We start from the raw sequence: 121,896 nt of genomic DNA on the forward strand, positions 1-121,896 counted from the left end.
TTCTGTTAACAATTTATATCTTAAAAATTTTTGTATTATCAATACTAACCCTTTCCGGCTTTCCAGTTTTAGGGGGTATGGCTTAATTCTTAGCGGATTCGATCCTGGCTTTACATCAAGTCTCACAGGTTCTGCTTTTTGGATTTACCGGGAACTTCCCAGTCCAGACGATTGGAATTACAGCATTATACTTTGACTGGTATGATCTTCTGCTTTCGGTAACCATCCTGTAACAACAAAGCCACTGCTTCGATACGTTTAGTTTCTGGAATTAAAATTTTAATCTCTCCATTTTTTAATTTAATTTCTGCCTCTAAGTTCTCCAGTAGATCTCCCCTTAACAGGAGTTTAGGAGAATTTGGCACATACAAAAACTGCTGAGTGACCCATTGCTTTCCTAATTTCATTGTTAAAGATTTAAAGAAGGGTCTAGTTTCTCGTTCACTTGTTGCACCAACACCACCAATTTCTTCAAAACTTAACTCTCCCTCTAAGGTATTTAAAACTGAAAAGGTGACTCTAGCGTCAATTCATATTCAATTTTCTGTTCTCCCAGTTTAGCTGTAACCAGAGCTTCTGCTGGGAGACTCCCCTCCGTTCCCGTCAGCTACGTTCACTTAAAAAGAACAAATCTACCTATGGCACTTCATTCCATTTACTCTCTCTCCTACAAAACAACAGTAATTGCAATATAGTATTTTAACTCAAAGTTCTGTTTGTTTCCCATTTTTCCTGCAATTCACCCCAGTGTGCCAATAAACATCCCAACGGTGATGTTTTTGGTATCTTTTCATCAGCAGTTCTATTTCCTGCACTCTTATTCTTAAACAATTTTGCTAATGCCATTATACTTATATACATTCAAATCCCAAATACCAAACAAACGCAAATGACAGTTGTCCCAAATAATACACAAAGTCCAACCCAGCAATAGCTTTCGCTTACGACTTAGGGGCAGACGCCTAGGCTTCCACTGCAAACGGGTACCCTCCAAGCCCCAACCCTGCGAAGCTTTCGCCGCGCCTCACGGGCAGGCTTTCCAAACAAATTCCAAAGAAGCAGCGCCTTACCTTTTTTCCAGGGAACGCTGCGAGGAGCTTTGTGAGTCGAGGGCGATGGTTCTCCCCGAGAATACCTCGGCGCCGGCCGGAGTTTGATCGACACTCGATCTCGTCCAGTCTCACTCGCGAGGTCCCGTCTGGGTCGCCAAAACCGTTACCGAAATCCGGAATAGAACTCCTTAACACCAACGTGAAGTTAAGAAGCGGGCACTTCGTTTATCGCAGCGCTGGGGACACGGGGGATCGCTCCTCCAAAGGCATGTCCCACTTAGTATCAACATCCGTCAGTTTTTACAGACTTTTTCTGTCAGGTCATTGTTACATAAGCTCTTTCCATAAAAAGGCATACTATGCTCGTTCTTAAATTTAACCTTTCTAAGGATTGGTCCTTTGATTATATAACCTTATCAATATTCTTATTTAAAAACAATCATTGGTCAGTTACACTTAGCTCTACTGACTGGAATCTTCGATACTCAAATCAAGATGGGAAGGGTAAGGGGGTTTCCAAGCAGCAAACTGGCGTCCACGACGGTTTCCTTCGTTTCTTGAAACGGAACATAGAAAAACCTGTAACTTCCTGGTGAGGTTTCTAGGGTTAGCTATTTCCAACCTTAACAATATTAAGGTTCCGATAGTCACACGTAACGCAGTTCCTAAAGTTTCTATGGCTACGTTTCAAACGTAACAATCCTATACGTTACGCTTCACAATTTTACTTCTTAATCAAACCTAACTCTTCTATGTGATTAAATTTTGATTTCTTTACCAGAATATTTGCAACAGCTGGAGCCCAGCAGGAACGGGGGGGGCATGGCCCGACCCCCCCCAGCGCCTCACCTCCTCCTCCCCTGGGCTCCCTCACGGCCCCTCGCCCCGTGCAAAGGGAGCGCAAACGCAGCCCGGAGGGCAACGGGGCCGGCTGGCCGGTGTCCGTTCGGTCAGTCGTGCGCCTAACGAGTCCTGCCAGCAAGTCCACTCCGGGGCTCGGGGCCCCCCCCGACGCTCCCCCTGCCCCTGGGACACCTCTGATAGCATATTTCCATACATTCTGTATGGCACGTCTAAATATTTTTGGATGGTTTTAATATTTTGTACCAGCCGTGGAAACTGGTTTGCTGCTAGGTGACTGTAAAAGTGAGATTTAGTAAATAATTATTAGAAATCTTACACTAACACGATGATTGAAACAATAGACAAAAGTATAGCCAAGCAACTAACTAGCAGAGGTAGGTACTCCTAAGTTTTGCAGTTCTTTGCTCTTATGACTAGATGAGAACAATGCTGAAACTGACCGCATGCGATTGAAACTGCGTTAAGCTTCAAGATCAAAGAACCAAGGACAAGAATAAAGACTTCAAGGACAGCCAGCAAGAACTTCAAATGGGCCGGTGGTCGCAAAAGCAGCCCTTCGTCTCAAATGGATCCTTCATTGCGCGTGATCGGATGTAGGCAGTGCTATGATAATCAGTTGCCATCATTTTTATGTATACGTATACTAATCTGATTCATATGCAATTAGTTAGTCTATATGACCTGTTTGTGCTAAAGCTGTGGCACGCACGCTAGGTGGAACTATCCCCCGTGCATCCAGCGCTGCAATGAAGAATGCCTGCTTTCTAAAACTCCAAAACGAGCCTTCGAGAGTTTCTTGGACCGGCTTTTCAGTATCAGAGGTACAAGGGAGGAAAGGAAAAAAAAAAAAAGCAGCGGTGTGGGAAAGAGAGGGGGCCAGGGGAGGGGCAGGGAGGGACCAGAACGCAGAAGAGGGGAGAGAGAGACAGGGCCCCGAGGGCCCGGGGCTCACCACAGCTCTCTTTCTTGGCGCTGCCAGCAGACTTTGCCAGTTCAGACGCTTCTTTCGGCTCCTCTCCCACTCCCCTCCTCTTCCGTAACTCCGGCTGCACGGCCGTCCTCCCCCTAGGAGAAGACGCGTCTCACAGGTCTTGCAAGACGAGGCTTCCTGGGCACGGAGCCTCGCTCGCTCGCCCGCACGCCACGTGGCTGTACCGCACCGTCGGTGCTGCACACGGACCCTGCGGTGCAGCCTGGCGGTCTGACCTGCTGTGGGCTACGAAGAGGGATCCTTCCACACGCGGAGAGGCAGGCTCTCTCTTGCCTGCAGCGGGAGGCAGCTGCCGGCCGGGCAGCCGGCCGGCCTTCCGTTTCTTCTTCTCTACCTTTCTCTGGCCTCTCCAGCTTCAGCCGCAGCAGCTCCTGCCCACAGCTGGTAAGCGCCCTGCCTGTCCCTTTGTGCTCCCACGCCGCGTGGAGAGGGAGGCCAGGCAGAGGCAGCCCATGCACGCTTTCCTTTCCGGCGGCGTTTCCTTAGCGGGAGGAAGCAACGAGCGCGGCGGCACCTCCCGCCGGCGCCGCATTGCCGTTACCGTCGGACGGCACGTGCGGGACGGGGGCAGCCCCGCGCGCTCGCAGCCTCCGAGCTGCAGTACCGAACATTGGTCGCAGGGTGGCAGCGGCGAGCGCTTGGCACGAGGCGCCAGCGCGGCTCCCCAGCGGCAGTACCGAACATTGGTCACGAGGTGGCGAAAGACAGCGGCGGCGAAAGGCGCCGCCAGCGCGCATGCGCGGATCCCGAGCTGCTGTGCCGGGTTCTGGTTGCCAGGCAACAGCAGGAGGGCGGCAAAACGCGCCACCGCGCATGCGCGGCTCCCGAAAGCCAGGACCGCCTTCTGGTTGCTAGGCAACAGCACGAGCGCCGTAAACCGCGTCACCGCGCATGCGCGCATGCACAGGCGTCGTCTCGCGCTACGGTTGCTAGGCAACAGCGGCGAGCGCCGTAAAAGGCGCACGGCGCATGCGCGGTTTCCGACCTGCCTTACAGCATCCTCGTTGCTAGGCAACAGCACGAGCGCCGTAAACCGCCCCACCGCGCATGCGCGGTTGCCGAGGCGTCGTGTCGCGCTACGGTTGCTAGGCAACAGCGGCGAGCGCCGTAAAAGGCGCACCGCGCATGCGCGGTTTCCGACCTGCCTTACAGCGTCTTGGTTGCTAGGCAACAGCACGAGCGCCGTAAACCGCGCCACCGCGCATGCGCGGCTGCCGAGGCGTCGTGTCGCGCTACGGTTGCTAGGCAACAGCGGCGAGCGCCGTAAAAGGCGCACCGCGCATGCGCGGTTTCCGAGCTGCCGTACAGCATCCTCGTTGCTAGGCAACAGCACGAGCGCCGTAAACCGCGCCACCGCGCATGCGCGGCTGCCGAGGCGTCGTGTCGCGCTACGGTTGCTAGGCAACAGCGGCGAGCGCCGTAAAAGGCGCACCGCGCATGCGCGGTTTCCGACCTGCCTTACAGCATCCTCGTTGCTAGGCAACAGCACGAGCGCCGTAAACCGCGCCACCGCGCATGCGCGGCTGCCGAGGCGTCGTGTCGCGCTACGGTTGCTAGGCAACAGCGGCGAGCGCCGTAAAAGGCGCACCGCGCATGCGCGGTTTCCGACCTGCCTTACAGCATCCTCGTTGCTAGGCAACAGCACGAGCGCCGTAAACCGCGCCACCGCGCATGCGCGCATGCACAGGCGTCGTGTCGCGCTACGGTTGCTAGGCAACAGCGGCGAGCGCCGTAAAAGGCGCACCGCGCATGCGCGGTTTCCGACCTGCCTTACAGCATCCTCGTTGCTAGGCAACAGCACGAGCGCCGTAAACCGCGCCACCGCGCATGCGCGCATGCACAGGCGTCGTGTCGCGCTACGGTTGCTAGGCAACAGCGGCGAGCGCCGTAAAAGGCGCACCGCGCATGCGCGGTTTCCGACCTGCTTTTTACAGCATCCTCGTTGCTAGGCAACAGCACGAGCGCCGTAAACCGCGCCACCGCGCATGCGCGGCTGCCGAGGCGTCCTGTCGCGCTACGGTTGCTAGGCAACAGCGGCGAGCGCCGTAAAAGGCGCACCGCGCATGCGCGGTTTCCGAGCTGCCGTACAGCATCCTCGTTGCTAGGCAACAGCACGAGCGCCGTAAACCGCGCCACCGCGCATGCGCGGCTGCCGAGGCGTCGTGTCGCGCTACGGTTGCTAGGCAACAGCGGCGAGCGCCGTAAAAGGCGCACCGCGCATGCGCGGTTTCCGACCTGCCTTACAGCATCCTCGTTGCTAGGCAACAGCACGAGCGCCGTAAACCGCCCCACCGCGCATGCGCGGCTGCCGAGGCGTCCTGTCGCGCTACGGTTGCTAGGCAACAGCGGCGAGCGCCGTAAAAGGCGCACCGCGCATGCGCGGTTTCCGACCTGCTTTTTACAGCATCCTCGTTGCTAGGCAACAGCACGAGCGCCGTAAACCGCGCCACCGCGCATGCGCGGCTGCCGAGGCGTCCTGTCGCGCTACGGTTGCTAGGCAACAGCGGCGAGCGCCGTAAAAGGCGCACCGCGCATGCGCGGTTTCCGACCTGCTTTTTACAGCATCCTCGTTGCTAGGCAACAGCACGAGCGCCGTAAACCGCGCCACCGCGCATGCGCGGCTGCACAGGCGTCGTGTCGCGCTACGGTTGCTAGGCAACAGCGGCGAGCGCCGTAAAAGGAGCACCGCGCATGCGCGCCTCCCCGCTGCCGTACAGCATCTCGGTTGCTAGGCAACAGCACGGGCGCCGTGAAGCCCGGCACCGCGCATGCGCGGTTGCAGAGGCGTCGTGTCGCGCTATGGCTGCTAGGCAACAGCGGCGAGCGCCGTAAAAGGAGCACCGCGCATGCGCGCCTCCCCACCTGCTTTACAGCCTCTCCCTTACCCGGCAACAGCGGGGGCCCAGCCACACGCGCCACCGCGCATGCGCGCCTCCCGAACGCCAGTTCCCACCTTTGCTCGCCGGGCAGCAGCACCCCCGCAACGATCCTCTTCTGAGCATCAGCTGGATGAGACACCACTGACAGCTCAGCCCAGTAGAGACCAGCCACAGGCGGCAACTACTTACTGGGGGCACAGGGCTTACGTTTCCCTGCCCTTTCCCCACTCGCAGCCCGGGCAGTCCTCTTCATTGCCTCCGTTCCAAAAAGCACCCGAGTGGCTGGAGCCTTTACAGCAGTCAAGCACAAACAACAGACAATGCGGGCGGTCGCTTCTGTCCCTGCCCCCCCACCCCATTCTCTAGAGAGGAGAAGCAGCACAGGGAACCTGCAAACGGCAGGGGGGGTTGCCCTGGACCAAGCCCTAGGGACTGCTGTATCCGTCTGCACGTGGCATCAGGGTTGTGGGAGGGACAGCAGCCAGTTAACAGATGCTGGCGAGAGATTTAAAAAGAAAAAATAAATAATGCCTGGTTCAGGTGACAGCCTGAAGGCAGGCCACGAGAGACCCAAAGCTGCTTCGTGCCAGAGGGGCAGCTCTGTTCAGCAGGAAACGGCGCGTCCCAGCGGACCGGATGCGAGTGGCCGACCTGCAAGTGAGCGATACCCTGGTGATCCTGGGGCTCTGTTGGGGTGGGCGCACCTTTCCTCACATCCGTGCTATCACAACTCTGCTCTCCTAATCCTGCACGCACGCAAGGCTTCTTGGGCGGGGCTTGTCTCTTATCGAAGAGACGCTGCACGGTGTTACTTACCGCCCTGCCCTCCGGCGTGCAAAGTAATTAGACGGGAAGCAGGGAAAGCAAAAGAGGCGCGTCGGGATATTAGATGTCCTCAGCAGATGACCGTAGAGCCCTCGAGGTTCCACCTTTGCTCCCTACAGGAGCGTGGCTCCGCACTCCTTGCCGCTCCCGCCAGCAAGCATCACAATTGCCCTTTGCTGCCTGCAACGCGCAGTACCTGCACGGCCCGAGTACTGCTGCTTACGGAGCAAGAGGCGCTCGCTATAAAGCGGCAATGAACAACAAGGACGGCCCGTCAAGACGGCAGGAGGAACACAGAGAGCCTCCAGCATTAGCCAGGCAGGGCTTCCAACTCACCTCGTGTCGTGGTTTAACGCCAGCCGGCAACGAAGCCCCACGCGACCGCTCACTCGCTCCCCTGCCCCCAGTGGGACGGGGAGACAATCGGAAGGGCGGAAGTGGGAAAACTCGTGGCTTGAAACAAAAACAGTTGAATCATTAAAAAGAAACAACAACAACAACAACAACAACTTGTAAGGAAAAGAAGAAAAAAAATGACAGAGAATGGGGTGCAGGCGGCATGCCAGGGGTCTGGAGCCTGACGGGTGATGGGGGGGGGGGTGGGGGGGTGGAATACGGAGGAGGGAAAGGGGGGGGGGGCAGGAGATAGGAGAGCAGGGGATGCGGGGGGAAACAACTCCCATGGGTTAAAAACTCGCGTGGGTGAAGGGGGCGGGCCGGAGCAACAGGGGGGCATATGGGGCAGAAACGCACACGGAGGGAGGGTAGGGGAGGGTACAAAGGTGCACGGGGGGACACGGGTGGGGATGACCCACAGCAGGTAACTCACCTGGGATAACCCGCAACAGAGAATCCACACCAGATCATCCACACTGGGAGGACCCCCAGCAATGCCCCTCAAACTGCCTGTGCTTCATCCCCAATCTTCCCCAAACTGGGGAGTTTTCTGCTTTTTCAAAATACTCAGTTTGGGGTGTGTTTCAGTGCTTTTCCACAACATAAAAAGGGGTGATCTTTTGGTTGTGGTTTTGTGCGTGAAAATGGGGTGGGTTTTTTGCTTTCCAGCTGCACAAATCCAGGCGGATTTGGCTTTCCCAGGAGTCCCAAATTCCTTCGGTTTTTTCCGTTGCAGACCCAGAATCAGGGGCTTTGGGGTTGTCCTGGTTTCGGCTGGAATAAAGTTAATTTTCTTCTGAGTAGCTGGTACAGGGCCATTTTGGATTTAGGATGAGAATAATGTTGACAACACACCGACGCTTTAGTTGTTGCTAAGCAGTGTTTATACTAAGTCAAGGACCTTCCAGCTTCTCATACCGCCCTGCCAGCGGAGGCTTGGGGTGCACAAGAAGAGTCGCTGAGCTAAAGGAGGATTCCAGGTAAACAGGTCAGCTTGAAATACACCACCTCCTTTAAAAGTTAAGAGCGATTTGAACGCTTAAAATCAGCATTTAGGCTAATCGATACCATTTTGAACACCTTCTTAGCATACAAGTAAACACGCTTGCCGGTGTTGGAAAACGTCTCCTCCCTTCCTTACAGCACTGCTGCAGGGAGATAACCCTGGGAGGCTGCGGGACGAGGTCATACACAATCAGAATCTACGCTTACGGATCCACCGCAACAGCTACAGCCCTTGCGCTGCTGCTGCTGCTTTGCATCTGGCTTGTTTGGTGAATAAAGCTGAAAGTGAAGTGGAAAGCTTCGAAGAGTAAAATGAAAAATAAAGAATGAATCTCAATAATTCACTTTACACTAAAAAGGTGTGCCCACGTTTATATACATCCAATAAAAATACTTATACTATAAAAGTATTTGATTTTCCTTTTGCATTACCTTAACTTGCACAGCTCTGAATTCATACCATTAAATTATCTATCTCCAAAGTACACAGTTATAATTTGACTAGGGTTTTTGTGTGTGTTACGTAATGAGGAGGGACACCTGGCCAGCTGCGCTGCCCAAGAGAGGTGTTACTGAACTGCCAGGGAAACGCACCATTGAAAGCCAGACAGAAAGAAAGTACTTCAGAGCACTCCGTCAAAACATCAGGAAAAAAAACCCCATAACATTCAGTTGCCTCTCTTTTTAAACATTTAGAAAAATACCTAACTGCTTACATACACCTAATAAATTATATACTACAGCTATTTGGCAGTTACAGTTTAAACAATGCAAGTCAATTTGTAAAATCCCCAGTGCTGCAATACCTCAGACTACCAAAAAGGACCGGCAGATTTCCTAATGCTTTTGGCTATACTGAAGCATGCAGAGCAACACATTTTCATGTTATCTCGACTGTTACAACTGAGAAACCAAAGACCAGCGATGCCATCAACTTTAGGAAGACGGGCTGTGCTTGGGTCTTTGGAAGGAAATTGACTTTTTTTTTCTTTTTTTAGAGAGAGTGAAAAGTCTTGTTACTGATGACTTCTACTGTCAAGTCGATCACCTCTGAAGATCCACTCTGATGGGAAGTTCATAAAACAAAACTTCTTTTGAGTGAGAAAGACTTCCATTTTGGAAAATCTCTTTGCAACTGAAGTCAAAATGACACACTGTAGGTTAAAGGAAAAAATACATTACTGAAGCAGTAACTCATCAAAAACACTCAGGACTCACTGTCACTAGTTACAAGGTTGCTAGTGCTTCCTGGGAAAGCCTGGAAAACACACAGATGCCCCCAATTTGTCCTGTTTTGTCCACATCTCTTCTTTGACCTTGATTGCTTTTAGCACAGATGCTAATTATCTCAGTAAGGTTTTTGAGTACTCCTATAAGGTATTTTAAAAAACTCATTGACTGCAAAAGCATAAAGCTTTCATCATGCAAACAAAGTCTGTTTCTTCTGAACAGCTGAACACCTCCTGAACAGTTTCTTCCCTCTTTTAGTAAAAAACTATTTTCACTGTATCATTTACTAGCAAGTGCACGGAAACAGAAGATTATGCTTTCAGGAAGAGAAAATAAACGGAGGGAAGTAAACTTTGCATAGGTGTAACATGCTCCAGAACAGAACTTATTTTTAGTATTTGTGTTAAAATATTTCATGTAAAAAAAATGTAGAAGGAGAGTTCGCACACTCTTAATGTTCAAGTCCATACTGCAAGTACCTTTGGAAAAATGCAGACACACATCGTAGGCGTACCTTGTACTTGCAGACCACTACAGAATCTTTCCATCTGTCTCCTACCGTCATGGCAGAAGAAAGGGCAACCACGGCGAAATGGTGCCAGCTGACATCCAGCTGAGAGAAGAAAAAAAAACCATTAGCACAAAGCTAGGTAGGAATCCAAAGCTGCCTTTTTTTGTGAAGGCTTGTGAAGACAGTACGACTGAGCAGAGGAAAAAGTATTTTTGCATCATCTTCGGTACAGCTGTTGACACAGGCCACTAAAGCTTTTGCATTTTTCAGACAACCGTGCCTTTTTTTTTTTTTTTTTTTTTTGACTCATTGGTAACTTTAGTTTCACTAGAACTCACTTTCCTAGATACACGCAGGTGACAGACATAGAGACCTACACACATTTTCTCAAGCCTTAGTATAGCCAAGACTTCATCACCCTATACGTCCCAAGTTGAGTATTTTTGCTAAAGAGCACAGCAACACATCTGTCCTTGTGAACTGCCTCGTTGCAAAAAAGGAATGATTTTTTCCAGGCCGTTGCTCCAAACGGTCAAGATCTTTTAAAACCGCAGTCATGCCACCAAACCCACTCAGGGTCCCTCCTAGCTTTTGACTGCCCTGAGATTTAACAGGCACATGCTCCATTCCATCTTCCAACAGCAAAAATACGTTAACGCTCTCGGACCCAGAGCGCAACCCTACGGATGTCCACACACACACCCCTTGCCGTTTTGATGAGGAGCCACCGAGCATCCCTGCGAGCACAGCTGCACGCGCCAGATCGGTTTCACCTACGCCGCCAGTTACCGGTTTCGGTGAATGTAGTTTCTGACGCTTTAAACCGAAAACCGTATCTCGATGCTTCGCCACAGTAGAAACGACCCATCGCTAGAATGCTACAAAAACGCAGTAACACAAATTGCAAACCCACAGCAGCAACAGCTCCAGAAATATTTAGACCAGGAACAAGGGAGAAAAATAAAACAGCTTCATCTCACGCGCAGGGGAGCGGCAGGCAGAGAAAAGGGTCGGCATTCTGAGCCCTTACAGAAAACGGGCATTCTCCTTCCATTCCTCAGCCCGTCCGTTAAGGTCTCAATACCGCAATGCTACTACGGCAACGTCGAGAGTAGGGAACAACAGCCCTGCCGCTGGACTTGCCATTGACCCATGCTATTTACGTAGCAGGATGCGTACGCAGAGGGACGCGTTTTGCCACACGCAACCCTGAACTTCCTGAAAGTTTACGTTTACCAAAAAAAAGCCATTTGGAACATATTGCCAAACAACATTTGGCCATAAAGCTTTGATGCGTTTGACACACGCAAATTTTTGGTCACTTGCTATTTGCTTCCTGTTGCTGACGCTGTTCTTCCTTCAGAAATTCTACTTGTAGCCAAGTTATTCACTACCGGTTCAAGCATTTGCCTTCCTAGTATTACCAGCACATTCACAGAGGCAAGTAACTTAATTGCTCTTCTACGATTATCCAAATGACAATTACAGCCATGAAAGAGGAGGAGAGGTCAGGCAGCAGAAGAGCTCTGCAGGCTGGCACCAGTCAATAATGCACTCTTTAAAAACAAACAACAACAAAACAAAACCGTGACCCTGTATCTTTTTTTTTTTTTTTTTTTCTTTCAGAGCTCATCCCTGCCTCAGCATTTTGTCTCGTCAGAGCATGAAGCGCAGGTGACCCGTACCCTGACGACTTTTGCGTGTGATGAATGCCTGTTCAGAAATAGTCCAGATCCGCAGGACTGGTGTCATTTTTATGGTTTTAATCATCATAACTCAGATTTTATTTACTCACGCATTTGTGAGGAAACTAATTAACTTTTAGACACTGCCTCTCCTTTTTTTTGGGGGGCGGGGGGGGTGGAATGTGCTAGAGACTGAAAAAAATTACGATTCAGAGCTCCCAACCATGACAGAGTGGTGGAGAAAGCAATGAAAGCAAAGACCAACAGCAGCAACATTAACTGAAAGTTGGCTTTAATTCCGATCACGTACTTAAGCGACTCTCCAAGTCTACGCCTCGGTCTGATGAACGACTAGTCCTTCTTTGGAAGGACAAACTTTTTTACTTAAAAGGCCTAGACTGAAGACTCCGCTGAACGGAATGGGGATTGTGCCACGGGACAACACGCCATCACCACTCTTAATGGGGAAGAAAAAAAAAATACAAATAAAAATCAAGTTTAAGTACCAGTTTCCATCATGTTTCACCCATTACATTTCTACTGGCATCTAGGTGCTCAAAAGTGAACTACAGGGACACCACATATTCCTAAAAATTCAGTTATACATAAAAAAATAAAAGGCTATCTCCAACTTGCCCATAAAATCAGTATGAACAGAGAGAAGAGAAACACTCGACCCTAAAGAAGCTAACAGGCAGCTCTGAATTTACCAGACATGAATTTTCATTCTTTCACCTGAAACACAAACATATCAAAGGACCAGTTCAGGAACAGGGCACAATCTGTTAACAGCAATTTTTCCATCAGCCTTCTGCACTAGCAGCAAATTTGCCTTTTCTGTGGGTTTAACGTGGAGCATCTGTAGTGCCCTCGAACTCGCAAGTGTTTCTCTCCGCTCCCCCAGCCCGATACGTGCGATTACCTGAGCAGCAAGCGGAATTAACCACGCAGGATTTTCTTCGTGTGACGCGGAAGGTGACACTGGGAAAAGAGGAGACAAAGAAATGAACCTGCTTGTCACACCCAGCCAATGGTGAAAAGACAGGGGAGGATTCTGCCGGAAGGGCTCTGCACCCCAGGAGCTCCCACCGGCCGGTTTCTCTCCCCTTTGCCCGGTACCGAGGGGACGACGACACCTCGCCCACGCCCCCTCGCGGGGGGGCGCTGCCCCAGGAGAGCCGGGGGACCCCCACCTCGCTTCCGCCCGCGGGAACGGACCGGGCGAGACCCTCCACGCAGAGAGAGGAGCGTGGCGTGGATCGCATCCCCGAGGGAAGAGGCCGGGCTCCCCGCTGGCAGAAGGACAACTCACCTCCCTGCTGCTCGGAGCCGCTCGCTGCGGACAGCCCTGCCTGTGCCCGGCCGCTCTTCGGCCGTGCTGGGAGCGCGGTCCGGCCGACGGACGCTCCAGCTCATCGCGGCTCCTGCTCGTTACAGCCGCAGGTACTTTTGCCTCTGGCTAACGCACGCTCCAGACGGCGGACACCCCGCCTCGTTCCAGCTCCCGCTTGCTACAGTTCTGGCTCACTGAAGCCCCAGCTCCGCACTGAAGCTCCGGCTGATTTCAGCTGCTTCTCCTTACAAGCTCCAGCTATGTGCAACGGCCTGGGCTTTCCATAAGGTTGTATATCAACTGCTGTCAAAACCGGAGCATTAGGATTAAACATCAGAGTTACACGCCGTATAAATATGCGTTAGTTTGGGCGATTAATTAGTGAACAACTATTCTGAACAGCGCAGAAAGAAGAGCTGCACTCAAAGAGGGCACGTGGGGTCTGAAAAGCGCCTTTCCCCCCCCACAGACCATCGCAGATGTTGAGTTCGGCCGGCTGCGTGCCAGCCTCCCGAACTTCGGCGTCCGACACAACCAGACCCCCATCTCCGGGGAGGGTCCACGCACCCTGCCCACCCCCTGCTTCCCCCCGCAGCTCCCCACACCCTCCCACCCGCCTGCCAAACCAGCCAAGCCGGCTCCCGCTTTTGGCCCCCACGCCGGCTGACTCGGGGCCCATTTGGGAGCCAAAAAACCCGGCTGCCGAGCCTGTTCTCAAGGCCCAAAATGCAGGGCCGGACCTCTGTTTCTGGGCCCAAAGCCGCGCAGCAGCTCGGTCTGTTTCCGAGCCCCAAAATCAGCCAGGCGAGCCTGTTGTCAAGCCCCAGGAACAGAAAACTTGTTCTCCATTTCTGACCCTGCAGCGCCCACGGGCGACGCCGAGCGTAGCCACCCCACAGCCCTGCACCCCCGGGGCCCCACGCGCAGTTTTGGGGAGTGCTCGGGACCTGCGGAGGGCCCGGCCCCACGCCTCTGCGGGGCAGCCCCAGCACAGGCAGGGCGTCGCTTCACGATTGCCGTTTCAGGCTTTATTTCTCCGCCATGGCCGGCACGGCCAGGCCCCCACCCCAAACCCCCGAGCCGAAGCACCCCCGCGGGTAGCCGGGCCCAGCCACCCGGAAAACAAGAAAACCAAAGAGGGAACAAGACAGAGAACGCGGGGAAAGGCAAGGAGACGGACACAGAAACAGAGAGAGCGTGAGAGGGATAGGGAGCAGGACAGAGAGATGGAGCAAGAAAGGAAAAAGGGACGGGAGGCAGAACCAAGGGAAAGAGACACAAGGACGGGGAGCAGGACAAAGGGACGGAAGAGAAAAAAAAAACAGCGACGGGCTGCAGGACAGAGATGAAGGCATTAAATAGACACAGGGAGCACGACAGAAGGACAGAGAGAGACAAAAGGGACAAAGAGCAGGCCAGCATCGGAGGGGAGAAAACCAACTGCGATGGGCAGTGGGAGAGAGATACGGAAAAAGAAAAAAATACTGAGGAACAGAAAAAAGAAAGAAGAGACAGCTAGCTGGACAGGGGGACACAGTTAGAAAGGACGGGAGAGGGAACGGGGCAGAGAGAGACAGACAGAAAAGGTAGCGAAAGAAAGCAAGGCAGAGGGACAGCAAGGCGGGGCGGGGGGGAAGGGACACAGGGGTCTGGACAGAGATGGAGAAATAAGCAGCAGGGACAGAGGAAAAGAGACAGAAAGAGGGACAGGGAACATGGCAGAGAAGGACAAATCAGGACAGCGGCAGGACGGAGATAAAAAGCTGGGACGGTCCTCAGGACAGAGAGGAATACGAACACGAGCAGGGAGCGGGACAAAGGGATACAGCGAGAAACGACGGGACAGGAAGCAAGACAGAGCGACGGACAAGAACAATGACAACGAGAGAGAGAGAGAGAGAGAGTGACAGAGACCATGAGAAGCACAGGGGGTTGGGGAATTTAGAAAGAGAAGTATCAGGAGCCCTGCAGAGAGAGGGAGGATGAATAAAAAAGGGGCAGGAAGCAGCACAAAGGGTCAGAGAGAGTAAGAGATGAACAGGAAGGAGGACGGGGACAGTGAGATCCAGAATGACAAAAATAAACAGCAACAGCGAGCAAGACAAAGGGATAGAGAGAGAAAGAGAAAGTAGAAAGAACAGAGATAGGAAGGCAGGGACACAGAGCGGCACGTACAGGCGCAGAGAGGAAAAGAACGCCAGGGAACATGCCAGAGAAATTGGGAGGCGGGGAAAGAGGTGGATGCAGATCAGGACAAGGAGATGGAAAAGGAAAAAACAGCGACTGGCTGCAGGACAAAGACGGGGGGCGGCGGGGAGGGGGGAAGAGGGAGAGGGAGCAGGACAAGAACACAGAGAGAAAAAGGAAGGGGGGCAGTCGAACAAGAGAGAGAAAGGGGGAGAGGAAGAGGGAGCAGGACAAGAGAATAGACAGAAGAGGAGAGGTACAGGGAAGAAAAAAAAAAAAAAAAAAAAACAACACAAACACCACCCAAAAAACCCCAAACGTCAGAGCAGCATGGGAAAGCGAGGGGGCCAGGAGAGGGGGAGGGAGGGACCGGGACGCACAAGAGGAGCGACAGGGCCTCGAGGGCCCAGGACTCACCACAGCTCTCGCTCTTGGAGCTGCCAGGAGACCTTGCCAGCTCAGACGCTTCTTTCTCCTTCTCTCCTCCCTTCCTCTTCTGGAACTCCCGTCGCTTGGCTGTCCTCCACGTAACGGAACACGCGAGCGTCTCACAGCTCTTACGAGATGAGGCCTCCTAGACGCGTAGCCTCGCTCGCTCGCTACGTGGCCGTACCCCGCTGCTGGTCGTGCATACAGACCCTGGCGGTCTGACCTGCTGCGGACTACGAGGAGGGATGCTCCCACACCCGGAGAGGCAGGCTCTCTCTTGCCTGCAGCGGGAGGCAGCTGCCAGCCAGACGGCCTTCCGCTTCTTCTTCTTTACCTTTCTGTGGCCTCTCCAGCTTCCGCAGCTCCTGCCCACAGCCAGTAAGCGCTCCGCCTGTCCCTCCGCGCTCCCGCGCCGCGAGGAGAGGGAGGCCAGGCAGAGACAGCCCACGCAAGCCTGAGGCTGCTGCAGTCAACGGCATCCCCAGGGGACGAACGGACAACCGCACCCACAGCGTGGCCTCTGGGAGAAGGAAAGAGGCAGCAGGGACCGTTATTACCGCAGCTCGACCCTGGCCGGAGCCCCTCCTTCCGCAGGGGCTTCCGCAGACGCCGCTCGTTCCCCGCGCCGCTGCGAACGGCACCCCCGTTAAGGGAGACTCGAGACCACCGCAGGGCCAGCTTGCTGCCCTCGCGACAGGGCTCGGGGGCTGCCTGCGGCCACAGCACAGGCTTCAGGGGAGGGGCTGGAGCTGGGGGCAGCCGCACGGTGCGAGCAAGGCCGGGGGAGGCTCCGGGGGAGCTCTGGCGACTCGGGAAGGCGCCCGGTGGCCGCGCCTGGGGGGTGCCCGCCTCCGTCCCCTCTTCCCTTCTGTCGGCTCTCGGGGAACTCCCTGGGGCTGCCCTGGCCGCTTCGCAGCTTCCCGTCCCGCCAGCCCCGGGCGGCCAGCGGGCAGGAGGCAGCCCTCGCCCCCGCCAGAGGGGATCGCTCGCCTCACCCGCGGTCCCGGCGCTCGCCCGCTGCCGCCGAAACCCGCGCCCTGCGCGCCGCCACGCTGCTCCCGGGGACCGCGCATGCGCCGGCCGCCGACGGCGCGCCGGAGGAGCCAGAGCCGGCGCGCGAACGCCGGGCTGCAGTACCGCACTTTGGCCACAAGGCGACAGCAGCAGAGGCGGCGGCGGCGCTGCTGCGCACCTGTGCGGTGCCGGCGCTGCAGTTCCGCGCTTTGCGCGCCAAGCGCCCGCCGACACCGCGCGCGTGGGGCGGCAGCGGCGTTTCCTTACCGGGAGGAAACAGCGAGCGCGGCGGCCCCACCCCGCAGGCACAGCGGCATCGCATTGCCGCTACCGGCGGACGGCAGCGTGGACCGCAGCGGCACCTCCGTGCATGCGCGGCTCCGGTGCTGCAGTACCCAATTTTGGTCGCCGGGCGGCAGCATCACCCTAACGATCCTTTTCTGAGCATCAGCTGGATGAGAGATGACTGACATCTCAACCCCGTTTAGACCAGCCAAAGACAGTGACGGCTTACTGAGGGTACGATGGGCTGCCCAAGAGAGAGGCTGCTGAACTGCCAGGGAAACGCGCCATTGAAAGCGAGACAGAAATCAAGTACTTCAGAGCCCTCCGTCAAAATATTAGGAAAAAAACCCATAACATTCAGTTGCCTCTCTTTTTAAACATTTAGAAAAATATGTAACTGCTTACGTACACCTAATAAATTAGAGGCTACAGCTATTTGGCAGTTACAGTTTAAACAATGCAATTTGTAAATGATACAATTTTAATTTTTTTTTTTAAGTTCCATTTATGATAGAAAAATCACTGAGAAAAGAGATCCCTCATACAGTTTTACTTTGGGGGAAAAAAAGCCCTAGGGCTGCAATACCTCAGACTACCAAAAAGGACCGGCAGATTTGCTAGTGCTTTCAACTGTACTGAAGCACGCAGAGGAACACGTTTTCATGGTATCTCAGCTGTTACAACTGAGAACCCAAAGACCAGTGATGCCATCAACTTTAGGAAGACAGGCTGTGCTTGGGTCTTGGAAAGAAATTGACCTTTTTTTTTTTTTCCTAAAGAAAGTGAAAAATCTTGTTGCTGATGACTTCTACTGTCAAGTTGATCATCTATGAAGATCCACTCTGATGGAAAGTTCATAAAATGTAACTTCTTCAAATGAGAAAGATTTACATTTTGGAAAGTGTCTTTCCAACTGAAGTCAAAATTATACGCTGTAGGGCAGTGGTCCCTGGTACCTCAACTTAGCTTCCAGAGGGCTGGTGGTCTGAATCCATCCTCAACAAAAACCACATCTGCTAACCAGGATATTCCTGCAGTTGCCAGGTTCCTCTTCATCACATACAAAAAAACAGTGCCAGAAATAAGCATCATGTTGGTCAACACAGACCTCTTCCAGAACACTTTCCTCCTCAAAAGGAACATGGCTTTCCACGCACCTGCTCCGTACCAATTCCTGTGTCAGATGCTGCAGCCGTCATCACTTGTGGCACCTAAGATACCAAAAGACAGAAAGCGAGCATTGTACTTGCAAGAAATCACCAGCCCCACGCTCCTCCTTGATACTACCCAGCTCACCTCATCCAATTCCAAAGGTGGCCTGCATGGCACCTGCAAAACCAAAGAGAAACATTTAACTGAGTTGCCACTGATTCTCTGCTCTTAGATGCCGACCAGGCTGACAACCACCTCTCCTTCTCAGACTGCTCACTGGTGTGCAACTTCGCCCCTCTGAGCTTGCTTGCAGCACCTGAAAAAAACAAAGCAAAGACATATGCTGAGATACTGCCCAAAACTGCAACCTACGTGCACCAATTCCCATCTCCCATTCCTTTACCTTGGCCACTCGCCCATCCAGCCTCTGCCGTTCACAGGTTGCCACGTTGCGGCTTGGGTACCACATGTAAAACACGAGGGATACTTCTAACTTCACCAACAATACGACACCTGAAAAATAACTGCTGCTTCAGCCCACTAGTCATTGCTCACCTTGCCCAAGTCACCTCCAGTGCCAATATCCTGCTTCGCTCATTGCTTCACACCTTCAAAATAAAAAACCCAAAACCTATGTTAGTCATACAGCCACCAGTCACATCTTCCCCCCAACATGACGCGCCAACCCACCTTCTTACAGCGCTCCACTCACTTCTGCTCCATTGCCCTTTGGCACACAGCTTGTCCCTCTGCATCCGCAAAAGCAATATCAAACAAGTAACCCATATGCAGAGCAATAGCTTAACAAAGCCAGAGGCTTTGTTTCCATTTAGGAATGCCATCTAGATTCCCTGCCCAGCACACACTTGCATTTTGCATAAAGGACCCCAGACCCTCTCTCTGCCCAAACATGTCCTATCCTGAGCTGCCCTCTCCACTATGTTGAATTTAAAACCCCTCCCTGCAACCCGACACAAAGATAGCATCGGCCCCTCAAGATAGCTTTCAGAGGGCTGGGGGTCAGAATCCATCCTTGACAAAGACCACCTAAGCTAACTAGGATGTCGCTGCGATCCGGCCTGGTTCTTCATCATCTGCAAACAGAGTGCCATCAGGCAGTTTCATGCCAGTCAATGCTGATCTCTTCTGCAATGATGATCTCTTCTGCAATGATAGTCTCCTCAAAAGCACTGTGGTGTTCCACTCACTTGTTCCCAGTCTAATACTGGAAGATGTAGCCAGCATCACCTGTAGTACCTAGAAAACCAGACAGACATTGACCATTGTGCCTGGAAGCAGTTTGGTGTCACACCTTGCCTGACACACTCAGGGACAGACACCCTGCTATGCATATGATTTCACGGGTTGTTTTGCACCTTCAAAACACAGTGTTAACAGGTCACATAGGCACCAAGAGCAGAACTGTTCCCTCCGTTATTGCATGCTGAGTGCTCCGTCTGGCTCCCTGCTGTGCATCTGCAGCAACAAAATAAAAACAAAGTGAACCAGATGCTGACAAATACCCTAACAAACAGTAAACCATCCCCATTCTGACTGCTTCATTCCACTAACCTTGACCATCTGTGCTTTGTGCTCCAATCTGCCATGCTGAGTCAGTTACGTCAGCAAGTTCAAGAAAAACAGTACTACCCACAAGAAGTATACGCCCATTCCTCTTCTTTCCCCCACCCCGATAGCCACATCCCAGACTCACCCTTTCCCCCAGCAGGCTAACACAGCTCTGCTCTCTTCCCGCGCTGCATCTCCAGGGTCAGTAGCCACATCAGGTGCCCACTCGTGTAGTAGGTCCATCTGATGTCTCAGGAACCGTAACCATCAATGCCAGGCCTATCTCAGAAAATGCAGAGGCACACAGATGTTATATACTACTTTCCAAAAAAGAGCGCCCACCATGCAAAACAGACTAACAAATTCTTTTGACTGACTTACATACTTAGGCAACACAGTGACCCCAAAAGCACAAAATGCAAGCAATCAGCCTCACCCCCCATCACAGCCTGCAACACTATCTGTTCATCTTCGCTGTTGCGCCTTGCTTAACTGTCCTGCTTAGACTAGACCTATTACCTGAACTGCAAAGAATAAGTCAAACCGCTCACTGACACACAAAAATTACAGTTACTGCCGGATGACTCAAATAGAGACTGATAGAGCTCAAAAACTCAGCCCCACAAATGCCAAAAGAGGTACAGGTAGCGAACAACCGTGGCTGTTGTAACAACAGACTTTTCCTTTATGGATAAATAACTCTTAAATGACTACATGAACTGCAGCACGGAGAACCCCTCAGCAGACAGCATGCTCGAATGAGAGCACTGACATAAACAGGACTTGACACTGGGCTGCTGGAATCCACTCACATACAGAATGCTACTATTAGATAGTGCTATGCTAGAAAGTCTTAAGCCACAACTGGGTAGTAGTTCAGGAGACCTGACTGCAGACAGATGCTAAATATGACTTGATGGTCCCAAAATCTAATGGAGATGCCTCAGAGACAAATGCTTCATGAGAGCTGCTTCTTACCGAAATATAAGCTCGATGAGGAAAAGTCAAAGGTGATGCAGACAGAGCTATTAAAATCTCAGTACAGAAGTATGCATTACTCAACATGGCAGGATGGTTCTACCAGGTTGTTCCAACCCAAGCACCGGATTCTAATGCCTGTCCAGTGGTGTCCGCAATATCCCTCACAGCCTCAAATGTAATAGACAGCTCCCCCCATCTGGGACCATGTTTTGCACATCTGAGCCATGCCCTCCCACACACCTGCTGTGACTATGCCCCCCTGTGATAAAAATCAAATAGAACAATTAAGGACTCTGCTTCGTCACCTTGGCTCCAAAAGAAGCTTCCTTCCTCTGCTGACAGTCAACACTGATATCCTCATGCTGTTCCTTGAATGTGGGCTTGCCCTTGGGTGCCTGTACTGCCAAAGGAAGAGAAAATGATTATGCTCTGATAACCTGCTCCATCCTCCTGTTGTTCTCCAAGAAATCTAAAACAAAGCTACCATCCCGACCGCTACGTAACAGAAGAAGCTTGTGCAGGAGATGACTGAGCCCATCCCTGTAAATGGAAAACTCTGCTATGGCCCTGCTTTGCCTTTCGGCGAAGGCACCCACCGTGAGGGTGCCCTGAACCCCTTCATGCGTCGCTAGGAAAGTAAGATACACTTAGTTCAAAACATCTGGCAAATAAGATATGACCTGAAATCGTGTGTCCCCCACCTTATCCCAGAAACAGTCAGACAGCTAGCTTCCTCCCACACAAAACTCACCTCTGACAAATACACAAAACAGAACAACGTTACACCAACCAGAGCAAAATCCTTAACCTCTGACACACTCTGAAAGGGATTAGTGCACCCACATAATATATATTCACACAATCAACCCAGGTACCAGATTTCCTCAGGGTAAGCCCTGCAAAGACGAGAGGAAGCCTGACAGTACCTCCCTGGACGACCCAGCGCTCCAAGCACACCGCTCCCCTCTCTGCCGCTCCCATCAGGGGAAAACGCTGGTGAGGATATCTGGCAAAAAAGGAGGAAAGAGAGCCACGGGGACCTGGATGTCAAAAGACAACCTGACTTTACCTGCAGGAATAAACAAAAGAAACCCTGCCAAAAAAAACTTCTAACCAAAAAACAGAAAATATGAAAAACCCAGAAAGCTGAAAAAGACAGGATACTGTACCATGCAGCAACCGACACTGCTCGATGAATGAAGCCACGAGAATGAGAGGTCTGCTGCGAAAGCAGTACGAGATCCTCAGGCTCACTTACCTACGAAGCCCCTTAGGGAATTACAGTGGCAGTTGGCCAATGGAAAAAACATGGCGGCATGACATGGTGACTCAAAGATTTAAAATGGACACCTTACCACTACAAAAACCGGTGCTTAAAACACAATAGATAAACAAGAACAAGAGAACATAACTGCCATGACTCATACTAAAGCAAATCTCATTGGACACTTAAGGAAAAAGGCAAAACTGGAATAATAGAGAAAGCTTGCATGCACGGGACTGCAATAAAAGAAAGACCCCTGGCTGGAGATTGTTATGAGCATAAACAATACACATCCTCTTCTCCAAGAAATTCCAGGGAAGACAGTGACACAAACCTGTGCAGGAAATAAGTGCCTAGTCAATGCCTCTAAGTAACGACAACTCTGACATCGGGATGGACGGTGAAGGGATAGACGCAAAAATTACCAATTAATTCATTCCCTGATGTGAAAGGCATGGACGAGCGGAGACCTGAGTTCTGGTGGGTATATTTTAACGTACCTTAATGTACCTAACGCTTTCCAAGATGAGACTCATCTGACATTCAGCCCTGCATACTGAGATGCGGAGGCCCAGATGGTTTATGCTGCATCTCTTGCGACTTTATCACACGTCCTGTCAGCTGCAGAGAGACTAAAACAGAACAGACCTCATCGACACCCAAATCCAACTGCAAAACCACCTGAGAAAAACTGATGAACCGTCCTACCTTTCCCAACCATGCCCTGGTCCCAAAACCATAGAAAGCCCTTCTCTTCTCCTGAACTATTAGGGAAGGAACCCCATTCCCTCCTGACAGCTCCTTCCCTATATTTGCACCCCTGAACCCCCTGCATCAGCTGCTCCTCAGAAGCTCTCTTCTGAGCCATGCCCTACATCCTGTGGCACCTCCTATCTTCTGTCTTCCCACATGTCCTGGTTTCAGCTGGGATAGAGTTAATTGTCTTACTAGTCGCTGGTATAGTGCTATGTTTTTGAGTTAGGTATGAGAAGAACATTGATAACACACTGATGTTTTCAGGTGTTGCTAAGTAATGTTTAGTCTAAAGTCAAGGATTTTTCAGCTTCTGATGCCCAGCCAACAAGAAGGCTGGAGGGGCACAAGAAGTTGGGAGGGGACACAGCCAGGATGGCTGACCCAAACTGGCCAAAAGGATATTCCATAACATGTGACATCACACCCAGTGTATTAACTGGGGGGACCTGGCCTGGGGGCGGGGATTGCTGCTTGGGAACTAACTGGGCATCGGTCGGTGGGTGGTGAGCAATTGCATTGTGCATCACTTGTATATTCCAATCCTTTTATTGTTACTATTGTCATTTTATTAGTGTTATCATTATTAGTTTCTTCTTTTGTGTTCTATTAAACCATTCTTATCTCAACCCACAAGTTTTACTTCTTTTCCCGATTCTCTTCCCATCCCACTGGGGGGGGTGTGGGGGAAGTGAGTGAGCTGCTGCATGGTGCTTAGTTGCTGGCTGGGCTTAAACCACAACACCACAGACTCCAGGCTCTGCTACACGCCCACAAAATAAGTGAAGTCCTGACACTTACAACCTGCGAGGGGCCTGCCACAAGCTGCAAAGGTTCTAGGGACAGCATGGCGCTCTGCAGGCAACTGGGAAAGATGATGAGCCATCCCATACCCTGAAAGACACTATGCGTTACGTCCCTGCTGCTTTCTTGAGAAATGCTAAAACTCCATATACAGATGCATACAAGATGCTCACCCTAACCTCTGCTATATAATAATCTCACCATCAGTCCTATTAAGAGGAATGATATCAGCAACTTACACAGTACACAGCCAAACTGGTGGAAAAAAAAAAAAGGTTCCATCTTCAAAAAAGTTAGGAATTCCAGGAAAATGCAACGCACCTAGAATTAAAAAAAAAAAAAACAACCAACCAAAAACCACACTGTTATACCATCTTGCCACCCCTGAACACTCAAAAGAAAATTACGGACCTGGAAAAAAAAAAAAAAAGCTGCATACAAGCATACTTTCTACTATACATGCTGCTGAACCTTGACTGGTCCTGAAGCTCTTATCTCAGACAGACACCTCTGCTTCCCTAAATGTCAAAACACTTCTGCCCAAACAGCTGAGCCAACTCAGAAGCTGCAAAGGCGTGAAGGAATAGCAGAGCACTGACACCTCAGAAGCCCAGCAGTACCACGAGCTCCCCGAGGAGAGGCTGTGGCTCATATACCCGCGGGGCCCCTGCCCACCACCCTTCCCACAACCACCTGGAAAAGGCGAGCAGCAAACCACCACAAGGGATAACAGCAGACACAGGAGCAGCTGTGAGTTTTCTCACCTGCCTCCAATTTACAGCAAGCAAAGCCCTGAACAGAGAAAGCGACCCTTACTGGAAATGGCGATACCTGCTCTCGTACCACAGCTACATATATTGCATCAGCAATGTGACCGGGTAGGGAATCAAACTAAATTGTTCTGGGGCGCCGATCAAAAAGGATATATATCCTACTAAGCTATGTAAGAAAGTAGTTCATGAAATGCAGTAACAATACTATTATAAAAAATGACGTGCATTACTTTCCTATACAAAAGCCAAAATGCTCTGGGGTTATGCTTCATTTCTAGCAAGCCCGTGCATACCACCTAACTTCTACCAGAACTACCTTCTAGATAGGACTGAATCACAACGCAGAATTAGATCCCTTAAGAATTCCATCTCCAAAATATCTCTGGTTGCAAAATAAATTATTTACTGTGAATCGCCGATGATTCAGAGTCACCCTGACTGTGTCTCCAACTGACTCTCTTAACAGAACTAGATGAGTCCCGAAGGACAGAAAACAAAAAAAACATGGAAAAACAAGAAGTGTATCAGAAACCGTACGAAGCAGCCTGATTAACACCTAAGCAGCTAGAGCAAAAATAAATTGCAAAACACAACATAAACCACCACAGGAGATGTGTCGATAAAAACGGATGAAGGCTATCGTCTCCTCTGAAAACCCAAGAGGAGACCTAAGCTGACAATAGACATCTTTGGGGTACCAGATAACAAATAGAAACATAATGTAAGACAAAAAATAAAAAGACTGCTCTGGAGCACAAAGATGGCTTCGGAAAAGGTTCTGACAGAACAAGAGGCATTGTCACAGGGATTAGAGAGGTCCTGAAGGGGCCAGAGAGACCAAAGAAGTCGTGGGGGTGCAAGGAGCTCACAAAGGGAATTGAACAAAGTACAGATGTCCTCAGGGGACCAGTGACCAAATGGAGGTGCACCAAACAGATGAGAGGACAGAAAGACCAACAGATGTGGACTCAGGTTCTGAGGGGAAAAGAGAGGCGCAAAGTGCCCTCCTGAGCTAAAACAGGGCTCTAGGGCATAGGGGATGTCTTGTGAGAGCTTGGCAAAGAGACCAGAGGAGTCCCGCGGGGGCCTGAGAGACCAAAGCAGCCTCAGAGATAACAGTGAGGAGCTCTGAAGAGGATTTCAACAAAGTACAGATGTTGTTGTACAGGGGGCCCGGAGCTGGATGAAAGCATTCTAAATGGCAAAGAGTAAGATAAGAAAGAGCACTCTGAAGAGCACAAGAAAAAAAAATTTTACAGGGAGCTAAAGTGTTACAAGAGTGCTGTGGAGTACAAGAAGGGACTCAGAAGACATTGTTATAGAGAGTAGAGGAATTAAGAGGGGGCAGGGTAAGAAAAGAAGTCTTGGAAACACAGTGAGGGCCTTGGAGTCTCAGGAGGGCATCTAGACAAACTACAGGTGATTGAGCGAGAGAGGAACCGAACGGAGACACCCTCAATGGCAGAGAGAAAGATAAAGCTGAGCAACAAAGAAAAATGGAGGGTCTGATGGAACAAAAGAGATAGAAAGGGAGATAAAGTGCCATAAGATGCTGTGGAGATCGAGGAAAGTCTCAGGAGGCATCATGACCATGAGAAGAAGGGTGTTGAGCAGGGCTGATGGACAACAGAAGGCTTGGAGACAACAAGGAGGAACTCGGGTGATCGTCTGAGCAGAGTACAGATGGTCTCGGGTGGCTGGGGACTGAACATGGGAATCCTAGGTAGTGCAGAGGAACAAACGAGTTCTGTGGCTCAAAGACGGCCCCACCTAAAGTGCTACAAGACGGACGCTGAGGACAAAGGAGGTCTCGGGAGGCATCGTGACTGGGAGAAGAAATGTCGTGAGGGAGTCAGAGAGAGAGAAAAAGGATTGGGGACACAACAATTAAATCCAGAGGGGATGTGAACCAAGTAAACATGTCATCAGAGGGCCAGGGAATGAACAGAGTTACGGCTAGAGGGAAGAGAGGACAGAATGACTGGGCTGGGTCACAGATATGGACTCAGGAAAGTCCTCTGAAGGAACAAGAGGGATGTGAGGTCCTCTACAAAACTAAAAGTGTGCTAAGGGCAACCTTGAAGGCATCAATAGGCATTGTGACACCATTAGAGGGATCCTGATTGGGCCAAAGACACCAAAGAAGGCTCAGGGACACAAGGAGAAAATCTGGAGGGGATTTGAACAGAGTACAGATGTCCTCAGGAGGCCAGGGACCAAATGGAGGCACCCTAGATGGCAGAGAGGACTTTAAGAGCGCTCTGAGGCACAAACCAACCCAAGGATGTGTTTCTGAGGGAATGAGAGAGGATCAAAGTCTGCTACAGAGCTAAACCAGGGCTGTGGTACATAAAGAAGGTCTCAGGATGCATGGGAACTGGGAGCAGGGGAGACATGAATGCCTTGGAGGGATAAGAGAGATTGAAAGGGAGGTAAAGTGCTACCAAATGCTGTGGAGCACAAGGAAGGTCTTGGGAGGTATCCTAGATGGCATAGAGAAGAAAAAAAAAGCTCATTTGGGGGGAAGGGAGATCTTAGGAAAGGTGTAATTGCAACAAGATGAGCCCAAAGGGGTCTTACAGAGCTAGAAGTGTGCTGCAGGGAAAAATCTAAGACCTCAGGAGACACTGTGACAGTAGCAAAGGGCTTCTGAGAGGGACAGACAAAAGAAGGCTCGAGGCCATGATGAAGAAGTCCAGAAGGGATTTGAACAGACTACAGATGTCCTCAGGAGACCAGGGACTGAACAGAGGTATCCTAGCTAGCATAGAGGACAACATGAGCATTCTGGAGATGAATGATGACATCAGGAAAGGTTCTCAGGGAGGGAGAAGGGTGCAAAGTGTGCTACAGAGCCAAAAGAAGGCTGTGGGGCATGAGGATGGCAGGAGAAGGGTGCTGAGAGTGAAAGAGAAACAGAAGGCGGCTCTGGGACACAATGCAAAACTCAGGAAGGCGTCCCAGCAATGTACAGATGTCCGCAGGGGATGAGCGACTGAATGGAGACATCCTAGATAGCAGTGAATAAGGTAAGAGTGCTCTGACACGGAGAAAGCCTGAGGAAGGCTTCTATCTGAATAAGGGAGATACAAAGAGGGCTGCAGAGCTCAAAGGGTGCCACGGGGCACGATGCCGATGCCGGTCTTCAGCGGTGTCGTGACAGGAAGGAGAGGGCTCCGGGCATGGGGGGAACGTGGATATAGAGACAAACAGGATTGCTGACACAATGAGGTACTCTGGAACGGATCTGAACAGAGTACAATGTCCTCAGGAGACCGAACAGCGGCGTCTGACATGGCGGAGGGGAAGGTAAGAGTGCTCTGGGGCACAATCAAAGCCTGAGGAAGAGTTGTCTCTGAATAAGAAAGGTACAGTGTCTGCTGCAGAACTAAAGGATGGCCATGGAACACAAGGACGCTCGCAGGAAGCATCGTGACAGAAATAGAGGGGTGCTGAGGTGGCCAGAGAGACAGAAGAAGGTTCGAGGGCACAAAGGTACTCGGGAGAGGATTTGAACAGAGTACAGACGTCATGAGGGAGACACTGACCCACTGGAGGCAAGCGAGACAGAGGAGAGGACAAAAAGACTGCTCCGAGGAAGAGGAGATGTTCTGACAAACTGAGAGGGGTGCAAAAGACCCTCCAGAGATAAAAGCATGCTGAGGAGACCGCCTAAAGCCTCAGGATGAGCTGAGAGAAAAGGAAAAAATTCAGACACAAAGAAAATTTAAAAAGCAACAGGGTATATGACAAACAAGAAAGAATTAAAAAATAGGATAGAGAGCTTGATAAAAGTAGACATAGAAAGAAATTTAAAAAGCAAAAGGGTAGAAGGCAGAGGAGAAAAATTAAATAGGGGCAGAAAACTAGATAAAAGTAAACATAGAAAAAAATTCAAAAATTAAGGCATTAAAGGAGGAAAAAATTAAAAAACAGGGACAACTAAAACTGAGACATAAATAAAATTTCAAAATTTGGAGTACCCAACATACAAGAAAAAATGTAAAAATAGGGACCGGAACTAGTTAAAAGCAGACGTAGGAAAAAAATTAAAAAGCAACAAGATTAAGGAAATAAAGGAAAAAAAATTTAAAAAACAGGAACAGCAAACTAAAACAAAGACATAGAAACAAAGTTTAAGAAGTCACAGGGTACAGCACAGACCAGAATGAAATAAGAAATAAAGACAGTGAACTGGAGAAAACTAGATATAGGAAAAAAATTTCAAAGCAACATGACACAGGACAGACAGGAATTAATAAAAAAATAGGATTAGACATATTGATAAAAGTAGACACAGAAAGATAAAAGCAATGCAGACTAAAGAAATAAGAAAAAATTAAAGAATATTGACAGCAAATTAAAACAGAAACAGAAAAAAATTTTAAAAGCAATGGCACCAAGACAAGAAAAAAAAATTAAAAAAAAAGGATACAGTGAATGGGCTAAAAGTAGAAAAGTTTAATAGCAACAGCAATCGATGAAATAAGGACAAAAAATTTAAAAATAGCAATGGCAAACTAAAATGGAGACATAGAAAGAAAATTTAATAAGTGATGGCACTAAGGAAAGACAAGATATAATTTAGAAAAAACAGCAAAGGGAATAAAACTAGGCATAAAGAGAACATTTAAAAAGCCATAGGCATTAGGGAAATAAAGGGAAAGATTATAAAATAGGGACAGCAAACCAAAACAGAGATGTAGAAAGAAAATTTAAAAAGTGACAGCACTAAGGAAAAACAAGAAATAATTAAAGGAAAGCAAAATAATAACAGTGAATGGGATAAAAGTATACAGAATTTTAAAAGCGATGGAGATTAAGGAAATAAGGAAAAAATTTAAAATAGCAACAGTGAGCTAAAACAGATACATAGAAAAAAATTAAAAAGCAATGGCACTAAGGAAAAACAATGAAAAAATTTTAAAAATAATGACAGCAAATGAGATAAAAGTAGAAAATTTTAAAAGCCAAGGGATTAAGAGAGAAAAGAACTAAAAAATAGCAACAGTAAAATAAAACGAAGACGTAGAAAGAAAATTTAAAAGTGATGGCACTAAGGAAAAACAAGAAATAATTTTTAAAAGCCAGTGAAGGCACTAAAAGTAGCATAGAAAGAACAACTCAAATGCAATAGGCATTAGGGAAATAAGGGGGGGGGAAATAGCAACAGCGAACTAAAACTGAGACATAGAAAGAAAACTTTAAAAGCGTCGGCACTAAGGAAAGACAAGATATAATTTAAAAAAAAACAGCAAACAAGATAAAAGTAGGCATAGAAAGAACATTTAACAAGCGACGGGGATCAGGGAAATACATGAAAAAAAATTTAAAAATAGGCACAGCAAACTAAATAAACACAGACTTAGGAAATTTAAAAAGAGAAAGGGTACCAGACAGAAAATAAAAGATTAAAAAATAGGGAGAGCAAACTAGATAAAAGTAGACATAAAAGCAAAATTTTAAAAGCCACGGGATTAACAGAGGAAAGAACTAAAAAATACCAACAGCAAACTAAAACGCAGGCATGGACAGAAAATGTAAAAAGCAATGGCACTCAGGAAAGACAAGAAATAATTTTAAAGAGACATCGAAGGGAAATAAGTAGGCATGGAAACAACATTTTAAAAGTGATTGGCATTAAGGAAATAAGGGGAAAAATAAAAAATAGGGACAGCGAACTCAGAGATGCAGAAAAAATTTTAAAAGCAACAGCACTAAGGAATGACAATAATAAAGAGAAAAGAGCTAAATAACAACAGCGAACGGGATAAAAGTAGACAGAAAATTTAAAAAGCAGTGGGGATTAAGGAAATAAGGAAAATATTAAAAAATAGTGACAGCAAACTATACCATAGAAAGAAAATTTTAAAAAGCAACATCGCTAAGGAAGGACAAGAAATAATTTTTAAAAGACAGCAAAGGGAATAAAAGCAGGCATAGAAAGAACATTTTAGAAGCAACAGGGATTAGGGAAGTAAAGGAAAAAAAATTAAAAATAGAGACAGTGAACTAAAACAGTGGCATAGAAAGTAAATTTTTAAAGCGACATGGTACATGACAGGAAATAATTAAAATGAGGGATAGGGAGCTTGATAAAAGTAGACATAGAAGGAAAATTTAAAACGTGACAAGGTACAGGACAGACAGGAAAGAACTAAAAATAGGGACAGCAAACTAGATAAAAGTAGACATAGAAACAAAATTTGAAAAGCCAAGGGATTAAGAGAGGAAAGAATTAAAAAATAGTGACAGCAAACCATACATATGGAAACATAGACAGAAAATATAAAGGCAACAGCACTAAAGGAAGACAAGAAGTCATTAAAAAATAAAGACAGTGTACTGGATAAGAGTAGACATAGCAAGAACATTTCAAAAGTGACAGGGATTAAGAGCGGTATGGTGGTTTGACCCTGGCTGGATGCCAGGTGCCCACCAAGCCACCCTATCACTTCCCCTCCTCAACTGGACAGGGGAGAGAAAAACATAACGAAAGGCTCATGGTTCAAGGTAAGCACAGAGAGATTCCTCAGCAAATACCATCATGGGCAAAACCAGGCTTGACTCAGGGAAATTAATTTCTTGCCAATCAAAAGTCAGAGTAGGGTAATAAGAAATAAAACCAAATCTCAAAACACCTTCCCCTCACCCTTCCCTTCTTCCTGGGCTCAACTCCACTCCTGATTTTCTCTACCTCCTCCCCTCTGAGCAGCACAGGGGGACAGAGAATGGGGGTTGTGGTCATTTCATCACACATTGTCTCTGCTGCTCCTTTCTCCTCACCCTCTTCCCCTGCTCCAGCATGGGGTCCCTCCCATGGGAGACAGTCCTCCACAAACTGCTCCAGTGTGGGTCCCTTCCAGGGGCTGCAGTCCTTCAGGCACAGACTGCTCCAGTGTGGGTCCCCCCCACGCGGTCACAAGTCCTGCCAGCAAACCCGCTCCAGCATGGGTTCCTCTCTCCCCGGTCCGCAGGTCCTGCCAGGAGCCTGCTCCAGCACAGGCTTCCCATGAGGTCACAGCCTTCTTCAGGCATCCACCTGCTCTGGCGTGGGGTCCTCCACAGGCTGCAGGTGGATATCTGCTCCACCATGGACCTCCACGGGCTGCAGGGGGACAGCCTGCCTCGCCATGGTCTTCCCCACGGGCTGCAAGGGAATCTCTGCTCCGACGCCTCAAGCACCTCCTCCCCCTCCTTCTTCACTGACCTTGGTGTCTGCAGGGCTGTTTCTCTTACATGGTCTCACTCCTCTCTCTCCAGCTACAGATTCTGTGCCCCAGAAACTTTTTTCCTTCTTAAATATGTTATCTCAGAGGCGCTACCACCGTCGCTGATGGGCTCGGCCTTGTCCAGTGGTGGGCCCATCTTGGAGCCGTCTGGCACCGGCTCTGTCAGGCTGGACATAGGGGAAGCTTGTGGCATCTTCTCACAGAAGCCACCCCTGTAGACCCCTGCTACCAAAACCTTGCCACGCAAACCCAATACACTGGCATGGACCAAATGCACAAGGGATATGACTCGCTCTGTAGCTTGATTTGTGAAGCCTATCTTCCTACCTCTCTGGCCTGTGAGGCCTCTCCAAGCTATCATTCCCACAATATTTCTGATACTTAGAACTAAACCACCATAGTTCCCTACTAAATTAACCTCAGACCACCCTCTCCCCTCCATTCCCATTTAACTGTGAATCACACATCACCCGCTTCGGCCTGATCATCAATGAAACTTGCAGCCTCCCATCCAAATGTTTCCTAAGAGGCGAGATGCAGCCTATGTTCAACTGGGGACGGGGGAACTGTGACATTGACAGCTAGGTGTGTTATGCTGCATTTCTTAAGACTTCATTGTCCCTCTCTTCAGCTGCAGTATGACGAGAACCAAAGGCATCTCACTGTGACCCAGACTGGAGGGCAAAACCAACCTAAATATAACTGATGAAGCCATCTCCATTTCCCAGCCGTCCCACAGTACCAAGAAGTAAGAAACCCCTTGACTTTTCATGGGCTGTCAGAGATGGATTCACACTCCTTCCCAACAGTTCCTGTTGTTTCGCTGCTCCCTCCCCTCCCACAACCTGCTCTTTAGGAGCTGCTCTTCTGCGCCATACCCCTGTGCCCTGTCTCTCACAGACACACGCCATCTTCTCTCTTCACACACACCCCAGGTTCTGCTACATGACGATATAGTAGATTAATTCTACACAGTTGTAACCTAAAAGCAGCCCTCTATAGCTCCCCAAGGCTCTAGGGACAACAAAGTACCCTGCAAGCAACCCAGAAATGCGCTGAGCCATTCTGCGCCCTGAAAAAGGCGACTCCTCATGCACCAGCCACTTGCTTGGGATGCAAAGGAACTTCGGGTGCAGAAGTAGGGATCATGCTCATCCTGACCCCTACTATGTCCTCTTACTATCAGTCCTACAACATGCACTGGTTTTGGCTGGGGCAGAGTTAATGTTCTTCATAGTAGCTAGTATGGGGCTGTGTTTTGGATTTGTGCCGAAAACAGTGTAGATAACACAGAGATGTTTTTGTTATTGCTGAGCCGTGCTTACAGAGAGTCAAGGCCTTTTGTGCTCCTCATACCACCCCACCAGCGAGCAGGCTAGGGGTGGACAAGAAGCTGGGAGGGGACAGAGCTGGGACAGCTGACCCCAGCTGACCAAAGGGCTATTCCAGACCATACGACATCATGCTCAGCATGTAAAGGTGGGGGAAGAAGAAGGAAGCGGGGGAACGTTAGGAGTGATAGCATTTGTCTTCCCAAGTCACCGTTACATGTGATGGAGCCCTGCTTTCCTGGAGATGGCTGAACGCCTGCCTGCCGATGGGAAGTGGTGACTGAATTCCTTGTTTTGCTTTGCTTGTGCATGCAGCTTTTGCTTTACTTATTAAACTGTCTTTATCTCAACCCATGAGCTTTCTCACTTTTACTTTTCTGATTCTCTTCCCCATCCTGCCAGGGGGAGCGAGTGAGCGGCTGTGGTGCTTAGTTGCTGGCTGGGGTTAAACCATGACACAACAGAAGGTGATGTCTCCAGCTTTCATCATTTCTGACAGAGAAGGTGAGGAAGCAAGGTTCCTTCCACATCATACTTTAGAGTTCCATATAACCTGAACTACGTTTAACAAAACTGGAGCTGCAGACTTAAAAGCCATCTCCCACCCGAGAATACCCCATTTAGAGTTACTAACCTGAGTTACTGAGGAAGGACTGCATGCTATAGTCATGCTTTCTGCAATGCATGTTGCTCAGCTTCAACTCATCCTGTGGCTTTTATCTCAAATGGCGAACTTTGCTTCTCTGAGCTTAGAAGCACATCTTCCCAGACATCTGGCTAACTTGAGAACTGCTCTTCACCAAAGCAAATCCAGGCTACTAATCCCAAAGGAGACCACAAACAGAGTGAGCTCCATAGGTCGAGTGCTGCAGCTGATACATGCCCTAAGGCCTGCCCACCACTCTACCCACAATCCCCTGAGAAAGGGGACGGGTAAGCCAGCAGAAGGCATAAAAAGAGCCAGCTGGGGAGAAGCAAGTCTGTAACTTTGGCTTAGGTTTGCAGAGCATAGAGCACAGAAAAGAGAAAAGGATTGTTACTATAGAAGATCATAGAATGGTTTGGTTTGGAAGGGACCTTTACAGGTCATCTAGTCCAACCCCCCTGCACTGAGCAGGGACATCTTCAACTAGATCAGGTTGCTCAGAGCCCCGTCCAACCTGACCTTGAATGTTTCCAGGGAGAGGACATCTACCACCTCTTTGGGCAACCTGTTCCAGTGTTTCACCCCCCTCGTAGCAAAAAAATTTCTTCCTTACGTCCAGTCTGAATCTACCCTCTTTTACTTTAAAACCATTACCCCTTGTCCTATCACTATAGGCCCTGTTAAAAAGTCTGTCCCCATCTTTCTTATAAGTCCCCTTTAAGTATTGAAATGCCACAATAAGTTAGCCCTCTGCTCTGTTATTACAACAGAGGCAATGTGAGCAGGTAGGTAATTAAGCTACTTTAACAAGCACAAACCTTTGTTTTAAGCTGTAGAAATTACTTGAGGTCACTGTCAGTTAGATGCAGAGCAGCTGATGAAAGTCTGAAATGGTATCAGCAGAAGTACGCTGCTTTCATTTTCTTTCTAACTTGTTAGAAAGAGAATGCTATGCTATTGCCCTTCATTTCTAACTGGCCCTCGCAGGTTACCAAAATTCTATGGCTTTTACTCAGGTTAGCAGCCTGTTGCAAGCAGGGTCCCCCAGGAATCGATACTGGGTCCCACGCTGTTCAGTATCTTCATAAATGTCGCAGCTTCAGCCCAGCCAGTAACAAAGCACCACAAAGCCGCTCGCTTGCTCCTCCCCCCCAGCCACGGTGGGATGAGGAGAAAATATAAGGAAAGGCTCGTGGGTCAAGACAAGGACTGGGAGGGATCACTCACCACTTATGGTCACGGGCAAAAGACAGGCTCAACTTGGGGAAGAAACAAAATCAATTTAATTTACTACAAATCAAACCAAAACAAGGATAATGAGAAGTAAAACCAAACCTGAGAACACCTTCGCCCCAGCCCTCCCTCCTTCCCACCTCAACTCCACTCCCGGTTCTCTCCACCTCCTCCCCCCGGCGGCGCAGGGGAACAGGGGCGGGCTGGGGGCTGGGGTCCGTTCATCCCATCTTGTCTCTGCCTCTCCTTCCTTCTCGGGAGGAGGACTCCTCACTCGTCCCCTGCTCCGGCATGGGCTTCTCCACGGGGGACAGTTCTCCATGAAGTTCTCCAGCATGGGTCCTTCCCACAGGCTGCAGCCCTTCAGTCACAGACTGCTCCAGCACGGGCTTTCCTGTGGAGTCACAGCCATCTTGGGGGGCATTCAACTGCTCCGGCGTGGGCTCCTCCACAGGCTGCAGGTGGGCGTCTGCTCCCCTGCTCACCTCCACGGGCTGGGGGGACAGCCTGCCACCTCACCACGGGCTGCAGGGGCATCCCCTCCTCTGGCGCACCTCCTCCCCCTCCTTCTTCACCGGCCTCGGTATATGCACAGGAGTTTCTCTCGCATTCCAATTTCTTCCTCCACTGCAGATTCCCCCTCTTAAATCTATTCTCCCAGAGGTGCTACCACTGTCGCTGATGGGCTCGGCCTTGGCCAGAGGAAGGTCCAACTTGGAGCCAGGGAAGCTTCTAGCAGCTTCTCACAGGAGCCACCCCTGCAGCCCTCCCCCGCTACCAACAAACCCCACCACACAAACCCAAAACAATAAATGACCTGAGTGATGGGATTGAAAGCACGCTCACCTAGTTTGCTAATGATGCCAAACTGGCTGGTAAGGTGAACATGTCAGAAGGGAGTGCCATCATACAGAGAGACCTGGACAGGCTGGAAGAATGGGCTAGCAAGAACTGTATGAAGCTTAACAAAGACACGTGCAAGGTCCTGCACGTGGGTTGGAATCACCAAAGGGCCCAGTACAGGCTAGGAGGACCTGTATGACTGGGGAGCAGCCTTGCCAAAAGGGACCTGGGGTCCTGGTGGACAACAAGCTGAACATGAGTCAGCAGTGCGCTGCTGCAGCAACAAAGGCAAATAGGATCCTGAGCAGCATCTGCAAGGGCATTACTAGCAGAGATAGAGATGTAATCATCCTGCTCTACTCAGCCTTTTGTCAGGCCTCACCTGGAGTACTGTGTCCAGTTCTGGTCCCCACAATTCAAGATGGATGTGGAGAGACTGGAGAGGGTCCAAAGGAGGGCCACAAATATGATCAAAGGGCTGGAGAACCTGCCCCATAAGGAAAGATTGAAGGAGTTGGGTCTCTTCTCCCTGGAGAAGAGAAAGCTCGGGGGGACTGCATCACAGTATTCTGGTACGTAAAAGGCAGCTACAAAAAGGACAGAGGCTCTCTCTTCCCAGGGGGTCACATGAAGAAGACAAGGGGTGACATGCACAAGTTGCTCCGGAAGAGGTTTTACCTCAACATGAGAAAATATTTTTTTTACTGTAAGACCATTCACTGAAATGACCTCCTCAGGGATGTGGTAGAGTCCCCATTGCTAGAGGTTTTCAAAATGCACTTGGACAGGGTGCTAGATAATCTTGTCTAGCCTCTCTTTCCCGTGAAAGGTTGAACCAGATGATCTTTCGAGGTCCCTTCCAACCTGGGCTATTCTATCGTTCTTTGATTATACCAGGAACACATTCTATATAACACCAAATGAGATAGAAGAAACATGTCCTGGAAGAAGGGTTGGAAGGCACAAAAAAAAATGCATCAGAAACTGTAGTTTACACCTTTGGGAACATAAGAGGCTAGAGGACCAATAAGTAGAAGCAGATAATAAGAAGTGCCTCAGAAGGGGTGCTGAGTGGGCTAGAGGGGTCCAAAGGCGATCACAGAACCAGAAGAGGGCTGTGTGGCACACGCAAAGCTTCAGGAAAGCTCCCAAGCAGACTGGAGAGGTCCTAAGGGGTACTAGAGGGGCAAAACAGTCTCTAGGGCACAATGAGGACCTGGGGAAGTAATCTGAGCAGACTACAGATGACCTAGCAGAGGTGAGAGGGCCAACAGAGGGGTCCCACAGGGGGTTGTCACAGGTGAATTATTAAGAGAAGTCATTGTTGTGGGGGTAACCAAAAGGTTTTATTAAAGTGTGATTAAGCAATGATTAAATGCTAATCAAATGGTGATTAATCAATAATTAAGCAGTGGTCAAACACTCTACTACTTACTACACTTCTAATAATTAAGCTATAGCTTGTATACAGTGTGCTTTAGATCTAACATAAAATGTCACTTACCTCACTGTAGATAACAGATGCCAGGTAAGGGATCTCATGACCTCGAGGAGTAACCTTGAAAGGCAACCCCACTCAAAGGGTGATCACCACCGTGCAGCCTCCTGCCGTACAGGAGAGCTCAACGGGCCTTGGGGGGCCGCAGATATTTGTAGTGTAAAGTAATTGACTTGTAGTCAAATTTCCCTTTGGCGTACATGCAGGTGTGCAGCCATAGTAGTTTTAGTTTCGTCTAGTCCTAACTCAGGCTGGTACTGTTTGCTACTGGTAAGAAATCCCTTTAGTTCCTGAGAAGATGCGGCTTAGCACAATTTCTCAAGGTTTGCACAACACGGCAGTCAGGCTTATTTGCCAGTGATGCCTGAACTGAAGTACTGGTAACTCAGTCAGAGTGGGTGTTTTTGCTTTGTTGTTGTCCTTTTTGTGACAAGACTTGTAAGGCTTCATTTTCAGTAGCTTGTGAAGCAGCATCAAGTTCATTCTGATGGAGGAAGGCAGAAGGTCTTGATACAGTGCATAATTCTCTTTTAACAATGCATATGAGGTCAATGGGCCTGTATAATTAAAGTCACATCCAGTAATGTTTACAAAGTTACAAACACATACATTTGATTGATTGGATACATTATTGGTAAAATTTCCAATAATTAAGTTTTCACAAAGTGTTCTTACACAGACACATCCATTCCCTATATAAACTACCATAGAGTCAGTTGCTTCTTCAGGGTAGATTTCAAAATGACAGATACTTTGTTCTGAATCTAAGCAAATATCTTGGGCCTTTATAGTATTAGCTGAGACATGGACAGTCCTACCCTTTTTAGGGACCATGACAGGTTAAATATGACTTGTTGCTGTACTGTACATTTAATAGCATAAGGTCCAGTCATGAAAATTTGTGGAGATAGCCACATAACAGTTTTATTGGGGGTCTCAGAGGCAGTGAAATGCATTGTGGCAGCTAAGGTAGTATAGGGATAGGTATTAGGATAAATGTCAAGGCTAGTCTCTGTTTACCACTACTGGTCCACCACAGACACACTACCTCTCTCAGCAATTTGTCAGGGGTAAGTCCATTACACGTATTGGGTGCTGCCAACAGCATAGTTCTAATTTTTGTTTCTGGCTGATTCATCATTTTAACAGTCAGAAGGGTGTTTCTGTTTGTGTAATTTAACACATCACATCTAATACAGAAGTCTCTACCTTGTGGAATAAGAAAGTGCTATCTTCCTTTACCCCCTTCCAATTTTTTGCTCCATACTGTATTGTTTGCTAGTGATTGTTACTGTTAAATTTTGTGTCTAGTTTCCTGCTATTCCTGTACTTCCATTGATTTTAAACATGCATGATGCAGAATGTACTACAGTTACCGTACTGATTAGCACAAATAAAAGCAGTGAGGGCCTCCACCCCATGCATCAGGCTTGTCTAGGTGTAAACTAGATCTGGTTCATGCTGGCGATGATTACTCCCCTCAAGAAGAACGAACATTCCTCCAATGATCAATTTGATCTGCAAGGGAGGCATTCTGGTGTTGTCCTGGGTGTTGTTCCTGAGAGAAAAGATAATACAGGTCCCAGTGGGGAGGTTTCCAGACTGGTTACCTCTTCCAGTTAGTAGCTAGGATATATCCACCTAGCGCTAATGTGATATTTAGCTTCACTGAGCTATAGCGGGTGAATGGTTATAGCCCTGAGGAAGCCTATTGAAAGTAAATTGTATCCCATGCCAGGTAAAAGCAAATTTTCTTTTATCCTCCTCCTACAGTGGCACCATAAAGAACATATCTTTTATATCTAGTACTGCCATCCAGGGGTGAGCGGCAGCCTGGAGGGTGGTGGTTAATGTCGCAACGTTCTGGATGGCAGCTCTAAGAGGGATGGTGTTTGCATTTGACTTTCTATAGTCTTCTATGGTTAGGCACCACCTCCCATCTCATTGTTTTAACTAGCCACATCAGGGAATTATATGGGGAGTGCATTCGGGAGATAATGTGGCTTTTTCCTAGGTCAGCTATGACCTCTGCAATACCCATCTGGGCAGCAGCTGAGATAGGATACTGAGGAACATTAATTATTTTTGAGTCAGGCAGGGTGGGTGCAGCTCGCAGTAAGCGAACTATGCCAGTTAACTGATGCCTACGGGTAGCTGCTAATTTTGGCTCAGCTAACCAAGGACACTTCGGACGGCCAAAAGACCAAACACTACTGTCCAGCAATTTCCAGACTTGTCCTTGTAATACATCAAAGCCTAACACTTTCTTTCCCTGAAACTACTGCTAATTGGTGTCTTGATAGCCTTTTCTCCCCTAGCAATAACAAATTTACTTCAGCTACTACAGGGCACGTTTTACTTTTGCCGGTAAATCCAGCTGTTTTAACCCTTCATTGACCGGGCTTACCTTAAGTTCTTTGGGCATCCAAACTTGAGATTATTGAAATTTGACCTCCTGTGTCAATTAAACATTTTACTAGCTGTCTTTGGGGGCTGACAGGGCCATAAATGTGAGGGCCATCTGTGTTATCCCATCGATAAGCTTCAACCCTCCGACGGGCAGCTCAGGTTGCCATGTGGGACTCACTCGTTTTCTGGCTTCAAGATTTGCAGTTCCTCCCCAAGGAGTCTAAAAGAGTTATTTGCAGGGTCTTTGGGGGCAGATGGTTGTTTGGTTTGTTCCAGATTCCCCATGACCCCTTGTTTTTGAAAAGCCTGGATCAGACTTAGCCCCAGTCGGTTGGCCTTGTATAGCTACCAGAGGTATGCCTAGCACTAAGGCTTTCCACCACAGTTCATTACACCTTTTTGGGGGGTCCACTGCCTCACCAGGGAGTTTAGCAGATTAGCGAAAACACTGGAGGTTCTGGGCAATCTGTTTTACTTGCTGGATCTGTCTGCTTCAGCTCGGGATTGCCCTGCTGGCTTCAGTTTGTCCCACCCCATCTCTCAACCATGACTGACAGTGCCATGCATCAAGCTCTACCCAGGTCAGGATGCACCGAAGGTGGGGTTGGCCATCCTGACCCTCCTGAGCGTTATGTTCTATGTTTGGTCTTATTTTGTCCCTTTTTGCAATAAGGTGCGGTTTTAAAACAGCAGGGGCTCCCCTTAGAAGAGGGATAAGACGTCCGGCAAAACAACACGGCCGCTCGGAAGCGCAGTGCCCAAAGACTACGGTTTCCGGCATGCGTGGCAAACCAACATGGCCACCCGGCAGCCCAGTGACGGAAAACTACAACTCCCGGCAAGCCCAGCGAAACAAGAGGGCCTTACAGAAACTCTGTGACGGAAGAACTACAGGTCCCGGCACGCCCCGCGGAGGAAGACGGTCGTCCTGAACCTCGGTACGGGGAAACTATAGCTGCCGGAATGCCCCGCGATACCTCCGCCCGGAAGCCGAGAGCCGGACGACTTCACCTCCCAGCAAGCCGTGGGCCGCAGCCTTCTCTGAGCATTAACCCTATGAGGACGCCGTCCTCCCCCCGCGCCCAAACGAGACCCGGAAGTCTCCGCCGAGCCCAGACCTCAGCCCCGGGAACGCCAACGCTGGCCCAGGGCTCCACCGCGATCGGCCCCCGTCCGGCTCCGACACTGCCGCAGCCGGCGGACACGCTCACCCGCTACGCGTCCGGCACCGCCCCCCGCTCTGGCACGGTCCCGGCCCAGGGCAGCCCCCACCGCACACGCTCCGGAAACTGCTTAGGGCTGCCTTTTCCTAGGGATCCCCCCTCCCCGCGGTATGTCCATGACCTGACCCGGGTTGCTCCGCAGCACTGCTACGGCCCCTCGGCACCCTCCACCCCCACCCAGACCCACTCCGGCCGCTCCCGACACCCGGGCAGCCCCGCACGCCCGGGAGCGGCCTCCGCGCTGCCCCTGCGCGTCATCTTCCCTACCCCCCCAGGGCCCCGAGCCACCCTCCAAGCAGGCGCTGCTCCCCTCTCCTCGAGCATCATCCCGGTGGGATGCCCCTGCGTGTGCAGGGCCTGCAGCCCTGAGCACACCCTCCGCCAGTCCCTGCTCACCTTCTCCATGGTTCCAGGCAGAGTCTCAATCCTGGCCAGCGATGCTCAGAGGAGGAGGAGGAGGCGGCTCCGTTGTCCCAGACTTCCTGCAGCACAGGCCCAGCCAACAGCCCCTCTGTGAGCAGCGTAGCCTTCCAGCCTCAGCCGCAACCCCTCCCACCTGCCCCAACACCCACAGCTGTAGCCCATGGGGATTACAGGGTGTCCTGGTTTCAGCTGGTATAGAGTTAACTGTCTTCCTAGTAGCTGGTACAGTGCTATGTTTTGAGTTCAGTACGCAAAGAACGTTGATAACACTGACGTTTTCAGTTGTTGCTAAGTAGTGTTTAGACTAAAGTCAAGGATTTTTCAGCTTCTCATGCCCAGCCAGTGAGAAAGCTGGAGGGGCACAAGAAGTTGGCACAGGACACAGCCAGGGCACCCGACCCAAACTGGCCAACGGTGTATTCCATACCATGGGACGTCCCATCCAGTATAGGAACTGGGAGGTGGGGGCAGGGAATCGCCACTGGGGACTAGCTGGGTGTCGGTCGGCGGGTGGTGAGCAATTGCACTGCGCATCATTTGTACATTCCAATCCTTTCATTATTACTGTTGTCATTTTATTAGTGTTATCATTATCATTATTAGTTTCTTCTTTTCTGTTCTATTAAACCGTTTTTATCTCAATCCACGGGTTTTGCTTCTTTTTCCCGATTTTCTCCCCCATCCCACTGCTGGGGGGGGGGGAGTGAGTGAGCAGCTGCATGGTGCTTAGTTGCTGGCTGGGGTTAAACCACAACACAGGGCCACTGCCGTTAGCCCCACTGGGGACAGCTGGGGCTACCTAGGTAGCAGAGGTGTGCTCCAGCTCCTGAGAGCAACTCGCTGAACACAAAAAGGAAAGTCCTTGGACGCACACAAAGGAGAAAAAGATAGTATTAAAGGTGACAAGAGAACAAATGGAGAGCTCTGCTGAGCAACGAAAAGAAAAAAACACTAGGGGATGCTGGGGAAACAGAGGACTCTGGGGGCACAGAAAGGTAAAGGGGGTGGCCTGGGGCACACCAAAAGGAAAACAATGACCCTGGAGCACACCAAAAAGCACCTGGAAAACTCCTGGGACAGGGGAGAAAGCTAACCGGAAAACTTTGTGGCATACTGCAAGACAAAAGCCACGGCCCAGGGGCATGCAGAAAGGCAGGCAGAGGCCTTGGAGGCAACCCCAAATGCGAATTGAGGGCTTCAGAGGGCAAACCGAGCCGGGACTCTGGGGAACACCAAAAGGGCCATAAGGCATGCTGCAGGGATCAATGTGGCTGATGGGAAGCTGAGTGCAGGCACACTATGTCCCTGTGAAAACCCTATGTCTCAGCCCCACCAACGCAGGCCTCAGCCCCAGGCACGCTGGGGACATCTTGGGTTGCCACAGGCAAGCTCCGGAGCAGCCTGCAGACCTCACGCAGGCCTGGAGGGGCCCTGGCTACCCAATGGGAAATGCTACCAAGAGCCGAGTGTTCATGGCAATGCAAAGGAAATCCCGCACAACTGCATGAATGGCACTGGGGTTCTCCGGGAACCCCCAGGGACCTCAAAAGGGTCCAAGAGACCTAGGCACCAGCCCCCACTGCTTCGGACCCAGTGGATAACCTCTTTCTCTCGGGAACTGCCTTCTGGCACTTTCAAGTCTAAAGGGACTGCAGGAACCACAACCAAGAGTGCAAAGAATAAAGCAATTGTTTAGTATTTAATGCACATAAAAAAAACACCTGGGAGTAAGTCCACCGTGAGACTCAGTGCCAATACATTCCCCTCTTCTCTTGCAACACCCTAAGAGTCATTACCAGACCAGCATTCATTAGCCCAGTGGGCAAGGGTCCACTCCTGCTGCTGCCCTTGAAGCAGCACGTCACTAAGCAGCTGCCAGCCTCCCTCTGCTTTCTCCTTCAGGGATAGGATTCAGATCTTATGTTTGAGAGGAAAAATCTTGCTCTCGCATGTCTGTGCTTCTGCCCCACCCCTAAGGCTAGAGCCCTGCAAGAAACACAGCTCTTAAGTCACCCGCCACCTCAGCAGTCTAACTGAAAAGGTCGCGCTTCCACTGTATCAGACAGACCTCAGATCTGAACACACAGCTGAATGAATGCTCAGTGTCAAAGGGAGAGGTTACTGCAGTGATCCTAACCAGGAGACTACTGTATAGAGGAATCAGTGGTCCATAGAACAGTTAACGTGAGAAGACACAGGCCTGGCACTGTGCAATGCTGCAAATAGAGCTTAGTCTTCAAGCCTCTGTTGTGCTGCATATATCCCTTGTTCACAGGATAACCTCAGCCAGCTAATCGTAACAAAGGAGCCTGTAGACAGCTCCTGCTACTGGCAATTACACGTCCTTGTCTCTATCATAAAGTGAAGCAACAGGTTCTCAAGTGAACATCCTTTTGTTTGACAGCAGAAATGAAGAATGGTATTATTTTGTTCTAAGAAAAATGCTGTAAGAGCTCAAAAGACCAAGTTGTCAGTGGAACCTCTCCACAGGCGGGAATTGCACCACATGCCGTGCCCTGATTGGAGGTCCCTGTGACCTCACGACTCGGGGTTCCCAGCATCTGAAGGACGTAAGATTATCTATACAAGCCTCTTCTTCCTTCTGGTGTTAGCTTCAATAAATGGAATTTTAATCAATACATTACATGGGTTTCTTTGTGATCCCTGTAAGAAAGGCACTCAGACTATGTCCAGTGCACTACAGTTTCAAACTTCGAAGAAGGGTTCCCAGTGTACTGTTTAGAGCTTAGAGTTTATTATCTAAGGATTTAGACCTTTCCATTTAACAGTAAGTCATCAACCCTGAACCCCAGAGTGGTAAGCTGTAAACCATTTGGAACCCAAATGGTCATTGGGGATTTGAAGTCTACAGATGAGGTTAGATTTTAAATCCTGTGCCCTGATCAGTAAATGAGGAAACTGCAAACCCTGACTGGTAAATAAGTCCAATGAAATAAAGTAAGGAACCACAGCTCCTGAGTGAGAAACCCTCAAGAACAAACTCCAAACAATAAACCATAAGTGAAAAATACTGAACCTTCAGTTTTTAACACAGTTGAAAGCACAATGAGTAGAACCCATTTACGGATCCAAAGCTACATCATTAATTCAGTACTAAGGCACAGTCAACACCCGCTGCAAGGTCCCGGGCTAGCTTTCCCACCAGATCTATCTGCATTCCTCATCCTTAACCACACAGGGGTCTTATTCTCACCCTGATCTTCTGGGGGCCCACCCAGTACTCCACTCCCTTACCTTGACCCACCTCCAGCACACACCCCCGCATACATCTTGGTGTTCCGATTTTGGACAGCACTCGAGCTTACCGACTTCCTGGCACCCTCTCTCTCTCTCAAAGTCATTGATCCCCCCGCTGGTCCCCTGCCCTGGTAAGCAAGGTCAGATGTTTTTCTTCCACTCAGAAATGACTGTCCAGTGTTACGTGGCCAACCCATCTGTGAGAACACACACATGCAAGGCACACCCTAAGACATCCTGCTGTACAAAAAAGGACTGCTGAAATGTTGCACCTCACTAAGAATGTCACTGAAATTTTCTAACGAGGCAATGGTTTTATAGAGATACTACATATACCATGTTAAACAAAAGGGACAGCCATCCCGACAGAGCACTTGGAACAAAAAGCGTCCTCCTCATGCCAAACTGTGTCAGCATTAGAAGCTTACTGCCCCACCTTTCTCTGCACTCCTATAGCAGCATTAGGTGGCTCAGTAGAGGTTATTTTTGTACCCACGCGTCAGGACATTCAAAACTGCTGTATTTGTCAGGGTACCATTAACTTACAAACACTGTTGTGTGCACATATGCTGGATCGCTAAGCATACAGAGAAAACTCCCAGATGCTCTGAAAGCAGCAAGGTAGGGACAGACCTGCCACCAGGCACCATACATTCATTCTGTGTTTTATTTGTTTGAAAAAGGCACTCACAAGTGTTAACTCATTGTTTTGAACCACTTCCTAAAAGGAAAGAAATTATTAAAAATTTGTATGCTAATTATGCTTTGAAGAATGAAACTGATGGAGAAATGCATAGAAGAATTCAACTTGGGAAGAATTAATACTTAGTCAAGACAAATATCATTACAAAATTAACATCAGAAAATAATTTTTAAGTGCTCCTTTCCTTTTCTCCTCCCTGGATTCAAAGCTTCTCATTACAACCACAAGGTTTAATACTCCTGAGTCTATTTGGGAATGTATTCCTAGAAGGTCCATAACTGGCTGGGGGGCAGCATCAAGGTAAAAGAAAAGTTAGATGTTAAAATGTATATACTTCTTTGAATTTTGAAGCAGTGGCATTTATATGTTGGTTTATCAAATTGACACAACACACGATGACAAAAACTAGAATAAAAAAAAGCTTACTTCCCTTTTGAATAAGGCAGAAGACGGAAAATGACCTTCAGTTTAAGGCAGTAATCAAGCTTTCTTTTAAAAAAATAAAAATACTAGCTGTTACTTCCTTTATCCCCAGCCTTAGCCCCTAGCCTTTATGACTCTCACCTATTACTGTCAAGAGGTGTTTGGCTCTCCTAACTACAATAATATGAGTATTTGTAATTAGAAAAAAAAATATATATATACATATTTATTTCTAAAATCTTGCCTACAGAAACTCTTCATAATGAAACAAAGAACCCCCAGTGTATGAAGGGATTGAAAGCAGCCCTGCAGAGAAGGACTTGGGGGTACCGGTGGATGAAAAACTGGACATGAGCTGGCAACGGGCACTCACAGCCCCAAAAGCCAACCATATCCTCGGCTGCATCAAAAGCAGCATGGCCAGCAGGTTGAGGGAGGGGATTCTGCCCCTCTACTCCACTCTGGTGAGACCCCACCTCCAATACTGCATCCAGCTCTGGAATCCTCAGCACAGGAAAGACGTTGACCTGTGTCCTGGTTTCAGCTGGGAGAGTTGTCTTCCTAGTAGCCGGTACGGTGTTATGTTTTGGGTTCAGTATGAGAAGAATGTTGATAACATAACACGCTGATGTTTTCAGTTGCTGCTAAGTAGTGTTTAGACTAAGTCAAGGATTTTCCAGCTTCTCATGCCCAGCCAGCAAGAAGGCTGGAGGGGCACAAGAAGTTGGGAGGGGACACAGCCAGGGCAGCTGACCCAAACTGGCCAAAGGGATATTCCATACCTTATGATGTCATGCCCAGTATATAAACTGGGGGGAGTGGGACTGGGGGGAATCGCTGCTTGGGAACTAACTGGGCATCAGTCAGCAAGTGGTGAGCAATTGCATTGTGCATCACTTGTATATTCCAATCCTTTTATTATTATTATTGTCATTTTATTATTGTTATTATTACAATTATTAGTTTCTTCCTTTCTGTTCTATTCAACTGTTCTTATCTCAACCCACGAGTTTTACTTTTTTTTTTTTTTTTTTTTTTTCTGATTTTCTCCCCCATCCCACTGGGTGGGCAGGGAGTAAGTGAGCTGCTGCATGGTGCTTAGTTGCTGGCTGGGGTTAAACCACAACAACCTGTTGGAGTGGGTCCAGAGGACGGCCACAAAAACGATCAGAGGGAGGAGCACCTCTCCTGTGAGGAAACGCTGAGAGAGTTGGGGTTGTTCAGCCTGGAGAAGAGAAGGCTCCGGGGGGACCTTATTGCAGCCTTTCAGTACTTAAAGGGGGCTTAAAAGAAAGATGGGGACAAACTCTTTAGTAGGGCCTGTTGTGATGGGACAAGGGTAATGGTCTTACAGTAAAAGAGGGCAGATTCAGACTAGACGTAAGGAAGAAATTTTTTACGATGAGGGTGGTGAAACACTGGACCAGGTTGCCCAGAGAGGTGGTAGATGCCCCATCCCTGGAAATATTCAAGGTCAGGTTGGACGGAGCTCTGAGAACCTGGTCTAGTTGAAGGTGTCCCTGCTCACTGCAGGGGGGTTGGACTAGATGACCTGTAAAAGCCCCTTCCAACCCAAACTATTCTATGATTGTTGACAGCAGACCAAACAGTCAAGAGCCACCAAATGATGCTGATATGATTTCAAGAGGCATCACCCGAGTTCTTCAGCATTTGAAAAACAGAAATTGTTTTCGTCCTTCCCCAGCCATGCTGGGGATTTTTCAGTGAAAATGGTGGGATGAAAATTTACTGCCTATACCTAATTTTTTTTTTTTTTTTAAATAGTGTTTCCATACAATACCTTGTACAGTGATGTTCTGTGTCACAGTTAGGACTTCCATATACCGTAGCACTACCAAAGCTTCTAAGCACAACCAGGACTCTATACAGAGCTGTTATCTCTTCAAGAGGTGTCCCCTTCATAGACTACTATCTGCAAAATACAGTAAAACAGTTTGTTTTGAAGCCTTCTCCCCACCCCCCACCTTCCTCTTTAACTGTGCTGCACTCTTACTGCAGGAGGACTTGTAGCACCACTGTGAGCAATAGTAGCTCCTCCATTTGGAAGTCTTACAAGGCCCTAAAGCACCATAGCTGGCTTGAAGAAGACAAACGGAAATACCAAACTTTGAGTTACTACATCAATTTACTATAAATTGCTGAAAACACAAACTTTAAAAACACAAATATCATCTATGAATGTGAAACAATGCAGAACTTCAAATAAAAATCTGATTTACAAAAAAAAAAAAAAATCCTGGTCTTTTTACTAATTTTCACCTGGTAGCAAATCTTTTATCATTCTATGCCAAGCTATGGTTATGTATATATGCAGTTCAGCATGGAGAAAAGCTTCTGTGAATAGTCTCATGTTTTCTCCACTGCATGGTAAGCACACGCTTAACGCACAGGCTACTAGATCTCAGTGCAAGATGAAAAAAATTAAAGAAAAATCTGAAGTTTTAATTCCTTTCTTTTCCATTTTCTAGGATTAAAATTCATAGCCTTCAGCTAAAAATCAAGACTCTCAATACAATTTTTCTTCACAAAAACTGGACTTAAAATTATTTAGCCTCGCCCATGTATAGTAAGTACAGGCGTATATAGTTCACCACACAGCCACTCTGCCTGAAACAGAACTAGTTATTAGTTTACCCATTGCGAATGTTTTAATCATCTAGCAGAAGGAATTCAGAGAAATCCAAGGTAAATTCTTAAGTGCTATGGATGGAATTCATACCCTAAAATGACAGCAGCACTATTTTCACTTTCTAACAGGTTAGGCGGTATACAAGCCTTATGCAGGCTTGTCCTCCTCTACCCCAGAATGGATTCCATCCTTCAGGATAAGCTTTCATTACAGGACAGCTAGAACATCTGGCTACACACCACAGGAAGTTGTAGCAAATGCGGTACAATCATACAGTGTTTCATGTCTGGAGTAATTTAAAAGCAGGGGGGACGGGATGACACCATCTGCAATCATAGTTTTGTTTAACTCGCACACTCTGTTTTCCAGTTTTGTCCTTCAAACAGCACTTAGAAACCTAGCTAAGGCTTAGATTCTCACCTTTCAGAAACCGTGTGGGAATTCAGCAGTCAATTTTCCATTATGCTTCCAAATACACAGAGATAGCCAGGTCTGTTCACGTATCCTCACTGCTGCCAGAAGGCAGACTCTGCAGCTTGGCTAGTACTCCTTAAAACAAGAACCTCAAAGTGTGGAGTTTACATGGTGCCTCACAGAGCATTCTTGGCTCTTCTGGCTGTTGCCAACTGACAGCAGGAATGAACCATAAAAAGCAGTGTCAGAAAATAAAAGTTATAAACTTCTAGGTATAAGTCATGCTCTTCATGTTATGCTCCAAAGATATGCATTCCAGCATTTTGTCTCCAGGCACCCTGAACTAGAAAACAAAACAGCTTTCTACTCCTTGCCATCTCAGGGAGGAATTGGGAAGGAGGAAGAAAAACACACACACAAATGGAGGCGGGGGGGGAACCCACACCCAAACCAACCCAAAAAACAACCAAGAGCCTTAGTCTCAGATTCCTAAAGGAAAGCAAAGGAACCCAAACTGCATAACTAGACATGATTTTTTTCATACTCAAGACTAGGCCTACTGTTACAAGGTCACTTAAGCTTTATTAACAGACGTATTTCCGAGTAAGAACATCCAAGCTGGTTTTGTTTCTAAAGGTGGCAGCATACGGACAGGAGCATCTCAAGCTTATTAGCTCTGCCATCTCTGAGAAAGCCGAACAGCTCAGTTACACAAGTATGACACAAGCTGCTCTCTCTAAACTTGAGAAATGATCAGAAGTCTCTAAAGCCTGCACAAAAGAACTTTGAGCATAATTCTTTCATGTCCTACCCCTTGGCTATGCCAGTCCTCAAAAGCAATCATAAACTACCACCATCCTAGAGGAAAAGTGCAAGATCCCTGTCACCTCCTGCCCTGCCAGCCACTGCAGTCAGGTAGCCAGCCTTTCAAGTCCCTGAACAGATGGCACGCATTAGAGCAACTTTCCTTCTCCTCTCTCAGAATTGCAATAGCCCCCATTAGAAAAGGCACAAAAAAGTAGCCCTAACAAAAACAACTCTGGAAGACCTTTCTTTCTGTCCGGCATTCCTGCTTCAGTAAAGGAAGCATGTTCCCTGCTTCTGAGCATTTGTCTCCTTCAGATAAAAGAGATTCTAAAACCCAACTTGCAAGAATACCATGTGGTTTGACATTTCTAATGGAACCTATATGCATTTATGTCCTGACAAATTCTGTTTAAGCAAAAGAACAACCCCTGGTAGATCAAGAAACACAATAACAAAACGGCAAAATGTGTAGCTAGCTAATTGGAGGAGGCATTCAGTTTTGAATTATCTCTTCTAGCCTACTTTACTCATTCTGGGTAGAGCCAGTTTTGTTCTCTTCTGGAGCTGATTTCTGTTTAAAAAAAGATTTATTATTTTTTATAGGTATTTTATAAACCCATCCACCTTCTTTGATGATGGGCAAAACCTTAGCTGTGCTGACAAAGTTCCATTATCACAGCACGACCATCTGAACGACTTTGATGCGAGACAAGGCACCCGTGCAATGGGGAAATAAATGGTTATTACAACTCCCACTATCACCTCCATCCCATCACATCAATCAAATGGATTTCAAATCCATTGCACCGATGTCTGTTGAATTACCAGTCCCAGGGGCGCAGGACACAGGCAATGCAGGATCCTCTTGGAAAAAGTCTGGATCTTGAGGCCAAGGAACTGGGGGAGAGTGTTCAATGACACCCTCGGTGACAGCAGCTTTAGCTGGCAACACCTGTACTGTGAAAGAGGAAGAAAGTCATGTGGTAAGAAAGTGCAAGTCTGATGACAGGGAACAACTCTGGGGCAGATCCTCCTCAGCAAGCAAAGGCTTTGTCGCTGAAGATACCATCTGAGGGCAGAGATGCTATCATAAGGGAGACAGAGGTAGGCTTTAGTGACACGCAATGTGATTATCAGCAATATGACTACCTCAGATTATGACTTGTCAGCCCAGCGCAGAAAAGACAAACTGAGGAGGAGTTTGGGCAGACTTTTTGGAAATGCTAGGGAAGTTATATTAGTCTTTATTTGTGTGGATACAAACAGGTGGGAAAAAAGGGGAGAGTTTCTGAAAAGAAAGCTTAGTCCATAAAAAAAAAAAAAACAAAAAAAAACCCCAACCCAAAAAACTGTCAGGGAGGCCTTAGTCTTCAATTTCATATTTTGGCTAAGGCCTCCCTGACAGGTTTGTTTTCTTTGTTTGGGGTTCTTTATGCTCTCACTACCAAACAGAGGACCAGAAATGCAGAGTGACCATGTATGGCTAGAAAAAATGGTGCAAGGAAGAGGGATTCAGAATCGGTAGGAACTACAGGAATCTTTAAAAACAGAAGGATGCTATAAAGGAGGTATGCCCTTCATCATAAGCCACATGCAATCAGGATACTGACATTTACAATTAAAAAAAAAAAAGGCACAGGTGTTAAAAAGCACATGATTTGGAGTGTTACACACAAACCTCTGTATTTTCCTAAGTAAAGCACAGAACAGCATTCATCAAAACACAAGCACAGTTCAACATCCTTGCAAGAGCAACAAAATCCAGATAGCTACTACAATGGGGCAGAGTTTCAAAAAGGGAGTTAACAAAATTCTTTATTTTTAAATAAAGAGAAAGTAGTGGTGCAGCTAGAAAAGTAAAAATATTTTCTAGTGACAGGAAAACTATTTAAAGACATGATATCAACAATCATGCTTTATTGTCTATTAGGAAAGGCTAAGAACCAATCCAAAATAACTATTCTGACAAAGGGGAAGGATGACATCCCTCAAAAAGTGGACGATATGCTGAAATGCAGACAATAGACATGGTTGTAAACTGTCATATTAAAACACAGTATGGCAGGGCAAAAATATGGCTTGGGGAAAACAACTTGCAGACAGGAAGAGAACCGATGACTCCTTTCTCAGCCTCATCAGGGACTGGGAGACTATCAGAGAGTTCATAAGGCCAACCGATGGTCAAAACATAAGGAGGGCACAAAAAGTGACTTTTGCACCCATTTTGTTTCAGACAAGCTTGGAAAAGTTTTTGTGCCAAAAATTTCCTTTACAGGAGTGGCATTACAGAGCCTTTTAAACTGACATGTCTGTAGGATAGATTACAGAAGGAATTAAGCCATCAAAATGAATAACAACAAGTCATTAGACCTTATGGTATCCCTTCAAATGCTCGACTCGAGGATGAAATAATAAGCATAATAGCTGTAGTGTTCTACCTTGTACCAGGGGACTGGACGGTACCATACAGAACATGAATTTTTATAAATGTTTCAGGAAGCTTCAGGTTTATAAATCCTACGTCCATTCCAGGCATGCTAGTAATAGCCTCCTAGTAGAAGCTAGCTAGAAGAATTAGTGGATACATGAATAAGTACTAATGTAGATAAAACATCAGCACGGTTTTTGTAAAGGAAACTCATGACTGACAAATCCTTTAGAATTATTTGGGACGATCCATGAGCACGTGAACACGAGACATTCACCCGATGGTAAATGGTATTTGGATTCCCAGAAACTGTTCCGGACAGACCCTCGCCAAAGGCTCTTCAGCAGTGTCGCATGGGACAACAGGAACAGTTCTCCCGCTGCCACGACCCGGGCTGGACAGACCAGGGAGGAGTGGTGTCGAGTTCGCAATTCCCTCGGGCTAAATTAAGGTGAAGCGACACCAAATGATCAGTTCAACTCTGTACTGATGGCAGAAGCAGCCCGAACGTGGGAAGTGTCACGGCAGCTGGCGGGGTCTCTCACAACAGGAATGGGCACGGAACTGCCTCAGTGACCCGCGGTAACCATCCACATCGGTTCAGGCAAGACAGTGAGGGGAGCCCTCCCGCTGGGTCAGGGGGTCAGAGCGGGCCCCCTTGCCTTCTAGGCTCCCTCTCCGAGAGGAGCCCGGGGGCGGCTGGATCCGCTCCTACTCCCAGACTTGGTCAGCGATGGTGTCTAAAGGGAGGAGGCGTGGGAATTACGGAAAAGGAGAGAGAAAGAGGAAAAGAGAAGAGAAAGGTTTCACCGCTCCTGGCTCCAGCGTTGCTCCGGCCCGCCCAAAGGCCCGCTTCCGGCGGGCGCGCGCGCCTGAGGCTTCCGTTCGCGCTCTTTTATGACGTCGCGGCCCCTCCTGCGGGCGGGCTTTCGCGCTCATGAGGCTGATGAGGTGCCACGCGCGGTTTGTGCTTTCGGAACCCTCGGGAAATGAGTCGGTGGGCCTGGGGTCGTTTGGAGAGCCGCTCCTCCCGGCCTGCAGGCGTGACCCTTGTTTGTCCTCCGGCCGCAGAGACGGAGCCGCCCCGCGCCGCCCTGCCCCGCCCTTCGGAGCGCGGAGCCCCGCGGCCCGGCCCGGCCGCCTCTTGCCGGTGTCCCGGGCTGGCCGGTGCCGATCCGCTTCTCGCCTGTGGTTCGTCGGTACGCAGACCTTGCCCCGCCTCAGCGTTTGAGACGTTAACTCTTTCGGTCCCTCACCCCCCGCAGAGAAGCAACTCGTTAAAAGGCTGAAAGAACTGCAATAAACGGTCACGTCATGGTCGGGCAAAAACTGCCAGCAGGCTCGTGCGGAGATCTCTGCCTAGCCCTGGGAAACCATCCTTACAGAGGATTGGAAAAAGTCAGGAGAACAGCGAGTTGACAGGGGTTTCTAACAATGTCCTCCTTCCGTGTAGGTAAAAAAAAAAAAAAAATGCCCCTGTAGAGTTGCTGCAGGGGCTAATAATATTGCGGGAACAGACAGTAAAGCTGCAGATGAGTTTCAGTGTGGATAATGCAAAAAAAACCAAACGGGCACAGGGGATGGGGGTATGATGGTCTCTGAGTGTTACGATCCAGAAAAGATCTTGATAATTAATAGGTTTAAAAGCTCATTGCTCAAAAGCCAGATAGAAGGTTTGGAAATATGGAAATACTTGGAAAAGAAGAGAAAATGTAGGAGGAAAAAAAAATTTTACATCACTGTTAATCCAAATTGTTCCTCCGTCTTGAATAGGGTGTATGGTGCAGGCCTCTGCCTCTCAGAAACAAGAAAGCCGTATGACAAAAGGTACGTAAAAGGATGAGATGAGATACAGATCACCTGCTGTACAAAACAGACTCTGCTTCCTCAACCAGAAAGAGAACAAACTGGGAAAGGAGCAACAGTTCTGTAGCTATCACGGAAGTGATATTATTCACCATCTTCTTTAACAGAAGTCTTAAGAGGCACCAAATGAAGTAGCAGGTTTAAACACACACACACACACCCCCCTTCATGCAGCACCTGGGTATGCTAAAATTCACTTTTCCATCAGATGTTGTGGATCCTAAAATTTTGTATAGCTTAATAAATCACTTCAACAAAGTTAGATTAAATGTGCAAAGACACGGGCTCTAACTCATGAAAGTTGTCGCCCACAGGTCACGACACGGGCTCTAACTCATGAAAGTTGTCGCCCATGGGTCACAATCACCAGAAGAATATTCCAGGGCTACCTCAGACAATGGGCCAGAGACTGAACTTCTTTTCCTTGAGTATGACAGTTCCTTTAACAAAGGTCATCAATGTTTCTTTGGTTATTAACCACTGTATTTTAATATAGGCATGCTTTTTAAAAAAAGATCATCTTGTGTTCACTTTATGACCCCAGAGATCTCTGGCATATTACAACCACAGTTACAACACCTCACGTGGCCTGGTTTTGTCCACAAAAGGCCCTCCTTGTCCTTGAGGAAAAACAGGAGATGTATGGACACCTTCTGCCATTAAATTCAATGCCTCACAGCTGCTTTCCAGTTCATTTGAATGCACCTGGAGTTTCTTATAACTCCCAAGCTTATTTACACAAACAGATGTTAAGAATCATGGTTGAGACATTTAATCACAAGTATCTTGAGATCAGAATGCTGCTGCTGTACATTTCCTTCAACTTCGTGTCAGATTTCCAACTATGCGTAAAGATATTTTGAAGTCCAGTTCTCCAGCTAATTAGGCAGAAACCTCTTAGACAGTGTTCTAAGAACCACTGTTGACATTTTGTTCTGGGAAATTTGTAATAAGATTTCCTCATTGAGTCTGTCCATTTCCTTATGCTCCAGCGTTCTTTCAGGTATTCCAAAACATAGTCAAAATTGTTAAAAGTGGTAAAACTAAACTCATTCGCTCCACAGCATTCCTTTTCCAGGACTTTATCACACTTGTTTGACTGATGTTTAGGTTTTACTAAGGTGTGTCTACATCATTTTGAGGGTTCCCCAAGGCTGCTGTAACTAGAATTGCTGTATATGCAGACAAACCTGGAAGCATAGCTCCAGTTCACACTCTCAGCCCACAGAATGCCACATGTCAGAAGGCACCAGGCAGCTCACGGACTTAGCACACAGCTGGGCACATTCAGGTGCCAGATAACCTGAGGGCTCCCGGCAGCTGTGCAGTCAAAGGACGGCAGCAATTGGGATAAACACATGTGAGATGTTCATTATGTAACGTTTCAAAAGCTTCTCAAGCCATCCCCAACTTAACTTGTCAGATCGAAGAGCCACAGCCAGATAACAAGTAATGCTCAGTCCGCTTAAAAGTTTTAACTGCACCTTCAGAAGAGGCTGAAGGCATTCACCACCTTATAAAGATCAAGTCCAACTTCTGTCTCCCTGTCCCTCCAACTCTGATGGTCACAAGTCTATTTGTGATCAACAGTTTTATTGTTACAGGGGAAGCCCACTACCACAGTAGTCGGGACAAGAGAATTCAGGTCATATGACTCAGGTCAACCTTACAGAGCACACTGGACAGCAGAACTTTGAACTACTGATATTTTTACTGGTAGTGTCAATGTGTATCATCATTTGTGTTTGGAGATACAAAAAAGTAGCATGAAAAGCTCACAAAACAAAAAGATAAGCCTATATGCTTATTGAAAAAAAAAAAAAGTTCCAGAAGCACATTTTAATAATGCTTTTTGTAGTTAAGGAAGTGAAACGTGCATGTTGAAAATACTTCTGCCTAACCACCCATCATTTTCATTATGGCAGTGCCAAAGAATGATCAGAAATTGAAGCCCACAAAGTGCTAGATACTATGTATAAGCATCAGCCTCTGTTAAGAGGAGACAGTTTCATTAATCAAGTCAAGACCATAAATCATTAATAAAGTCTATCAGTGAAGGCTGGATTTTTAAAAACAAAGTCACTTTGATTATAGCAGAACAACTTAACTATTTAAAAAGTTGTTCTTCTTTAGCTATAGCTCATATTTCATGCTAGAGTCTCAATGCACTTTAAAACATGTAACCTTCCTTCTAGGTCTAACTAGTACTTATTAGGGCTACATTCAGATAATGTACACAGGTAAAAACATAGAATGTTTAGCTCAAGAATCACACAGCCAAGCCTTCTTCACAAATCTATTATCTCCACTCATAACTCTTGAGAATTCTATAGTCTACTGGGCCACAAATAGAGAAATTTGGAAGGAAACAGCCACTTACACCAAAAAGTCAACAAATACCCTAGCCCTAGTTAACAGTTTGCTTTAGAAGGGCCGAAGATATTCTCCATGAGCCAGTCTTCAACCACGCCGCCCAGCTTTAGTCAAGCTTGACAATGGTGAAGGTGTGCTTGGGGGCAGCTCCTCTAAGGGCATCTCAGATCACCTTCAGTCCCCAGCTACCAGTTTAGAGTCTACAATGTTATTTTTCTTGGGGTTACTTGAGGTCTTGCTCAGGTGCACAAAATCAGTCCCTGCAGTCCAGACTTGTACCAGTGAAAGCCCCAGAGGAAAGAAAGGCCCATGATCATACAGCTCTTCACTCCAAAGGCTCTGCCTACAGCTCTCAATTCTTCTTGTTAAGTCTAATCTCTTCAGTCAGCCAGGGCCCATGACCTACTTGGCAAGAGCAATTCACAGTCGCAGCAGAAATAGCTTTAACAGCTGCATTTCACCAGTTTTATATGGATTCGCCAGTGGCATTTCCAGAACACAAAAGGACACAATGCAACAGGCCACACGCGTATCACAGGGGATACTGGGCTCTTTAAGCACGGCCGAGCTAGTTTTTATCTCCTTATTTCTAAGGGGGAAGAAAAATTAATAATCAGTTTGTCTAGTGGAATTAAAGCATAACACAGCCCCCTAGGCGAGGGCTGTTCACACCTCCCCACGTGAGCAGCAGCTTACGGAAAGGCTCTACAGAGGAAAAGCCTGGCTGGACAAGGCCCGTGGCCTCTTCCGTGCTCCTCAGCTTAAACCGCATCCGACCTATTTCGGAGCCCTGCAGACAGAGCGACTCGGTCCCCGGGAACGAAACCGCAACAGCAGCGAGGAATCGCTGCGGGCCCTACGGCCCTCCCGCGCCCCTGTGAAGGAGCCCAGGCGCCCCGACGGCAGCGCCCAGCCGGGGGGGGGGGGGGGGGGGAGGGTGCTACCCGGGGCGGGGGGCTGCCCGGGGCCGCGCCGGCAGCGGCCGACCGAAAGGCCCCGGGCTCGCCGCTCGGCCCTGGGCAGAGCGGAGGCTGCGCGCGCTCGCCCGCAGCCGCCAGCCCGGCGGCCCGCTGCCCCGGGGCCCGCGCCCGGCCCCAGCCAGAGGCCCCCTCCGGGAAGGGGCGGGGGGGGGGGGGGGGGAGGCTCCGCCGCGCAGCCCCGCGACCGCGCGAGCAGGAAACGCCTTTTTTGGGCCTCGGAAGTGCCATAAAAGGCGCGGAGGAAACGCCAAATATGGTCGGCGTGGTTCCGGCCGCCGCGGGAGCGGCGTTTCCGCTCGGCCTTGGCCGCCCCGTGGCCGCGTGACGGGGCCCCGCCCGCCGGCGCGCTCCCGGCGCTGGCGCGGTGCCGCGCGGCCCCGCGGGCGCGACGCGCGCGGGCGCAGCGTGTCCCCGCCGTGCCCCCGCCGTGTCCCCCGAGAGCCGCTGGGCTCCCGCCAGCGGTGACGCACGGCCTGTCCTGCCGCTGGCGGTCGGGGCCGAACTAGGCTGCACAGCGCGGACAGCTGAGGTCCGGTTCAGGCAAATGGGCTTCTGCCGGGGACTGGAAAAGCAAAGAGGCCTTCGCTTCCTCCGTCCCCGCTGCACTTCCTGCGCGGCTGCGGGCCTGTATCTGCGCGGAAGGCGAGGGGTTTCCCCGGCCAGTGGCAACACCTGCGGTTTCCCTGGGAACGGCCTCCTGGAGACCAACTTATCCTCCCGACTGGACTAGGAGCAAACTTTTCAAGAATCAGAAACCCCTTCTTCTTCAGACCAACAGCAAATGAAAAGGTCTTGCAGAAAACGTACGGTCAATGCTTTCTCAGCCCTGAAATCTGCTTTCATTTTGTGGGACGAAGGCCGTGAAAAGAGTGGGAGCAAAAGACCCCATGCATTTTCTTTCCTTATAAACAGGGGCGGCGAATGCAAAGCACAAGTTGCTGCAATTGAGACCAAATGCCAAAGCTTAAATTAGGAGCGCTTTCTAGGAAGTTACGCCAAAGGGTATCTGCATGAAAGTGGCCCTGGTTGGCATATGTCAATAGTTTTTACAAGTTTGGGGTTTGGTTTTTTCCTAAACCAGAGGCTCTGTGGTACTGGGGAGCTTCCTGCAATGAGATCCAGTTCAGACAAGTGACCCCCCCAGCTGGAAGTGTCATTTGCCAGCTCGTAGGCTGCTACAGGCAGGCTGCAGTGCACAGGTACTGAGCCCTTCCCTCAGAACACTGCTGGCTTGCGTTACTCGGCTATACTCTCAGGGTATTACCAAAACGCTATATTGAGTCAGGGTTAACATGGGGCCAACAGTAACCCTACATACCTGGTTCAGTGCCTCTGAACATCCCTGCAGTTGGATGCTGCTACCTGTGGAGTGCCTGTGACCGATGCCCACAGCTGTGGGAGGCCAGAATTCTTCCATTTAAAGGGAGACTGCAGCACCCTCAAAAGAAGACCTAAGGAGGTCACCAGGGAGCGGGGGAGAGAGGGTTAGGGTGGGTTTCTGGAGGCCTCCACAAGTTGAAAGGATCTACCATCACAAAGTGGAAAAAGCATGGGGCAAGTAGGAGCAGCGTTTCTTCGAGCTAGAGGGGCCTTGCAGATCCCATCGTCTCCCTTGCACTGCTGCCTCAGCACCCACAGGCCAGTCTTGTGTGCAGAGGTGGCTAGCCAGATATCAGAGACATGCCCTACTGCTAGAAAGGGTGCTCTGGCTTTCATTGCTGTATAGACCTGCAACGCTGCCTAACTCAATCCTCTTCGCAAAGATGCACCGGAGCACTTATCTTCTTTGCTGCTTCTTTAGGCGTGGCAGTTAAGATCCCTGCTCATTTCCGTCCAAAGTGCTCTGGAGAACCTGGGGCACCCTCAGGCTCATCAAGCCTTGCTTGAGAGCCCACTTGGTCAGTTTTTAGCACAATCACAATTCCAGAAGGCTAGATCAGGAGTTAGCGGAGATGCCCCGTGCCTGTCAGTGTTTGAGGTGTTTGGACAGTGCTCTTAATAACATGCTTTAGCTTTTGGTCAGCCCTGAAGTGGTTAGGCAGTTGTACTAGATGGTCGTCATAGGCCCTAGGTCCCTTCCAGCTGAACTATTCTATTCTAACTATCTGAACAGAGCAATGCCTACAGATCAGAAGGGCTTGGGCTGACTCCAACTGTTTATTTTGCTGTTGACTTTGGGAACTGGAGGTGGGAAAAAAAATTGTGGTTAGCTTTACATAATGTTATTTGCTTCCTTCTTTGAAGCATCACATTTGAAGGCCCTTCCTCATTGTCTCATCTCCCATAAGTGGATTTCTGTGGCTTCTGACATGGGTTACATGCTCAGACAGTGTGAAGCCACATATTCAGCTTGCCTACTCAATCTGCCTTGGCTGGAGGCCGGAGCCCCTTGGGTTGAAAAGAGCTAGTGATTTTCTCTGAAAAGGCCCAGCTGCAAAGTCCCTGTTAGCAGCTTGCAGACCGCACCCAGCACTGCAGGCAGAAACCAGCACAGAGACAAAGCAGCACAGGCCCTTCCCCGCAGCTTGTCCCAACCCGCTGAGGACAGTCCTGCCTGAGAGATGACAGACTGGGCTTTACCAACTGCTCAGCTGTTAAGTATCTTCCAGAATTGCTGCCATTTGCTGAGGTGGGCTGCATCCCCAAGAAGAAGGACTAGTCCAGGGGCATCAGCATGTTGCCCTGCCTAGTCAGTAGGGTCGGTTTTGGCAAGCAGTAGGACTCGCTGTGTCCAACAGAGACTGCTTGCCAGTTTACACTCTGCCGGGTGCATTCATCAAGGCCTGTATCTGCATCCCAGCTCCTCACAACCCTAAACGTTAGTGAGTTGTAGAGAGCCCACCTGAAAGAAGGACTGACACCAGAACCCTCCTCTGTACCTGCACCACCAGTTCTCATGGATGCAAACTCCTCTGAATTTGCTCTGCAGAGAGTTCACATATCCCCTGAAATGTGTTTCAAACCACCATGTAAGGAAGTGCTTTCCTCCCATAAATGCTGAAACATCTGTACTAAAAGCTATCAGGCCCACACACTTACTTATATGCCCTATGTTGTGCCAAGGAGGAACTTAAGTCAGCCCTCAGCTGAGCAGGGCTACCTTCTGTCAACCAGCCATTTGGATGGAGCTTATTCTATTTCCAGCCTAGAAACTGCTCTATTATCTTGCCATCCAGTAAGATTTCTGACTACCTATAAACACACAGTTGAGATTCTAATTTTCAAACCTCATTTTCAGCCCTGGGAGAATTGTTTTTCTTCCTAAGATTAGCTCGCATGCTTCTGGAGAAGCCAGAAAATAGGAATCATGGTGACTTCAAAAGAGCAGGTGATGCACCCAATGCGAGGTTGTGCATGCTCCATCCATGCCTTTGTGAGCAGCTGGACTTGAGAGTGATTGGTTTCCCCTCCTTTCTTTAAGCAGGTAGTTCTCCAGGAGACAAGCAGTACTTTTTAATTCCCAACCACTCAAGGAGTCAGGGTTGCTGCAGCACAGTCTTCCTATGTAGCAACTTAAAGGAAAATGTGGAAGTCCGCACAATTTGATATTTTATTTATTTTTTTCTGAAGGGTATTGTACACCAAATATCCCATTGGCAGAAAAGCGCATTCGATGTGTTTAGAAGCCAAACAGTCACTTTCATTTTAACAAACACAATTACAAAGTAAAAATAAACCACAAAATAATGAACCGCATGTTCATAACATACAAAAATTGCTGCCTACTCAGTAGGTAACTACAACATTCCAACTCCTGAATATATATATATATATATATATATAAATTTACATTTTTGTAACAAAAATAGACTTTGAGAGGTGTGGGGTTTTGTTTTTTTTTTTTTTTTTGCTTACATTCCGTCCCCCAGGGCTTTCTCGTGCTCCCCTCCCCACCCATTCCCTGCTCTCCCTTACATTCTTTGAGTAACATCCCTTTCACTTTAAGGCAAGATGCAAAGCATCCATTCACACAAATGCATGATGTCAGCAAGGCTTCACAAAAAAGGCACCAAGACTTGTAACTTTAAAAACAAAACTTCTGCCACATGAGTGTCTCATCAGGTGATATTTACATAGCATCACTCTAACATGCTCAAATACAGTAAGTGCTTCCCAAAGAAGTTTGAAACTCATTACAGCATTGTCACTGAAGTAGAATTAACATTTACAAAATATGGCCCTGCAAACTCCAAATAATACAATGTGGATATGCAAAGATTTTTCACATCAATAGTACCTAAAGGAAAGCAAAACCATGGCACATGTACAATTTACATCAGCTACATACTTAATCAAAAGTCCTTTCTTCCTAATAAAAGACTATTGTTTACGGGGAAAATTATACTGAACTTATATCCACAGTCCATGCAAATTAAGTCAGTCATTCAACAGAGGTGGAAAACTTAAACGGCAGTTGTTTCAGGCAGCTGAAGTTTAAAGAAAAGTTAAATAGCCTTGCAACGTATGGTGTTGGGGGAGTAAGTGGAGACTCCATGTCTGATAATACCAGTGGAAAAGGTGAATTCTCCTGTTCCAGATGGTAATCTCAGCAAATCTCAATTGTCCTTGGAGAAAAGGCTGACGTCATGTCTGAAAGTGCTGAGGTCACCTGAGAGCTGAAATTGTTGGTGACCCCTGGAGATGAGAAGGAGGTGGCCACTTGGGTCTGAAAAGTGGCAGTGCCAGAGGAGTAAGTGGTTGCTATAGAAGGAGATGGGAATGTGGTGTGTGCGGGGGAGGGATAGGAAGAGGGAGCAGGGGAGGAATACACTGTGCGCACTGGTGAGGGGTAAGTGGTGGCAATGGAGGAAGGGTAGGATGTAGTCACAGAGGATGAGTAGGCAGGAACTGGGGAAGCCGTTGAGACCGGAGCTGCCTTTTCCACTTTCTTGTCCTTCTGCCTAAGGTGGATTTTAGTGTGTCTCTTCCTCTCATCACTTCTGGCAAACTTTCTGCCACAAATGTCACAGGCAAATGGCTTCTCTCCTGTGTGTGTGCGGATGTGCGTAGTCAAGTGGTCGCTCCTGCTGAAGTTCCGCATGCAAATGCGGCACTGGAACGGTTTCTGTCCCGTGTGGATGCGGATGTGCCGCGTTAGCTCGTCGGACCGCGAAAACCTCCGGTCGCAGGACTCCACCGGGCAGGCATAGGGCCGCTCATGAGGAGGGGTCTTGCTGGGACGGTTTGGGTATTTCCTCATCCTGCTGGGCTTGATCAGCTGGGACTGATAGTTAGTGTTGAGGGTCTTCAACTCTTGGGAGCCAGTCTGAGTAGCAAATGCCTTAATAGTGGACAGCGGCGTGAGGGAAGGCTGCTGTGCTCTGGTCTCAAGGGTGGGGAAGGGCTTCTGATCAGACGGAACAAGACTGAGCTCACCCTGTTGCTGAGGGAACAGGTAATCCGGGATCATTGGCACCTGAAAGTTGGCTTTAGCAGTCGGATAAGCTGGAGGTGGATACTGGATGGGGGCTCCGGAAGGGTTGGGAAAGGACTGGGTCTGCGGGTCAGGGAAAATGTCAGAGCTGGAATTGGGAAAAGTTGGTGCAGCCGAATAGATTGGGCTGTTCTCACTGGCTTGGACAGAACAGCTCAGAGGGGGGCTCTGTGAGGAGGAGGATGGTGACGATGAAGAAGGCGTAGAGGTGGGAGGTGCATTAGCCATGCCCACCAGCCCGCTGACGAGGCTGAAGAGGGGCTCTGGCCATAAGGTGTTGCTACTGTTGGGGGCCGGCTCGAGGGAGAAGCGCCCCGTGTAGGTTATCGGTGGCAGTCGCGTTGTTTGGTTGGGATAGCTGGTTTCTGGCAGGGTTTTCTCGTTGTTCAGGGAGATCTCGGGAAAAGTGTCTGAAAAGAGAGGAATCGCGATTACTTCCAGCAGCTGCCGCAGCTGCTGCCCGTGCTTCGCGAGCCATCCCCACAGAGCGCAGCCCCAGATCCTCGCTTCTGGTTAATTAATAATTGAGCGTAACATATTGCAGCGCCGCTGGCAGGTCTCCAGCAGCAGCGAGCCCGGAGCCGCTGACGCACAGAGGAGAATCCCCCCGCGCAGCCGCCGGCACGGGGCCGCCGCCGCCGCAGCGCGGAGCCACCGCAGGCGCCGCTGCCCCCGCGGCGGACCGGGACTCCCCGCCCGCCCGGGCGAGGCCGGCGCGCTTACCTGCCGCGAGGTGCTCGAAGTGCTGCTCCCCGGGCTCCCCGGCGGCGCCGAAGCCCGCGCTCTCGGGCGCCCCGGGGGGGGCGAGGAACTGCGGGCCCCCGCCGCCCAGCAGCATCATCTCCTCCAGCTTGGGGTAGTGAGTGTCCATGGCGGGGGGCGAGTGCGGGAAGGCGCCGAAGGGGTCGGAGATCTGCAGCGGGGGCAGGAGCTGCATCTCTGCCTTGGCCGCGGCCATGAGGGCGCCGGGCTCGGGCTCTGACGGATGGTGGCGCTGCCGCCGCGGGCCCGGCGGACGGCCCGGCTGCGGCGAGGCGGCCGTCGCCTGCTGCGTGCCCTGCGCCGCGGTCGCCCCGGCGCTGCCCGCTGAAAGTGCTCGGCTCCCCGCCCGCCCGCCCGGGGCTCCCCCCGGCTCTGCCCGCTGGAAGCGCTCGGCTCCCCGCCCGCCCCGGAGCCGCCTCTATATATCGGGTCCCACCGGCCGCAGCCCGCCCCGGCCCTGACGTACATGGCCATATATGGGAAGCAGGAAGCCCTTATATGGATGCGGGCCGGAGGACCCCGCCTGGCGTCAGCGCCTGGCACCGGGGAAAGCCGGGCCGTGGGGGGCCTCGCCCGCCCCGGGCTGGGAGCCCCGCGCCCGTTGCGGGCCTGTCCCCCCGCCATGGGCAGCGCCGCCGCAGCGCCGCCAGCCCCGGGGCGCGGGGTCCCCGGCCCCCACCCGCCCCGGCCAGCCCGCCGGAAGCCCGCGCCGCACTTTCCATATTAGGGAACAACCTTATAAGTCGCGGTTCCGGCGGAGGCTTCCCGCTCCTTATATGGCGATTCCGGCCCCGGGTGGGGGGGGCGCGGGGAGCCCGGGCGCGAGAGCCAGGTTGCCGCCGGGCCGCGCGCCCGCCCCCGGGCCGCGGGAGCGCGCGGAGACCCCGGGCCGCGGGAGCGCGGGGCTGCTGCCCGGGCCGGCGGCACGGGGGTCTCGGGGAGCGCCCGGCAGACCCCGGCGGCGCCGCCGCCGCCGCCGCGGTCTCGCGGGCAGAGCGCCCACCCCCCGCCCCCGCCCCTATTTGCTCGGCTCGCACTACTCGCCTCCCCCCGTCTCCGCGGAGGGGCCGCGCGCCGGCGGCTCACGGTCAGCGGCGCCGCGCGCTCGGCAGCCGCGCTGCGGAGGAGTTTTCTGGGCGCTGGCAGCGCGCCCCGGGCGGGGGCTGCCTGCTCCCGGAAAAGGGGAATCTCTGGGACTCCGGAGGGCTGCCCTGCTCCGCCCGCTCCCGCCGAGAGCGGAGGAGCCCTGCCCGCAGCGGCAGACCGGGGCAGGCCCGGCTCCGTGCGCCTCCCCCACGCAGCGGAGAACGTGGGCGCTGCTAAAACCAGAGCCCCGGGTACCGCACGGCCGCAGCCGCCGTCGACTTGGGCGCGACCGAGAGCGACGGCGCCCGGGACCCTGCTCTCGCGCCCTTGGGGCTGTCCCTTGGCGCAGCCGCAGGCTACTCCCAGCACTGGCCCCGCACGGAACTGACGGCCCCGCACGGAGGGGCCGGGAGCCCCGGCGTCCCGCCCGAGGCGGCACGCACAGTGCGGAGCCGCGGGAGAGCGCTCCCCGGGCCAGGGGGAGCCTCCCGCGCTATAAATAGGCGCTCGACGCGGCCGCCGCCCCGCCCGCCCGGGCGGCCCCGCTGCCGGCGCGCCGCGGCGCGGGGCTCCCCTGGCTCCGGGCCAGACGGCACCGGCGACGCAGTGCGGCCGCAGTGCGCGTGCGCGGCCGCCGCCGCCGCGGCGAGGGCTTCCCCGCAGTGCGCGGGGCTCCGTGGGCGGCGCCGGGAGCAGCAGTTGCGGGCTGCGCCGCGCCGGCGGGAGCTCCGGCGGGGGCTCCGGGGAGGGCCCTGCGGCCCCGACCCGGCTGAGCCGGGCCTGCAGCCCCGCGGCGCCACGGCCGCCCCTGCTCGGCTGCGGCGCGGAGCTTGCCGGGGTGCCGGCTCGCCGCCGGCGGCTGCCTGCTCTGCCGCGGACGGCGCTCCCTTCGCCGCGGAGATGGAGGGGGAGGGCAGGCGCCTTTGCCGCCAGTGACGGCGCGGTCTCCTGCCGGCCCCGCTCGCTCGGGGCATCGCCCGGGCCGGGGCGCGCCGCCCCGCCCGCAGCCTCCGCGGCCGGCCGCAGGGCTGGCCTTTCCCCGCGGAAATCCCGGCCGCACACCCCGGGTGCCAGGCAGTTCTCTTCTGCCGTGGGAAGGCGGTTGTATACATCACGGGGCCGGGCCCTGCCGCCTTTGTGATTCATATCCAAGTTGCGAGCAACGGCAGGGCTCTGTCTGCCCACTTTGACGGACGATTCAAACCTGTCGTGTCCTGCTTTAACTGAGGTGCTGCTCTATTTAGGGCCGTGTCTTGTCAGTAACGCTGTGCAGTGCCTCCCACACTGATGCATTTCCACCCTCAAATCAGTTATGGCTTGCAGCCACACAATGCCTCCAGGAAAAACGTAGAAAGCTTCCGCTTGTCTGCAGCCTGTATTACCCAATGGCAGCTAATACGTGTCTGTTCTTTGGTACTTACTCTTTACGGAGAGCAATCATACTGGTTTTCAAATGTCAGTGTGCTAGGCCAAAGCTCTGTTTTGAAAATGTGATTCGGTGCTTTTCCTTTTTTAACAAAGTCAAGTAACTGCTGCAGGTTTTGAGAAGTCCCATACATAATGATTACAGATAGTCTCTGATTTCCACCAGCCTGTCACTGTTTGGAGCCCTGTTAGAAAGGGCAGAGTAGCAGAACATGACTTTTTCTACAAACACTGTACTTTGTTTTGGTTCCTGGGCATCTGACTGACATTGCAGAAGCCATTGCATCCTCTTTTCCCTCTTTTCTTTTTTCCCTTCTCTTTCAAGACCAGGAGGAACTTTATTTCAACTACTGCCTGATTACCAGAGAATTTCACTCATACACCCTGCATATGTTAGGCCCGATATTCCTTTTTAACTTAAGTACATAATTCAGAAAATCTTCCCCCCCCCAATCTGAAATCACAGAGATGGAAAATATATTGCTTGCTTTCTTTTCAGTTACCTTAAATTTTAACAATGTAATTCTAATATAACAATTCATATAAGAGAAAGCAAGAGACCTGCTTCAGAGTTGCAGACAGAGCAGTGTAACTAGCTTGAGCTCCACATAAATTATAGTAATAAAGACTGTTTTGCACCACGTCCTCCACCATTTTGGTGAGGCATCCTGGCTTCACTGAAGTACTGCAGTGGATGACTTAGAACCTGGATGCTGAGCTAGGAAATTGCCTGTTGTCATTCATGCACTGGGCCAGACAATGTCTGCTAGTTTTCCAAACTCATGTTCTGTGTTCCACTTTCTTTTTCTGAACACAACATTAGGTCTACAGGAACTACATTAGAAGGGTTAGATTTTTACGACTGAAAACCCAAATCTGTTTAGTTCATCCAGCCAGATATTTGTTAGACTGAGGGATGTTGTGGTCAGACTGGAAGTTGTGAATGAAAGCTTTTGTAGTAAGTGGAGCTTCTAGCTATTAGAATAAGATAATATCTGCATTTTGTTTTCTAGGTAGCATAATTTGAATGTCCAAAGAATTTGCTACTATAGATCGGTATTTTAAAAAAAGCATATTTCAAAATGGCGGTATTTTAATAAATTTATTTGAAAGTTTAATAATATTGGTTGTGATTGTCTAATGAATAAAGACATGGGATACTCTGGGTCTCCTTGACAGTCCATCATCATCAAATGTACTTGTCTCTCAATAAATTTCAGTGAAAGGAATGCTATTCTAAGGAGACACAGAGTGAAGAATGCTATGGGGTAAAGGAAAGAGAGAATGAGGTATTAAGCTCCATGAATAAACCACCCATCTTCAGTTACCGGAAAATGCCAGTCTCTGCTTCAAGTTTACAGAACAGTACAAAAAAATCTACACTAGTAGATTTCTCCTTTTTTTTTTTTTTTTTTTAATTTGATGTTGTAATACTACTGTTCTTTTCTATTTTCTGATGCACAGGTTATTTTGTTCAGCAGCATTGTTCTGCACTTAAACAAGTTACATGAATACTGCTGTGCAGTGGCATCGGCAAATTTGACAGATTAAAATTCCCCAGTTAAAATTTATTGAAAGGCTCAATTTTTTTTCTACATGTTTGTTCAAACACTTTTTCTTTCTTTTCCTCTAGAATGTATCATATCAGCATATGCATTAGCCAATTGTTTTAAGATTCTTGCACGCCAGTTACCTATGAGAGTTTGATTAAAAATACCTATAACAGATGTGTTCTGGCACCTCTCCTACCTCCTAATAGCCTAGAAAGCATTATATAATGCTTTGAGAAACAACTTCAACCTGCTTCTTTGCAAATTCACAGCAAACATACTCGCTTTTATGCCTTTTCTGCATTGTATTAATAATTTATTAGCTTCAGCTAGTGATGGACCCATACCATGATTAGGATGTCTTTTGCATTGGTGTATTTAAACGTGTCTTCCTAAGTCACCCTCCAGCCACAGAGTTTGTTTGTCTAGTTGTAATTTTTTTTCTTCGAACAGAAATGTGTTGGTAGGCTTTTACTTTTTTTTTTTCCTTCTTTTCTTTTTTTATTGTTATTCTTAATAGTGATTGCATTTAATTTCTTAAGTGGGATGAGCTTTTAGCCACAGTAGTCCTTTTATACCATTGAATACTTTTTGCTGTTTGGTAGCCATTTTTGAAACAACTTTTCATTTTCATTCACTTTTCTTTGTCTAAACTTTGACTTCCCCTTAAATTTTACAAACTATTTTCTTCAGTGCCAGGAAATTATTCCTATTTTTTGAGGCTGCAGTCATGTTGCTGAATAGATCTGATTTCTGCTTGCTCATAGCAACTGTAATCAGGTCATGATCCCTAAGTAACCACGGAAGTCCAGCTCCTGCAGGTAAATTATTGTCTCCCCTTGGCGCAACAAGGCCATTCACCTATGGAGTACATTGATTGTCTTTTATCTTAAAAAAAAAAAACCAAAAACCACCAACCAACTCAAACCCAGTTGCACCTCTAAATTTTAGTAGTTTTAAGTACTGGCAGCACGAGACTTCCTGAATTGGGCTCAATGATAATATCAGATGGGGATTTAAGAGAGAGACCAAATGAGCTGTGACCTTTCTGTCTACAAGTGCTACCTCAAGCCAAATGCCCATTGCAGTATCATGCATAGCACCTACATGGCTGCACAGCCCCATGTTCAGATCTGAGCTGTACCTGTCCATGATTACACAAATTTCCATTTGCTACAGGCATGAGATTTAAGAACAATTTATTCCTTTTTGTTTGTTTGATACAGTTGCCTGTAGTAGATCTTGCATACTGTTGTTAAGTTGCCCTAGTCTTTGCTGCGTACCACACTAATCCATAAGCATTCAAGATCATTCACATCAGTTACCAGTCATGCTACAGCAAGTAACCAGTAGCACTTATTTTCTTTGATAGGCTGAACATTTTGGGATCCAGCTCTTGTATCTACATTGCTCTTCCTGAACGAGCGGTACCTGTGAGCTTAGCCTTCCTAAGACACGGGAAGAATATTTCCATTAAAAGTGGTATACAGAACTGGAATTAGGAAGAAAATTACAGTTCAGTAGATAGGTGCGCTTAGCCAGTTCTGTTATTAAGACATCTTGAGTAAGTCAGTATTTGAGGTGCTCACTACTGTCAATGGAGCAAGGCAGGACCTGCAGAAGGCAATTCATCCTACCTCATTGTCCTGGTTTTGGCTGGGATAATTTTCTTCCTAGTAGCTGGTATGTTTTGGGTTCAGTATGGGAAGAATGTTGATAACACACTGATGTTTTCAGTTGTTGCTAAGTAATGTTTAGACTAAGTCAAGGATTTTCCAGCTTCTCATGCCCAGCCAGCAAGAAGGCTGGAGGGGGCACAAGAAGTTGGGAGGGGACACAGCTGGGAAAGCTGACCCAAACAGGCCAAAGGGTTATTCCATACCATGTGATGTCATGCCTAGTATATAAACTGGGGGGAGTTGGCGGGGGGAGACAGCTCAGGAACTAACTGGCCACCAGTTGGCGGGTGGTGAGCAATTGCATTGTGCATCACTTGTTTAGTATATTCCAATCCTTTTATTATTATTATTGTCACTTTATTGTTGTTATTATTATCATTATTATTTTCTTCCTTTCTCTCTTATTAAACTGTTCTTATCTCAACCCACGAGTTTAACCTTTTTTTTTTTTCCCCATTCTCTCCCCCATCCCACTGGGTGGGGGGGAGTGAGTGAGTGGCTGCATGGTGCTTAGTTACCGGCTGGGGTTAAACCACGACACTCATTTATATACCTGCCCTGAATGAGCTGGATCCCTCCCTGTAAACGTGTCTCACAGATGACTACAGAAAGATTCTGCATAATTTTTTCTGCAGCCATAGGTAATCTTTTTGACAGTTGAAAATTAGCCGGGATGAATCCTGGGGTTTGGTTTGCTTGCTTTCTTAGTAGAAGCTGATACAAACTATTTTATATTCATCTCCAGTGTAACTTCCAATATTTAATTTTTTTAACTGTTTTTTTCATTAAAACTGATCTGTTGTGTTATTGTGCTAATAAAAACACCATGGTGCCTTTACAACATAGGTTTCCACACAGTTACAGCTTTGTCTCTCAGTATTTTTCATTAAGTGCTGCTTTCATGAGTGCAGCTTACTTCCAGGTCTTGCCAACCTGTACTGTGACTAAAAGTAAAGTGGCCACTGTTACTATTGGCACTGGGTATAACTGAGTCCAACTCTGAATGCAAGGAAAGTTAACCAACTTTCCTATCTTTGTAATTTGTCTAGTGTTCTAATATAAATTTTGTTTTGATTAGATCCACTTTTGACTTTATCCACAAACATAGTTTCCTTGTGTCTGGAATGCCCATTGACTTTTGGCAAAATTCAGTCATTTTCTTTCAAAGACGTTGTTTTTGCCTGAATGTGTAATAATAACAGCAGCAATCACCATTTCTCTAGGTCTCTCACTAGTTGTTCAAATACATGTCTTTGATGATTGTCTTTATCCCAAACCTCCGGTTACCTCATTCTGTTCCCTCCTCTATTTCCCCTGGGTACTGTTTTTAATACTCCAGACTGTAAAACAAGTTTACATAGATGTCCCTTTAAAAAGTTTTATTATTCTTGACTTTCGTCATTCTCTATTTATTATGTTCTATTATTCTATAAGCCTGAAGAGTTAGAAACAAGAGGGGGTATTCCAGCTTTTTGAAGAAATGCTGTAAAGTTGTTTCTTCCCTCTCACCCACCCAGAACCAAGCCATCTGCTTTAAAAAGCTGTGATATTTTTATGTACCGTTCTGCAGGACATTATGCAGCTATTTTAAACTTATTTATCATTAATTTTGCTTCCTGTGCAGTTACATTCATTACAATAAAAGTCTATCACTTTTAGATGGGGGCACAGAGGGAACGGATACAAATGCACTCATAATTTAAAATGACAAAGCACTTAAATTTAAGCAGCCTTTTCAGTACTATGAGGAGCGAGAAACAGATTCTTATCAGCACTGTCCGAGTGCGCGGCTTTGCTCTAACGGCTGAGACAGACGTCCCCGCGTCTGCTGCAAAACTCTGGCCCCGTTCCGGGACGCGACCCTCCGCGCTGTGCCCCCCCCCGCCCCGCTCCAGCTGGATCCCGCCCGCCGTTTGCAGCGGTGCGCTCTGACCGCCAGAGGGAACTCTTCCCGGGACCGCGGCGGGAGGGAGCGGGGCACGGCCTGCCGAAACGGGCCGGGGCACGGGCTGTGCAGGAATCGGGTTGCTTGTTTGTGGTTTTTCGTGATCTCAGACATTAGAGATGAGCAGAAAGGTGACGCCACCGATTTGCCTCAGAAATCTAAAGCAGCTGAGGGTTTTCCCCTCAGGCTTTCGTGCTCCGATTTAAACAAATCCTTCAAAAATAGTTCATTTGGGATGCATGACTTAATAGACTTCAAAAGCCTGTAACGGTTGTGTCATTGCAAAAAAAATAAGAGTTGCTATACGCTACTCAAAGTATTCAAACATTTCCCCTAGTGCCTAAGAGTACCTCTGCTCTGGTGACCTCTCATCTCCAGTTTAGATAATTTGGCTGTGGTTGCTAAGAGACAATGCTTACCTTGGTTCATGTTAGTCCTGTGACAAATGGTATTAGGTCTCCTGTGGTATCAGGATGAGTAAGCCGATTAACCATATATAAGGCTGTCCTCTGCTGTCCCTGCAGAATTATTATATGAGAAATATTAGAAAGGTAGAGATAAGTAGTAGAAGAAAGGCAAAGCAGATAACAATTGTGAGCATTCAACAGGTGTTATCAATGAACAAAGACAACAGATGCCTCTACAGTGCTGCGATGTCACTGCTACTGTGACACAAGCACTCATTTTCCTCCTTCAGTAGTAATAATTTCACATGATCACATTCTTCGTCTACACAAAAATCTCTGATGCCATCTACTGTATGTGTATGCACCTTTAGAAATGAAGGGTTGTTTAAGATGCCAGGCAGACGCAGTGTACTAAAGCTAAGGAAGGCTTCTGACATTAGATTAATATTTAAGGGTGGGGGGGGGGGGGATGTAAATTATAAGCAGATACTGTCTTGCCAAAGAAGACCGAGGCCTAGCAAGACCATCAACATCTGTACCATAGCACCCTGGATGAACATATATGTGGAATTGCTATTCACATGAAAGAAAAGACCATAGGGATTTTATTACTCAGTAGGATTATAAACAACTTCCTTTCAGAGACATTACAGTTACTTTCTGAACAAATCCTGGCTCTGTAGCTTGACTTAGTGGCAAAAAAACAATAAAGCAATAAGAAAAAAAAAAAAACAACATTGATTTCAAAGCCAGATTGGATAGACTGTTATGATTCTGTAATCAGATGTTCTGCATACCAGTGGCTAGAGATCTTTATCCAGGACTTACATAAGAAATGTAAACTTTATAGAGGAATATGAGCTGCACTATAAAGATTAACTGAATGCAATGTAAGGGATGTAAAAAAACACTGGACATATTCTTTGGAAGCAAGGGAACAAGAAAAAGCATTGGTGCCTTTTCTTGAGATTTGTTGTCTGCATCAGGATATCAGCTAGTATAGTTAATATCAAGGCATGTGACACTTAAATTCCTCATAGCTTTAACGGCGGAGGAGACTGATTTTCAGGGAGACCAATAGAGAAGTCGTCCTACTTTGAATCTGAGCTATTCTAGATTAGCTCAGTTAAATGGATTGTCTAGGTTAATGTACCCTAGCACTTTGTCATTAACTACTACTGCCCAGATGAAACTGTAGCATCTGATATAGGCCTTGTATTGTGTAGGGGAAGCTGGGCTGGTGCTAGTGACAGAAATAAAAATGTTGTGAAAGAGCAATTTCATTGTATGTTCATAGCACAGTACTAGAACAGACCATGAAACTACATAGAACTGACCTTGCATTGCACACAACACAAAATTTTATTGTCTATTATGCCCACAATCTTTTTTGGCAGAAACATATTCAGCATTGCGGAGCTGCCACGTACCCCTTTAGACATCCTATTCCTGTGACCAAAAGGCTATCTCCAAGCTATCAAGACAGCAGATACCTGCACAGCCATGTCCCAACTTCTTTGCACCCAGGTGCTTAACATCACACAGCCCACTACTTCATTGGCAATGAATCTTTCATACAATGCCCGTGTACTTAAGAACTGTGGCCTGATGCGTGTGGCAGAGCTCACACTGCGCTTGGATAACTCAAACCTGACGCAGCATCTCTGTCCATACATGTCTTGTTTGCCTGTACGTGCCCCAATAACCCCTTTTGACTTCAGCAGCGCAACTCTATCTTGCTACTCTGGCTCAGGTGTTTTGGCAGGAGATACTGATTGACTCTTCAGAGGTCCCCCCCATGCTCCTGAAAGATATGCCATCCTGGCACATGCTTGTAGGCAGGGGCCCAAACTATCCATAGGCCCTAGAAACCCTTGGAGAATGGTAATTCTCCCTTTCCAAAATAACTTGGATACACTGTGCCACACTCCTGTGTTTACATAGGAGGTCCTCTTGTCTCTTTCTAAGTTTCAAACTTACTCATAGCATCTTCACCTTGCTGAAGGCTGGCAGCCAGCAGTACCGATCGAGGCACAAGTGTCGGGAACAGCCAGGATACAGGACTCTCCCTCAGATGATGCTGTAGACTCCAAAAATAAAAATCCTAAGCAATTTAAGATCTGGTAGTGTTTCAAGACATGTAACAGAACAAACTATTGGACAGACTCAGCCCGCTAAGACATCTGGACCCTTAACAGCACATTTCACACTTTTATGTAGATGCATAGTCTAGATTCATTGCTTTGTAGAGCGTTTCCTGCAAACGAACTGTCTATGGATTGTAAAATCACAGAGCTGAGTTCAACCAGTGATTTAAGTGCATACTTCCAACAGACAAAGGAGTGAGGGATGTGGGTGGAATGCGGTATCCCTGTGACTTAGCAAACCAGTGACTTTAGCAAAAGGGATAGAATCAAGGGATACAACACAGGGGAGAACCAGGTATGGGTTGGGACAGCAAGAGGAAGTAAAGGTTTCCTCTTGTCATGGAAGAAAAAACAGTAGCGATCATGCCTAATATGTTTCTAGGGCTCCACAAAATGTTTGCCTTCCAAATATAAACACTGTACCATTTTGAAAGTGCTCCCATTGCACATGGTCTGTCTAGTGGGGCAGGAGGTATGGACTGTGTAATAAGCCATCTACAAATGCCTGGGAAAGTGGTGATTCTTAGAAACCATGTGCACGCTCCTGTGCTATGATCAGGTGGCTGCTGTTCGGCCTAAACTGCCTCACCTAATTTTCCATGGAGTAGAGCAAGATAGACAGGCTGTAAATACGTTAAGACAGAAAATGAGCCCCAGATAAAGCCATTCTGCATGCCTTATGTACTTTGACAATGATCTGGAAGTCCTCTGCCCCTCTGTGTCAGTTCTTGGTGGCATCCCACTGCTTCTGGCAACATGTGTGTGCGAGTGAAAAATAAGGGAAGAATGCTTAGCAGCCTTCCAGAGGCGTTTTCTATAAGAAAAGGGTGAACACCTGTGCAGTGAAGCAAGGTGCAAGAGGCCTGCCAGGATTCTTCTGGAGGACAAAGAGAGCCAAGTGTTTCTGGCAGCAGTGTAACCTCATTCACACTGATGTTGGCCACAATCACTGGCACAAGGAGCCTCTCTTACAATTTATGTTTTTTTTAAACCAGGCTTTGGTTATGAAAAAACTAATCTGAATAGGAGACTATTCACTCCGAGCTATTTATTGGAACCTTGAGACCAGAGGGAAAGTCTGGAACAAGGAAGACTTACCTGTGGAGGAAGAGGAGCAGGTTAGAGAACACTTAAACTGGACATACCTACAGCCTGATGGCCTGCACCTGTGAGTACTGAGGGAGCTGGCTGATGTCACTGTGAGGCCACTCTTGATTATCTTTCAAAGGTCATGGCAATCAGGAGAGGTTTCTGAAGAATGGAAGAGAGCAAACGTCACTTCTATTTTCAAGAAGGGCAAGAAGGAAGAGCTGGGAAGCTACAGGCAAGTCAGCTTCACCTCAGTCCCTGAAAAAGCAATGGTGACAATCCTCTTGGAAAGCATTTTCAATCACATGAAGGACCAGAAGGTGACTGGGAGTTGTCTGTGTGGATTTATGAAGGGGAAATGATGCTGAACCAACCTGCTAGCCTTTTCATAATGAGGTAACTAGCTTGATGGCTGAGGGGAGAGCAGTTGATATTGTTTACCTTGACTTCAGTAAGGTAACCTCTTCATTAATAACCTAGACTGCACCCTCAGCAAGTTTACAGATGATACAAAACTAGGAGAAAGGGCTGATACACCAGATGGTTGTGCTGCTATTCAGAGGGACCTGGAGAGGCTGGAGAATGCACCAAGAAGAATCTCATGATGTTCAGCAAGGGAAAATGTAAAGTCCGGCACCTCAAGAGGAGTAACACCCTACAGCAGTACATGCTGGGGGGTGACTGGCTGGAAAGTGGCTTTGCCTGGAAGGACCCTGGGGTCCCAGTGGACAAGGAGGTGAGCCAAGAATGCGTCCTCACGACAAAGAAGGGCAGCGGCATCCCGGGCGGCATTAGGAAGAGCGCTGTCAGCAGGTCAAGGGAAGTGATCCTTCCCCTCTGCTTGGCACTGGTAGAGGCCACACCTGGAGTACTGTGTCCAGTTCTGGGCTCCCCAGTACAAGAAAGGTGTGGACTTACTGGAGCAAGTCCAACGAAGGGCCACAAAGATGATTAAGGGACTGGAACGTGTTTTGTGTGAAGAGAGGCTGAGAGAGCTGGGACTGTTCATCCTAGAGAAGAGAAAGCTTGGGAGAGTGTGGGGAGGAAATCTTATTAATGGTGTAAATACCTGATGAAATGCAATGAGGAAGAGGGAGCCAGACTCTTCTCAGCAGTGCCCACTGACAGGACAAGACGCAATGGGCACAAATTAAAACCCATGAAGTTCAATGTGAACGCAAGAAAACACTTTTTTTAGTGTGAGGGTGGTCAACCACGTTGCCCAGAGAGTTTGTGGAGTCTCCCCAAAGCCCAGCTGGACATGGTCCTGGGCAACCTGCTGTGGCTGATCCTGCTTGAGCAGGGCAGGGGATCTGGACTAGATGATCTCAAGAGGTCCCTTCCAACCTAAGCAATGTGTGATTCTGTAAATATTGACTGTTCTTACAACAAAACTTGCCACAGAACCAGTAGGTATGATGCTCGTATGATTAAAATAGAACCTGCGCCCAGTGATATCGGATCTGAATGTGCTCCTACTTGTCCATAGAGTCAACAATGTATACCACAGTGCTTCTCTGCCTCTCTACAGGTTCAGAATAAGTACGTAAATCTCCCTAAGATTACATCTGAACTGCAACTTCTGAACATCTGCTTCTGCTTGCTACCCGCACAACACTAGTGCTGCCTTTATAGGCTAAGCAAGGAAGGCATCTATATGTACAAAAGAAAACCCATTCAGCTATATATGTAAATGCAGTTGAGATTATTGCAATTTTTTTTCTTACAAAATTTGCTCTTTGCAACAATCTCCCCCTGCCCCCCCCATTTTGTCGCTACCAAAAATAAATATTGTGGTTCCTCATTGTATCTCAGCCAGTATGGCACAGGAAATATTTATGTCACATTTTCTGGAAGTTAGAAGGACATAAAGGTTCAGCATTCTCAGCCCAACAGACAGAACATAAGATGAAAAGCATCACAATAGATCCCTATAGAAACAAGGCTTTTGTTAGCCATTTTTCTTACTTGTGCTCTTGTTTGGTCCTCTTACAAGTCATTTCAAGCCTTGTTTCCAGCAGGAATCTAATAGTTCTTTCCTTCTCAGGGTGCCGTATATGAAGTCAGGTACAGACGCACTGGGAACAGAAGGGCTGCAAGCACTTTCTTGGATAGCTGTGACCCTGGAGTTCCCAAACATGATATTCCTGACAACTCTGTGGTAGCATCCAGGCCCCAAATGCTGTTTGGAAATAAACAGTTACTGAAGCGTAGAAACACCTTCTGGGAAGGTGGCAAGAGATGAAGTGAAGAACTCTTAGCTGAAAGAAAAGCTTTGTGTAGGGCTGAGGGGATGTGTCACCAAAAGGAGTAGAGGAGATGCCTGCCGGGACACCCAGTATAGCTGACCAGAGCAGGAGGCGGCCATCGAAGGACAAGTGCTCTTCAAAGTATGCAAGAGTGAGGAGATAGCAGTGGTATCTCAGCCTTCAGCAGCACCAAAACACACAACACACACCCTGGTATGTACAGGAGATAGCCAGAAACTCTCTGACAGCCTATTTTGCTATGCCACTAAACTATACTGTGGCATCGCAATGACAGTACTGAAAGTCTGCTTCCCTCCTTCACTTACTTATCAATGGGGTTGTGCTCACTAATGTACACAGCAGTCCCTGAAATTGTGTGACTGAACAGATACAGGTTTGCAAAGTTACAGTGTCACAGAGAGACACGTGCTATCCAGTTCAGCAATGAACACACATTCTCAGCATGCCCTCAAGTGACATACTAGTACTGAGAGCTGCTGCAACACTTACTGTTGGAGCAGTGCCTGCTAACTCTGCTGCACTGTATCCTGAATGTTTCCCAGTCTATAAATTACAGCCAGGGCAGTTGCAGTTGCTTCTCCTGTTAAGTTACCTGTTTTAGGATCTTATTTCTTTTTGCAAGTTTATTTCTCTTTTTTTTCTCTCTCATTTTTTGGGCAAGTGATATTTGAACAAAATCCACCTCATACTAGGCAATTATAAGCAAACATGCATATTTAGGGAGATACTTTACTACACTTCAATGATGAGTTGGTTTATGGCCTGGGGTAGAAGTTGGAGTGGTTTTCCAGATTAGAAGAGGGAGGAAAAAAAAAAAAAAAATTAATCTCCTGATACTCATAGCTACTAATAGTTGCTTTAAAAATATTTAGAAAAGAGTGGAAAGCCCCAGAGAAAACATTAGTTTCATCTCTCTTCTTATCTGGCTGAGTCAGAGCATCTTAAATGATAAAGAAGTAAGCTCAATCATGTACAGTTAAATTCTAGGCCATGCTACTGAGCTAAAGGTCAGAAGGTTCGCTCTATGGTTACCTTTTCTGACACTACTCAACCCTCCCCTTTCTGCTCATAATACCGAAAGGCAAAGAATATCACTCAGCAAGGTCAGCTGTGAAGCCCACAAAGGCCATTCAAACAGCAGCATACATTTCAGAAGAATAGCATTTCCCAAGTTCAAGACTTCTAATGCTGGAGAGTACATCTCTTCTCTAAACAAACAGTCTCAATATTTAAAAATTTTCAGTGCTTCAGTAGTCTAAATTGTTCTAGAGTCAGCCTTCAACTAATCAGTATAATTTCATCTTTTGCTGGAGTAATAAACCATCTGTTTCCAAAGTTCTCTTTCCTTTAGAAGTGCCTTGGAGGTGGTTTTCAAACCATCCCTTAGCTGTAACTACATAAGCATCTTACAATATAACAGGTTGTCTTTGAATCAATCCCGCAGCTTTTCTCCATGTTCTTTCCAACTTTTTGGCACCCATTTTGAAGTTTGGAGCTTAAAACTCAACACACAATCCCACAGCAAGCTCATTAATTGTATATACAGAATTAATTCCACCTCCTTGTTTATTTTTTTCTAGTCCCCTGCTTAAAGAACTAAGAAATACATTTGTTTCCATAATGACAGCATTGGCTAGTCAACTGATGCCTATTTTAAACATGTCCTTCCCCAGTAGTGCAGCTGCCACTAATATCAAACAGGGTAAGGTTTAGACAATTTTTCCTAAGCAAGTTATTTTAAAAATGCCACGAGGCATTTCGTTCAGTTGGGTGATTTATTCAGCCTCAATTTGCTGCTTTGACAGGTCAGCGCTGCATTATTAAGTTAAATTGCACTTTTTATTTGTAAACTGAAATATTTTTAAACTTGGGAAACTCACTCTTTAGTTAATTTACTTGAACCATACTAAGTTCCAAATCCATAAAATATTAGTTTATGAAAAATCTTATTTTTCACTGGTCATGGTGGAGAAACTTAAAGATTTTACAGTTAAACAAGTAGAACTTGTATTATGATTTGAATAAATGAAACACAACTATATGAGCTTTTATGAAACTTCAGGCACAAAGAACTCCTCTTAAGACGTTTTAAGTTACTGAAAGTAAGTTACTCTTAACTTCCTCTTAAGATGTTTTAAGTTACTGAAAATAAAATCTAGGATATTTTCTCTGCAGGCCTCTTAGTAGTATCATTAATACAATGCCTCAACGGTCACTAGACACTGTTGGTAATTTCTTAGTTGCATGTTTCTCAGAGCAGAAACCACCTTTCAGCCACTGAAGACCACCTCATGGTTACATAGTTGCTGTTACTGTTATACTGATGAACAACAATAAAATAAAGTGTTGGACAGTAACAGTTTCTGATAAACATGTAGGAATCCGGTCATCCCAAGAATGACCTTTATCATTTCCCTCTCAACCCAGTTCCTTCACATCAACAGTTCCATTCAATAGCTGAATATCTTGTTTTAAGATATGCAGAAACTCTTTTGTGTTCAAAGGCTTCTAGATACTAGTCTAGTACAAATAAATGAGATAACGAGGATGATTTTTACAATTCCTTTTGAATAGTCAGCTTTTGGAGCAAGTGTGGTAGACCACAGCAGAATGTTTGAAGTGACTAATAAGTATTTTACATTTGCAACTTTGCCTCACAATGACTGCATTTCTCTCCCTGCCCCCCCCGCCCTTTGAGATACCTAGTCAATGCAACTTAAAGGTCCTTTCCAGGAGTTACTTGCAAAAGGTGTTGCTTTCATCTGACTTAACATGAAGCTAACAAGCTCAATAAAGACCCTGAAATGACTAGAAGCAAGCAGTAAGCTAAGGCCACTCTCCAAAAAGAGCTGCGGTCAAACAGCTTTATAGATCTCTTTACTAGGTAGATGGGAAAAATGGTGATCCTTCAGATTAAGACTGTGATCAAAACATAATAGTCTAACCACCTATTAAAAATGGGTTGGTGTGAAAAAAACCCAGGCACAAATATTTCACAAAATGATTAGACAAACAAGAAAATGTGGCCTTACTTATTCATAAATTCAACTGTTAGCAGCAAAGGTGAAGATAATTGTTTTGCCTGCTGGTTATGACTGAAATTTTAGCAACTTTATGAACAGCGGAGTACGAAATAGTTTCATGCGCTGCTAGGTGCGGGTGCTGCCTCTTGCGAGTGGGCTGAATTGTCCCCAGTGACACCTATCCGTCATTGTGAGCAAGGCCCTGATGAACAGTTCAGATTATACGCCTAGATTGCATCTGTCCAAAGCTAGATGAGCTTAATCCTATCCTATCTACATTGTTATGTAGCCAAGCACTGTTATAAGCCTACCTAATTAAATATTCTTTTCAAAAATCCTGCCTTGTGTTGCCACATTTGGAAAGTGGGATCTCAATACAGCAGGATCCTTGGATGCGAGTGATTTTAGGTATAAGATTACTCATACTGGGTTTTTTGCATTCTGACATCTTCAGGACACAGGCTAATGTATCAATTCACATGCTCAAACTGAAGTATGCACTTGAGCACTTTTCTAAATTACAGCCTGTATGAGGCAAGTTTGCAGCATTTATTTTTAAATAACATAACAAAAAGGCAAAGGGGAGTTGCACGAGGACAATTACTGTCTGTCATGCAAATACTGAAATACTGTAATTCAGCCAAGACACAAAGCTGTAAAACAGAAGACCTCACTACTTATATTGCTTAAGAAAGACTTAATTAACTTAAGACCCTACTTTACTCTGTGGTTTTAACTAAGTGCTCTCTGTGGACTGTTTCGCTTTTGCACAACAAGTGTCTCTGGGAAATAGCAGCACACGGGCAATAAGAATCTGTACCCTGAAGTGAAAGGGACAACAAAAGAAGAGCATGCCTAATCTTGTTCTTCCACGGGCTTCAGTAGTCCAGTCGGCAATTTTAGTGATTCGACAATGCAGTTTTAAATGACATTTCCTACTTCCTGTAGCACAGTGCTACAAGTTGTGTTTATTTAAAAGATATCACAAGAACACAGAAGCAAACCAGCCTGACAGCAAAAAAGTTTGGGAGTTAGACAGCAAAACAGTAGGAATTCATAATGGAAATACCTATGAGCTCTTAACTATAATGCTTTCTGCTTAACCTGGAAGCAGAAAAGCATTATAATTAAGAGCTCATTCAATGCAGAATACTGCCCCTCTTGCTATGATGGTTCACTAACAGAACAAAGACAATCCGCTGCTACGTACTCAGGATGTTATAGCAAGGATGGCAGCTTATTGTTCTGATGATTTGTTTGCAATTCTCAAACCCCATGGTTGTTTTTTTCCCCCCACTCTCACTGCAGTGCTGGATAGGAAGTAGCTTGAAAAAATGATCGTGTTATTACAGCAGTCTACCTCATATTCTCTCCAGCCTGTAACAAGAATTCAGGAGGTAGGAGTTTCTTCTTGGGTGACATTGGCTGATAACCAAATCATAGTACTGAATGGAGATGCTACTTTCTTCTGCAGAGGCAATTAATTGCTTTCTACCTCACAACAGCAACCCCCCCAGCCACAGACACAGTACCCTCCCATGTGCACTTGTGTTTGAAAATGGTCTCTTGCTTGTACTTGTGCACAGGTATCTTTTCTTTTTCATTAGTCAGCTTCCTATCTCATGCTAGCACATGCTCAAGCAATGTCGGTGTAATCATGCACACATGTACATACACCACAGTATATCACTATATATATATATTTTAATTAACTAAACATAGCCAAAGCACATGAACAATTCAAAGGCAGATGTCTAACCTACTCAGCCTGCGGTGGCAAAGGGCAGCAGAAAACTGCAGGACACCATGCAGTGACCGCAATAGCCACAGTCACTCTGGCAATAAAGCAGGCCAAGGGCCCTCTTCACTCTGGAGAGCAAGTGGCATGGCACTTGGTATGCATACATGCTCCTTCCACCTCCACCCTTTGTTCTCCAGCTAAAGGAAAACAAGATGGATTTGTCCAGTCTGTTACAGAGACCAGTCCCCGGTTGCTTGACTCACCTGAACGGTGCCTGGGCCCACGGGAACACTCTGAGGAGCAAGCTAACAACTCTGAAGTGTGGACAGCCACAGAGCTGTGCCAAGTGCATGACCCAGCTAATAACTGTCTTAACCATACTGGAGTACTATATCTTTTTTGTAATATCTAAAAAGTGACAAAAAAGAACAAACTTTAATCCATTTAAAGTTCCTAGATGCATTTCCTAAGAGATTAAGTCTGTCACTCAGAGAACAGTCACTTTCAATTCCTAAAAATAACATTTTTTCTTCACTTTTGGCTCTTCCCCAAATAAATATGGTTTTTATTTTGCTGTGTTTGCCTATGGAGCTGGTCAGGATGTATAAATACCATTTTAAATAAGTCAGTATGAGACATTAATGGGAGTTTAAATTAAGATCAATAAGAACACATGTTTTATGGATTTCTTGAGTAGGAGCAACAGGTCACAAATCAAGTATTGAAGACTGTATTGTTCAGAAACATTCCCACTTATACTGCCTTTCTTTGTGGATGTTATCAGTGTTCGTTGTGTATTTGATGGACTGGTACATGGAGTAAATAAGGTGGTGAGTTTTCCCAAACTTGTCTTCTACATTAATTAAAAACACAGTGCTAGATACTATTTTGAATCAAAAGGGATGTAAAAATGCACATAATCATCAAATACCTTTCTTCCTCTTACTTATCTTACATGTTTTTAATGAGAGTCCACCACCTATCACTATGTCTGGCAGTTAACTTGAGTAAGAACTATAGTTTGGCTTTTCTATATTATATTTTTAATTGGCAGATATAACACTTTTTTTTCCAGTTTGCTTTCACGAGTGCTAATATACACATTGCTGCAATCATCTGGATGAACAACAGCTATGTTGAAACCACCCTGCACTAGAATAGGTACTCTGCTCTTACTATGTCCTTGGTTATAAATCTGTCCTTCCAGAGGCCTTGCTGTCATCCTCAGTGATTGTCAGAAGCTCAATAGGCTACAGCCTTTTTCCTCCCCTGGTTTTAATATACTTTGTTTTATTCCTAATTGTAGCTTAAAACTGTGTAAATCCCTTGCATTTCTTGTATACAATTTTCTACGTAAGGGGATAGTATTCTTTTTCTCCACCCAGTCCTCAAATGTCCATCTGCCTCCTTTCCTTTAAAAACACAAGACTAGAGAGCGCTGGGGGAGCAGGAGCAGGGAGAGAGAGAAAGAGAGAACCCTCCTTAGGAAGCAAGCTGTAGTGAAACTAAGCTTGCATTTCCTGTGAGTGTCAGTGCTGCTTCTGGCTCAGTATCCATGGAAACCTGATTTCCCATCCTGCTGCAGGAATTCATTGAAGATCCCAACCCACTTGCTTAGGGAATCACTATGATATTAATTCACATCAGGCTATCAGGCTCACTTTACTACCTCAGATACTCTTTTCATTACTTTTTATCAGAACAAAAGGTTGAATTAGCTTTCACCGACTTGACAAAAAAAGGCCACTTAAATCTTTGCCTCCTCAAAACTAGGGCACAGCGCATAGAGGCTACATCTTGGAAAACAGTGACTTCAAATGGAGCTTGGCCAAAACGTCAACAACAGGAGACAGCACACAGTTGGGAGTGCTCTATGCAAATCTCCTTTCCTGTGTCATATATTCAGCCCTGTTTTTCACCAATGCCACCAGCTACATTATCTTGGGGGTTGGAAATCGCTGTCCACCCGTCAGTATCAGAACATACCTTCCTCTTCCACAGTTCATTCTGTCCTAGGATATAGCATGCAAAGCTTCACAGAGAATAAGCCAAAAGGGACTTTTGCTAGGGAATATTGTTTCCAGACTTCTCTTTGAAGGCTTTTCATTAATTACAAACATAAGCATGTCAAGTTCCCACAGGGTCTGCTCCTGGATCACCCATCTCTGGATATCTACCTTTGAACTTTCTTTCCTCTTGCTTTTATTTCCTGCTTAATTCCCTAGTTGCTGTCCCCATTCACTTCATTTCTCCCTGACCTCCAAATCATCTTATCTACTCTGTGTCTTTTCTGCTTGGATATTGATTTTTCTCCATTTTCATCGTTCTGATACTTTGTATTTAGCAGCTGGTCCTTTTGTAACCATGACAACTAGATCATGATGTCAGCAAAGGGTCTCACTACTATCTGAGGAGCTGGATCTCATTAAATGCCAGCGATGCTGCTTGAGCTGATGTTCAGTGTCCCGTACCCAGGGAAGGAGTTTTGTTTGGAGTCTTCTATATCTTGTCTGTGAGCCAGGAAAGGCCATTTTCTTATGTTAGCTGGTATCCTTCAGACAATTGTCCTTCTCCATCTCTAGTTTGTGCTACTGAGATATAGTTCCTCCCACAGAAGTGGACTGTTCAAGGAGCATTACTGCAGGAAAGATGGCAGGGATGTTATCATAGACTGATCATACAGTCCTTGGGTTAGATCCAAGAAGTTACGCTGTGTTGCTCTGTTACATCTCAAACACCAACAGTTTATGAGAAGAAACTGATTGGTCTCAAGATGCAATCCCAGGTGCTGCAAAAGCTGCATATACTTGCTACAGAACAGTTTTTGATTCATGGAAAAAGCTAAGCAGCACTGTTTTCTCTGACTGGTAAATACAGGAAGGGGAAAAGCGAAAGTAACATTTTGAACTGACTTAGTGGCAACTCAAGACACATTAGACAAATACTTAGGAGGATGAAGAAATACCATAGACCAGTAAAAGACTGTACTGGAGTACAAGGACACCAGTATTCTTAAGGGAAATAATTTTCACTTCTAGCTGGATTTACAAATTACACGTCATGTTGTTACTCACCACCAAGACCGAGAACCCCATCTGTGATTAATCACTCCTCAGTCTCAGGCTGCAACTTCCCAGCATCAGACTCTTTAGGCATCTAGGTGTTCAAATGCTGTCAGAGATAAGAATTAGCCAAACGTAGACTTTCAGGGAGAAAAGAAATTAGTAGGCAAGCACCTACTTCCCACCGATAGCAAAGCTAGACCACCTCTGTGTTCCTATTCTCCCACTGTAAAAACACCAACCCACTTGTACTTCCTTCCTCTTTCTCCTCACGTCAATAAAGACCATCAGGTGCTATGAATCTGAAGTCCTGGGATAAAGGAACACCTCAGTGAAAAGACCTGCTTTATGTTCAGCTGCAGTAAGAATACCAGTTGTTTTACTCTAAGTGCAGACAGAAACCATAACAAAAATAATACAAATTCATTATACAATCTCATCTGTCTGTCTTCACTCAGTTCAGGCTACTTAGACTTCAAAAAGGAGCTTAAAAAAAGAAGGTGAAGCTAGTAAATACAATTTGATGTGAGCTTAGAATGAAAGGGCAAACACAATGAAGCAATGAGGCAGCAAGTCTAGAACAAATAAGCAAAAGTACTGTGTAGTAATACACAATGGAACTCAATGCTGGATGATGCTGTACGGGCCACAAATACGAACAATTACAAAATAGACTACATAAACTAATGAAGGATAGATCTGTTGGTGGCTATTAAACATAATGTCAAGAAGCAGCCACTGGCTCAGGAATCACCTAATGGTATACTGGACAGTGGGGGGCAGGAGAAAGAAAAATCACTCTGTGCTTGCTTTGTTTGTTATATATTATCAGCACCCACTATTGGAAACACACAGCCAAGAATTAGCTGTGTTAAGGAGACCTGATCTGTCAGTTTTTCCAAAGGCAAAGCTCAATAAAGTACAGAAAAATTCTCAAGAAGTTAAAAACTCTTGCTTTTACAAAAGGAACAATTAAGATTCAACACAACTATTAAAAAAAAGGGGGGGGGGCTAAATATATAATTTCTCAGAATATAAGAGTAGGAACACCACGCAACGAAAAGGAAATACATTTTTGCACAGTACCTAACCCATGGAACCGTCTTGAAATACCACGGAGACATACATTCAGCAGATGCAGAAAACACCGAGCACTACGTCTGGTTAACAACATGTTTCAACGTGGATTTATTCTAAAGAAAGACTCTTCCCTCTCCCACCACTGCTGCTCCCTCATAGCATAATCCAAATTAAATCTTGGCAACTAGTAAAGAGAAGCACCATTAACCAAGTCAAGGCAGTTAACGTTCCTTGCAATCATCTACTTCTGAATCACTCAGTACCATCAGAGATATGAACCTGGGTTGGCTAGACCACATATCTGATGTAATTCAGGAGTCGTCCCCTGCATTTTTGGGGGGAAGGGTTTAAAGTTTGCCATAGGAACAACAGGAAGTGCAAATTCTGCGTATTTCAGATCAAAGGGTAACTTAATCACTCATTTTTATATGAGGGCCTAGAGAAGAAGGAAAAAAGACAATCCTGTTCCATTATGACAGAGATTTCAAACCATTATCTTCAAATCTGAAATGCAAATGAGAAACTCTTATTGCTACTACATACTACACATAGCATTCTGTTTGGCTTGTTTCCCACAAGCAGTTACAGTTCTTCTACATAAATTAGGTATTGCCAACCCCCCTCATTTTTACATTCATTTGCCTTTCTTTGCTGTCCTTCAGAAAACAAAATTTAGTGTTTCTCAAAAAGGTACGGGCTAGTTCAGTTTCAGGTGCTCTTCAGGTGGTCTATTTACCTGAATTTATCTAGTAGGTCAGATAATGTTATCAGTGAAGTTCCTTCTGGCCTTCAGATCTTTTATAAACGATCTTCATGCTTCAACCTGCCTCCTCCTCGTTTGCCTCTTTAGGCTTTCATTTTTTGCTTCTCTACAACCTTTTAGCAGCTTCCACCGCTAGCCAGACATACTGGTCAATAATTTGCTTTTGCTTGGAAGTGTTTTGGTGTAGCAAGGTGTAATGTAGCAGTTCTATCAAAGATATTTAAGATTTTCTCCGTATCACTGCAGACAGCTTCCCCCACCCCAGCTCGTTTTTCTCTGTATTTGCAATGTTGTAAGTGAAAATGACATTTGCTATACCAAAGGGAGCAATATCTGAAAAGGGACAGGAGAACCAATGATTCCTCAGCCACTAATCTAGCAGCTAAAACCTAAGTCTCAATGTTATTAATTATCATTTTTTTCCTCACTTTAGCACATGAAATGTTATTTTGGCAGGCATTTCTTCATCTCGTATTCATCCTCCTTTTCTGAAGGATCAAACACACCTACTCTTTTCAGTATTTTGCATGGGTTTCAAAAAGAATCTTTGGGAAAGAATCTTGGAACCCAAGACGATTCAGAATCTCCCAAAAGCAGCAGGAAGAGTGCTACCAATTTTCTTCTTCTTGTAAACAGGTTTTCTCCACTACAGAAGTCCACAAAAGTCACTGATGTGAGAAAAATCACATTTTTCCAGTCTATGAAGCACAATATCTCTGTTTCTGCTTTTATAGCTTTCCTGAAGGGAAACTTAATCAGAGTTTAATGCACTGGAGAGGGGGAAGGAGAGGAGAACATGGGGAATTATTTTCTGGGAATAGAAGTTTCTGCTAGCGCAGGGAATGGTGCAACCCTTTAGACAAGGAAATCCAGAACACGTCAGCTCTGGTTTCTTATAATAGTTTTGTTAGGGATAATACCAGTAATCCAGTTAAGCTTGTCAAATTTGGAATAGGTCCTCAGATTTCCTTTATAAATAAGGCTAAGATATGATGAGTGTTTCAGAATGTATGTACTAGTATTTTCCTTCCTTCATTAAACTGAAAAGTTTACTCCAATACACCCTTTCACAAAATGAACTGCGATTGTAAAAAAAAACAAAACAAAACACACCACCACCACCACCCCGAAAACCAGCAGCTTCCATTTCAGCTTTCTGGTGGAGAAAACTATTTAAACTACACTGTTTAGAAGATATAGAGGTGCATCAATACTCAGCAACTAAAACTGTGGAAATGCAGCACATTTCTCCCCCCTACTACAGCGAAGCAGTCAGGCCCCTGCCTTGCCCCTTCAGTTCCTTCTATACTGCTGTTATTTTTAGTTTGGCAAAGTTTTGCCTTGTGAAGATTCAGCTGATATATATAAAAGAGAACAATGGAGTACAAGAATACAATTAACAAATACAACGCCACGAGTTCATGGGCAACAGAAACACTTTCCTGTCTTCCAGGAAGATTTAAAAATACCTTTAGCAATGGTTTCATACATTTAATTACATGTGACATTTAACTGACATTTATTTTCCATTTTTTTCTTGCACATCTTTAAAATATACCTGTCCTTGCATATTTGCACTTGGCAATGTAAACACTTGGTCAGTTAGCTCTAGCTCATTTCTCAGATCCAAAAAACAGGTAACTACTTTCAAGCACAGCTGCTTTGAGTTAGATTTGAACCTGCAGCAGTACTAAATGTTATTGCTAGTTTCCAGAGGCAATCAGTACCTTCTGATTCTAGCATAGTCTGAATTCTCCAGATATTTTACTTTATAAAAAATTAACTTACTAAATATTCCCAAAAGCTGTTTCTTGCTAATCAGATATGCTTCACTTTACATTCAGTATAGTTCAATGAAATTAATTCTAAGGGATTAGCATATAAGCTTTCATATAAGCTTTCTTGTCTCTTCAGAAAGCAACATATTACTCTTGGATAGCACATGACTTTTAAATTCATCTGTTAACTGCTTTGGGTAACCTTCAGAAAAGAACAGATGCAACATCTGTCTCCAATATATAATAATGTGGCTATTGTTGCCTACTACTAAGTTTTTAAGATGTACAGAAAAAGTTCATATCTATACTTCTCAGTAACTTAGAGAATTTCTTATATTACCCAGTGCTTTATTAGATTAATATGATCTTACAGCTAAAAAATGGACATATTCTCTGTTTCATATTATATACACAAATCACAGTATGGACAAATGGATTGATTATATTTGCCCTGGGAATTCCAAATTAATTTTGTTGTTGACACACACTCAAAACACCAAATAAAGAGACTTATTTTCTTAGTAGAAAGAGATTATTGTATTTATTTATGTTCAAAGAGCTAGAGCCTACACTTAGAGTCACTGTAAAAAGAAAATTAGATTTGAATACTTTTATGCTGTAAGAAAAATATAAATTAAAGACCTAATTACTAATAAAAAAGGGCCATTTTCCCAGTAGGCAGGAAAAGAGATGGGGAAAATAAATTCTTCTTTCTCTTACCTTTGGGTCTTGTTCAAGCTTACATTTGACATCAGAGTTTTCCTGTTTTCCAGTAAGCCATACATAAATATAAACAGAGCAGGTTTGCACTTTTTTCAAGTCCTACATGGCAAGTTACCTGGAAAAAAAAGGTAACTAGAAGGTCTCTTCTATCAATGTATATTCTTCCTTTGACTCAGCTTCAGTTCTTCCACAATTAAAGGACCAAGCCAAAACCAGACAATCCAGAGACCCAGACATCAAAGCAACAATGAAATTCTAGCTATGCAGCTTGTAAGTTTAATTTCTGACTGAAGCTAGATTTGGGGTTTTTTTGTAAATAAGCCCCAGGTAATCTAGTCCTTGTCCATGGCAATTGCAAAGCTGGTGAAAGGAAGATTCAAGGCACTCTGCCATTATGGAATAATCTGCTACAGTAGTCCTTCTCATGCTTTTGATGAGCAACTTGGTGTCGTCTGAGGCAAGAATCATTCATAGCATATTACACTGTAGCTGTATCTACACCGTATCAAAACTATCTTGAATACTTGCCCTGAGATTTCCCACTCACCTTAGTTAACACTGTGCTATTTCTGGTTCCTGGGTGGCCATGGGATAGAAAACATTATTCTGCTCTCTCCAATAAATAGTCTTCAGGAAAGAGCCATTCTGCTCTTACTAGTGGTGACCTCACAATTTTACTGCATTTGCTCTTGCTTGATACCTTTGACACCGTCCTCCAGAATATTCTTGCAGCTAAATTGGAGAGATATGGTTTTGATGGATGGACTATTCAATGGATAAGGAACTGGCTGGATGGCCGTGTCCAAAGAGTTACAGTCAACGGCTCTATGCCCAAATGGAGATCGTTAACAACCGGTACCCCTCAGGGGTCCATACTGGGACAGGTACTCTTCAGTTTCTTTATTAATAACATAGGCAGCGGAATCGAGTGCACCCTCAGCAGGTTTGCAGATGACACCAAGCTGAGTTGTGTCTAGCAGTTGATATGCTGGAGGGAAGGGATGCCATCTAGCAGGACCTTGACAGGCCTAAGGAGTGGGCCCACATGAACCTCATGATGTTCAACAAGGCCAAGTACAAGGTCCTGCACCTGGCCTGGGACAACCCCTAATATCAATACAGGCCAGGGAGTGAACAGATTGAGAGCAGTCCTGCGGAAAAGGACTTGGGAATACTGGTAGATGAAAAATTAGATATGAACCAGCAATGTGCACCTGCAGCCCAGAAAGCCATATCGTATCCTGGGCTGCATAAGAAGAAGCCTGGCCAGCAGGTTGAGAGAGGCGATTCTTCCCCTCTGCTCTACCCCACCTGGCGTCCTGCATCCAGCTCTGGGGTGCCCAGGACAAGACAGACATGGACCTGTTGGAGCAGGTCCAGAGGAGGGCCGTGAAAATGACGCGACGCCTCTCTCCTATGGCACCTCTCCTACGAAGAAAGGCTGAGACAGTTGGGGTTGTTCAGCCTGGAGAAGAGAAGGCTCTGGGGAGACCTTATTGTGGCCTTTCAATATAAAAAGAGGGATCACAAGAAAGACTTTTTACCAGGGCCTGTAGTGACAGGAAAAGGGGCAGCGGTTTTAAACTGAAAGAGGGTAGGTTTAGACTGGACATAAGGAAGAAATTTTTTACGATGAGGGTGGTGAGACACTGGAACAGGTTGCCCAGAGGAGTTGTGGATGCCCCCTTGCTGGAAGTGTCCAAGGTCAGGTTGGATGGGGCTTTGAGCAACCTGGTCTGGTGAAAGATGTCCCTGCCCATGGCAGGGGGGGTGGACTAGGTGATTGTCGTGGTTTAAACCCAGCTAGTAACAAAGCACCACGCAGCCGCTCGCTCACTTCCCCGCCATGGTAGGATGAGGAGAAAATATAAAGAAAAGCTCGTGGGTCGAGACAAGGACAGGGAGGGATCACTCCCCACTCACGGTCACGGGCAGAAGACAGGCTCGACTTGGGGAAGAAACAAGATCCATTTAATCTGCTACCAACCCAATCATAACAAGGATATTAGGAAGTAAAACCCAACCTGAGAACAGCTTCCCCCCAGCCCTCCCGCCTTCCCGCCTCAGCCCCACTCCCGGTTCTCTCCACCTCCTCCCCCCGGCGGCGGACGGGGGCTCGGGTCGGTTCCTCACCCCTTGTCTCTGCCGCTCCTTCCTCCTCGGGGGAGGACTCCTCACTCGTCCCCTGCTCCGCCGAGGGGTCCCTCCCGCGGGAGGCAGCCCTTCACCAGCTTCTCCAGCGCGGGTCCTTTCTGCGGGCCGATCTTCAGTCACAGACTGCTCCCGCGCGCGCTTTCCCGGGGAGTCCCGGCCATCTTGGGGGGCCTCCGCTCCCCTCCATGGGCTGGGGGGGACGGCCTGCCGCCTCACCGCGGGCTGCGGGGGCACCCCCTCCTCCCCTCCTTCTTCACCGGCCTCGGTAGCTGCACGGGGCTTTTCTCTCCCATTCCAATCTCCTCCCCTGCTGCAGATTCCCCCCCTTAAATCTGTTCTCCCGCAGGTGTTACCACTGTCACTGATGGGCTCGGCCTGGGCCAGAGGAGGGTCCGGCTTGGAGCCGGGGAAGTTTCGAGCAGCTTCTCACAGGAGCCACCCCCGGCAGCCCTCCCCCACTACCAAAAAAACCAGTGCCACGCAAACCCATAACAATGATCTTTAAAGGTCCCTTCCAACCTAAATCCTTATATGAGAAGTGCTTTGGGGCAAATGTTGGGTTATGCATTTGTAGAGTACAAATACGCAGTTATGCATCTGTAGAGTACTAAACACGCATTGCATCTGGTCTATGCCCTTGTCAGGGAAACGTTGCTTCTAGAATTCTTGCAATTTGCAGGTGGTGGGGAAGGAAAGGAAGACCACTTGTTGTTTCCTGGGATTTTTTTGCTTTATCGTTTACCATAATACTTTAACTTTGAATTATCATGTATGCTATAAAAAAAAAAATCAAGTATTTTAATTGAAATCTGATAAACCCCTTAATTTTAGATGTGTTGCAGCAATGAATTCCACAAGTTAGCAATTATAATACTAAAAACTGCCATGTATTAGAGACAAACCTTAGGTTGTTGCAATGAAAGGAGCTAAATTCACTTTTTCTTATTCCCAGAGTATGCCCAGGGAATTCATTTTCATATTATATAAGGGTTTAACAATACCACCTCTTGTACTTTTTAAGTAGTAGAACAGGAGAAAATACAATGTGGCTGTATTGCACTCACTCTGTTAACCTTCCCATTTGCATTTCCTGACTTTTCTTTTTAGATATTCAACTTCAATGGTACATGAACAGGAGATTTTTGCATTGGATTCAAAAACATTTTAAGTACTTTGAAAAATAAATGTTACAGACATTTTAGCTAGCTAATCTCCTGCCCTACCTCTCAGCAGGTTATTGTTCCTGGATGTGTATTATTTACCTTTTGTTCATTTCTCAAAGTTCATCTGTGCCAAAAATTCCAAAATAAAGCACAAGTCTTGCTTCAAAGAAAACCTGACGGCAAAAAGGACTTTAGAATATTAAAAGATAAACCAATGCTTTAGTATACAGTAAGTTAAAAATCACCATCTCCTGACAGGAAAAGTCTTATAGTAGTTAGCATTGTTGTAGACTCACGGGGTTTACTAAGTCCAGCTTGTAAAAGCTGAGGAAGGAAGTGTGATTGTAATAAAACTAAAACACAATACAAACACGTCACTACAGGCAAGGTTCCCCTTCACCTCATGACTGAAACAGCCCAAGTCTGTACTGTATCCTTATCTTGATCTTGGGTTTGCTTAAACTGTTCTATTACTGAATGCTAGGAGTTTTTATCCCAAGCTGAGCAAGAACTCTAAAACCAACCTGACTGAAAGCTCATTGCTGCTTCCTCATTAATATGCCAGAAGGTCTGTATGACATTTCTATGGAATGTCTCCATGCTCTTGGGACTGATGATTCAGTGCAGAGCTGCTTGGAATTTCTACAAAACTTCAACCCTCCTCACTTCTCAAATGGCTTCCTTTTACCAGCCTGTCAAGCTAAACTAACAATAATTGCTTTGTGTGCAATAACAAGGGGAGGGATGGGAATTTCACAGCACAATGTCTTAGGCAGCTCACTAGAAAGAGGAAGCTGCATTTTCAAGAGCAGCATGAAATGTAATCTCCCATGTTTAAATCTTTTTTCTGCAGTTAGAAAAAGAAATAATGCCAAATTTTAAGGTGCACAGTGAGTAACACTCAAGCTCAAGGAGTATGCAGTTAAGATCTCTGTAAGGTCAATTTGATGAGATTTGTTCCTTGCTTGTCATAGTTCCATGAAAGAGATCAAGGAGAAAGCTGTGCTTAGAACAGGGCTAGTAACTGGCAAAACAGACACGTGAAAGAACTGGAAGTCTCAAAACAAGTATAAAACCACAGACTAATTTTGGTTTTCACAACGCTGCAGAGTTTAGAGACTAACCTCACCACAAATTAAACGGTATTCAATGGAAAAGACCCATTTCAAGAAAATTAATGCCTCATCATACCTCTCAAAATCCAGCAACTGTCCCCACAGGCCTACAGACAGGAAGGTACCAATCTGTGTCCTGCATGTGATTCTGCTACAAGTCATTCTTTGATTCACAGTAGAATAGAACGGGGACAAAGACAAAAGAAATCATGGGATCCACTGGTAAGTAGCAGTCAAGGACCTTACAAACATTCTTCCCATATGAGATATTTCTTTGTAAACATACTTTCATAAATATGTTTAAAATAACTAGAGTGCAGGGATTCAAAGCCCTCTGCATTCAATACAGGCAAATAAGAACAAATTGACAGAATTTACTGCATGAGAGAGGCCAGTAGTACACTCAAAGACACCGAGGAAGACATGGTATTGACTTTTAAGCTTTAGTCACATAATAAGCACCCACTACATGAAAGACAATTATTTCTGGGAATGCTGGGATAAGTGCATTGTATGCATATTATATATGACATGAAATTATATACTTTAAGCTCCCTCACAGGCAATTTCAGAAGGAAAGGAACAGAGCAATTTTATTAAGAACTCTTACCACATTTAATTATATATCCAGATTTTTAATTTTCTAACAATTATGTTGAGAAAGACCTACAAAAGTAACAGAAATGTTAAAAAGGAACTGAGCAGAATACTTTAAAACCTGAAATGCTTCAGAGTCATTAGCGAACCATATATTAAATCCACAAGTAATGCAAGTTAGGATGTATTGTAAAAGCTGTTGAACATAGATATAAAACCCAAAGGAATCTACAATATCTAACAGCTAAATTCCTTTTGATTTCAGGGGTACAGGATGGGTACAGGGGTACAGAAGGTTTAAAGGAAAATCATGGCAATAAAAGAATTAAAAAAAAAAAGGGGGGGGGGGGAAGGGAAAAAATGCAACTTGAAAGGACTGTCTTCCAAGAAGAAATAAGGTCTTTAATCACCTGGAAAGAACTCTAGAAAACAAGATGTATTGAGCAGTAAGAAATCATTGGATCAATATTTGATATATATTGTGGCAGCAAGAAAAGATCACTGTATGTGATTTTCATTTGCATAACCTCACATGCGGGGAGAAGGTCATTCTACTTTTAAGGAGTCTACGTTCATTACTGAACGCTTCTGCACAAAAAAGGATTCAGGCAAAATGCACAAAATTCAAATCAGAGTGTATTTTGTAAGACAATATTTAAAGGTTTAGGTTTGTAAAGTTTAGTAAAATACCATCTTCTATGTCCACAAACCCATCTGAGATGCATGATTTGAGATGCATGCACTATAGGAATGACAATGTCAAATTAGGATTAAAGGAATAACTTAACTGAACAATGTATTCAATTACTTCTTTCTTCTTCTATTTTGAGTAGTACTAAAGAGGCCAGGATTTTCCAGAATTCATAGTTCTAATTGTTTATGTTTAACATCTTCCTTTGAGCCACTTTTTCAGCTGGGTGTTTTCTTCTACCACAAATCTGTACATCTGTGTAGTGACTTCATTCAACCAATGAATGTTCCTCTTGGTCAGTGGCTTTGTTGTACCTACATGCTGATTGGCAAGGTCGTCTTTCCCTGCTTCTGTCTTTTGCTTTCTTGTTGCATGGAAATTTACCATAAATCCTGGCACATGAGTTAGCTCACTTTCTGAAAAGAATCCAAATTACTTTGGTGGGACTGTTTCTCCAATTTTGCTGCTAGAACATATAATTAATGAATTCTGTAAAAATCAATTAAGGTTATGACTGCTTTTTTTCCAAGCTGAGTATGTCAGCATTTGCAATGTCTTTTACTATGATGATGGCAGAAGCTCCATAGCAACAGCATGTTTGCATTCCTACTGGAACCACATTACTCCTGTATTGTCTATCAAGAAAACTGTTTTGATATGTATAATCACAGTTGTTTAGCTTGCGTGCTGAATAATTTATTCTGATTAAGAGAATAAAGTTTTAACTAAAAAGCTGTGTTTATTTGTCCACAGTTAGCACAGGTTTTACTGCTCCAGCTTTCTTGGAGTTTAGAGTGACAATATTTCTTTGGTGCTAAGGAACTGGAAGCATTGGCTTCCTTCACCTGCAAATCACTAATATACAAACATGTGCAAAAGCTGTTTGGAGGGTTTAAACAGACATTCCCTGAAATAATTCTTCATTTCTCTTGTAGAATCTCTGATCCTTTTCGTTACACATACCCATTTCAAAAGGGTCTTCGCCCACTTAACGCTGTCTGAGAAAAGCTTTTCATAAAGTACACACGAGCAAATCAAAACAGATTAGATAAAAAGCAGCCAAATGGCTGGGCACAATTATATGAAATAAAGCAATTAATAAACATTTTTAAGGCTAAAACCAGAACACCGTGGATATACCGTTGCACCCCTGATACTACCACTTATAGCCAGTAGACTAAGAGGCTCTAAAATGAAACTCATGTGTTTCACTGATCATCACCGTAGCATGGTCCATCAGGAAGAACGTGAGGCCTGGTTACCCATGTCAAACCAAAAGCAGAAGCACAAATACATTATACTCAAGACACTTCATTGCTCTGTATCCTTGTTTTCATTTTGATCCCTGTCTTATGTAGACAAGTGACATATATGATTTAGAAACAATTCTAATGGTTTCCATATGCTAGGAAGAACACAAACCGTCTCCCCTCCAACCAGTAGGAAAAAAGTGTGCCAGCTCAGGACAGGTAATTGTACTCTCAGTCCATAGGAAGTCAGCCTGATGAGAATTTGTCGTGGTTTAACCCCAGCCAGCAACTAAACACCACGCAGCCGCTCACTCACTCCCCCCCCCCCCCAGTGGGATGGGGGAGAAAATCGGGAAAAGAAGCAAAACCCGTGGGTTGAGATAAGAACGGTTTAATAGAACAGAAAAGAAGCAGCTAATAATGATAACGATAACACTAATAAAATGACAACAGCAATAATGAAAGGATTGGAATGTACAAATGATGCGCAGTGCAATTGCTCACCACCCGCCGACCGACACCCAGCCAGTCCCCCGAGCGGCGAATCCCTGCCCCCACTTCCCCGTTCCTATACTGGATGGGACGTCCCATGGTATGGAATACACCGTTGGCTAGTTTGGGTCAGGTGCCCTGGCTGTGTCCTGTGCCAACTTCTTGTGCCCCTCCAGCTTTCTCGCTGGCTGGGCATGAGAAGCTGAAAAATCCTTGACATTAGTCTAAACGCTACTGAGCAACAACTGAAGACATCAGTGTTATCAACATTCTTCGCATACTGAACTGAAAACATAGCACTGTACCAGCTGCTAGGAAGACAGTTAACTCTATCCCAGCTGAAACCAGGACAGAATTGCACAGATCTACTGAATGCACAGAATGGTTCCAAAGCCTCACAGTTACCCACATTACTAAATAATGACAGCTCTAGCGAGTCAACATCGTAAACCAGGACGAATGTTCCTGACCAGATAATAACCTCTGGGATCCAAAAGGATTATCTCCATCGCTGTGCTAGCAGACTAAGCTGCTTGCCAATCATCTCGAACCTATTACCCACAACTCACAAATTCAGTGGTACTTCACACTCGAGCTTGCTAGACCAGGAGGAGAAGAGGTTGAAATTCCAGAGTTACCAGTGTTCTAACAAACAGGCAAACTCAAAGTCCAAAGCTGTGCAACTCATTAACTGCTCCTGTAATCATTCTGCATAGGTCAAGTGCTGTTGTACCGTATTTGAGTGTACAGCAAATACATGAATATACTCTTGTCCTCTCGGAAAAGTGGGGTTATGAAATGTCACAGACATGTACAGAGAGCAAAATAACCACACAATATTTTTTGCATATGCCCAGAAATACAGACAAACACCTTCTATTTACTACATAAACATTTCAGCTTCTGATCGCTGGGGTTGGGAATGTCATCTCTGAGCTAGCTGAAACAAGCAGCAGCAAATCTGCCTCCTTCATGAGGACATCCACGGAGGTGGAAGGCTGGCAGGTTTGACATTCATAGCATTGGCAGAAAAAACTGACAGCAAGGGTGGGGGGGCGAAGAGAAAGGCTCCACCTACACGACAGTCCCAAAGGAAAACTACACTTGGGGGGGGAAGCTAGGCTGAATTTCCAAGTCAGAAAGGATTACAACACATTCAAAAACAGAGACTCAGTCCACTACTGCTGTTAAGTTCCAGCTGGAGACCACAGTCCATCAGCTCAAGACCTCAGTACTATCCAAAACACCAAGTAGAAAGATGCCAGTAGAACCCTACTAGCTGAATTCCTCTCTTATCTCAGTCACTACAACTGCTAGCCCTGACTACCCGCTTTACTCACTAGCAGGGCCTGTGAAGGACCAATTGTTGTCGATAGCCACAGGAAATTCTTCTCACAGCCCATTTTTTTCTTGTAATTTCACACACCCTCTGTGCCTGTTGTCTGCACCACAGGCTTTTCAGTAAGTAAGTTGAGTTCTTGCTACCTGCCCTGCAAGACTGCAATTATTTCCTCACCGATCTAATATTTCATGCCTTGGTATAGTAGCTATGTAGTATTGACTAAACATTCATGCTTCTGCATGCGCACCCAGAAACAGATATTCACAATTCTCTACCTTTGCACATATAAATTCTTTCCACCCTCTGTCCTCCCCTGTCCTGGTTTCAGCTGGGATAGAGTTAACTGTCTTCCTAGTAGCTGGTACAGTGCTATGTTTTGAGTTCAGAGCGAAGAATGTTGATAACACTGATGTTTTCAGTTGTTGCTCAGTAGTGTTTAGACTAATGTCAAGGATTTTTCAGCTTCTCATGCCCAGCCAGTGAGAAAGCTGGAGGGGCACAAGAAGTTGGCACAGGACACAGCCAGGGCACCTGACCCAAACTGGCCAACGGTGTATTCCATACCATGTGACGTCCCATCCAGTACAGAAACGGGGAAGTGGGGGGCAGGGATTCGCCGCTCGGGGGACTGGCTGGGTGTCGGTCGGCGGGTGGTGAGCAATTGCACTGCGTATCATTTGTACATTCCAATCCTTTCATTATTGCTGTTGTCATTTTATTAGTGTTATCATTATCATTATTAGTTTCTTCTTTTCTGTTCTATTAAACCGTTCTTATCTCAACCCACGGGTTTTGCTTCTTCTCCCGATTTTCTCCCCCATCCCACTGGGTGGGGGGGAGTGAGTGAGCGGCTGCGTGGTGTTTAGTTGCTGGCTGGGGTTAAACCACGACATCCCCAGAAGTTATTTGCAGTTGCCATTTAAGCAGGTCTCCTAGATGCGTAACAGTAATAGAATTTGATTCTACAGTGGTCTGTACCTGCAGGAGCGAAAAGGCCACTTAATAAATACACTAGTGATACGAATCCAAGTTCTCAGTTAACAGCTGGGAAGTGGACACGATCTAATTGAGAGGCAACATCTACGCGAGGAAACAAAGCCAGGGCAAACCAGATTCTCAAAACTTGCCTTGATTTTTACGTGGCAGAAATAGCAGGACTCTGTATTAATTTTCATATCTTTATTCAACAATGGAGAGGTGGGAAAGGCAGAAGACTAAACACATAAGAAAGACATGGAGGTAAATTAAAACTATTTAGGAGCACAGCTTGAGAAGATAACAAAACAGCAGCCTTTTAAAGAAAAACATTAATAGGCATCCATAATAAGAAACTGGTGTGAGGAAACTTGTGTAAACTCAATAGCAAAGAACAAAAAGCCATACCTGCAACTCATAAACTTATTCTAATGACACATGGAGATTTCAATTCAAATTATTCAAGACATTTATCTGTCAAAATAAACTGGAAGTAAAAAGTGAATAAAGAACTTCCAGAACGTCTCTCCCCTACCCACATCAATAACTAAGCCTCTATCAAAGCAACTTTTGTCTAGAGGTGCCACCATATACTTGTGTTCAGTTATGCTTGGGGCACCACTTACAAGAGAGACCCACATAAAACAGTAGCAATATGTAATATTCAAAATTTAGTCCTTGGATGATGCTTTTTTTGTCTTGTCAGCTACTACGATCTTCAGGAAGTTGATACAGCCTGAACAGACAGAGCATAATAAGCTTTTCCAAACACTCTTTAACGCCAAAAGAAGAGCTGTATTTACAGGTTCATGACCCTTACGCCTCAGAGGGGAACTTGGCCAGGAAAGCTGCTTCTAGCAGAAATGTCAAAATAACCGAGAAGGGAAATAAGGACTAGCTGCCACCCTGTGGAATGCAAGCACATCTGCATCGATAAAGCCTTTTGTATCGTATTCTGGGGAGAAATGGAAGAAAAACAATGGGTCCTAACGAGAGCAAAAGAGCAAGATATCAAAGAGATAATACACGATTTTCTTTAATGGTCTTCACAAAAAAGAATGTAAAGGGATACCTAGAAAAAGTCTGGCTAAAAAAGCAAGCATAACACGAGATTAGGATGCCTTAGGGTTTCCTACATTTAAGTCATTATACTGCAGCAAGTGACCATACTTTTAATGACTCTACAAAAAACTAGTGAAAAAATTCAAACTCCCTTTCCCCCCCATAACCCCCAGTAACCCAGTCATTTAACATCACCGTGCTTCAGAGCATGGGTAAAAAGGTGACAGTGTCACGAACAGGCTTTTCCAATGTGTGTGTTAATTCCAGACTGCCCACCGGTCCTCCGATAAGACTTAGCAGTATCAGAGACAGGAGACTGGACTAGCTGAACCAATTCAGTTTGAGCTGGCTTTTGCTCTGTTTTCCCTTTTCTGAGGTAACAGCCTTTGAGCACCACAGTGGCTCCACTGATCAGTTACTATATTCCTGTGGCAAACACAGAATGGTCACAACAGCTGGCTTTTACAAAAATTACCTTTTAAATGTAGTTTAGATTATATTTAATTCAAGATATTCATTGCCCCAAATTAGCAAACGATAGCAGCAATGCTGTAATTTCCATTAAGTTGCTAGATTCCCCAGTAGGGCCTAGGAAAAAGAGAAAGCTTGGAAAACTCTGTGATTTGGCTTTGGCTAAACTTACATTTAGCACATTCCCTTATAAAACTGACATTGAGTGTTGCTAGTAGAGTGCCTTTAAATTAGCTCTACGCTGGCAGAGATAGCCATTCACTAAATATGAGGCTTAGTCATGAGAGCCATTCCTACCACCCTCTATTATGTATTAATTTCTTATAAATGTAACTCTTTAAATCATTACTAAGTGTTTCCTATAATGCAATAAATGTTCTTGGGGTCTCAACTATGTCAGGGCAATCCCCAACTTATAGCTGAAATTTAGCACCTGCCTGAAAGCACTATGTTGTTTATTTAACTCTGATCATATGATGGAACAATAGAACAGAAACATACAAATTTTTTTTATTTTTTTAATTTTTTTTTTAAGAAGTCTGACAATAAAGAATCCCCAGCCCTATTCTAAATTCTATTTCTCTTTCCTACAGTGACCTCCTGGTATGTCCTGGACCTTTCTTCAGTCTGTAAGTCTCCATCTATGATGTTGCAGATAAAAGACCTCCTCTTTCTCAACGTCAGAAAGAATCTCACTGTCTCATTATGTTCCTATTAGGATTTCCATATACGTTGAGATGCAAGGTTAGATAGTCTATATACATACCTCTTGCTGCTTCCTGCACAGCCTTCTGGCATATCAGGCACTCCTCCCAGTTTTGTTATCAGCAAACTTGCTGAGGGTTATACTCTCTGCCCCATCACCCAGATCATTAATGATGTCGTCAAACAGGACTAGACCCAGTATTGAGCCCTGGGGTATGCTGCTAGGCGCTGGCCTCCAGTCAGACCTCCTGGGACTGATCACCACTCTCTGGGCCTGGCCGTTCAGCCAGTTTTTTTATCCACCTCACTGTCTGCTCATCCAGCCCATACTTCATCAGCTTTTCTATAAAAATCTTATGTGAGACAATGTCAACATCCGTTGTACCCATATGATCTTGTATGGTTAAGAAATAAAAAAGTCAGTATTTTTTCCTGAAATGCTTGCACCATTAAAAAAGAACAAACCTGTCTGTTCTTCAGAATGCTAACTCTCTGTTGCCATGGTCACAAATTACCATAGTAACCATTAGATACATCTGTATTTTTAGATTAAAATTGCTTCTATTTTCACAGAATATAGATCCAATTGAACGAAACTACTCATTCTTACCAGGAAATACTACAAAATTCAGAGTATAAATTAGGGCAACACTACTGAATACACAAACACACAGAAAACTAGTTAATTGCAAAAGGGGGAGGGAATAAATCACAAACACTGCCATTTACAGAGCCACCTCCTGCAGCTAGAAAATGGTTTGAAAGGACAACAAAAAGATCTGAGGACAGTTATTCTCTAACACTATTGTCTCAGCAAGCCTCACTGCAAAGTGGCTCAATTAGAAAGCCTGGCAAGCTTAAATAGCCTTTTTAGTCAGGGGTTAACTCCAGTATTACTTCATATTTTTCCATTAGAGCCCCAGTTTGTTCCCCCCCCCCCCAAACAGGACCTTCACTCTCATACATAGGAAATATCGACGTTCAACCTGTCATAATTCAACTGTTATCAGCAAGTCTCTGCTCTCTCATTTTCAGTGATAGTACGTTATGCTTATACCCTCTGGTGGACAAAAAGCAATTCACAACCCTCCCTGTGCCTTACTGCCTTTAGATCAGCACCGTGCTAACAGGAACTTTGTCATGAAAATGCTGAATCAAAACCAAGCACCGCTACATAGTCTCTGCACTTCAAGGAAGGTCCTTCAGTCATCTTTACCTGGCTAGATCTGTCTCAGCTTCTCCATTTTCTTACTGGGCTTTCATTCAACCAACCCTGTCTCATACAGAGCTCAGAATGCCTGAATTTAGACATGAATTCATGGTCACATGTCAAAATAAAAATTTCATTTATCTCAATGTGACATTCACAACATCTGAGAAATAATCTAACAGAAGAGTCAAAAGTGAGGAGTCCATCAACTCAGTGCTTTCACAAAAAGGCAGCAGCATGAATACAAAAGGTTTGTATTCAACACTAGGTTTGATGATCAGGATAATTTACCTCCTAATTTTATAGTCACCAAAAATTTTCAACTTGCTTTCTTCTTCATAAGTTGCTAAGCATTACTTATGATAAAAAATTAGTTCCCTTATAAGTAAAAATTTTATATGCTTGCGACCCAGCCTGACTCTCCTCCCTGACCTGATTGAAACAAAGAACACGACTGAACTCCCCATCTTTGGTAAGTCAGTATAGCAATGCATTTCTACTGCTGCCACAAATCTTTCAGATAGTCTCAGACAGTTATATATTACAGAAGACTTGAACTCTTCCCCCTTTAGAGTTCACTCGCTTTTGCAGCCTTCCCACAAATGTTACTTCTAACATTATTTGGCTAAATGCAGACAGAATGCTCTTGTCCAAAGGGTCTGCAGTAAGCATATTTCAGCCAGAAGCCACTGCAAGAAAAGGGTAATACATCAAACTATGCTACCGGCAATAGATGCTCAGATTCCACCTGGGAATCCAGCCTTAGGCCTTGTTGTACAAGTCACTGTATGATTCTAGGTCATAGGATTAAATAATGGAAAAAGGCTAAATTTCAGCTCTAAAAGACAGTATTTTTCATATCTCCAGAGTCAGCAAAATGGAAGTAGTCTCTTGCTTAATAAGATAAAACATAAGAAACATAACCAGGTCATGAAGGGACAGGAGCTAAGAAACAGAGCAAGGAAGCAACGCTTTGCCTGCAAGGGGTTTACAGGAAGGTTTTAGGCAAAGAAGCAGCAAAGACCTAAACTTACCTGCAAAATTGCAGAAAAAAACGGCCAATTTGCCACTGTTTCTTTTCACTTCATATTATTTTGATTCTGGTTCTCATCAGAAATAGAGCACTGGCAATTCTGATATTGAATTTTGGGATTCTACAGATAGCTGTTCATATGAGCAAAGTCCAGCATTTGGTTCATCCCACCATGTAGGCTTTGCGGGGGGTCGTAATTTCCCAGATGAATGTATCCTCTGGAGCTCCCTGATGGTGCTTGCCCAACATAACATATCTACTAGAAAGTGATGCAAGACACGTTGATATTTTTCTGGTCCTCCCTGCAGATCAGCTACCTGCTGAGGTAAAATTCAAACTTGATTGTTCTGAAGCGATGAAAGGTTCAAGAATCTCAATGCATGTAGCTCAAGCCCAGCTTAGGAAGGTAAGACACAGAGGGAGAGGTGCTGTAAGAGAGAAATCAGGCTCTAATCTGTTTAGAGTTTAAGTATTGCTTGAGGATCAGAAAGCTGGCGGTATTTCCTGGACAACTCTGTACTGTACGCAGCCCATTTTCCACTCTACTTCTGTCTCACAAGACAGGTTCTTAGCTGCTATGCAGGTTTATTGTCTTCATTTACTGTTCAAACCAATTGTTCTCACAAGTTACTCTGCACACCTCTTAAGGTCTCTTCTGAAGGCTCTGGGCTTCTTAACAATACCTTTAAGTAACATAAGACTGAGTTATGTTTATATTGTCTTGTAATAGTGCCAAATTCCAGATGAAAGGTGACGAGGAATCCTTTCTCCTCAGTAACGCTAAAGTACATCCCCATACAGCATATGCATTTCTGCACATACCAGCTCTTAAACATTAAATTCAGTAGCCTCCAGCCCACAAATAGCACACAGGAACTCCTGGGCAACTGGCTCCAGGTGGCCCTGCTTGAGCAGGGAGGTTGAACCGGATGACCTCCAAAGGTCCCTTCCAACTCCGATGACTCTGATTCTATGAGCTCATATAGCTTCAGAATACTCTGCTGGTTTTCCATGTTATCTGACTTTATAGGGCAACTCAGAAAGCAGCACCACAAGATGCTTCAGCCAGCTGGCACATTACAAATTCTTAGTGGGCAAGAAAAGCTATAGTACTGACCAGTTACATAGAAAGATGTGATTCAGCATCTCCCCAGCAAGTAGCAGAGTAATGTGATAATACATTGTCCCCGTCAGAAAGAAGGGTATTTTTTTTCCTCCTAGATTTCTCTCTTAGGCAGTAAGCCACACTTTCCAGCATTACATGCAAATTTGGAAGACACGATAGGAAAACTCAGCTCAATTCAACAGCTGCTCTCAAGCATATAATGACACTTCACAGTTAACATGCAAGCCTCCTTGATACAATGCTATGTGCAGATCAGAGAACCAGCAGAGTATTCCATAGTTATCCCACTTTCCTCCTAAGGCACTATATTTCCTGCTGACTAAGATGGTAAAGAATAAATAACAATTTCTGGAAAGTTTGGGTTCTCTAGAAATCTTGCTTTTCAAGGCAGAAATGACTTGGCCTTATATTGTGAGAGAGTCATGCTTCCAAGGAGGATGTATAAAAGAGAAAGCCCAGCACTGCAAACAGACAATAAATAGAACTCAATTCACTAAAATGGGGGAACGTGTAGCTTCCCCAGAACAAGATTTGCAATTTTAAGAACACCAGCATCCCTCTCTCTAATACACCCTCTACCTACCAAGGAAGTTAATCTAGTCTAAAAGAAATCAGTCCCCCTTACTCAGAAATGTAAGGCTGGAGAACCAGAAACTCAATTAAGAACAGTAAGAAATTAAGATATTTAGTTGAAGTCTAAGGTTTAAAACCTGACAGTAGTCTCCCCTATATTTTCCTATTTCTTACCCACCATGGAGGATACTGCCAAGCAAGAAAACATTTTTCCCTTTTATGCAGCAAATCATGAAGTTTTACAGAAGGGAAACCACATTTCACTATTTTCTTTTCCAACAGCAGAACACTGACTCATAGTATTATAAAGTGTGGAGGTACAGCATTTCTTTCCAAAAGGCAGTCATGGCTTCACTTTCTACCTCATGGTACAGCTATTTTAGGATAGCTTTTAGGCACACAAAGTTTGACACACATGTACCACCCCCCCACCCAACTTCAGGTGTCATTTTTTCTTACTGCTCTTCCCTCTGTGCCCAGGCATATTAGGAAAGGGGTATAAACACTTACTGAACACAATGGGTTCTACTGCTAGGTGAAGATGTAACCATTTGCTTAATTGCACAATGAAGCCCACGGATGATACTGAAGAGAAACTACATTCCAGCATTTCCTGGTGAAAACACTGAACAACAGCTGATAAAAGCATTTTATCAAAACAGCACATTCAGCGTTCTCATTAACAAGAGAATTTCTATGCAAGACCATGCCATCCAATGCAGAACTATATCTAGAAACTCACTAAGAGGTCACGTGGGTGGCGGCAGATCTGCAGAGGTTTTTGATCAAGCAGAGCACAACCTAGCAGTCACATTTGTACTGGAAGAAGAAAATAGTGTCCACGCTAAGACATTGTTCTTGCTCTGGGTAAGTTCTGCTGCTTGACATCATCAGCTTCATATCACACACTAGATAATAGTCCCCAACTCTACTCCAGACTCTCTCCTACAATCAGAAGTCATTTCACTCCCCTGTACAACAAAACTCAAAGACTGACCCGTACTTACCCACAGGCTAATGACATCAAGCATCAATGCTAAGTAAAAGATACTTAGCACAGGACCTAGCTCAGGAAGACAAAGGTAAATCTGAATGCCAAAACTGAGTCTTCAGAAATTCTTCCTGTGCTTCAAAGCAGGAAGAGTTACTACAAATGACCTGATTCTAGAAAACATTCTGGAAAGTCACTGTATGAAAACCGAGTAATCCAAGACTATCACAACGCATGCACAAGGAAAGGGCATGAAGATTAGCATTAAGGGGAGACTAACCAATCCTTGGCTTCCAAATCAAGTCCCTCACAATGATTTACATAAATAATTTGCTATGGAAATTTTTAGTTTAAAAAAAGTCAAGAAATGTGGTCATAGAGATACTCGGTATATAGAGAATAATGGTTCTATCTTGTTCAATACAGTAAAAACTAGGACAGCAATTCCTCACAACTGATCTTCCACATAATCAGTAAAGATTTTTATCCCTCATATGGAGAGAGGAATTTCCTTTGGAAACAGAAAGAATTCCTGCTTCAGGACATGCCTTTGCATGTACTAGTGAGACACGTATACAGTGTTTGCTAACAAACTAAAAAGAACAAAATACTTGGGGTTTTTTGTGAAACTCAAAGACAAATCAAGGATTTTCTACTGGCTTCTGGATAAGGCCTTGTGGATAATTTAGGACAAGTATTTCAGACAAGACGCAAGTTTCTGACATCATCTGTCAAGACTTCAGTTTTTAAAAGCTACAAATAAAAGTAAAACCAACTTAATTGGTTTCCTAAAATAACTAGTCAGTTCATAACAATTTGCCACCAACACAATGGGAAAGAAGAAAAATTCAGTCCTAAACTTCAACTTTACAAACATTTGAAGGGCTATTCTTTAGGACAGAAATACTTGTGGAACGTTACTTGCAGAAGTGCTTCTATACATTGTCAACAGCAAAATACTGGGCTCTGTGAAGAATCCACCCGCAATTTCAGAAATGTGACAGCAAAAGATGTGGGCAAACACAAATGCCTGCACCTTGAGCTAAGAATGGTCTTCAGTAGGGAAGGAGGAGCCAGGTTCCTTTGATAACTAGCTTCAGTAAAGATTAAGACCATCAAGCATTCATTCAGACAACCATGTCTATAATGGTGCTCCCCCCATTATAGGTCTCAACAACAGGAACCCTACTCATATCAAATTCCCATTGACTCTGTTGGCATATGTACGGGGGATCTCCCCCTAACAATGTTCAACAGATTAGAATCCAGTATGGCTTGGCATGATGCAAATTTTCTCTGCAGCACTGCAATTCCACTCGCACAATACATATTCTACATTCAATGTAGTTCTGTCCCAAGTGTGTTACATATTGCTCAAGTCTCAGGACTGATAAACATGGCACATGGTCAGACAGAAAATTTGTGCAAGGGCTGCAGTAGGATAAAGCAAGAGGACTGATTAATCACAGTATTGTGCCCTACTCCCTGCTTTTTATCCCCCACAAATGGAATCCTGGAATTAGCAAAATTCATACCTCAGCTATTTATCAGTTTTCATGCCCTGAGGATTGGATCTCCTAAAGCTGAGAGATAAGGGCTTCTGAAATTCTCAAGTATGCCCACAGACTATTGAGCCAGATTTTCCCCAGTCATCTGCTAGAATGAAAGAATTTGTCCATAGTAACAAGCACCAGGATGACATGGAATTCAACCACTAAATAGCAAACCAACAGCCTCCCTGCCAGGCTTTCCCACTGCATGGGACTCGCCTCACTCTGATACTCTCACAGGAATCAAAGTGAACAACAGAACCCAAAATAAAATTCAAGCAGCTTCAAAAAGAGGCAAAATCTTACGGATGCCCAACTTTCCTTCTCAATAGTTAACTTTTACAGATACCTATGTCTACTCCATCACATGTGCATATAACAGCACATTTTCTTCATTACTCAGTTTTTCAGTTATCTCCCTTCACCTTCCAGAAAAAAATAAAATAAAACCCCAATCTCTTCATCTTCCAGTACTAGTAATGGGAATCTAGCATACTCCTCCTCCCATAAGCTAGTCCTCTATGTTCAAAAGCACTCAGCATACATCATTTCAGTCACGTTCTCAAAGGGAACGGACATGACAGGTATGGTCCATTCTTAAGGAAGATGAATCATGGTGGGCACTTCTTAACAACACACAGCTGCAGAAGAATACCCAGAGCAAGATAAGAAATTTTAGGGAGCCACCCACCCCCGTGGAACTCCAGTGTCTAATATTTTTCCAGCTTCTGTGCAATGGATGTCTCTAACCCTAGTCAGTTCTTCCAGCAAAGATTCTCCCCAACTAGGGTTATACAGTGGGAATTCCAAAGCAACAGGCTATGTACAGACATATCAGCATTCCCTTCAACAGAGAAATGAAAGGGAGAAAATTTCTGAGGATGTGTATCCTCTACTCCGTTTTCTGAATCCCAGCCTCCCCCTTGCCTTGGAATGAGCTCTACAAAGCAGTATCTGTTATGTACATGAATCTCAACTCCCTTCCTTTGGGGAGTTTCCCCTCAAAAGGGACAGGTAAATCCCGGGACAGAGACAGGTGCTGGGGAGGGGGATGTCTCCTTAGGATGACTCGCCAGAAGCAAGAGAGCCTGCAGCTTTCTTCTTAGGGCGGGCTTTCACACTTCTTACCGGAAGCTGAGAAAGAAAGAGAGGCATCTTAGGTTAGTTTACTTTAACATCTAAATGTCTAACAGAAAGATACAAAAATGCAGAGTGAAAATAGGACAAAACAACTACAACATGATGACCCTATTCATGTCATCTGTTGTTTCAAAAACCATTTAACCGTTCCATTTGGTTTTGGTTAGTAAACAAATCACTCTGAGCATATCCATCAAATAGTAACCAGGAGAAGACATTCTAAAACAGGACAAGTGTGATAATAAAATCGAAGTCAGCTGTCTTGACAAAAGATGAGACATAGCGATATTTCAAACTGGTAACATTCACATACCACTTCACTGCTATAACTTTTCTGCTTCTTGACTGCCATCCCAAATGCTGTTCTCTGAAAGATGTAGAAACATCCTGAACTAGTTTGCACACTTTACTCCAGTGTCCTTCCTTCTAGATATTGGCAAGAAGAGTACATTTATGATCTACGATGCATTCAGGCCTTCCGGGCAATCTCGGAGATCTCAGTCAAAGACCTCCTACAATTTCTACATCTGAACCAAAGATCCAAACAGACTGAGCATAAAAAACAATATGCCTGCAAAGGGCTTTATCAGAATTTCTGTATTCACAATAAACAGTATAGAAAAGTCATTACTGTCTTTTCACAGGTTCACTTTAAAAATTCTTCACTAGGAAGCTTAGAATCAAATTTTGTTCCTCTTGTTTCCCTGCTCCTGTCTAATATGCTAGAGAAGAAAGCAGAGGTGTCAACTCAGAAGTAAGCCTTGGGAATTTAAAAAAGATCCAGGCTGATTTAAAATGCATCTTTAGACATACATGTCCATCCTTGGAGATATTCAAAAGCGATCTGGACATGGGCCTGGGAAACCGGCTCTAGATGGCCTTGCTTGAGCAGTGGGGTTGGACCAGATGATCTCCAGAGGTCCCCTCCAACCTCAACTATTCTGTGACTCTGTTACAAAGAGTACTTAGTCACATGCAAAGGTGTCCTGTACACTGTAAAATCAGGTTACCAGTATGACTTAAAATTAAGCCATTACTTTCCACCAAATTATTTAATATTTAGCCTGAAAAGCTCAACAATGTGAGCCACTCATATAGCACTCTATGTTAAATAAAAATAAAAAATAAAATTAGGAGTCTGAGTTGAATCAAGCAAATAGGACCCCAACTTCACAAAAAGAGAGAAGCATTTTATCACATATAAATCAAGCCACAAGAAACATTCAAGTAAGAGTCAAAACCTGGAAAGTGGCACCTCAAAAGTGGCATATTCTACAAAACACATCAATGGCTGAAAAGAAGATTGTTAAGCTAAAATGGCTCTTGGACACAACTGCATTTATTTTCATGTATGGTTTGTTTTAATAATAAGAATACAGGCAACTCATGTCCCATCTGAATGGCTGTAAATATCCTAGATCATCGCATGGACATATGGAGGGGACATCTCAACAATGACTAGTTACCCAAACTTCAAGACAAAACCCTGGGGTGGGGGAGAGCAAGGGGGATGGGGAGTGGTGTGTGCGTGTGTGTAATTATGTTTTCGCCATATCTAATATGCAGAAGTCCAGGAAAGCCTACAAGGGTACAGAACCGTTGCATTTTAGATGAGGAGAAAGTGGCTGTCCTAGGGATAAACGTCACAGTAGTATTATATATTCAGACTGTAACAGACAGGAGAGAGGATACAGTCAACAAAACACATTAAAAATATCTAATGCCCCACCCTTCAACAGAAAACCTGAATGAAAGCAAAGCTGGGTCCTGGCTTATGACAAAGGCTTACAGGCATGATAAAAATACAAAAGCTAGAGACTAGTATAGCAAGTAGACAGCAAGTCCTCTGATGTAGGACTCAACTAGGAAAGACTTAGTCCAACAACATTTATACAAACAGCTTTTAAATGCACCAAGACTATGAAGCCAGAGCCTTCCAACAAAGCTTACAAATCAATGTGCTCGAAATAATTTACACACCAGCTCACCTCAGCTTTCATCATCTTCTTAGGAGTTTTGAGACTTTGGGTACGTTTAGGAAGTTTGTCTCCTGCATCTTCATCTGATGGGTCTGTTCTAGTCTCTGACGGGGTTCCATTAGACCTCTGTGCCAGACTGCTCTCCTCTCCTGAGGAGTAACAGGAAGCTAAGGAGTAGGAGAAAAAGTTTTAGCAAATACTTTTGAAAAATCACATGAAGTCTCAAATGGCCCATCCTGAAGGACCACAGGAAAGGGAGATGTCAACGATCCTTCAGAAGGATAATCCAAAAAGTACAGAGGTGTATTAGTAGATGGGAAGGGACTAGGGAAGACAACGCAACCTCTCCCAGATAATCTGAAATCTCGTAGTCCTTCTGAGACACAATGCATGAAAAGTCCAGGGAACCCCTCCTCCCTCACACAATGGCCCAGCAGCAGTGTTCTATACCCGAGTCCTCAATGGTTTCAAGAAGACTTCCACCAGAGGGGTGCAGCTGTGGCTCCTGGCTTCGCATATGCACGGTATCTTCATCCCGGATCAGAGTGAGATCCTGCATGCTGAAACTTCGCAGCTTCTCAGACAAAACTCCCTGCCCCTAAGAGGACATAAAAATTAGGGTCAAGGGCACTTAGCCTTCACCAAGATCATCTCACATGGGATCATTCAGAAGAAGAGGAAAGGTGCCCTACTCCCCACTAGGGTACTCTGAAAAAAACAGAGAAGGGAAAAAGAGAAGTATGCTCCCAAGACCAACAGGGAAGAGGTTAAAGCAAAACCCATTCCACTCTCCCTCCACTTTTCATAAGACAAAGGATGGGATTAACTGCAAGGCAAACTGGAGGAAAGGAAAAGTAGATTGGTGCCAACAAGTACCAGCATCCCTAACAGACCCACAGCACTAATTGCTGGCACACAAAACTAAACTGCTGGGGAATTCCTGAATGTTACAGAAGGTGTTGCATTACCTTTGCAGCTGCAGTAACTGCTGCATTGGCAGCAAGGTTTAACCCTCTCTTGCCAACTCGCATCATGGTTTCATAGCTCTTGTCACGAGCCTGAGTAATGTATTCATCAATTTCCTAGGAAGGCAATGTGGAACATGGCATTTAGCTCCTCATTACAAACATGATCAAAGTCTCCCCACCATCACCCTTAAAACCCCAAAGCTCATCTGGACGCTTTTTTTCCAGGCTACCAGCATCAGCTGTCATTGATCATGTAACTGCAGTTTCTCTGCTACTTACAGAAAGCTTGCAAATGCAACCTTTACTTGAAGTATGCTATTACAAGTTGTAACAACTGAAACAAAGCTGTTGCTTATCCTGACAATGTGAAAAAACAGCATGGCTACAGAACGTGCTGCTCCTATCGTGATTCAAAGAGCTTAACTACTGACAGTGACTATAAGGGCTCATGACACTGGGTTAGCCAAACATGCTTTCTAAGCATTAGGCAAACTACTGGCTACATTACAATCTTCTGTAAGCTGCCATCGTTGTCAGAGACAGAATCATTCTACATCCACTAATGTCAGCACAAGCATGATTCACACGTTTCAGTTTTTATTGTGGCATAACTGAATCAGAAGTCAGTCAGCTCCCAGACAGGTCAGTATCTTCTAACAACAAGTGAGTACCTTCTCCTTATTGGAGAGCGTTGGGTGCACAAACTTCCTGTAGAGCACACTGGAGCCCTTGGTGTAAGGGGAGAGCAGCCAAATCACAAATGCGATTTTCAGCTCGAAATAAAAGGGAAACCTGAGAGAAAGAGGGAAGAAAAAAAAAAAAAGAGAGAGAGAGAAAGATGGAGAACTGGAATCAAGATCAGCACAGAGACAGATGGAGATAACTGGTAGAGAACAGCGTAGGCAGAAGGAGCAAAGGCAAGATAAAGGCTCAGAAACAAAAGAATCGATATATCAGGTCAGAATAGTAGAACCCTCTTTGGAATCCTAGGACATACCTTCTTCGAGTCTCATTTAGTCTTTCATCCATAGCCGTGAAAACTCCATAAACAGGGCATCTCTCAGCCCTGCAAACACACCAAATTACAATCTGATAGCTACTCTCATCATTCTGAAGTTTGTTTAGAGAGTATCCACTGGATGTTAATATTGTATTAGTTTCCCTCTCATTTTCCAAAGTTTTCAACTATGTATCTGAATAGATCTCAAGTTCCTGCTAAGGCTGATGGCTCAGTTTCGGAAACTTCCAGTAGGTACTCCTCAGATAAGACACAAAAGGAGGATCAGTGTAAATGAAAAAGAGCAGGCAGCATGTAAGTCTTTCACCTCTAACCCTTACCCAGTAAAGTCTCTGGGAAGATACAGTAGCAGAGATTGAAACAAGTGAATGCAAACTTCCTACTGTCTCTATTAGTAGTAAGAGAGTTCTGTTTTCAGTGGTCCATTTCAAGTATGTGAACAAGCGAAAGCTCTTGTACTTTTTAGATCTTTGTCTGCTTTTCAAAGTTTAGCAGGAAGAAGCAAAACTGCTGGGTACTTTTGTAAGGCATGTGTAGCCATTTCATGTTTCTTTAAAAGATGCAACTCTTGACTAGTATTCTTTCAGAGATGTATGCAAAGCTCAAACACTAAAGCAACGAGGAAACTGAAGATATACTGTTCCAAAGGTTCAGTTGAAGACACGTAACAATGATTTGTCATTTTCGGAGGCCTCTGTATTGCCAAGCATGACACACAGCACTGAAAGGATTAAGAACCTGCTTCCCTGACTCCACTCCACCCCACCCCCACTAGTGGAAGATAATTTAATCATGCAAAACACCACTCAGAGCACAGACATGCGTCTGATCTGCTCCTCCACACAACAGGCTCGCAAAGCAAAACAGGTCCCTTCCTTCTACCATCTTTTTTTTTTTTAAAGTGTCTTTTAGACCACCATTTCTCAAACTTGACCAGTTCACATCAACAGCTTCTCGAAAATATTTTGTTATGAATTAATGAAGATCCTCTTACAGATACTGCATATTTATCTTAACTGTTCGCAAGTATAGAAGATGAAACAGCTAAGACAGCAGCTACTACCCGCAATATCTACAAACCTGCAGACTCTTCATAGGGATTGAAAACTCCTAAAGGAGAGACAGTTTATTCTTAGCATCCTAACACTACACCTTTAAAAACCAAACAACCAACAAAAAAACCCATGCCACCAAGGAACTCACCAAGAAAGAACAATGTCTGTGAGAGTTTCTGCAGTGGTGAAGAAGGCAAACACAATCCAGTACATCATCCACTTCACCTGCAAAAGAGCAGTCACTCAATAAACATCCATCAGAACCCAGAAAAAAGCCAAATGTCTTCTCAGTAAAAAAATGACTCATCATCTCCACACATTAAGATGAATTCAACAAGAAGGCATATATAATCAGTAATGGAGAGAGTCACATACCAAATGGTACATTATAGTTTGGGAAAACATGTAGGATTAATGTGCTCTAAATAGATAAATGCATACAGATACACTGATGAACTCATGCCCTGTAGCAATATCATGATGCAACAGTGTTAAAAGTCCCAAATAAGCTATCTAAAAAGAGTAAGCAGTTCACTTTGAGAAGTTACAGTCTTTCATATATCATAATTATTGTAATAAAAACATATATACACACATATGCAAAAGTTCAGTTTCAACTGTAGCCCTATATTTTCTTGATTTAAAGGTTTTTGGGGGGAAGAAAAACCCCCACCAAACCAACAGATATAGTATTTTGCTTTAAGTCACTAATAAGCGTTCTTTGCCTTAATCGTTAGTCCCAGAAATTACATGAGTATTTCTCTTTTCTTTTTAAATAAAGGCTCAGTAAGAGAGGTAAGAAAGAACATGATGCATCAACCTTATCTTCTTGTTTAAGGCCTTGAGTATAGTTTACAAAGTGTACTTTGCACTATTATGGCACATCTGTATGCCTATTGTCTATCTCCCTACTTCCTCACAACTTTTTCTGGAGCAGTAGGTATTTCTTTCAAAGCAAACATAAAATAATTTCCCCCTAACCACACACACACTCACACTCTGCTGTTTCAGTAACAAGTCTCTCAGCTAGAGGCCAATTATTCCTAAAGAAGAATCAGCTGAATTATAAAAACTGCTACCCAAAAATTTCCAATAGCAGAAGAGTCAATATCTTATAAGGGAAGTTACCAGTTTTCTATGCTTTTAAGAAGTAAAAATAAATCTAAGTAGCAGACAAATAGAAAGAAGAGGTCACCTTTGCTAAAAGCAACTTAACACTGTTAGTGTCATCAAGAATGGGAAAGAACTAAACTGAATCAAGGAAATTCCACATATTAAATCCGCACATTAATCCATGTATTAAAATTACATGAACAGTTTAGCGACAGTCTTTGTTACAGCAAATGAAGTTATAAAAGCATATATTTCCCCAAACTTGCATGCTTTGGAAAATTTGGTGATCTCTTCTTGAAAGACCCTCCAAAACTTTCTAAAAAACCCAATAAAATTATGCTGCCTCTAAGACAGTGGACGGTTTTGAAGATAGGGTTAGTAGCCCAAATTATTTCCACTCTATTGTGCAATTTTTTCACAACAGAAATTAGCAAAGCTTGTATTTTATGGCTCTCCTGCCTTTTTTTTTTTTTTCTTCCCCTTGTATCATCAGTTTGGACAGGACCAGGAGTCATTCACTCGACTTGTAAAGCAACTCTATGAAATGAATGGTTAACTCTTCAATGCAGCGACATAAATCAGCTCTTGTATGAAAAAGTGTGTGAATAATGACAGATCAAAGGTGGGAAACAGGAATCCCAATGGGTGAGAGATTTCAGAGAAGCTACATACCAGTAAATCTTACTTCAGTATTAGGCAAAATGAAGGCAATAATAATAAAAGCAATTAGCAGATACACAGCGTCCTGGTTTCAGCTCCAGGACACACAGATATATATAATGTAATGAGGAATATGTTTTTTGCAGAAAAAAATTAATCTCACAAACGTAGCAGACTTCTTAGGTTTCCATAAGCTCTTGCTATAGCCCTTCCCTTACAGGCAGGGTGTATGGAGTTTCAACAAAGTTTTCAACAAGCCTAAATAAACACTCAAAGAAACGAAACTGTCAAGGATAAAAAGGAAGGGACTTTTGAGGATTAACAATTGGTTAAGAGAGAGGAAACAAAGGATAAAAATAAATGGCCATTTTTCACAATGACGAAAGTTACCAGTGGAATCCCACAGGAATCAGTGTTGAGATCTGTGCTGCTCATCTTCATGAAAGATCTGGAAAAGGTTGCGAATAATAAGATGACAAAATGTGCAGAAGATACTTTTCTATCCAGGGGATTAGATACGAGTTCATTAAAGAATTCAGAAAGGGATCTATACTGATTGATCTCCAGTTGACATTTTGTCGCTAAATGTCATTAAATACAAAGTAATGAACTTACAGTATCTGCTTTTTCTTAGTGAAAACTAAGTGGTTACATAAATTAGCTCATGCCACTCAGGAGTGCTCGCTGTAGACAGCCTGATGAAACCATAAGCTCAGTGCTCATTAGAATTTTTCATTCTGCTAACAGAATGCTCAGGAGTATTAGAAAAGGAAGCGAGAAGAACAGAAAACATTGCTTTGTTACTGTTTAAATAAACTGCATGTTCACATCTTTCATACTGGACATAGGTGCCTTGCTCTCTGTCTCTTCCTGCCACCCTTCACCCTACGCTCCGCAGCTAAAGACAAAAAGAAATACAGCTCTTAAATAAACTAGAAGGATCTAACTTCTAGCTCTAGAAGTCCCTGAAGTGCAGATGACCAGAAACTGGAAGAGCAGAAAGCAGAGGGGAAGAATCACTAATTTTTTTTCTTATGATGTTTGTAATCCACAGATTACAAACACCTTCAAAAACTGAGGGTCAAACCAGGCTGTATTTTTTTTTCAATCCATTCAAAAGGAGTCAGGTCTCTGCTGCTCAGGCTGATGACCACCAACTTCAGCTAACTGCACATACGTAGTCTCCCCAGCTCGCACCAAGAACCTAAGTAAATTCAGTAAATGCAAAAGCATAGTCGGAATGTAGATTTGACCAAAGCTGAAGATGACACATAAAAGGAACTAAATTACTTTTAAAACAGTCTGAGCTACTAGATGCAGTTTGTCACAGCTGCTCAAAGACTTACCGTAAGTTTATATCATGGTGGGGGAGAAGAGCAAGTTTGCACTGTACTCTGATGCCATGGATGGGCTGCTTGGGGTAGCTTGGTCTGTGTCAACTCAATCTTCAATACACCACACTCTCTAGCACATATACACCTGCAAGATCTTTCTCCCCTACCCATGCTGGTTCTTAAGCACTATGAGCAAGCAGTAGTACATAGACACAGCGGGCTTTGAAAACGTGCAGCACAGCATTCAAGTTTTCCACTGACTTTTCACAGGAAGAACAGTTTGAACAGATATTGGCCCCCTTTCCTGTGTTTAACAAAATTTTCCCTGCCTTTCCACTTATGCTGAGAAGGAATAAGCCCTCCAAAGATCAGTGAATTAGGCAGATGGCAGCCCAACACCTAAATGCTTATTTCTGATGTAGTCCTCTCAAGGAGAAATAATTTATATATAAGATGAGTTTTAGCAGTTCAAATACATTTTCTTGAACCAACTCCAGTATTTTCACTGAAAATAAAAACAAGAGAAAATTTTCTGCTGCAGTAATCTAGAACTACCTACTTCAAGAAAACTGTATCAATGAAGCATTAAACAAAACCCAAAAGTGAATGCCGTACTTTTCCACATCAGCCCTAGTGGGGCTTACAACCAGGTGATTAGTTGGTACTATTGTTAAGACAACTTTATGATAGTCAAATACTGTATCTCATTTCTTTTTCACCATCAGATTAGGGAAGTCTTACAGCAATTTAGGTAACACCTACCAAAAGAAAATCAGATCAATACAACGTTTAAATGCCGTGTTTCCTTGCAGGATGTATGTACCTCAACAGCTAACCTACCCACAGAAAATAAGCAGGTTTTCACTGTAAAGAATGCCTGCAAATTCAAAGGCTCCATATTTACCGGGTCTTTTGAGCTCCAGAACAAGCATGCTACAGGCTGTTTTAAAAAAGGAGTTTGTTTTTTTTTTTCCCCCTCAACTTCTCAACAAAACAATTTAAAACTCTGAAATCTGAGTCTGTCTTAAAGTTAACACAGATTCTGTAACTGGAACAATCATTCCGTGACAGACACTCATGAGCCAGAATAAAATTCTGGGTAAAAAAAATACACATTTCATGCAACAAATGAAGGTCACAGGCAACTGGAAGGAAAGAGGAGAGGAAGACCAGACAAGACAAGAGTAATACAATACTACTTCATACATAACTTCAAAGATAACTATGAAGTCACAGGATCATGCAATTATTCAGATAGTTTCTTTCATGCTTTCTTTTTAGTTTCTAATGTTATTACTGATAAACGTCAAAGTTTACTAAGTCTCATTGTATTTCTGACTACGTCTCTAATACTCACTAAAAACACTGTGTCATTTATCAATGCCTCCTGAACATTCATATTTTGACTTCTTTGCTGAGACCAATATTAAAAAAAACCCAAAACACCTCAGCCAGATGTTGCGGTCTGTAAAGCTGTCCACTATGAGTGAGACTCTCACCTCAGCTAGCACTTCCTTCAAAAACCAGTGGGGCTGAATTTTAAGCCAACATGTAGGAAAGGTCTAGGCAATTCTAGAGGACTGAGGCAGCATGAGACAAAAAAGGACTATATCCTGCAATATTTATTGTTGACGTGTCATTTTGTAAGGAAGAAACAGAGCCAGCTGGATGAAGAGTCTCAGACTGCACCACAAAGCAATATGGACAAATTATATCCTCTTCACCCATATTACCTCTCTTCTCCATCAGGTTATTCCTTGCTCTAGATAAACGGAAACTCATCCCCCCCCGCAAGCCAAACAGCTCTTGTCTCCACTGAGCAACTTAGAACAGCCCTTCTGCAAGATGACCACATGTCACATCACTAAAAAGCATTTTGTATTTTAAATACAGTAATTGTAAGGGTGGCATAGACAGAGAAGGGGAAACGATTCCAGAAAGGAAGGAGGATGAAGCCTTGACCAAACTGATTGCAAGCAAGGTTGATAGGAAGCCACAAACCAAGCAAGATTACTCAGCTTTTTAGAAGAAAACAAAAATAGTACTGAAAAAGCAGTAAAAGGACACGGAGTAAGGATAAAGTTAGAAGAAAGAACTTGTCCTGCACTTTCAGATGCTCCCAGGCTGCAGTGTCTCCCCCACTCTCCCTTCCTCACTCAGCATCTCCTGAGAAAAAAACAGCCCACGTTTACGGCTTGAAACCTCCCACTTTAGTCAGCGCCCTTCCTCGGCAACTTCTTCAGGGACCGTCGGGGCTGCTGCTGCTCAGCCGGCCGGTCCGACCCGACGCCCCCGCCGAGCCGGAGAGCCTTCGCCTCGGGGACGGCCTGGGGGCTTGCGAGGGACAGGGGCGGGCGCTGCGCCGGCGCGGCGAACCCGAACTCACATATTCCTTCACGTTTTTCGTCTTCACGGCCTTGTAGGAGGAGTACGCGGGGTAGAGGGTGCCGAAGATCAGCCTGCGAGAAGAACATACCCCTCAGCGCTTCGCGCCGTCCCGCACCGCCAGCTGCCTCAGCCCGCCGCCGCCGCCGCCGCCGCCGCCGCGGGGAGCGCCCCGGAGGCTCCCGGCAGGACGCCGGTCCCCCGCGACGGCCCCACAGGCGGGGCTCGGCCGCCCCCCACCCGCGGCACCGCCCTTGGGCCGCGGCAGCCTGCGCGGGCCCGCCGGTCCGCGGCCACCGCCGCCTGCGCGACAGCACCCGCCCCACAGCCGCCCGCAGACCCCCCCTCCCCCCACGGGGCGCTGGGTCCCGCGGGGCACAACCGGCGGCACCGCTGCAGCCCTGCTCCGGGCGGCGGCCGCCGCCTCCTGCCGGGGCCGGGCCCTGCGCGGCGGCCTGCGCATCCCTCCGCCCCGGCCGCCCCGCACTCACACCACGAGGCGGGAGATGATCCAGGAGACCATGGCGGCGCCGCGCGAGCTCGGGCGGCGGCCGGAGAGTCGGCGGCGGCGGCGGGAGGCGGCTCTTAAAGGGCAGGTTCCTGCAGCAAGCGCAGCCCCGCCCCGGGTGCTTGAAGGGGAGGAGCCGACGCGTCGGAGGGAGAGGTCCGCAGCGCGCCCCGAGCATCCCGCCCCGCGCCGCTGCGGAGCCCTCGGCGGTTCGCGCCGCCCGCCCCGCAGAGGGCAAGCGCCCGGCGGCGGCGGCGGCGGCGGGGCAGGTCCCGCCAGAGCCCGCAGCGAGGCGGGGCTCCCGCCAGAGCCCGAAGGGAGCGGTGAGCCCCGGGGAGGGGGCCCTGCCGCCCCGCCCCAGGGAGAGGAGGGAAAGGCGACTTACTGGGGAGCAACATGCGCAATGCAAGAACGTGACAGAAGAGCAAGTGCTGGGTTGAGAGCACGGATACCTTGGAAGACGGCGTGAGAGAGGGCGCGGAAGCAGCCATCTTCCGCGAAGTTGCCTCCTCGAGGGAGTTAGCGCCGACAACAGCGGTTAAGTGCTGCGGACAGATTCGTTAAGGTTAAAAGCGTTTCGAAGTCCCACAGCTCCCCGTTGCACCCCAAACCGGATGTAAAACAACACTGACTCGCTGATGCCGAGGTCGGGGTTATCAAGCCAAAGGGATGAAGGCTTGTTGGTTGTAGTTTCCGGGATAATTCAGGGTTGCCCCGTGCTCTTGTTCTTCCAGAGTTCAGCGGAGAGGCCGAGGACTGCTTAACTACAGAGAAGGCTGAACCGGGCGGGGCGGGGTGGGGGGAAACATCCTTGTTGTAGGGTGGGGATGTGTATGCTTAAGCATACCAGAATACCAGAAATTGTTACGTTTTAACAAGGCACCGAGGAACACTGTTAAGAGAATCCTCCTCCTCGGTCAATGCCAGAGTTAATTAATGGGCCCCTTTTGCCCCCCCCCCCCCAATAGCCTGTATGTACATTACAGTCAGGATTGATCAGGCCCAGTATGCGGATCTCTGAATCACACTAAGATGACCATTACATAACCCATTTTTTAATTAAAAAAAAAAAAATTGCTAGAAAACTATTGTCGTTCTTCAGCTAACCAAAAAAAACCCTGAAGAAAGGCACTATGGCAAAGTCTCATTACTTGCCAAACAGCCTTTATGAAAAGAGACCAAAGAAAGAGAGCAAAAACAAAGAGCTGCTGGGGAAGAATTTTCTCATGAATGCATGAACTTTAGTATAATGAGCAGTGATGAAAAATACAAACCATTAGCAACTTTCCATCACACATAAGAGTTGAAAACACAAACATCTCTACAGACAGTGACAAAGAACATTTTATCATAGCCTGCTTTTGGATATGAATGGCTACAAAATGATTGCATAAGGGACTGCACAATTTACACCGTTGATGGCATAACTGACCTACAAACAGGGTAAAAGGAATCTGCTCTGACACATCCAAGTAACACCAACACGCACAACCTTCACCCAAACAATTCTAACCACACCAGTTTCATATCAGAGACCAGCAAGACAACAGCTCTGGTACCTGAATAATGTGCTCACACTCAGGTGAGTGAAAGATGCAAACAGAAGAGAGAAAATTCAGAGACCTGGAGAGTACAACATATGAAGAGTGTGGGAGTGCTAAGTAACTGCAGCATGGGTAAGTGGCACCTAAATAAAATGTGCCTTAGCGTTTTAAACTGTTTAATGTGCCAAGGGGCAGTATGAAGATTTACAGAGCATTAGAAATAGTGGTAAGAACAACAGAATATGAACATCAACATTAGTAAAGCAGGTGGTCTTGTGAATGTCTTAAGTGGCAGCTCAGTGTTAAGTAGCACATTGCGCTTTAGAGCAACTTCAGGAAAGGTATTTTAAGCCAGCAATTTACAGTCAGCAATAAGGAGCTCATTTCTTTCCGTATCATAAAGAAGAATGATAAATTAATTCATTAACTTACCTTCCCACAAGGAGAAACTACTGATACCAAAGGGCTATTTTTGGAACAAAAGCCAGCTGCAGGTCAAATTAAGATAAAATGATTTATTAGTAGTATTCTTTTTATTAAGTTATTAGTAATACTGTATAGTGCTGTGTAATTAAGATCTTAAGACCTACACAGGAAAGCAATTTGTCGATTATCTTCAAATTAAGGTTGTATATTTTTCTAGCTGATATGCTACTGCTGAAATAACTCATGACAAAGTTGAGTTCTACAAATGGTTAAAAAATAGGTTACCAAATATCTATCAATCTATTACAGCCTAAACAATAAGGCATGGGAATCAAACTAACTGTTCCTTCAGTAGAGCAGCTTAAGCAAAGCTACATTTAGAACAATGCCAGGTCAGATCCAGAGATCCTGCCGAAGCTGAGGTTCAGGCAGGAGCTGCTGTAATGAAGAGAAACAGCAATAAGTCAGGGCTCAAGAACACAAGAGTGCCTCTGGAAAAGTTTAGCAGAACAAATAAGGGTCTTAGGAAGAAAGGTGAACTGGAAGAATGCAATGGGAACCCTTTGTCTGAAGCTTGAAG

General features: G+C 46.0%; 3 protein-coding genes and 2 long non-coding RNA genes across 16 annotated transcripts in view; 2 read left to right on the forward strand and 3 right to left on the reverse strand.

Moving 5' to 3' along the window:
• The window catches only part of LOC128155069 (uncharacterized), a 5,718-nt gene extending 4,546 nt beyond the window's left edge, over positions 1-1,172 (forward strand). The window contains exons 3-4 of the long non-coding RNA XR_008239516.1: positions 129-218; positions 1,082-1,172. This is a non-coding gene — a long non-coding RNA (uncharacterized LOC128155069). The remainder of the gene's footprint in view (positions 1-128; positions 219-1,081) is intronic.
• Positions 1,173-39,972: 38,800 nt separating this feature from the next.
• On the forward strand, positions 39,973-41,273 carry LOC128155001 (uncharacterized). The gene is made up of 2 exons (XM_052816405.1): positions 39,973-40,505; positions 40,811-41,273. Exons 1-2 carry the CDS (start codon positions 40,138-40,140, stop codon positions 41,016-41,018), a joined length of 576 nt encoding a protein of 191 aa, XP_052672365.1. The 5' UTR covers positions 39,973-40,137; the 3' UTR covers positions 41,019-41,273.
• An 18,981-nt stretch (positions 41,274-60,254) lies between these two features.
• On the reverse strand, positions 60,255-63,280 carry EGR1 (early growth response 1). The gene is made up of 2 exons (XM_052772011.1): positions 62,880-63,280; positions 60,255-62,566 (listed from the first exon to the last, which is right to left on the reverse strand). The coding sequence occupies exons 1-2, from the start codon at positions 63,112-63,114 to the stop codon at positions 61,269-61,271; spliced, it is 1,533 nt and encodes a 510-aa protein (XP_052627971.1). The 5' UTR covers positions 63,115-63,280; the 3' UTR covers positions 60,255-61,268.
• Positions 63,281-68,806: 5,526 nt separating this feature from the next.
• On the reverse strand, positions 68,807-89,609 carry LOC128134441 (uncharacterized). 7 transcript variants are annotated; one of them, XR_008232749.1, is made up of 6 exons: positions 84,355-85,051; positions 76,215-76,428; positions 74,303-74,408; positions 72,991-73,097; positions 71,023-71,121; positions 68,807-70,865 (listed from the first exon to the last, which is right to left on the reverse strand). It is a non-coding gene; the product is annotated as an uncharacterized LOC128134441 (long non-coding RNA). The 7 variants fall into 7 exon arrangements; XR_008232753.1 differs by lacking the exon at positions 68,807-70,865 and adding an exon at positions 88,684-89,609 and having other exon boundaries at positions 70,889-71,121; positions 84,355-84,451; XR_008232751.1 differs by lacking the exon at positions 68,807-70,865 and having other exon boundaries at positions 70,889-71,121; positions 84,355-84,451; positions 84,589-85,054.
• A 9,045-nt stretch (positions 89,610-98,654) lies between these two features.
• On the reverse strand, positions 98,655-119,870 carry REEP2 (receptor accessory protein 2). 6 transcript variants are annotated; one of them, XM_052816118.1, is made up of 10 exons: positions 119,330-119,367; positions 118,840-118,912; positions 115,510-115,567; positions 113,495-113,571; positions 112,271-112,339; positions 111,945-112,065; positions 111,274-111,387; positions 110,756-110,903; positions 110,315-110,472; positions 98,655-108,320 (listed from the first exon to the last, which is right to left on the reverse strand). In XM_052816118.1, exons 3-10 carry the CDS (start codon positions 115,558-115,560, stop codon positions 108,246-108,248), a joined length of 813 nt encoding a protein of 270 aa, XP_052672078.1. In that variant the 5' UTR covers positions 115,561-115,567; positions 118,840-118,912; positions 119,330-119,367; the 3' UTR covers positions 98,655-108,245. The 6 variants fall into 6 exon arrangements, with proteins under 6 accessions (XP_052672078.1, XP_052672077.1, XP_052672081.1 ...); XM_052816117.1 differs by lacking the exon at positions 115,510-115,567 and having other exon boundaries at positions 119,330-119,462; XM_052816121.1 differs by lacking the exon at positions 112,271-112,339.
• Positions 119,871-121,896: the final 2,026 nt, after the last annotated feature.

This window comes from Harpia harpyja, chromosome 20 (assembly GCF_026419915.1).
Source record: "Harpia harpyja isolate bHarHar1 chromosome 20, bHarHar1 primary haplotype, whole genome shotgun sequence".
Classification (NCBI taxonomy): Eukaryota; Metazoa; Chordata; class Aves; order Accipitriformes; family Accipitridae; genus Harpia; species Harpia harpyja.

Coding starts and splice junctions, on each gene's coding strand:
- LOC128155001 (XM_052816405.1), top strand. CDS start 40,138: ATGCCCCGCGATACCTCCGCCCGGAAGCCGAGAGCCGGACGACTTCAC. Junction 40,506..40,810: donor AGGGATCCCCCCTCCCCGCG/GTATGTCCATGA, acceptor CCATGGTTCCAG/GCAGAGTCTCAATCCTGGCC.
- EGR1 (XM_052772011.1), bottom strand. CDS start 63,114: ATGGCCGCGGCCAAGGCAGAGATGCAGCTCCTGCCCCCGCTGCAGATC. Junction 62,567..62,879: donor CTTCGAGCACCTCGCGGCAG/GTAAGCGCGCCG, acceptor CTCTCTTTTCAG/ACACTTTTCCCGAGATCTCC.
- REEP2 (XM_052816117.1), bottom strand. CDS start 119,361: ATGGTCTCCTGGATCATCTCCCGCCTCGTGGT. Junction 112,066..112,270: donor CTAAATGAGACTCGAAGAAG/GTATGTCCTAGG, acceptor TCTTTCTCTCAG/GTTTCCCTTTTATTTCGAGC. Junction 110,904..111,273: donor CAGTTACTGCAGCTGCAAAG/GTAATGCAACAC, acceptor ATGTCCTCTTAG/GGGCAGGGAGTTTTGTCTGA.